General features: G+C 39.9%; 1 protein-coding gene across 10 annotated transcripts; it reads right to left on the reverse strand.

Moving 5' to 3' along the window:
- Positions 1 to 8,061: 8,061 nt before the first annotated feature.
- ZNF462 (zinc finger protein 462) lies at positions 8,062 to 99,401 on the reverse strand. 10 transcript variants are annotated; one of them, XM_072359771.1, is made up of 14 exons: positions 96,686 to 97,040; positions 58,045 to 58,296; positions 51,992 to 57,057; positions 50,889 to 51,053; positions 49,058 to 49,161; positions 45,657 to 45,775; positions 41,747 to 41,938; positions 31,761 to 31,841; positions 24,814 to 25,075; positions 22,580 to 22,716; positions 16,772 to 16,995; positions 14,231 to 14,363; positions 9,472 to 9,586; positions 8,062 to 8,305 (listed from the first exon to the last, which is right to left on the reverse strand). In XM_072359771.1, the coding sequence occupies exons 2-14, from the start codon at positions 58,262 to 58,264 to the stop codon at positions 8,104 to 8,106; spliced, it is 7,020 nt and encodes a 2,339-aa protein (XP_072215872.1). In that variant the 5' UTR covers positions 58,265 to 58,296; positions 96,686 to 97,040; the 3' UTR covers positions 8,062 to 8,103. The 10 variants fall into 10 exon arrangements, with proteins under 10 accessions (XP_072215872.1, XP_072215871.1, XP_072215868.1 ...); XM_072359770.1 differs by having other exon boundaries at positions 51,992 to 57,099; XM_072359767.1 differs by having other exon boundaries at positions 51,992 to 57,474.
- Between the last annotated feature and the right edge of the window lie 44,778 nt (positions 99,402 to 144,179).

Raw genomic sequence — 144,179 nt, forward strand, 5'->3', positions numbered from 1 at the left:
GTTTTCACTCTCCTAAAGACAATTACACAACTTCTGCAAGCACCATTGTGGCCAGGGTTTACCATCTGGTCACTAGAAGTAATCCTGCGAAGTCAAGTAGGACAGGTGATTTCAGGAGTAGCTGTGACAAGGGGAAAGCAAACCTCATTGTCAGCTGGATTTCCAGTAGGAGAATCCTATAGCAATAACAAGAAATACCCTGTACCTACAGCAAAGTGCCTCAAAGACATCATTACTGTCTTTTCTGCAGGCAACATCCCTTTAATGACATATATTTATTTACCTATGGGAAGCCAACTCCTTTCTGCTTCTGAATTATTATTATTACTTAAATCATGTGGTTTCAACAATCATATGCCCAAGGTCCTGAAGAGTTTAAGCAGAGGAAAACATTCTCTGGAAATAACATAGAACATTCATAGCTTTACAGATCCTGCTGTCTAATTACCCACTGTTTCACACAGACAAAGCCTACCACTTCTCTTATTGCAACATCTCTGATAGAAGTCTTCAGTGTCTCCAGTCAAAATGACTCCATGAAGATTCAAAGTATTATTTGCCCCAGTAGCTTAATATGATTTCAGCTGGGGAGAAAAGTTGAAATTTCAATCCAGCATTTTCAACAGAAGCTAAATTCATTTGAGCCATACCTGGTAAACATATTTCTCTCCTTAGATCCTACTGAGAGCACAGCAGAAGAGCTGCAGGGAAACACATTTTTGCACAGATCTGGAAATCATGCATGTGCAGTTGGCTAGACTAAGCTAAGCTCTTAATTAATGGAAGTGTAAACTTAATAGATTATTAAAGAACTGAGCTGAACCATATTTGCTTTTATACCAGACTATTCAAAGGGGCAAATTATTTGAGAAGAGAAGCATGTCTCTTCTCATTCCTACAGTAGACTTCATTTTTTCCTAAGCATCCCACATGAAATTAATCAAATGGAATTCTTAACAGATTATCTTCTATGTATGAAAAGATGTACTCTATTGGCAACAAAAGAAGAACATGGGGCCAGGCTCTTATCAGTGGTGCCCAGCAGCAGGACAAGGGGCAATGGACATGAATAGGACAACAAAGTTCTGTATGAACATGAGGAATTAGTTCTTTACTGCAAAGGTGACCAAACACTAAAACAAGCTGCCCAGAGAGGCAGCGGAATCTCCTTCTCAGGAGATAATAAAAATCTGCCTGGACATTTTCCTGTGCAGCCTACTGTAGGGAGCCTGCTTCAGGAGGAGGGTTTAGGGGAACCTGATCTAAACAAAGACAGGATCTGACCAGCTCCCGCATGTTGCTATGGTGCTAGGATACAATAGATCTCACATGCAGTAAAAATATTAAAAGGCCAGTGGTGCTGCCTGACTATCAGCTGCAGAGTCCATCTGTTGCTGCACAATGGATAAGTTATTTTCTCTTGCTTATTTTTCTTGCTGTTTTCCTATTTCTTTTCTTTTCTTTTCTTTTCTTTTCTTTTCTTTTCTTTTCTTTTCTTTTCTTTTCTTTTCTTTTCTTTTCTTTTCTTTTCTTTTCTTTTCTTTTCTTTTCTCTTCTCTTCTCTTCTCTTTTTTATTTATTTATTTATTTATTTATTTTTTAAGTGTAGACAGAACTTTGGGCAGGATTCCTACACTTATAACAAGTTAAGATACCAGCTAAATCACAAAACCAAAGCAAGAGCAAATACAAAACACTGATAACACTGATGCTGGTTTTTGGAGCATTTCTCTTGATTTGTATCATATTGTGGGAGTGCTGGAGAAAGAGAATTGTAAGAGTCAGGTCAGAACTAATTAAATAGTTTGGGCAAGACGAAACCCAGAAACACAGATATATATCTTCTCCTACTTGAAAGCTCTTTTCTGCATCTAAGAGCTATTCGGTGCTGCCCATTATTAATGACGCATATAAACCCACAGAAGAAGACTGTTGAAAGCTAAATTTGATCCTGCCAGAAGATCGCTGCCTTAGGATCATTACGTATCACTAAACATGTATTATGTGAAATGCACCTCTTTTGGTAGAAAATAAGGGGACATAGGACAGATAGAAAAGCTGAAGAAGTCAGAAGTCAGTCCCCTTACAAAATGTTGGGGACAAGCTGGAGAAATCAAAGGTTAAGAGAACAGTGGAGGAGTTTATCTTGAAATAAGATACTGAGTCATCAGTCATGGGATTGTATGCATCTGAAAAATTAACAAGTGTGAAGATACCACATAGTCACTGGGTGATGTACTCCAGTCCTGCTCCACTCCATCATTAGGAAAGCTGCCCTGTGATGCTGTCCAAACGTCTTCTCCCTGTATATCCATGCATATACATCCTGCATGACCGATAAACCAGTCTTTCTTCTCTCCTTCCACCCTTGCAAGATATGTACTGTATTTTCACACACAGCTAAGTAACAGCAAGCACACCAAGAAGAACAGTGCCTTCAGCTTGGTTCTCCAAATATCTGTTGATCCAAGAAGGCAACATCCTTCTTTACCAAGACATTGGCCAGGACGCTTATACCACCCAACCCCACGTTTGGTTCATAAGTTTTCTCTGCTTATCCCTTTATATGAAGGCAGTTTGTTAAATAAGTGACAGATAAAATTCTATCAGAAGGTTAATTTTTTTGCATCTTGGAAGGACTGTAGCCTTCAGTGCTGAAGCTTGTACTGCTGACGGCTCAAATTGAAATCCTCATTTCCAGTGCAGTTTGGTATGGGAAGAATGGAATTAACCACTCTGAAAATAAAGGTTTTTATAACATCTTAAGCCTATCTTGGATTACATATTCCATTTTTCCAAAGTGCTCTTAACCAGACTCATTTCCTACTTGTTAATCAGGCTGCTTTGAAGCCAGACTGTGGGCTCTCATGTTAGAAAAGTTCTGTGTTATCAAAAAAATACTGAATGAAACACACTTAAGAGAAAGGAAGAGTGGAGAATCTTGTGGCAGTTTTCATTGAAATGTATTGAATACCTGCAAATAAATTGAGACATTTTCTTGAGGTCAGGAGGATAACTTTTGCTGTTTAAGTGCACATAAAGTCTTCTGTACTATCAGTTTCCATGATAACTGGGCCACTAGTATCATTTCACATGGTCTCTTTCATTTTGCAGAGAGTAGAGTTCCCAGTGGAAACCCTGAAGGTCAGGATTTAAAATCCTTACTGTGACCTTGCCAGTCTTTCAGTTTTGGTCCCCAGGGCTCCAGGTAATCTGTGGCCTGAGTTGCACAACAGTGCTGTAGGGAGGTTGTAGTCTCCCTTCCCATTGCAACTCCAGCAAAACGTTTTCATCTGAGTGATTATGAAAGCAAGATTGTTGCATGGAGAGAACTCCAGTGCTGCGACCAAGGACAAAAGAAACGCCAGCAGTCAGCCAGCAGTAAGGCAGCAAACATTTATCTGGACTTCCTAAGAAAATGAATAACAGTGAGACTGGGAGCACTGTGTGCAGAGCACCAGTTGTCCAATGGCATGAAGCCCAGGACTCCCACTTATAAGAAAGGGAATTGTCTGGCAAAGGAGTAAGATAATTGGAGTAAAGTCTCATCATGTAACCACTTTTTTGCCTCTTCTTTCTCCCAAATCCTTAAGTTGTATTTTAAAACAGATCAGGAATCCCGAGACAGGTGAGATGGTCACGTTGAGCCAAAAATCTGCAACTGAGAAGATGGCAGGTTTTGCTACAATTTCTCTTGTCACTGGGGTGGAGTAACTGAAGTGTAATGCTCTATATATCATCACAAGGTGTGGCCAATGCCAACAGAATCCAGTCTTGTATCAGAATTTACATAGCCAGCAGGAGCAGGAACATTATCACCCCCCAGTATTCAGCTTTGGTGTGGCCTCATCTTGAGTATGTGTTCAGTTTTGGGCCACTCACTACAAGAAAGTCGTGCAGTCCCTGGTGTGTGTTCAGAAAAGGGCAATGAGGCTGTGAAGAATCAAGCCTTATATGGGGAGCAGCTGAGGGAGCTGGGATTGTTAGTCTGGAGGAGGCTCAAGGGAGACTCTATTGCTTTCTCTAACTGCCTGAAAGGAGGTTGTGGTGAGTTGGGGATCATCCTCTTCTCCTAGGTAACAGCAATAGGATGAGAGCAAATGGCCTCAAGTTGTGCCAGTGAAGGTTCAGGTTGGGTATTAAAGAAAACTTCTTTTGGGAAAGCATGGTAATATTCTGGCACAGGCTGCCCAGGGAGGTGGTGGACTCACCATCCCTGGCGATGTTCAAGAGCTATGCAGACACAGCACTGAGGAACCCAGCTGGTGGGCATGGTGGGGACGGGTTGGTGGTTGGACTAGGTAGGTAGTCATAGAGGTATTTTCCAGCATTTTCTGTAATTCTGTGACTCCATCGAGTTACATAACTCTTGGTAGTTCCTCTTTTTTTAACATACTGGAAGTAAAGGTCAGCTCTGGGATAGAAGATACATAACTGCAAACCATTTGCAAGCCTTCTTTACGAACAACTATTTCCAGAAACCACTGAAAAAAAGCCAATACTTAATAGACTAAAACACATAATTGCCTCCCCACCCCCCCATCTTTTTTTTTTTTTTTTTTTTTTTTTTTTTTTTTTTTTTTTTTTTTTTAAACAGAGGATAAGGAAGTAATTCCTTTGATAAATTATTTTGACTCACAGGGAGACTGAAAAGAAAGGTGGAGGCTTGTAAAGCTATCAGGTGATTAGTTTTCAAACTGTTTAACATTCTGTACACTCAGTTCCAGTAAAATTAAGTAGCAGCTTGAACTGGAAACAGGATCTAATTAAGATACATCCAGAAAAAAATGTCTGACATCTTTTAAATGTTCTTTAAAAAAAAAGTGTATTAAATAAATAAATAAGTAAATAAATTCCAAGACAACACCAAAGCATCTTTTTAAGTTTTCAGTAGACAGAAGGTTAAAATATAACAACCCCTGCCTCAGGTTACTAGGTGTGCATTCAACACTGATTAAACACGGTCTTAGCACTGGATCCAGTAGGTCATCTGATACTGAGACATAGAGCATCCCAACTAATGAAGACTGAGTTGATAGTCCAGATACCCAGCCTGTCGTTTTCTATTTTGATACTTCAAGACTTCAGAGTTCTTTCATTTCTGTGTTTGGGTTCAGGAATAGTCAGCCAACTTTGGGAATATGCCCTTGGCCTCTAAGACCTCTAAGGGATGCAAGGCATCCTTCAGGGACACCGTTGATAGGCTCTAGACCTGAGTGAGCTACAGGGTGCCCAACCCAGTCTCTACATCCCAAATTCCATCTCAGTGAAGAGAAGGTGAAGAGAGGAAAATGGTGCTTCACTCCCTCCTAGAGATGCTAAACAGAGACTTAGTCACAGAGACACTCATACGGCCTGTCGTCAAGAGTACAGAATGCAACACACAAAGGCAAAACACTCTTAAAAAGTTTTTATTAATTTCATTGTTGTTTTTTTTTTCTTTTTTTTTTAAAAAAACAAACCCGTCAGTGCAACAGTTCAGTATCCCCTTCCTATCCCCCATCAGTAAGCAGTAATTTTAAAATCAGGAAATACCGAGTGCTGAAGCCAATGGGTTAGCATTTTGCTATTTAATTCCTTCTGTCAAACTCTGAAAAAGTCCTCTGTATAAATTAAACAATGAAAAAAAAAAATGTTATTTTCAATTCTATGTCATTACAGTCAACAGAATCATAATAATGCATCTAACATGTGTGTCCACAATATATCAGGTATACATTTTTTGGGAAAAGAAAAAAAAAAAAAAAAAAAAAAAGGAAAACAATATGACATTCTAGGCTTGTTAAAAGGATAATGGTCCCATATGTTTTATTAACAGGTTAGCAAAACAAAATCCAATGGATTACAATATTTACATGTTATTTGAAAAATAAAGTAGTGATAAAAGCATGTCACAATCATTTCTTTCTTTTTTTTTTTTTTCTTTTTTTTTTCTTTTTTTTTTTTTTTTCCTTTTTCATTTTTGGTAGCCATTACAAACACCCAATCCAGGTATGGAACTGTTTTAAATACATTTGAAATGAGGCCAATTAAAAAAAAAAAACAAAAAAAAAACAAAAACAAAAAAACCAAATACAGACACAAAATGTGTTATTTATACTTGTCCCTCCAATGTGTTTTTCACATGACATCCCCTCCCTACCTCAAAACAAAACAAAAACTAAAAAAGGCAAAAAGAAAAACAACAACAACAGAAAAAAAAAACCAATAATAAAAAAACATAATCAAAGGAATCCCCCAACCCCACAACTGATGAATCCCCAAAAGCAAAACACCATGCTTCTCAAGTAGCACTTATTCCACAAATGCAACATTTTTGCCATCAATTTCACATGAAGCTCTCTGGGACATTATTCTCCCAGGAGCTTCCTCTTGTCCCCCCTCCCCCTCCCATCAACCTCCCTTCCTCCCCCCGCTCCCCCCCAAAAAACAAACGAAAAAACAAACAAAGACACATGCATTTCTAAAACTAAGTTTCAGTCAAGTACTTTCTACTTTTTGGAAAGAAACTCTTTTTGTTCACAATCAGAACATACCGTGGGCACCAGATCCTGTATTCCTTGCTCAGGCAAAATTCCCCTTGAGCTGGGTAGGCTTTCCACCCAAGGAAAAGTGCAGGATCGGCCACTTGGGTATGCAGGTTCCTATTCATTCTACGCTGCTCCCCTCACACTAAAAGCTAAGGAGGAGGGAAAAAAATTCAGCAACTCCACCTTGAATCAAGTAAAAGTAGTTCTCCAGGCTCAATATCGTAAGTAACTATTTCACCTCTGCTCGCAAAAAGATGTGTTAACAAACACCCCTCCCTCCCACTAACACAAGAACAAAAAAGAAAGCACGCACACCACGGACAGAAGAAAAAAAGGCAGCCAATCTTAACAGAAAGTTACTGGTGTGAGACTGATAGATGTTAATATGACAAGCAACAGAACGGTTATGAGGACCTACATGTTTGGCCCGCAAGCTGCATAGCTGTGCTGTAAGTTTGGTTCTTTAGTTTTTTTAAAAAAAGTTAAAACGTCTTTGTTATTTCCATATGTTTAAAATTAATAGCAACGACGACGACAACAGCAACAGAAAGTTCTATTCACAAGATCTAGTCTCCTTTCCCTGTCCCCCCTTGAAAAGAAACAGTTCGTTTTACATGAGAAACTCAATTGTGCTGTATTTGTAACACCTCAGGCTGACAGAAAATAAATGCGGCAAACCAAACCGCACCATCAGTCACATGAAATCTATCAAATCCTAAAATTATAACTGAACACTAACAAACAGCTTACCTGGAATAAAGGATGACAATTCACAAACAGTTATCTAGGAATTAAAGTCTCTCTCTCTTTTTTTTTTGTTTTTTTTTTTACTAAAATAATTAAAAAAATCACAGTATTTTAAGAAATAAAACCCACACTGGGATTTTAAGCACAATTTGTTTTTCTTTCTTTAAAACCTTTTTCTTCCTCCATTCACCACCTTGCCCAGCAGTCTCTCTACATTTAACCACAATGACAACAGGTAGTACTGACAAATGCAGAGATCTCCCTTGGTTAATTTTGAGGTACTAGGAAACAGGTGACTGTTTTAAGCAAAGCAGTTTCTGTTTTTTGTTTTCTTTTTTTCTTTTTTTTTTTTCTTTTTTTTTTTCTTTTCTTTTTTTTTTTTTTCTTTTCTAAAGCAGTTGCATTCAGTCTGGAAAAGCAATATGTATTAAAACTAGAAAAACGCACCAAAATTTGTGCGTTGAAAAGTTATCCCCCTTAACTTTTTCCACGCTCACGATGCTTCCATTCATAAACAATTCAAATCTCCATTGCAAAGCACGTTGTGTAATGTTGGAACATGGGGAGTTTCTTCATTAGTCCAAGATGAATGTAACTTCCCATTGTCAAGATCCAGAAGAAAGGATGCAGCAATGTAATGGAGCCACTTATTCCATCACTTAAATATTTAACTTTAATATACACACACTCACACAGGTACCAGTGCTTTGAAAATAGATCATTCAGTCCTAAAAGCAGCTTTATGTCTTCCTTCTGCCCACCCCGCCCGCCCACCCTATCCCATTCATCACTGTTCAAGTACGTTGATTAAAATCACACCAAATGCTTATTCATTTTTGGCCTCCGAGTTCTCTTGGAGAGGTTTGTCAGGAGTTACCACACTGACTACGGTTTCGCTGTTGTGGGAATAGTCCAGCACCATTTTCTCAATGCCTTCTTTTTCTTCTGGCAGTGTGCTAACAGTCTCCTCCACGTCCTCCTTCGGCTGGCTGTCCTCACTTGTCCCAAGCTTGCTTTCATTCAGTGCCCTGGAAAGCCGAGCAGCAGAATGCAGAAAGACCGTCAATACAGAGAAGGACAAAGCCAATCCACGTGTATCACATCACACGCACGGGAAATCCAGACCACTTCCTGAAACAGTAGCCACAAGCAGCCATACCACTGCCACCTCATGCTGACAAGGAGAGACAGTGGAACGAAGCTGCCAGTGGGACCAAGAAGATTCCTGATTTGAAATAAAGCCTTTGCCCCTCTTAGCTAGGGCAGATACGGCATGAGAAGGAAGAACCTCACTTGCAGCTTTTCATTCCCCTCTCCCCTTTCCCTTGTAAGTGAGACCTACGAGGTACAAAACAAAGGCACAAGAAAAAAAGTACCTTTCCCAAAAAGTAATGATCCACTAAAACATTTTGGAGCTTCCAACACTTCAAGTGTGCTCATCTCGATGAAATACTAACATCTAAGTAGTAATTTTCATCCTGCAACAGTTAAGCCACAATACTGTATTCAAATGCCTTCTGCAGGACAGCAGCCTTGAATGAGATCTGCTCTTTGAAGAAACTCCTGTCAGCAGAGCTATCCCTGCTACAGACAAGATCTTCATCAAGACAAGGAAAATAAGCATTCCAAAGACAGCTATCTTATCTGTGATGCTTATCACCACACAGCATTCAAACTTATAAAAAGACAAAGATCATTGCTGGGAGCTTCACAAGGTGCATTTTAGGAGGTACATTTCAAAACGATCTATTTTATTTCTCTTTAAAATCTGCACCAAATTCTTCCTTTTGCTCTATGAGTTTAGCTGCAAACACACCAAGGAAACGTAACAATATAAGCAGAAAGGGACCAAAAACATTCCTAGAACATTCTTCATAATTTTCTGCCATTTTTATGCTGGTTGTCTGGCAGGCAAAGTCAGCAGCACTCCTTGCTGAAGTTAATCCTGAGCCTAAGTGGTATTCTTACAGGGACAGCCCTAGAATCTACAGCCAACATTGGCTGCAGGGTTACAAAGAGTGAACTCATACTGAGTTATCCAATAACTGTAGCCATGCTTTAGAATTCTTCCTTCACGTAGCTGTGTTTGCCTTCAACACAGGACTTTTAGGGAGGTGATGAACACAATGGGGTAATACACAAGATCTCCTCTGTCACCTTTGGCTTTTTGACAAAGGAGAATAAAGCAACTTACATTCCATGTCTCAGCACATGTCGCTCCCACTCAGAGCCTTCTGTAAATGATCGGCCACAGAACTCACACGGGAAGCGTTTCTCTGGAGGACCACTGTCAGGAAACATCATAGAATCTGGAAAAGGAAAGCACAGACTGTGAATTTTACGTGTCAGGGCAAGAAGAGTCCTCTTTCATGCTGCTCCGATTCATCCCACTGCTCAAGATTGTAAGACATATCCTTAGGAAGCAAAAAGACTTATCCATCAACTACTGAGTTTGTGGAAATGTAACTGCTTCAAATCAACGTTGAGATAAGCTAATGGTAAAAAAATGTCTTGAAAGCAATATGAATTAAAGCACTAAATCCAATCTGCAACTTTTGCATTGGCTGTACAAACTCTAGGAAGCAAACACGTACAGTTAACATGTGACCCTCATAACAAAGAGACTCTTCACTGTTAAGTCTTAGAAGCTAGAGTGTTTCTAAAAAGTTCTCTATTTTAACTGCATAGGTTTTTCATCCCATTCTAATGTTTCACACAAAGTACCTGGGGCCTCATTTTACGGGAGTGTCATGCATCCGATAACACAAGCGAAGCCACTGGCAACTTGGAGTGGTATTTCTGAGAACCAACACCCGCAAAAACACAGCCAGCTTCAACAAAAGATGAAACATGTTCTCACAAATTAAGAAGATCACCACACAAGCCATTAAAAATAATTGCATGGACTATCTCACTTGATTCTTTGGCTGGATATGAGACAGCACCATCTGCTCAGAGCATTAATTCCTTAGCAGGGATTATCTTAAGCAAGAAATCAACAGAATGCCTGACTCCTTCCAAACTACATAATAAAAGGGATTTTACTTCACTCTGCTTCTGATCTCTGCTCAACTTGATTTCTTCACTGTTGGACTTGCTATGTTCAGGATCAGCCCGTGATCTTAAAATTGTCCACACGTTCACTATTATCTGAGTGTGAAGTTCTGTAAAGGTGTTTTTGTAATGTAATTGTCACTAGTTATTCTTTCCTGAAGTTCTATATGGAATTGTCCTTAATATCACTTTTTGTCTCTTCCCCTTAAAAGAAAAACACTCACTTTGTATTACTTCTTGTCAGTGATTTGTGATGCGGCTATGTATCACAAAGCCTGATGCAGTGTCACTAGAACACCAGAAAAGGAGTCAACACCATGAGTTCAGTTTACAAGGAATCATACGTAGAACTACAGAATGGTTTTGATTGGAAGGGCACTCAAAGCCCACCCAGCCCCAACCCCATGCTGTGGGCAGGGCTGCCCCCCACCAGCTCAGCTGCCCAGGGCCCCATCCAGCCTGGCCTTGAGCACCTCCAGGGATGGGTCACCCATCTGAATTTGACAACTAAGTTTGTGGCAAGAATTCATTACTACGTGGCAACACACAGGCAAGTATGGTACAGGGACAATTATTTGTGGAGGGTAGATATTCTGGAATGCAAAAAAAAAAAAAAAAAAAAAAAAAGCTCTTCTCTGCAAGAACTTCCCTGCCGTATAATACACAATAGGAACTCTATTCTGGGTCTCTGCAGAAAGGAGGTATGTACTAGAGGATATTTCGCTGAAATAAATAGGGAGGATTTGTATCTGCAATTCCATTAAGAACAGCAAGTGTTACTCTAGTAAATCCACCAGATCTTTAGAATACACTGTGTTGTTCACTCCCTGATAGTTTTCACTCCTTGGGCTGCTAATTTGGACTGTTTCCACAGAGGTGTATCAGAATCTGTTCTCTGGGGCCTACAGATGACAGATAACAACCTGCAGAGACACCTGACCTCTCTTCAGGTGTTTTTTTTACATAACATGCACAAACACTTCTGGACTTCTTTTTTTTTTTTTTTTTTTTTTTTTTCCTCTACTGTGGAAGTTGATTCTGGTTTCTGTTAAGAACAGAGAATGAAGGTTGAGACAGAGGACATCTGAGGTGCAGTTCCTAGCAGGGGCAGCTTTGCATTTTGGGGTGTACACCAGACCCCCTCTTTCCCTTTTCCAGCCTCTGCCACCTTCTTCAACCCAGGTCACTGTATTTTTTGCTTTCCTTCACCAGCAGCCAAGAACTCTTTTCCCTTCCCATCTACACTGCTGTTCATCTCTGCTGACAGGACATACCCATCTCTGCCGGATCACATGGGTAGTAGTCCTTCTCTAGTCCACTGCCCAAAAGCAACACTCTCTTCCTTGCGCCTTCAGCGCTGCACACACCAGCATGAAGCTGAAGAGGAAAATCTAGACTGCTCTGTTGACTTATGGAAAGAAATCCTAGCTCTGCCAAACTCACGGGCTCCAGAGGTTTCAGACAGCATTTCTTTCCAGATTCTCAGGGACACAAAGAGACACTCTCAGCAAATCACACTTCTTGCTAACTCCACAAAGACTACAGCTGTCAAAAGCACCCAAGTGGAATATGAGATTACATAGCTTGATGTGGTTTGAAAGCTGTGACACCATTAACCATGGTGACAGGCAATATTTAAAAGCACAGGTCTGGTCTGGTCTTATGTTAACAGAGCAGAACTTTCTAGGGTAGAAGTAACTTCTATAAACCACTGAGAGAAGATGTCAGCACACAACTCTGCATCCAACCACACGTTCACCTACCTCACCACCACATTTTTCAAAAGTATACTTTGTATCTTCAACCTTAAAGCGATAAACCTCATTTTGAGAAGAAGAGCACAGCAAATACAGTTCCTTGCAGATGGCATAAATGCTTCCTGCATTTTCCACCTACTGCAGTATGCAAATGGTATGGATTCAAGGGAGGAAAATTAACACAGGTTAAATAAACATTGCCTCTATGGTCTGGTCAGGAAAGAACATTTGTGCAACAAGCCAGAAAACATGTTTTTTGGATTTTTTTTTTTTTTTTTGTTTTGTGTTTTTGTCGTTCTTGTTTGTTTGTTTTACTAAAAATGAAAATTGTTAAGACACTCGCTTAACTATTGCTCACATGTAACACAGAGATAACACATCTCTTTTCCCCATGTATGCACAACTCCAGTACACAAGGTGATATTTTTGTTTGCACAATAAATGTCACAAAATCAAGTATCCCAGAGATAATTTTAGCAAGGAATTTCACCTTGGGCTGTCTCCCTCCTTCCCATTTTCATGGATGTGCAAGGCTTGTCAGACAGCACCGTCTTTCCCTTTCTCTGAATACCATGGTTTCCAAGGTCACTTCTGCACCTGTGCTTGGATGTAATGCTAAGGTAATCCTCACAAGGACAGCATGACTCTTCATCCCTTGCTAACTGTGGGTCTATACAAAACATTAATCAGAACACTATGTCTGCAACTGAGGGGGAGAGGGGTGGTCCTGTAGTCAAAGCATTATGCAGTCAGCATTCCAGCCATGAAGTTCTGATGGTTGAAGCTCTATCTGAAGTGACATCCTAGTGTGTTTCCTAACAACACAATATCCAAGAACTCTGTAATGCCTATCTCCTTAGCAGACAACCTGATTTTTCTATTGTTGCTATCTCAGACTTTTGTGAGGGATACTCTACATTAAAATTTAAATGGTTTCCTACCCAACTACCTTCCTTTCTGAATAAAATAGAAGCTATCATTAACTGCACTTGAAGTGAAGCACCAGTGATAAGTACAGACTGAACTGAGGCTTTAAGGACACTAAAAAAAAAGCCAAGACACTGGGGTCTGGCTATTAAAAAGGTGAAATGATCTAAGCCCCTCTTGTTCTGAAAATATCCTTTAAACTGAGAAAGTTTAGTCTTCAAGGTAAAGAGGACTTGGGGAGACATCTTTTCTTTTGTGAACGACTCCTGAATTAAAAACGAACCTTCTACTGATAGCTGAAAATTCTGGAGGAAAAAGGCAAACATCTTGGGATATTTTTAATCAAGTATGTAGAAACTTGCCTAACTACAGTTATCAGCACCAGTAGGGTGAGGCATCCCCAGAGCCCAGAATCAGGCATCATGGGGCTCATTAAAGAGTTGTGAACACACTGCATTTAACTGATGAACTGAATATCAGAGTGGGCCAGAAAACAATTTAGACCAGATCCTTGCAATAAGCTAATTTGTATACTGGAGAGGAGAAGGACAACACAGCTTCATTTACAGGAGGGCTCTCTTTTTCGTAACTTTGACCAAAATCTGTGCATTAGTAAGCATATGACCCAGCCTTGCTGAAGTCTATGGAATTAATTACTGACACAAACTTAGGCACATAGTTAAAAAGAACACAATTGAATAGGTTGGTCATGGTTCTATCCCAGTTCTAGAGCCACCAACTGCAACAACTGCAGCAAGAATGACTCTCTGACAAGGAAGGGAATGCTAGGCTCAGAGTTAATAATATCCAACTAAAAAGCTTGGGCATGACCTCTTCATCCCTGGCTTGAACAGTAACAAGGGTGTAGCTAAAAACTGGTTACAAACACAGAAAATCTGTCAGACCACTGAAGTATTACACTTGAATGGCATCAAGACCTTATAGATGTTATCTGCATGGGCAGATAAGGCAAAGATACTGTCTTTGTTTTCTCACAGTACATATTTTCTTAACAGTCAGAAAACTTGTAATAAGGATTAGAAGCATAAGATTTCCCGGGGATTGGTGTCTCCTCACAAAGGCTGCATTCTGCTCCTGCTGGCATGCCTGCGTGAGTCTACAAGAATGTGGTATAGAGTGAACAGCTGACATTGCTTGGTGGGACTACTGCAGTATGCCACTGTGCAAAAAACAACAACAAAAAGCTGTACTGACCTCTCTCTTCAGTCTTGGGGCTTAACTCTTCTTCTTTTTCTTCCTCATCACTGCTGGAGCTCTCTGTTTTCCCCTTCATTTGTTCCAACTGGTCCAAGTTAACCCGACCAACCAGCTCAAAATTACGACTCACCTTTGACAGAAACACTTTTGTCAGCCATCAGCACAACCATGAGTCACTCAGAAAAACATACACACAGGGCAAAATGAAATGTAGAGCACCCCAAGGCCTGCTTAGCCAGAGGTGACATGCAGACCTCATCAATTTAACAGACATTTATTTTCTGTGATTGCTTTTTCACCATTTAATCAGTATTTCTCATGTTGATATTCAAAAATTAATGCCATTCAGTAAATTCTCATAATTTCTTTCTGTTTTTGAGGTACTGAAATAAAGAAGTCCAAGAAATGCAAAACTCTTTAATTTGCAACCTAACTGGACCATTCAACTACTGTATGAAATGCTGCCATTGCACATCCATGCTGAAGGAAAATGATTCATTCAGCTTCATGCATGAAAGGACAGGTCCTTTACTAAGCACATGGCTGCTTCATGCCACATACACTTTCACTCATTAATAACAGATTAATTCTCATTACGAATGTCTGCAAAGTGCTTTGCAAACTGATATATAGACTATAATGAGAACACTTCATCCAGCAGTCAAGTTCAGCTAAGCCAAGGGTGAAATGCAGCAGCTAGTAAACAGATCAGGGCAGCAGCATGAAAGCGCAGCTTAGGGCACAGGAGTTGGGAGCTCCTCCACATACACCAGAAAAAGCAGAGGAGCAGTCTAGATTTACAGTGAAGGCAGACTGCAGAAGCGTGACCAGGATACCACAGCTAATACTTGTTGGATGACAAGCGCCCTCTGAGCTCATTGATCACTGCTGGGAAGGATTTTGGATTCATCTTTCATGCAAAAAGACAGACCTCCAGCAGCACAGGCACTGAGCCACCAAGGCAGTGAGAATGGAGATAGAGGAATGAGAGCAGTATAACACCCCCTGCAAGATGCTGAATGAAATATCAACCACCACTGACTAACTTATGTGCTTCTACAGAAAATGAAATGTGAATGAACCAAAGGATCAAGTGAATTAAACTGCGGTATATCTCCAAATTGCAACTATCCTAAATGCAGTGGAGCTCAGGTAATCAGGTTCTTAGAGCTACTATATACAGACAGCCAGGATGAGGCTCTCTGACTTGACTTGTTACCTCTGGAGACTTAAACAGACAAGACCACATGCAAGACGCTTAATTCAACTCTGTTCCTGTGAGGAACTCTTGAAGGCACAATGTATTACTTGTGTATCTAATCATGGCACGTACACACAAATTAGTAAGATATAAATTACCAAAGAAATATGGTGAAAAAATATCGTATGCTACTGGGAATATTATTGTAGGTCCAAACTGGAGAAGAAGACTAGGTATGGGAAAAATCTTCCCAGGCTGATCCACTGTCAAAAGAATGAGGATTAATGGCTCCTGCATGTGGCAAGATTAGAAGATTCAGAGCATCTCACATACCATGTGAAATGAAAAAGATTCTCAAAGAATAATAAAGAAGTAGGCAATTACACACCGCAGGCTAACCTAAGTTTACAGAGTTTTCTTCCACAAGATTTTTGTTTGTTTGTTTGTTTTCTTTTTTAAGTGTGCAGAGTTTTGTTGGTACTTCTTATCTGCTAATACTGTCAATATAAATATGTTTGGTGATAAGAAAAGTGTTGTTCAGTCAAAGAAGTGGGAGTGAGTTTTAATGAAGACTTGGGTAGGAGTTTTAGTGAGGAAACTGTCTCTTAACAGATAGAGGCAAATAGCTGCCTCCCTGGAACTGGAACAAGAAAATACTCCGATAAATACTCCAAAACACATCTCAGTTCTAGAACTGAAGTATCTCAGCTACACAGATACAGAAATTCAAGGCTAACAGGAGTCTGCAGAAAGCCTTCTAACTGATTATCAGAGACTGGGTCAGGTCTGCACTCAGACTCCACAGAAACACCAAAGCAGTCTTAAGCTGGGACCTGATTATATTTGCTGTTTATCTTTCCCTAGTTAAATGTAAATACGGATGCCTTGCTCTCTTTGTTATTCAAATATGCATGGCATGTCATGCTGCTGAAGTTGCTAGAGCAATCTTATGTTTGGAATCTCTTGCCTTTTAGACAGGCAGGATGAGGTAGCCTTAATATTGTTTCATGTCTTTTTTTTACCCCCTCTTTAAATAAAATTAACATTGACAACTGCCTTTTCCTGATGATCATGCTCTGCATAAAATAGTCTGCTAATTTAGGTCATCCTGAACAGTTTCAGAAACCCTCAGTTTTGAATTTCGGAAGGAAAAAAACAAAAAAGGAAAAATAGAAAACAGAGGTTTAAATTCTATACGAAATTAGTTTTCAGACAGAGGGAAGGAAAGCAGGTTGGCTAATCAGAGTGTACAGAGTAATTTAGGGTACATGCAAGTACCCTAAATGCAGCATTTACATGGAGGAGGTTGTTACAAATTAAAGCTATTTGAAGCTTACCTTGTGCTCATCTCGAAGGTGAGCATCCAGTTCCTCTGTGTGTTTGGTCTCATAGTAGCAGAGTTGGCATTTGTAAGGTTTCAGTTCATTGTGCTTCTCTATGTGCTGCTGCAAGCTCTCATCGCTGGAGCAGGTAAAGGTACACTTATCACAGCGGAAAACAACTCCCTGCAAGTACTTTGATAGTTTGGAACGGCAGACTTCAATGGGAACGACCCGCTCTTCTGTAGGAACAGGACAAGGTTCACTTAGCAAAGCTTATGAAGTATCAGGCCATGGGTCAACAGGGTGGAATCTACCACCCACACAAGGAACAGAACCTCCTTTATGGGTATGCAGGTCTGCCTACATAGGAGTGGGAAGCAAACTGGACTACCACACACACACACACAAAAAAAACCAACCAACACCCACAAAATAACTTCTCTGCAACAGCAGTGTTAATCGTTTGAAGCTACAAATGCAACTGCCCTTTGGGAAACAAGGGTATGATTGGAGATCTGCGGGTGAGTGAGAGAGTGAGACTCCATCTGTGAGCCAAGATGAAGAGCCTGGGAATTCAAAAGCAGTCATAAATCAGCCAAATCAATCGACCATTTTGGTTCAGCACTTGACAACAGTCAGAAACGGCTGCAGAAATCTAATAAGAATGGAAGGTGCAGAGTGCTATAAAAATCAGAGCTGGTATTCTCAATGCCATATTCAAAGCTGCTCACTGGTGACTAAGGGGGCAAGTAAGGCACTTTCTTCTCCCAGAAGAGGCCATGTAGTCCAGTCAGCAGCAGAAACTCCCAACACACCCATAACTTTCAGAAAGCTCAGGTCCAAAATCTAAGCACACATCATGTCACACATCCTACAGTTCAGGTCAGGGACATAGGCTTATACTGCAAATGCTCTCACTGAGTTTCTACACTCTTTGCTTCTCAAATAAAACAGAGACATTTAACAAAGCAGTAATTAGTTTCAATCTTTTTACACAGTAAGAATCAGATGTGTGTAATACCCATCCACTGCATTTCCCAAGCCGTGTGCACAAGGGAAATCCCAAACTTCACCTTTCAGCAAGAGGTCACCATAAAATCCTTTACGGACCAATTATGGGCTTCTGTTACTCAACTGGCCTTTTTTAATTAACACTGAACATCAGTGCTGCTATACCTTGTGGACTGAAGATTAGAGGAGAATCCTCCTAACACAGGTCATCCTGAACAGAAAAAACAAATGAGCAAAAACTGTAGGCCAGAAACTCAGTTAATGTGAAGGGTAAGGCACAGTCCTCGTATAAATCTGAGCTAACGGTCCCTTCCCTTTAGTGAGGTTGGAAGGTAGGAAGCATCACTTCCGAAGACAACTAAGGAAATACAGATTGCTTTATGACTTTTCTGGAAGGTGGTGGAAGCTCCACTATTCTCTCATCTTTAGCCAATCCACACACCACCACTGGCTCACGAGACCTGTTCCACAGCGCTCAGAAAACTCTATCTTCCTCATTTTCTCACTGAATACTTACACTATCCTACCTCATGGCTTCCCCTTTGGCCCCTTCAAAAAGCAAAACTTTTCCCAAAGCTATGTCTTTGAAAAATGCTGAAGACTTGTGGTTCTATACTAATAACATCTCTAGGTATACAAATGCTGAATTGTGGCCTTTCAGTGTGGAAAGCAGGGAAGGGAAAACAGTCAAAAAGATAACAGAATTTAAAGCTGTGATTCTGTGGTCAGGCAAAGGCTTTTTTTAGAAGGTCCTTGCCACTGTGTGCTTTTGGACTTCCTGATGGAAGCAAAGCAGCCAGTTTCAAAAGTGAAAAAGCCAAGTTAAGTATTCAAAAAAAGAAACACCAACTAAAATATCAGAAAATTCACCTTTCCTCTAGCATATGGCAAAGATTTAAAAACAAACAAATACCACAATAACATCCTATCTACCTCTGTGGAGCAATGCAGGATCACCTAACTCACACTGGGGAAACCTATTGTCTCACAATCACACATATGCTCATCAAATGAAAAGCAGCACAGTAACATGAGGAAAAAAAAACAAAAACACAAGATAAAAGTAAACATCAATTATAGCCTGAAGGATTTTACTTTCAGGAAATGATTTACAAGTTTTACATGAGTATTCATAGTGAGATTCCTCCAAGCAATGACTTGGAACTTACGGAGTCATTTGGACCCAGAATTTCACATTTTATAAGGCAATCTTCCCAGACCTGGTTTGCCTTTATAAAGCTGTTTGTACTGAATTACTCATTTATCACGTGTGAATGACTGGCAAAATTCCAGCAAACCATAAAGGTTCCTACACAAATTGAAAGATTTAGGTGTTGTTTTTTTTTTTTTGTTTGTTTGTTTTGTTTTTGGTTTTGTTTTGTTTTGTTTTTTTGTTTTTTTCCAGATGTAGACTTCTTCAGACTTCAACAGTGTCTAAGAAAGGACTCCAGTGTATGCCTCATAAAAAAGATGCCATGAATTGTGGAACTGTAACAATAAGTATAAGGAAAAAAAGAATAAAAATAACAAAACAAACACCTGAACAGTATAATCACAGTTTAAGAAATTCAATTTTAGATTAAAAATATTCACGTTAATTCCAGTACAGATAGAGAACACACTGAAAAGTCACCAATGCAGTAGTTACTTGCAGCACAGAAACACAAAGCAGACATGTATATTTTTCCTGAAGGCATAGAAAAAGACTATGGATTTATCAGTCCCTTGATATAAGAAAAAATCTTTACTCAACAACACACCATACCATATACTATTCAATTCCTTCCCTAAAACACAGGCCAAGTACAAAGAGTCCTACAAATTATTTGGTTATGTCAGGTGTTTGTCCATACGTATTTGTTCCCATAATCAGTGTAAATCAAAGCTACAATCACTTAACACATAGCATTTTGTGTTCAGTTAGCCAAAAGCAAGCAAAACACTGGGGTATGTATGAATGAAAACGTGCCCATGAGGGATATTGACAGAAACAACCATGTGTATGGAAACAGGATATTTAGCAACAAAGACTCTGGGGAGGTAGATTAATTTGAAATTTTCATTTTTTTTTTCTTGAATTTACTAGACAATAGAAATGGTGAGATTTCTATTAAGTGGAAGGAAAAAAAAATCCCTATCTGTACCAGAATGAGAGTAAAATGATCTCAAAAAGAAGAAAATATAAAACCCCAAGGACTCTAAAGCAGATTTAATAGAGATCTTACTAAGTTGCATCAGACCTGAAAAAGTATTAATGTGTTTCAAAATGTGTGATAGGAATGATACCAAAAGGGATAATGAAACCAAACTGTACTGTCCAGACTAAGTTAAAGCTCAGCTGCTCTGCTGGCTGTGGAGCAAGATTTCACTTTCTTTCCCATAGAGGGTCCCCCTGCTTGCCTGGCCATACTTCATCTCTTCACATGCTTGCATAGCAGACGACCAAGACTTCTAGCTGTGTCAATCCCCTGATACAGCCTGCCAAAAGGCAAGGAGCCTATGCTCCACATGTGCCTATAGAAATGACACTGAACAGCATTTACACTGATAAAGAACCAATTGAACAGAATAGGTTACACCTGTAAAAAGACTCTTGGACCCATCCTGTTTCCTCACACTCTTAACAGAAAGCAAATTCCTTGTGTAATTCTTTCTTAAATACCATTCAGTCTTACAGCTTATAATGCTATAGCCCTGCATGAGTCAACTTCTACAGCTACTAATGAAGAGATGCATATACTCTCAATTACAAATACACGCTGCTTCATCAAGGACTTTAGATGCAACAATTTGGAAAGAATATAAGAATTACGCATCTGCAAATGTCTTTTTACACTGGACAAAAAATAAATATGAAATGGATTGAATCCTTCACCCTTGATTTTACATGCTGCACTACTCCACCCACCTAAAAAATTAACTTTTTTGGACCAAAGCTCAGGACTATGCTCGTTTTATAAGTATAATGCCAGTAAAGGAGGAAAGATGTTTCATGCTGCGTTCAAAATCTCTCAGCCTCTCTCTCATGAGGGGGATTTAACAGTGCATGCTAAATCTTGTCAAAATCATCTGCTTCAGATGCCAAGCAATAAACACAACTAAAAGGTTATTTTTTTGTTTTGTTTTTAATTTGAATACACGTATTGGAAAGAATTGTAAAGGATGACTACACTTACTTTACTACCACCACTCTTGATGCCTGAGAAGATCCCTGTGCTTTCTTCAGTAGGTTTCTTGCCAACTAAACTCCCATCTGTATTAAAACTTATTTTATTGTTTTACTTCTTCCAGTACACTAGTGGGAGTACAATCATGTCATTTGCTACCAGCTGTTTCAGCAGCACAAGGACTCAAGGGTGGCTTGTGCAAGTGAAGCCACAGCTGAACAAAAGAACAGATCTGGTGTCTCTCAGGAGGTAAACAACTCCCTGTAACTGATCAGAAACACCTCTGTATAGGCAGCACAGCTTCTCAAACTTATGAAGTGCTCTTCTACTAGTGCAACAAGACACTCCCAGTGTAAAGTCTACATTTGATGGAAAGTCTCATAAGTAAGTCCATCAGTTTCTCCCTCATTCTATCTATAATTTAAAAAGCAGTGGTCACTGGTTCTCTGGCAAGTAACAAACCAAACACACCTTGATATCACTTGGAACCACAGGGTACACTGCACAGGGTTAAACTAAACCCTCTTCTCCTCTGAAGGGAGTTAATTCCAGAGTATGTCCTGAAGCTGGGCAAAATCTGACACTGCAACACCTTCAAAGACAGGAAGTAAATGCATCTGCCGAACTTTTACAACAAGACAAAGCAGCTTTGTAACGTGCATTTTTAATCACTGGCAGGTCACTTTTTCCCAGATGTTTCCTCAGAAGAGTCCTGCTAACAGACAGAAATTTCTATCAAGTCTGCCAACACCACTCTTTTGGTACAAGAAGGACTTTAAGTAACCAATACTGGGAAATTGTATGTTACAAGAAATTTTGTTAGCACTTGTCATGCCAGGATCTCCTCCAGCAAAAGATGGCATGCAAAGCTTGTGTTTGTACATCACCAGTATCCTACTGTGAAACTCTGCCCAACCTGAAAGCAGGCAGAGTGCCATCCCACCACATGGGTTGGGATTTTGGCAGCCAACAGACCATCTACAAGCATCAAATGTGATAGCTGTGGGCAGGAATCCCAGCCCACAGAGCCCAAATAGCTGTCTCTTCTGAGTTAGGAAGTCTGTAGTTAATATAGTGTAGAAATCCCTAATCCCACTTTTAGTTAGGTTGAAAAAAGAAGGGAGAAGATAAGAAGGAACTGGAGTCTTAAAGAAAAATGAAAATAAGATAATTCGTGGTTTGATCCTCAGAACAGTAAAACACATCATGAAGAAGAAAAATTCAAGCAAGCAATCAGGAGATGTTCTGTGGTCTTGACAGCTAGTTGATATACTGTGCTCCAGTTTATGATAGCATGGACTTTGCAATAACAAAGACAAAAACAGGAAACAATTTTTGCTTAGATCAAAGCTAAATATTACTGCTACTCTCAGTAAATGGGTGCTTGAAGACTGTTAAAATTGTTTTTAAGCTCCTTCTCTAGAAAGGTTAAATCTGCCCTGTTTCAGTGCCAGTTGACTTTGAGCTCCACAAGAAACTAGTAAGATGTACACTCAGAAAGGAACAAAAGATATCGAAGGGTCGACGGCTGATTTAACATACTTGTGCATACATAGAGGAGAACATTTAATGAAACCAATCTGAAAGACAAGGGCACTGTTCAGCATTTCTCTCATCAGACAGGCGCATGCAGGACTATCATTACCTCTGTGCAGAACTATGTGGTCAATCATGTTGCGTTTGTATTTGGTGTGATATAGGCAAAGAGGACAGCGAAGGTCTTTGGGTCCTTCCTCAGGAACTGCCGAATGCCCAGCTTCCACGTGCATAGTAAAAGCAGATCTGTGAAATAGGAGAGAGATGGGAGCAGTCAGAAGAGTTGTGCAATGAATGATGAAGTGTCACAGCTCTATAATGGAAGTGTCGTGTAAAACAGTACAGACATCTCTCAGCCTTGTCTTCATAATGCCACATGGCATTTCAGCAGGGCTACTCACATGAGTAACACATGAGTATTTGCAGGCTTCTATCCTCAAGTAACTGACACACATTCTGACAAGATACCCATTTCCGTAGGTTGCTCTATAGTCACATTGCTGTAGTTAAGATAACAAAAGGCATTTTGTTATCCCATTTTTCATGCTCATTATTTATCTTCAAGTGGAAATATTCTGCGCATTCAACTTTTAGTAACTTGAATGAAATCTATTAACAGTTCTGAGCTTACAAAGGTGAACACAGATTTTTATCCTCAGCCACCTCTATCTTTGTAAGATAACTTCCAGAACAGCTAAAATGTTTGCACTTGGGATATGAAACATGCCTGAGCTGAGAGTGAGTTTGTCACTATGCAGATCAGTTTTAAGGCATTAGATATGAAGACTTGAAAAACCAAAACTACGAACACCACACTTATTAAGACAGAAGAATGAATGAATACCCTACAGCACTCCAGAACAACAAAATCTCATGTTGATATTACCTTAGCTGCATGCATAAAAGTTGCATGCAATTCCTCCTCCATACAAAGGAAAATAACTATACACTTATATGACTGCTAAGCTCAACTACTGCAACAAGAGATCTCTGTGAACTTGGGGCAAGTAGTCATTTTTTTTTTTACTTAAAGTAGGGGTAAAGAGAGAGTGGAGGCCACAATGAAATTTCCACTGAAGTTCTGCTTGTCAGCTTGAGCATAGAACGGTTTACTAACACAAGAGGCTCCAGGCACAATCCATTGATGTCTGAATTTTACAGGTGTATTCCTACTAACTTCAGTGGTTTCTTTCATGCGTTCAAGCTTCCACAGTGAGTTGAAGAGGGGATCTGTAAGGGCTTTTTTGCCCCTTTTTTAAGAGAGAAAAGGTGATATACTTTCAAAAGAAGACATAATCCTTGCATGTTTGAGACACCACATGAAAGAATACAACTTTTTTGTAAGTATGAGCATATTTAATCGGCACTTGATTTAAGATGATTTTATTTCATCTTGGTAAAATGCACAAGATGTGAACAGATTGAATTGAGTTGATCATTGGCAATCTCTAGGGCAGATAGCAATCAGTACATAAAGCATAAGCAGCAAACTGTATCACTGAGGCAGGGAGGGTCTGAAGCAACAAAGTCTAGAAGTTGCTCTGGTGTGGATTCACTTTGCTGACGGAAGGTTTGTGCTCAGTATTTTATTCAACAGAGCATTTCTCCTGTACCCAATCATGTATACTGTATATTGCCACTAGTCTCTTATGAATTTGACATATCTAAGACCTCAAATTCCAGCTAGGGAATGTAGGCCCAAAGGTCCACCGAATCAGAGGGACGTGATGAACAGAATAGGTGCATAAGCCTTATTTCTTTAGAGAACAGCAGCTAAAACACACACACACTTGCACAAAGACAGCTTTTAGATGTTTTGCAACATCTAATTGAATTTGCTGAAATGCCCTTCTATGCCATCAGTTACTCTGGAGAATGCATTCCAGCTAGATAAATAGTAAAAGAAACAAAATTACACATGAGAGATTTCTTTAGAAAGGGTATGTAATTTCTCCCATCTCCCTGTCTCCCTTATCCTATGCATCACGCCAGTTGCACCAGGAAATGACCTCATTTTTGTAGAGAATACTTTCATACTTGAGAATAAGGAAAATCCTCTAACTGCTTATATTAAAGAAAAGCACTACCTGTTCCACCTCCTCCATCAAGTAAAAGCTGCTGCAATACTTTCGTCTGCAGCAGATGGTACCGGCTGTTGTAGGAGAGAGGAAAATGGATTACATGGATGCTGCTGTGATCTGGCTTGGCATTTCCTATGTTCTTCTCTCTGGTTAGCAGTGACCATGTTCTGCTGCTACAGCCAGCTCTCAAAGATCTCAGAAGTCTTTTCATGAGCTAAACCACCCCTGTGAGTTCAGTATATCTGTTTGCCACAGTACTTACTTAAAGCCTGTATAAAAGGAACAATCTTTGCACTTGAAAAGTTTTTTCCCTCCATGCTTGTCACGGTAGTGACGCCGAATGCTCTGTATGTAACCCGAGGAGAATTCACAAAATTCACAGTTAAGGATGGCTTCCGTTTTTTCCATTCCTGCTGCACTCCCTGAAAGTGGGATTGGACTGACATTGTTGTTCCTGGCTAAAGCTGCAGACTGGTAGTGGTTCAACTGCTGCTGAACATCAGGAGGCTCCGAGTATGAAGAGTCTGCAGAGAAACAGAGAGAAGTTGTGGATCAGCAAATCTGAAAAACTCTTCTCCAGTACCAATTGACTTTCACAAGTGTTTGACCAAGATATTGAAATCCAGTGACTACTTTCTAAAGGGATTAAGGTGTAGCACTTCTAATCTAATGTGAATTCTACTGTATGAAAGGTGAGCAGTATAAATTATATTTTTTAGATATAACCAGAGACAGGAGGAAGAAGAAATGACAGCTTTAACTTAAAAGTAGTCTAAAAAGAAATCTTCCTTTAAAACTTTTTCATTTGTACCGTATTAATCGTATGGCTGAGTGTTTAGGTATTTCATGCAACTACCTGACCAGATCCACTTAAATATTTTTGCCAGTTAGTACTAGATAAAGATCTGGCATAGGATACATGTGAGCATCCTACCTAAAAGGTAAAAAAAATATAAAAAGGGGAAAGTGAATTGATACTCATCCCTACTCATTCATGGAGTTATTTAAGAGACCCACATTAAAAGTTAACTCCCACAAAAAGATAAAATTTTACTTTGTCACATTTGAAGAATGTGACAAAGTAAATTCAAGTATTCTCAGTTCTGGATGTTTGAAATCAAGTCATCATTAAAAAATAAAAAAAAAATGTTTAATCATAAATTCCAGTAAGGCAAACTTCTAAGCCACATTTCCTCAAAAGGTACTAAGTTTTGCTAAACTAAGAAAAAGATCTCTTTCTATGGATACGTCTGTACAGACACATCCCTTCTAAAACCAAGTAGAACTCCATCATACCATTTTAATGGCATGCGGAAAAATACAGCCCAGAGATAACATAGTACTGAAACTAAAAGCTGTAATACTTTAGTTGGACCCCACAGAAAAAGGGCAGGGTGTGTGCTGAACCCTTCTAGACACACTGCTTGAATGTAGAGGTTAGGAATTCATCTCCTTTGTCCTATATGACCCACAGCTGCCCATGAATGGCACAAATGAGAGCAGATGAATAAAGCACAGATGAATTTCAGTGTAGCTTTCCTGAAAAGAAGACAAAAGACTCTTTTTTAAAGCTTTTTGGAGGAAGGAAAAAAAGAAGAGAGAAAAAGAAAAGAATTTGGGATACAAACTGTACCAGTTTGTACTCCTGCTTTGATGGGTACTTCATTTTCCAAAGCTTAATTCCCTGAGGCAAGATATGTAGGAATTCTCCTATATATGTACACCATCTATTGTAACCAATTAGTAAGAAGAAACAAAAGGCAAACAGGCCTATACAGCACTCAGCAAGGGGACTCCACCTGTCTTTAGATGAATAAAATGCTCGCACTCTTTCCTCATTATCACAAGAGAGAGTTATACATGCCTGAGAAACAAAAAACAAACCAACAGCAACAGAAAATCCAAACGCACCAACACAATACAAGCTAGAAATGAATGTCTCCAAGCTCCCTGGGCTTCATCACCAGGTGTGCAACAAAAACAAAAGCAGACATGAAAGACTCTGTTAAATGAAATACTTTTTTTTGTCTTTCCTATCCTAGTCTCATGAACAGAGGCTAGATTACAACACAATGTTTATCAAGTTTTATGTTTGCCGCTTCTACAGCAGGTTTCCCTACCATGGAGGGCTCACAGTGAGCTCCACCCATTCAAATGTCAAGTTTTTCTTTTCTGCTTTGTTTGAAGCAGGCTCCCCACCAGATTAAGGTCTAGTTAGTAATTTACATTCTGTTCCTCAAAGGCATCGGAAACTTCCATCACATCATCAAAGTTCCCACCCAAGACTTCAGTGACATTCACTCCAAAGAAAGCTGCAGGTTTAAAAAAGATGTCTGGTGTCCATTAATCCAGCTTTCAACTTGCAAATAAGCATTTACATACTTCTGGTATGTGGAAACTGTAGGAATAGATAGTTATATGTCTATTTACGAGTACAAGATAGCTCTCCTTGTCATCCAGAATAGCCAAAAACAAATTCTATCTTCAGAATGTAAGAACTCTTCCTCTACTTCAATGTGGAATCACAATTGCTACATGTTACAGTGTTTAGTGGATTGCTCTGTTACAAAGGCAGATATGAAATTTACAGAAGGAAGTCAACTGAAGAGCTTTTATGGAGTCTTAACTGATGGTAAGACGCTGGTCCTAGCTCTGCCTGTGTATCCTTTCTCGTTTGCCTTGCAAAAGCTTTCATTATTTTGCAATCCTTCTGATGTGCAAGACTTAGCATTTTCTGAAGATAAACACCCAGTATTAACACATACATAAACCTTCTGTTGATTTCTCAGAATCAGCCTGCCATAGAGGCCTCCCAGTATGGATGTGCAACTTAGCTACATCAGGAAGACTTAATCCAAATTTCTAAGTTGACTAAAGGAATGGGAGATTTCCCACCAACTTCATCAAGCAGTGAACCACACTGTACATGCCCACTCCAAAATGAGTGAAGGCATGGAAGAGAGAGAAACTGCCTTGAGTTTCTTACAACCACGCCTTTTAGCACATAGCAGCAGAAGGGACTGTGAGCAATTAAAAGACAAGGCAGTGGAGGCCTTGGGATTATTTATTTTTTATTTTTTATTTTCAAAAGCAGCAACTGAAGAAAGGGCTAGGGAGGCTAATAAAAAAACAAACAAAAACAAACAGCCAAGAAGTAACAGTACAGCGATTTTTAACAAATAGCACAGCAGTATTGCCTCAAATTGGCAAAGCACTTCTGTGTGTGCACCTACTCTATTTCTTCTGGAAGTGTAGGCTGATACGCCAAACTGCTCTGTGTGTACTTCGGTGCAGAGCTGACTTAGATGCTAATCAAGTCCTACAAGCACTTTTGCATCTACTCAGGCCTTGAGCTGCTATGCACCAAACTGATGGACACCTTCTGAACATGCTGCTGCAACAGGATGTCTGGATGTTAAGACTGGAGAATGAAGGAGGAAGAGAGAAGAGTTTTTCCCTCAGAATACCTAATAACCAAGTGATAGCTATACATAACATTTGTTGCACCCCAACCTATTTCCGGTACCCCAAGCACAAGGGGTTGGAAGCTCTCCAGGAAATTATTAACAAGCTTGGTTGGAAGCAGAAATTGGGCCTATGCATCCATGTGTGGAAATAGTAAAATGGACTTAAAAGACTACATTAGAGTCAGGAAACAGAAGAAAGACATTAAAATAAGCAAAGGGAAGAGGTAAAGAATTTGTACTAAGAAATGTAAAACGCGAAGCCAAAAAGAATTCATACAAGGAGAAAAAATGAAGAAAAGTGAAACACCAGGAAGTACTCATTACATGTTAACGAAAAGAACGATGTTTTCTTTCATAGAACAGCCTCAAAGTACCACAAGAAAGTAAATGACAGAATACCTAACCCTGATAACTTAAAAGACAAAAGACATACACATGTTCAATCCATTAAAAAAAAAAAAAAAATCTAAAGTGAAGATAAAGACCTTACTATGCAACTCCAAGAGCAAACTAACAGCATGGGCCGTTCTGAAGTAAAAGAAAGGACACCTATAGTCACGTCACAAGGCACAAACTAGCAGTATCTGAAACACTGGCAATGTTGCAAGACTCATGACTAGAATTTTGAACACATCTACCTACAGATTACCTGCACAGGAAGAGTAACAAGGTTAGCAAGTACTTGACTTCATACCATCACCTGTGGATCTGAAAGACCATAACATCCACTGTCCATATAGAACTGCATTCTCATATCCAAATGGGAAAATGATTACTTGAAAGAAAACTAGAAGAAATGACTGTCCGCATGGTGTACCATCAACACAGCCATATCTAAATTACTGCCATGAGCTAGTTATACTGTGTAACAGAGTTTCATTGTCTCCAAGGGAGGGAAGAAAGACAGCATTTCCAGAAGCGCCTACAATGCTTCAGTGGTAGATAAGTGATTTTGCTGTTCTAAAAAAGAACTTCACCCAAAGTACAGACACAAAGTGTGTGTCAACTCTACTGAAAGTCACTGCCTTGTCCTAAAGGGCATCTGCAGTCCCCACCATAATGCAGTGCAATGGTGAAAACTCAGCTTGATAGACACGGCATACCCTGGAACCATACATAGGGGAAATACTCATACAGAGATAATCTACCACAAAAACAAAATGAAAACCCAATTTTCATGGATCCTTTGGAGCATCTAAGGTGTCTTAGATACCTAAAAAAAGGAAAACTGAGATTTTTTTCAGACAGGAAAAGAAAATAAAGATTCTGATCCAGTTGCATAAATTTAGTTGGCAATAAAAAGGTTTTAATTATTTGTAAGCATTTTCAGAATTATCAATAATCAAGAACACAACAATAAAATGGACAAAAACAGGACAACTACAGCAAACAAACAAACAAATAAAACCCCAACAGGTAAAAACACAACTTAGAATAAGTCTATGCAAAAGGCAATGACAAACTGTTGAGAAATGAAAGACAAATTGCCTATTTAAGGAAAGAAATCCAACCATTGCTTCATCCTTTCAGAGTGAACAAAATTAGACACATCTAAATACAGCTACTTATATGCTTATGTACCAGAGAGAGAGATGAAGGGAGAAGCACTGTTCTGAGAGAAGCAACTGTTCAACTACACTGGAAAGTGTGTTTAGTTGAAGACGGAGGCAGATAATGAGGGCATCCTGTTTTCCTAGTAAGCTCACATGGAAACATTAAAGACAAAGGAGATCAGCTTCTGAGAGCTAAATGAAACTGCAGAAAGTAATGTTTGAAACAGAATGTTTAACTAAGTAAGATAACTATGGGAAAGTAAAAATTAATGCATAACAATGGCCTAAGACATTGCAGATCTGTGTGAAGAAGTCCTCAGCAGGCCAAAAGCAATACATTTGGAATGTTATTTAACTTATTCTGAATTAATTCACACTAAGGAAGATTTCTATGAAGAAAGACAGAAAAATTCCAAGGAATTAAGAAAAACAGTAGACATATGGGAATGCATTTCTGAAAAACCACATCAGGATGCAAAACTACAAATAAATAAATACATTCAGAAAGCTCACAAAACAAACATTTAAAAGTGAATAATATCAAACTATTAGTCAAAATTATTTTAAAATGATTCAATTATGGCTAGAAGTTTCAGTCTAGAGAAGAGAAGTCTCTGGGTAGACATTATAATAAGCTTCCAGTACTAAAACGGGGCTCACAGGAAGCTGGGGAATGACTCAGGAGTGCAGTGATAGGACAAGGGGGTAATGGCATTAAACTGAAAGAGGGCATGTTTAGGTTAGATATAAGGAAGAAACTCTTCACTATGAGAGTGGTGAGGCACTGAAACAGGTTGCCCAGAGAAGTTGCGCATGATCCATTCCTGGAAATGTTTGAGATCAGGTTGGACGTAGCTTTCAGCAACCCGGTCTAGCAGGAGGTGTTCCTGTCCATGGCAGAAGTATTGGAACTAGATGGTCTTTAAGGTGTCTTCCTACCCAAGCTATTCTGTGGTACTACAAATGCTAAGAGAGAGAAGCTTATGAGATTTAAGAACAAAATTCCTTCTGAAACATAATGCTACTCAAAATTACTGGCTCCAGGAATGGTAGGAAAGCATATAGTCATGAATGGCAACAGCTTGAAAAGTGGGAAGGTGACAAAGTAAAGTGTCATACAAAGATTGTTAAGACTACACACATTTGTTCACTTTATGCCATACAGCGCTGACCTGGAAGGAAGAATACGTGGGAGGGTGAAATGTTCTGGCAATATATTAACTGAGGGGAGAGGAAGACAGAACAAGAAGGATGCAACAAGATATACATGAAGAGGCTTTGGCAATCTACTGTAAAGGAAGTCTTGTACCTATCGTACAAGGGAGTTTTATTAATTTTATGTTTACCAACAGAATATGAACCTAATTCTGATTTTTTACCAAAAAACCTTTACATTTCTGGGATGTTGCAAATGAGATTGTGAGGAACTTTATAACCCTATACACATACTCCAAAAGATGGGAAAAAACACTAATCACAAGGGAAATAAAATAACCCACTTAATATTCTAGCTTTGTATTTTAAGAATTTCAATTTTTTAAAAAAGCCTTGTTGGAGGAATTTCAGTACTGCATGTAAAAGCCTCTTTTGCTTCACTTTGGACTCTGTCCTTCATATAAGAGAAAGATAAGTATATGCCCAAGCTTCAGAAGAGATACATGGATTATGTAGCCTTGCTTACTTAGAAGAGCTAAGAAACTGTAACCACGCTTGTAATTTTGAATTCTCTTTTATGCACATTATCTGAATGGGACTGAGATAGGATATACATACGTATATACACAGGATATACTATACATAGGATATACTATGCAGTTTCTTGTGCTACTGTCAAAATAATTTAGAAGGGACATGAGTTTGACTTAAGAAAGTAAAGAATTTTATCTTAGGAACTCCTTCATATAGGCAGATCTTTATGTTGTCAATTGAAGAACCTTGAGGTTTCACAGTTGAGATCAAGAAGAAAGTAATTATAATACTCTGTGTAATAAGATGCAAAGAAAAAAATGTAGGAATTATATACACTTTATGAAGGAAGAATGCAATCAATTAAATAAGTTATACCATGCTCCTTCCTTCAAACAAGGGACCAGTTCAAGAGCTTCACATGTCATACATAATCAAAAACATTACTTAACACTTGGTTCTTTAGAGAAGTAATTAATATCCATATTAACGTATATAAATACCTGAAGGGAAGGTGCAAGGAAGTTGGAGCTGGGCTCTTTTCAGTGATGTCCAGTGACAGGATGAGAGGCAATAGGCACAAGCTGAAACACAGGAGGTTTTGTCTGAACATCAGGAAGCACATCTTTACTGTGCGGGTGACTGAGCAATGGCACAGGCTGCCCAGAGATGTTGTAGTCTTTCTTCTTGGAGATATTCAAAAGCCATCTGGACATGACCCTGGGCCACCTGCTCTAGCTGGCCTTGCTTGAGCAGGGGTGTTGGACCAGATGGCTTCCAGAGGTCCCTTTCAGTCTCAATCAGTCTACGTCATTCTGATTTTGAATTTCCAACACTACCAGTTTCTATTAACATTATCCTCAAAGATAATGGGAAAGGCATAAAATGGCCACAAACGCTGCCTAAATTCTTACTACAGTCAATCAGTGCTATGATTTGGAAGGATCTAGTCTAGGTGTCAAGAAACCCTCCATCATATAGCTACTTAATTTATATTTATCCCTTCTTTTCACCACTACCAGTAGAATTTATTTGCTGGCTTCAGCTCAAGTTTAATTTTTCTGCAGTTCTTCAGGTGATTTGGTCACTTAATAGTCACACACACAGTCTTCCTAAAGCCTAAAGCCTGTGTTGCTTTGTTGACTGATCTACCAATTGTAAATGTTCTAAACAGTGTCAAGTAACTATAGCATTCAAATCCCACCCATTGCTTTCCATTACAATATAGAGACAATCTATTTTGTTGTGTGTATTGTTTTTCTGTTGTGGACATTTATGATCTTTCACCTCTGTTTATCCTTCTGTTTTAAGTAAGAATACTGCAGGCTGAGACTCTGTTGCCATCAACCATTATTCAAAAAACAAAATACTATAATCTAAATCCAAGGTGGCGATTAAAATCAAGTCTTCTGTTTACCTGTCAAACATTGGGATCTCCAAGTGTTTACCAATTTCCAAAAATAAATAATCTGAAAAGTTTTCTAGTTGTTCCTAACACTGTTGAGAAAAACTACATCTCCTAAATGGAAGTGATCTAAGAGAAGAAAGGAATACAAATCAAGTCCAACACCCAACTCCACACAGTGCAACCCACATTAAACCACTGTGCAAACTACTTTAATAGCAATAGCTTTGTTGTCATGACAACTTAGCTGGGAAGCCTGTTTCAGTGTCTGAGTACCCTCTGAGTCTAATACCCAACTCAACTCTCCCCTGACTCAGCTCCATGCCATTCCCTTGGGCCCTGTCCCCTTGGGCCCTGTAGCTGTCACACAGAGCAGAGCTCAGCACTGCCCTCAGTGCTGCCCTCTGCTCCCTGTGAGGAGCTGCAGCTGCCATGAGGCCTCCCCTCAGCCTTGTCTTTTCTGGGCTGAACAAACCAAGCAACCTCAGCTGCTCCTCATACACCTTGCCCTCTTCACCATCTTCATAGCTCTCCTTTAGACACTTTCTATTCATTTTATGACCTTAAATTGTGACTCCAAAAACTGAATAGAGTACTCAAGGTCAGGCCACATGAGCACAGTGCAGAGTGGGACAATCCCTTTTGACACAATAGCTACACTATGCTTAATGCACCCCAAAATATGGTTGGCCCTTTTGGATGCCATAGGCATTGTTAACACATACTGAGCTTGCTATCAACTGAACACCACACAGCACTATCTGCAGGGCTGCACTCCACCAGTTTGTCCAGCAATCCATGTGTAATCCAAGATTGCACCATCTCAGGTGCAGAATTTAGCACTTGCACTTTTCAAGTTCCTAGCATGGTAATTTATCAGCATCTTTCTGAAGGAATTCTTACCCTCAAGAGAGTCAATAGAATCTCCTAATTTAGCATTACCTGTAAACGTACTCAGCACTGACTGACATTTTTGTGCAGGTCACTGATAAAAACAGGTCATACAACTGCCCTAAGGAACACGCTAGTGACTGGCTATTATTCCATTTACTGCAACTCTTTGAGACAGAAACTTCAGACAATTTTTCAAGCACTGTATTTGTATATATCTAGCTGTATGTTGGACTTTTGTCCAGAAGGATACTATGAGAGACAGTATCAGAAGCTTTCCTAAAATCCAAATTTAAAAAATATTCAACCACCTCCACTGCCTTCCCTTTATCTGCTATGTGGATAACCTTGTCCACTAGGTAGGTAACCTTGTCATAAAAGGACATCAAGTTTCTAAGGGCCTCATTTTCCCTTCACAAACATGTGTTGCATTCATTGTAAGCATTAATACAAGAAACACATAAACTGCTATCACCTAAATGCTTTACTTTAGCTTGAAATAAAGAAGGAAAAATGGTTCAGCCCCATAAAGTGATATTTTTGCATTCTGCTTCAAAACGGATCCTATTAATACAGTGAAAATACATAGGTGCTGACAATTCATTCAAGACTTTAATGTTCTACTTCTATGACAAATTGCTGTTAAATTCATGTTCCAACTTTATGTAATATATGTATCCTATATATATAATATTCTAGAGAGATCATATTAAAATCACAGAGCTTAGCAAGTTCTAGTATGTTCTAGAGACTAATACACATTAGCATGATTACTGCTGCCAACAGGAAGACCTCATCTCTATCCCATACCTGAGTGATCTCAGATCACCGAAGGCAACATTTTCAAACATTCTGGCTGAAACCATAGTAATGATATTCCTTAAAAAAAAAAACAACAACAACAAAAAACAAACCAAAAAAACCCAGCTATTTGAATGTCAAACCTTGTGCCGCCAACTATGTTGATGCCAAAACATATGTCCATTTTGAAACAGCTAAAATGAACAAAAGAATTTTACCTCTCTGTCAAGTATCAAATCCCTCAAGCAGGTTTTAGATCATCAGAAAGTAACTGGAATCTCAAGAGACGGAGAGAATATCTGTTGGCTCACACATGATGGTTACCAACATGTAGGAATGATAGCCTGAAGAAATGCTCTCTTGTACAGTGCTGGTCAAGTCATATCACCTATCCTTTCAGAGGAACAGCATCCTATTTATTCTGCAGAGAATTTTCAGAAATTCCAGGGATAACAGTAGAATGTGACAGCAGACACGAGTGTCACCTACCACTTCATCCTCTAGCCTGAGCACAAGAATCAGTATGCAGAAAAAAAGAAATACCATGGGAACCAACTACAAGGATCTACATATATATCTTGCTTTTTCTTGTATGTACAAACAGGTCAATTTTTGGATAACACAAAGAAATCTAAAAGATGTTTATTTCTTCATTTATTACTCAGATTCATCCAAACAACTTACTTCATCTTCTCTCCATCCTAGGCAAGTCTTTCAGTATCACATTAATTCTATCACAGAGGACTGGCCAAATCCATACAAAGACTGGCAGCAACCTTCTTCACCCAGCTGTCTGGTTCCTGTCTCCATCCTATTAAACCTAAACATAGCCTTTACACAAAAAGCTAAGGACTAGAAAGCACAACGCAAACAGCAAGTTGACACTCCCCACTAAACACAGTTGATGGCAGAATAAATTCCTGCTACAGAACTGCTCAGTATGCTCCAGGAAAAGGCAAAAAGACAAAAAACAAACAAACAAACAAACTATACACCAGTGGAAGAAAGCTGCTTAGAACGAGGGCATAACCAGTGTCTCAAGTCCTTGAAATAGGGGGAAGTTTGTTTGGTAAACCTGGATGTGAACAAGCCCTTCACTTATTCCACAAGTCCTTGCCAATCTGATGCAGGAGAAAAGCTCCTGTTTGATCCCACATCTGATAGTTTAATGCTGATCACAAGAAAAAAGACACACCAATGAGTGCTTGAGGGTTTTAACAAGCATTGGCAAGCAGTGTGGCCACTGACAGTACCTCTGAGAAGAGAGTACCTATGAGGAGTGACAATAAACTAGCTCTTGGTCAGACAAAGAAAGAACATGTCTGGAAAAAGAACGAGGCTGCAAATAAATCTGATAAATAAGAGAGAGAAGATGGGATGCAGTGCTACTACTACATGGCACAAAACCAGGAAAAAAAGCCAGAACAGAGAAACATCCCCATAACCTTGACTATAACTACAAAAGTACAAGCATCTTTTCAGCAGTATGCAGACCACCATTTTGCATACTTAATATGGCTACTATTCTCCCAACTCATCTTGCAGTTAAATAGTTTAGGCACTAGAAGTTTTGTGTAAATTTACCCTGAAGTCACTGCTGGCTGGCTTCTCCCCAGCTAGTCAAGTAGAAGGATCTCAATCTTCGAAGGAGTAGAATCCAATTTCCCTCATTTCAAAACAAAACCCCACAAATCCCAGTCCAAATACAAAGGGAAGGCAATTCTGAACTAAAATGAGGCTTCCAGGATGTAAAGATTCTGACATGCTATAGTTTCCACTAACAGTAGTAGCCATAAAACAATAAGACACAGTAGCAACAAGACAGCAACAGCAACAAAAGTGAAGAGGAACTTTCTGCCCTGGTTAGGAGGCTAGAAAAGGATCATTTATGAAATGCAACACTGCACATGAACACAAAATTGCAAGGCTGACATAAACTAAGGCATGGATTTTAAAAAATAATTATACACTTATTAAGGTATATATACACACAAGCATAAGTGGCGGCATGTCTAAGGATAAGTAAAGCTTGCCTCTTCTTTAAAGTGGAAGAGGGAACTGAGTGGTTCTAGGCTCAGTGGACTACTGTAACAATTCTGTGTCATTGTTACCAGCTGACAGAATTTTGTTGAAAAGCCTCCTTGCTTCCTCACATATCTCCTCTCATTCCAGTAGTACATGAAATTGCTTTAGCAAACCTATTAAAGGCCCTCTGCACCCCTCAGGATTTCATCTGACAAGCAGCACAGGAAACATACATCCTGATTATCCATTACCTACTTTGAAAAAGTGTACAGGAATAGGAAGGGATTTACAGTTCTTATACAACAGTCCCAGAGACACAACTTAGTCAAGTAGTTTTGTACCATACCATCAAAGCTACCAGATATATTTCTATTCCAGTCTCTAAACGAAGCAGTTTTTTTCCAATGGCAAACCTAAAGTTCAGGAGAAGCTTTAACAGTGCAATAGCTGTTCCACTCAGCAATTTTCAATGCATGTGATGCTCCAAGTTATTCAATTTAATGAAAATATTGGTATAGCACACACCAGGAAACTAAAAAAATCTTCTTGCTCAGACCTTGCCTGTGTGCTGGTATCAGTGATACTGTTTGGCCTGCACAACTGTGAAAAGTGTGAGTACTGAACTTCAAGAGTACACATAAAATGTGCTGCTTTCTGCATTTCAAAAGCTGGTTACTAGGGAGAAGGAATGACCTCACACCAAGACAGCATGACTGAGAAGATACCAGAAGCCACATCCACATCTACCTGGTTTATCACTTAAACTTTTATGTGCCATTTCTGCAACTCAGTATTCTTCATCAGTAAAACTAAAAACCTTTTATTTTGAACTACTGCACACAGTCATAACGCGGACAAATTTACAAGGCTCCAAATCTGCTAGCTATATGCATATAGAGAAGTACTGTGGTCTACCATGTAGCTTGGCCAAAAGGTTTAGTTGTTCCTTTTACAAAAAATAAAGATCTACTCAAAAAAGGAACAGTACTAGCAAGTTCAGTTTAGGGCACCTATTTCAAATATTCCCAAGAACCTTTTGCTAGGTGTGAAGTGATAACATGAAACAACTTATCAATCTGTAGAGTCATTCTGCTTTATGAGAACTGGCTACACTCATGGATTTCTCCAGTTTTCACAAGGAAGGGAGTCCACCAAGTAACTCTTTAGCTCTTGAAAACAAGCAGACAAGTATAACCTCTGTACTTACACTAACCATGTCTGCCCACATGTGCTTTCTCCTTAGTGATGATTACATTGCAGATAACACTCATTACTCTGCTTTCTTAAACAATTTTTGTGCTTGCCTTCCTTTCACGTCTTTCTTTCTGAAACTGACGGTAGTTTTTTAATATGATTTGACAATGCAGACACTGAGATTCTACTGCCTTGCACTCAAGTCAACAGAACAGAGTTGATTCTGCACAACACAGTACTGGAAAACCTTATCTGTGACATATGCTGCCCCCCAGCATGACAGTACCACCAATAAATCTATACAGCTCTTCTGGCAGAGAGTAACATGAATATAAGCTCTGGTTCTCAAAAAGACCATGAAAGAACACACAAACTGGTCTTGTTAGGTGATTTACTCAATCTTTCTCCCACCAGTTTACAGTTTTTCTATGTACACCTGATTTTTACTCCCTAAGATTGCAAAACTGCAAAGCCACATGCCAGTGTAAAGGGCAAACATGTAAGTAAAGCCAAACAAAAAAGCCAAACCACACAACTGCAAATAATCAGATCATCACTGTTCCTTTTTTTTTTTTTTTTTTTTCCCCTGTTAAGATGAAAAATACCCATAAATTATCAGGGGGAAGAAGAAGAATTTACCACAACAGCAACCTCAAACTTTCAACAATGATTGTATACCACAAACCATTCAATGCCACTACAATATTCAAGAACAGACAGAACTTGCACTAGTGATCAACATCTGCTGCATTTGCTGATCTTTCATGTCACATATTTTTTAAAAAAGGAAAAAAAAGGAAAGAGAAAAAAAAAAAAAAAAAGAATTGACTGTTTTACATCTACCTAGATACCTAGATTAGGACACAATGTAAACAGGGTATATACTACATATAAAAAAATAATTATACAACATGCAGAACAATGGGAGGGACACAAAAAACAGCATCTTCCAACAGCAATTCTATAAGAAAGCCTTCACAGGTGACACACAGCTGAGATGTGCAGACACCTTTTTATACTATTTGCCTTGAGAGAAGTATACAAGCAGCTGTTACTATTTCTAATGATAGTGTTGCCCAAAACATCTAGGATATAAACACTTCAGACACTCTTGCTGCTACCAACAGAGAACTGAGGTACAGAAATTAAAAATATACCTGCATTTTTTTACTAAATGAATCAATCTGACAACATCTAAAATAAAATAAATTTAAAATTGTCCTAAGAAAGGCACTTTGGCAAACAATTTTTGCGCTTATCCCAGAACAGCTCCATTCAGACATGGACTCTCCTTTTACAATTTGGTTCCCTTTCCCCTTTTCTCCATTTTTATCTCATTAAACAATGAGTTCTGCTATCTCCCTAAATCTCCAAGCCATCCTGCTCTGTTTCTTACTCAACTACAGTACTCATCCACAAGCAAAACCAACTCTTTTCTACAGCCATTTCAATTATACTAACAGCTTCATACCTACCAACCTACAAAACAGGCCTGTAACAAAGCAAAGCAGCCTTCTGTCTGCCACTCATCCCATTCCCTATCTCAAGTTCATATCCCAAATTAATTAATTTGATAAGAACCCACATATAGTTTATTTATACACGGCAACAAAATCAAAATTCCAACTACACCACTCTAAGTCCCATTTCCAGTAACCTTCAACTGTACGTGAGAGTTGCTCAAAGAGATGCACATTTCCTACTACTGGGACAAGTCCTTATCTAGTTTGGTTTATTCAAAATTCTGTCATAAGAGCCTCCACTACTAACACAAACTGAAGCCAACTTCCTCATGAAAAAAAAAAAAAAAGAAAAAAAGAAATAAAATAGAATACTTAAAACAGGTTATGCCTTCCTCAAACAAGGCTGGAAATGTTAACATTGTTATTGTAACACCTCATTTGACTAGCTCCACAACAGGTCAAAGTGAAATTGTCAGTGTCTTAACCAATAACTTTCTAAAGATAATCAAGCTAATTAGGACAGCTTCTGCCTTCATTTCTGGCTCCAATACATACTTAAGTGACTGAGACAATTTCCTAAGGCGTTTTTGTTAACAGATTTTATTTTATTTTTACTAGTTTATGTTAAAGACCATAAAATTATACTCCAGAGACCTGTGATTGAACTTTTAACTTCACTAACCACACCTTTGAGCTCCTGGGATAAGCAAAAAAATATGGAAGCATACCATTGTTACTTCTTTATTTCTCAACAGAACTATTACTATCCAAAGATCGCAAACACATAGGAAAGGACAACCACAAAAAATTATTCCCCACTTCTTGAAAGTCAGTGGAATTATTATTATTTTTTTTTAAAAAGCAATAAAAAGCAGAATACAATCACAAGATGTACCCTGCTTGTTGGATTAGCTTAAGCTAGCATTAGCAAAAATAAAAGCTCTGTTAGTAAGTCTTCATCATACTGTTCCAGACAACCTCTTTACAAAAGGCATCTGAGAGCAGCTGGTCAAAATCTTTTGATAAGATTCTGATTCTGACTCCAGAAGTGACTTGCTTAACCATAAAAATATTATTCACTTCTTTCTCCAAGTAAGTGTTTCTATGCTGATTGCTTTTTTCTTTAAATTCCTTTCCACTCAGTTCTTTATCTTCCTCTGTTTTTCATTTCACACTTATTTTTGTGGGCAAAATAGGAAAGAAGGGAAGATGGGACACCAAAAACGCCACTAAAAACTACTGATAATATTTAAAACACTCCCTCCCTTTGCCAGAAACAAACAAACAACAACAACAACAAAAAAACATTTTTAATAAGAAACAAAAATGAATGAAAAAATCCACCAAAAACTTCCCTCAGACTTCTGGGTAGAATTGTTTTTTCCCCACTTCTAACACATAGCAGTTCCTCAAACATACGCAGGTCTAAGCTTTTTCTGTTTCACCTACATTCTCCACCTGTGTGCAACTCATCCATGAATCAGAGAATCCTAACATGGTTTATGTTCAAAGCCCCTACCCAGCCCCAATCCCATGCTGTGGACAGTGCTGCCCCCCACCAGCTCAGCTGCCCAGGGTCCCATACAGCCTGGCCTTGAGCACCGTTAGGGATGGGGCACCACAGTTTCTCTGGGCAGCTGTGCCAGAGCCTCACTGCCCTCTCAGGAAAGCGTTTCCTCCTAGTATCTAAACTAAATCTCCCCTCTTTCAGTTTAAAACAGTTTCCTCTATTTCCTGTCACTGTCTGGCCATGTAAATACACCATCCTCCTCCTATTTACAAGCTCCCTTAAAGTACTGGAAGGCCACAATGAGGTCTTGCTGGAGCCTTCTCTTCTCCAGGCTGCACAAACCCAGCTGCCTCAGCCTGTCTTTGAAGGAGGGGTGTTTCAGACCTCTGTCTTTGCAGTTGTCTGACAGTTCCATGTATGGAATCAGTATTTTTTTTGCCTAAAGACTTACTCTCTTCTTCTTAGCAGGAACTGACATCCAAAACATACCTCATTATCTACCACTTAATTCACACTTCCTATGGTACCATACAAAATCTCTTTCTACGTGTCTGCATTTTGCCTGTAAACAGCATCCTTTGCTGCTTTCTAGGTATCTTCTGGGTATTCCTCTAGCACTAAATGATTAACTGCTTTCAAGGAAAATATAGAAAAGAAAACAGTTCTTGAATTCTCCTTCTTGCAGATGCAGCTTAGTATCTAGATGTACTTTTTTTTTGTCCTCTGTAGTGAGAGCAAGGGGAATAATTACTTTTATTATCATTACATGTTCACATTTTAAGCTTAAGCTTATGATTTCACTGAAGTTCTCTAACAAGACAAAGGGTTGTTTTTCAGGAGTGTGGATGGAATTATATGATCCTTTTCCCACTGGCTACCAATAGAAGCTCTGCCTTTGAAAAATTTCTGCAGTTTGAATCTTGGTAAGAAGTAAAGCCAGCACTGACATATTCTAAGGTCAACTGGTGACAAGTTAATGAGGTATGCACTAATGAGGATCTAAAAATCGTCCTAAAATACCATGTATACTTGTTTTTGATGCAACTTCTGATTTTTATTAATGATCAAATGAAGCTGCTTTTTGGACAAGCTGCCTGCTCCTTGTGGTTTTTTGGGGGGGAGATTTTTGGTTGTTGTTTTTAATCAATATATTAAGTGGCACCTTAGAAAATTAAATTCTTGCTCTGAGGCACCTCTTACCATTAGAGTCCTCCACTTCTTCAGCAGGAGTGTGGTTCTTGGAGGTGTGGTGGGCGTGTGAGGCTGCAAGGTTGACAATGCGGGGTCTTGGTAGTGTCAGTGCTTTCCCATGCACTTTCAAGGAATGCTCTTTCAGCTGGCTGATTGTCATGGTGGAAAATGAGCAGGAGGAACATTTGTAGGCATGTTCACCTGGGTGAGCGAAATACAGGCAAGTCATCAGCTCACAAAAGAAACAAAATGGGGCCCCCATACTTCTTCTACTGAACTTGACAGTAAAGTTCCCATGGACTCCTTCAGCACCAGACTGATCCCAGCGAGAACAAGCTATGTGCATTTCCTTGCTGGAACAATCTGGAGTTTGCTCCGTCTCTCGGACAACTGTAGATCTTTGTAAAGTGATCGATGCCAAAAAAGAGAGACCAAACTATTAGCATGCCTGCGTTGCATGGTATGAGAAGAAAACAGACTCTGAGATGAAAATGGAGCCACTGAACTACAGCCTTTCCAAACATTTTGGGGAGCACAGCAACTGAAGAAGGTGAAATAATTTGTTCTGCATGCAGCTTAAAGAAGCAAGAAGGACACTAGAAAATGCTAACAGAGGTCCCTCAAATAAAAAAGAGGGGAAAAAAAAAAAGTGCAGGGGAAAAAAAAAAAAAAAAAGCATTTACATTTGGGGAAGGACGCATTTTCCTTACAAAAAACTTGCCACTATGCAGGAATATTCTGAACAAAACTGGTAACCAAGTCAAGACTGGTTTACAGCAAGAAGCAGACATGGTAATATCAAGAAAAGTGCGTATCCGCAAGGCTATGTGAAAGCGTGTTATGAAAAAGCACCAAAAGAAGTGAAAGAAAAGAAGTAATGAACAGTAGTGAACTTAATTTTGAACACATTCCAAGCTACAGAGACAGCAAAACAAAGGGAAACAAATCCTTAGATAAGATTTGTTTTGCATTAAGCATGGAGGCAATTGGAACACAAAGTGAAACTGTCCCAACAGAAACAATGTGATATTATACAGGTGCCAAGTTATTGTTTTGGAAGTGCCACTTCCATGTACAAGAGTAACACTGGCCACATACGAGTTGTACACGAACAGCCAAAACTAATATTGGAGTGAAATACTCATGAACAATAACAGAAGAACAAGAGCTCTGGTAATGAATGAGGCAGAATATGTTTTCCATCTCTCAATAAATTTAGCAAACATAGTTCTCAAACAGCATCATTTTCAACACCACAAATATGTGAACCAAAAGGGAACATGCATGCTCATTAAAGCAAGTCAGAGAGTAAGCACACCTGAGAAGATTATTATACAAAAAACATAACACTCAACCCTCTCTCCCAGAAAAAATATGCTGATTTTTGGGATAAAACACAAACTCTCAGAAAGCCTTTTTGGTACATCTGAAAGAGCCCAAACTGATGAAATGAGAAATTGTCTTATTTGTTTTCAAATGGTATTCCTCACCTGCATATTACATCAGAGTTATGTATTACTTTTATACAAACAGAAAAAAAAAATAAAATCATGTTTTGCATACCACGTACAAAAACTTACTTAATGGAACAGGATAACACCCAGCCACAAGAAATTCCCAAAGTATATAGTATCAGTGAAATACAGATATAAACCTTCATAGTTTGTCAGAATAAGAAATTACTGGACAACAGTGAGCACCAACCATTAGTTTAAAAGCGTCAGAAAACATTAAAGGAAACACATAATGATTACATATTAAGAAGTCTGGACACAACTAGTACATGTATCCACTCTTCATCAAAAACAGCTCAGCAGAATATCAGCATGAAAGGATGTATTTTATTCTAGAGGTAAGATTATAGTTTTGCTCATTAAAGTGCATTTTCAACTGCTAGTTTTGCACTTAATAAAATAATCATATTCATATACACACAAATTAGTAGAAATTTGAGGGGAGAGGACAGTACCAACATGTGGAGCGTGATGTTCCAGATTACATAGAATGTGAGCAGGGCCACAATACTCTGGCACTTTAGGATTTTACTGAACTTTAAAGATCTCCAGGAGACTCTAGACAAATAAAGGGTAAAGAAATTTCTACTTCTAAACAAACTGATAATGAGATGACTGACGAGAGAAAAAATGGTAACAAAAGAGGTTCAGAAAACCACTGCATCACTGAAAAACTGGGGAGTCTGAAGAAAATTCTTCAGTGTGCGTATTTCTGAAGTACTGACTCTCAAAACACAACAAAGCAAAATTCTGACTGAAAAACATCCAAGTAATTTTCTGTGATGCGGATATTTGTTTGGTAGAAATGGACTGAGGCAGAAACAGACCATAAGTCTTTGAAAACCCTATTACACAAGTCATTGTGCAAAACACTATCCAAGCAACCATGAAATTGTGTTCTTATATGATGCAAAACATGGTCCTGCAAGGACTGTCCACTAGTCAAGTTCAATAACATGAATTCTTAATAAATAAATCAATACATGAAGAGGAGTATGAAATAAATAGCAGCTGCATGCAAACTTTGGCTCTAAAATTCAGGCAGGTTCAAGCAAGGTAACAAAAAGAGTCCATTTTTAGAACAGCAAAAAGGAAACACCCTCTTTGGTGAAGATGAAGATTTGTGTCATCTCCTTAAAGGATGTGGGATTCTACAAACAAGAACTGCTGCATACAGTTGGATTGCCTAGAAGGTACAGAATGCCATAGTCCCATACATTATGAGGTTGGCAACAGACCAGCTAATCAACAACACCTATTCAGAATACAGAAAAGGATCCTGGCACAAGTTCTGTGACATCTGAAACCAATATCAGAAGCTGAGTACAACCAAGATCATCAATCTCCGTTATATTTTGTTTACAAAAAGTACCTTAAATCAAGGGTGATAATTATCTTCTTTTAAAAAAATCAGTAGGTAGTTATGAACTCTTCCTGCCTTTTCTCCCCATTTTCACATCTTCCTCCTCCACTCCAACTTGAGTATAGTGTGACATAAACAAATAATAAGAGAAGGAACATACTTCTAGCCCTGTGTCATCTGTTCCAGTAGTTTATTTCTGAGTAACCAGAGACAATTGGTCTAGTTCATGTTCTTTTTAGATCAGTCAATATTCTATTATTTGTATTAAACTGCACATTTGGACTCCCTTTTGGGAACTGTTTCTTCATTTTTTTAACCAGAAAGATGCAACAATAGGGAACACAGCCAGTGGTTCTTGACTCCAATCTTCTAATAAACTTGCACATGACGTGTGATGATGTCAAGTGTCTGGGGCCAAGGAACAGAGACAGGACACCTACCAGGAAATTTTGAGTCTCACGCTTTTTAATAATCAAAGGTGCAATACTCTGTAATGACCTATCCTGCATGACACATCCCCTTCCCAATTCTGGTTCATCAGCAACACTGATGTATTTATGTATTCTGCAGTGCAATACAGAGAACTGCAAGATAAATTTCCATGTGTGATAACAGAATGATGATGTTCTGCTGTACATAGAACTGAAGTATGCAGTCCTTGGCTTTACCATGAAAGTCACATGAGAGTCTACCAAAAACAACATTCACTTCACAAGCTTTTTCCCAGCTAAAGCACAAACATAAATAGAAATATAACAAAGTTAAGACATTGACATAAGCAGACTGAATAAGTTCATTTATCACTTACAACAATGAAAATAGAATGGGCAATTTGTTAAGTACTCATCTTGTTGAAAATTCTTGTCTTTCCAGAAACATTATCCAAACTTTCACCAATTCCAGTAAGTACATAGGTTGGCCAATCCTGATTTGCCATAAAAATCTTACCCAAATTTGGTGACAAAACACAGGATCTCTGATGAGCAACAAGAATACACAGGCCATTTCTGTTGCTGCACTGCAAAACTAAGAGAAAACTTACCAGCATGAGCCTTGAGTATATGGGTTTTCAGGCGACTATTGTAAGAGGACTTGAATGGGCACAGTTTGCAACGAAACGGCTTATGGTGTCCATGATGGGTCTGCATATGACGATCCAGACTTGAAAAAGAGAAAAGACAGAAAAGGGAAACATAAAAGAGTAAAGCATTTAAACTGTTCCTCTAAATGCAAAGGAAAACACATCAATAATAAATTAAATAAGAGGAATATGAAACTCTTCAACTATCTCTTTAAACTCAACAGGTCTGCTTACAGAATAAAGCACAATCTAATGTGAAGAATTGAAGCAGAGCTGACACCAATTCTGTTATGCAGAAAGCAAGCCACTTAAATAAAACTTCCAGGGCAAGATAAGTATAAATTAAATTATATCTGATCCAGATTTTAAAGAGACCAGTTGATAGAAACAAGAAATATATAAGAACAGTAGAATTACCACTACAGACATCTCTTTTCCTGGCAGACATTTTTGTGAAAATATGTCTCTTTTTGGTTCTCTTGATGGTATTAAAAAGAAAAAGAAAAAAAGAAAAGAAAAAAAAAAAAAGAAAGAAAAGAAAGAAAAAAAAGGATATTTTTGACCAGCTTTAATGAGGAAGCCTTCTTTTGGTTACAGCAAAAGCAGATTAGTGATCCTACTCCGGGGAGGGTGCCAGCAGGCTGCAGTTGATGAGTTCCAGGATTAAAAGGCAACAGAGTTTCCGGAATAACAGTGAGGGAGGTTCTGAACAAAGCTCAACAAGAGTAGAAGGGGTGGCTAAGAGCAGCCTCTACTTTCTTTACGGAAATAGACAGCCTGAATATAGGGGTGTGAACACAACCTGCTCTCTCCGCGGCTTCTTGTCACAGCTTAGTGAATTTTTGAAAGGAAAAAGGGCAGTTTCCACAGTTCGTAAGAGAAGATCAAATTCATTCTAAATCCTGCAGAGCTCTGCAGCTCCCACATTGTGCATCACAGCCATCAGTTCATAATCTTAAGGTGCTAGGCAGGTAGCCTCAGCTTATGTTGTAAACTACTCCTCTTCCTTGGAAACACTAACATTTTGTGATTATGGTTAATTTCAGTCTTCTTACACATGGTGATGGAACAAAAAGGTAGTGCAGACTGGAGAACTGATCATTTCAAAAAACTATCCCTGCATCTACCAATTTAATTCTAGCCACACTTTAAGCTCTACTTCCTTCTGCATTACTTCAATCACCATGTTTTTATGGAGCAAGTCAAGTGTAGGCTATGCCAGCCTACTCTCACTACAGATTGTCATTGTGTCTTTAGTCCCACACTGCAGTGCTTCAGCCAGAAAATTCCTCTTTACGAGAGCACTAAAGTCTGTGTATTCCAAATTTGATGTCAGTAAAAAATAAAAATAAAAAATTAGAAACAAAGTCGTGTCTCCTCAGGGCCACAAATACACTTTTTTAAAAAAAAAAAAATTAGGATAAAGTTTGTGGGAAGACAAAATATACAGCTTTTCTGGGTTAATAAGGAAATAAATATCCTAGATTCTATGACAATGAAAATCTGAAGTTGCAGCAGAATTTCCAGGTCACAGACTGAACCAGTGGTTGAGCAACAGGTGGGAAGGTGTGGCTAACCCAGGGAGCTCAGGAGCAAGCAATGCAGCTGAGTGACCAGAAGGGGTGGAGCCTCGATCCACTCCTCACTCTCATTTAATGGTTAGCAGCCAAGGAAGCAGTATCTCTTTGGATGGAGATTACACTCCTCTTGAGCTGGTACTGGTTGTTGGAAGGTGTGAGCCAATTTTTCTTCTTTGTTATCTGCTGTTGCTTAAATCAAAAACATGTTTTAAGTAGCTGATAAGGAATGATCTTGTTGTACAGTTAAACAATCTGACAAAGATGTATACGTATTCAAACTATTCTGTAATACATACCTTAAGGTGTTTGACGTAATAATACCTAAAACTGTATTTATGATCATGTATGTTGCCAGCACCATTCTTCCAAAGGCAGGGTTAAGTGTTGGTAAGATTTAGAAGAACAGTAGATGAGTTAAATACTTGGTTTCTTTCAAAAACTTTATCTCCCATGATAGTAATTGCATCAAAAATAAAAGATGAAGATCACCTCATCAACAGTAGTAACACTTATTATCAAATTAAGTGACAACTGTGGAGTCATTCACCACTCCCTACCTTATCAACCATTCTACTCATAGCACAATACTTTATTCATTTCTAAGGTGGGAAACAAACTGACCACACACTAAACACAAGTCTGGTTTTGGAAGAAAACCAGTTGACTAGGTAAAGAGCATGCCTAATGAGGTAACGGCATTCTCATTGTCATCTCCTTTTTCACTCTTGACTGCTCAATCCCGTGTATCTTTTCAACCTGTTTCATCAGCTTGCCATGCCATAACAACAGAAATCTCACTTTCTAAGGAGTATAAAAATGCATTTTATTGTGCTTTCCCTCCCACATGCATTTGATTGCAGTCTTCATCAAATTGTAGTGTGTATCCGACAGTGTTATTAATGCCTATAGTGAATGAGTACATGGATCATCTCTTCTTTCATTAAGATAGCAAGGAAGCAGCTCTCTTCCCAGAATCTAGAGAAAATGTTTGTCACATGTACGATACGTCACATAGGAAAGTCTCTCTGTCAGTTCTAGATGCCTTCAGAAAGTATCCTTTAACCTCCTTTTTTTGGCATGCGATGTATATGTATTCAGAATATTACCAAGCTGATGGCAAAGTCAATCACTAGGAAGATAATCAGAAAGAACCTGCCTATTTATTATGACTTCATATTTCCATTATGCAGCATGAGACAAGGAAACAGACTGATGAAGTCACATATATGCCATGCTTGTATGAAACTGAAATGTGCAGCTTCATGCTACAAACATCATGATTAAAAAAAAAGTCTATTTTTAAAGGAAAGTTTATAAGAGCTATTTAACATGAGAAATGGAAACTCAGATGTCAAAAAGTTGTAGTCATTGTAAACAATGTAGTTATGCACACCAGAAGTTTGCTATACACTAAAGATTAAAAAGAAAGATACTTTGCTCTTATTCACTTGCCAAATTGCATGCATTTGGCAAGGTTTCATAAGTGGTGGGATTCACTGTTCACCTACTTTAAGAAGCTGCATTATTTGCTTGCATGCTTTTCCTCTACACGCAACAAAAAGGGGCTTAAAAAAATTCAGGCTATAAATATGTGACCTTTTATAAGCAATCATACACAATGATGGTCAAAGGTTCTCCTGTGCAGAAGACACCTGAATGCTGAGAGTAGTGTTGAGTAGTGTTGTTCAATATCAGTTTGAGGGTGCTTTTCTATGTCAACCTACAGAATAGTAGTTCTAGTCAGAGTTTCTTTTGAAAACAAAATTGAAAGCCACAACTTACTTGTGCCTGAAAGCAGAGACAAAGGAGCAGTACTGGCAGCTGTACTTGTCTTCCCGGGCAAACATGGCCAAAGCCAAGTGACTCCTCTCGTGAGATCGCAGACCCTGCATAGACATCAAAACCCGGTCACACTGGCTGCAGTGGTAGCCCCCAGGCCTGGTTTCATCTTCCAAGGATGCTCCAGATTCAGCTTCTGCAAATTCCAGAATGCCAGGGTCTTTGGCTCCCTCAAAACCCTCCAAAGTTGTGTTTGAAGAATCTTCAGCTTCCTGCTAAAAAACACATACCACCCCAAAGCCATCAATTCTCTCTCCCTTCTGCCCCTCAGGCTTTCCCACGTGTGCATTTTAATACCTAGCTTTCCCACTACGTTATTTTTCTAAATATATCCCTATTAATGGCTTCCTGGAAAAACAGGCCTGCTCCTGGGGGGAAAATGCAACATATATATAGCTTAAAATAAGAGTCTCCTGATAGTCAAATAATGCAAAGAGACAAGAAGCTGAATCAGCTTTCTCTCTATTGTCTTTATATAAATCTTCTAGGCTTGATGAGTGAAAACTTGCTAAGATATAGAATAAGTTCACTTCAGCTCATTTTCATGTATCTTTACAGCGTGGCTACTCCACAAACTAATAGCCTTGTCTGCTTTACTATGTAGCTGCCCATTGGTATCAGATTCACAAGAAAGAAGCAGGTACTCTAAGATTCTAGAAATCTTAAAAAAATAAACGTATTTTCTTATTCACTTTCTTAACTCTCCTGTCCTTTCCTTCCTCTAAACAAAGCATGTATTTTTGCAGCAACTTTTAAAAACCTGTAAGAGTTTATGTATCATGTTCTTTTAGCCTCGGATTTCAGATTTTGTTCCTAGCTGCATAGTATCCTTTTATTCAAAAGTTGGCATTGATCCCAATTAAATTCATATGAGAAGCAGGGAAGAGAGGAAATAGTCTGAAAGCGGGGAAGCCTCCCAGTCTGTCAATACTGTCAGGTAAAGTAAAGGAAGGGCAGTTGTAGGGCAATGAAAGCTCTCTGGAGGGAGCATGAGCTAGGCCCTGAAGGATTCTGCTTCCTTACAAAACATAGCTTGTGTCATGAAAGAAGCATCCTAAGTCAGGCACTGAGACCTGCAGAAGGAATCTTCACCAAACTGCAGCACAAGGAGAAGGGATACACTGATACTTCCTACAGCCTTATTGTACTTGCTCTGCCCATGCCTATATAGTAGAAATCAGACTGTGTAGCACAGTCTATCCTTGGAGATGTTCTAGAAGACATCTTCTTTCATGGTGAGAAAGGAACGACATGCTTACAGCTAATCACCTGAATGGTACCAATGGCTCAGCTGGCCATTTGAATGTTTTGTTTGGAGCCAGCAAGGAAATTTCCTGTGGAAAGGCATACCATAAGCAACTTCATCCATCTGAATCTGCACACTTACCCTTCTTTAAAAAAAACAAAACAAACAAACAAACAACAACATCTCTTTTATGGTTTAACCAAGTAGAAAAGTAGCCCACAATAGCTGAGAGAAAGCCTTCTGCTCATAAAACAAGTCTGTCGGTCATCAACGACATCAACTCCTTTGTGGCTGACAAGAAATGAAATTAAATAGTCTTCGTGCTCCTAGATCAAGAGTGGAAAAAAGTTAAAACATCTTAAAACAAACCGGATGCACTGCAAGAATTCAGAGTTAGATTAAAAAATCATGCAGAACTAGAATAACTGATGCAAAATCCATCAACTACATGAGAGCCCTCCACAGGTTTTCCATGAGTCCTTGATTTTAAACAATGCAAAAAGTTGCAGTCAGTTTTAAAATTCTCACCTTTACTGTAGCTGACACGGAAGAGACATTCCCATACTGAACATGCTTGCGGAGGTGATTACAAATGGCTCGAAGCGTTGGATGGACTTCCACACAAAATTTACACTTGTAACCAACCACTTTCCGCTCTTTAAGTTTTGAAACATCTTCCAGGTGTCCAAAAGCCTATGAGTACACAAACACAGATCAATTCATACACTGATGTGTACTTTGCTATCTAATTTTTAAGGAATACGGACTAGATTTTGCAGCTGGAGGGAATTTACGCTTGATGTACAAGTCATGTTTTCAGAAACAGCAAGGTCATTTTTTGCTGATGTCTATTAACACCCTCCAGAACAAGAGGGCAGGACATCTGTACAACAGAAACTTTCAGTTTCTGCATAACAGTAATACTCCAGAAGACTATGCAATTTGAACTGTGAACCTGAAACTGTGTTCTTTCATGACACCTCTACTCCCCTAACAGCTGTGAGGATTATTTTCTGCAGCAACTGTATTCCACACTAAGCAGAAGGAATGGAGTGCATGAGTAGGATAAAAGAGCACAATTTGTTTTTCTGATTATGGGGCACTTGTCCAAAGCTTCAGTCATCAGACAGATTACTATCATATTAGCATTTAGTGGTTTATAAAAGGAAGTACTGGAAGAAACGAGATTGAGAAGTAAACTAAAGTGTTATTCAGTGGTATGCTTAAAATGGGGCTGGGACATTTTATAAAGAATTTAGTACATGGCTGCCTTGCAACGAAAGAATACGGAACTGTCAGATCCAGATGGCCTTCCAGAAGGGTAGGAGGAAGGAAAGATAAGGAGAATACTGAAGGAAGCAGTTAGAAGGCTCAGGGCCTCCTATGGAACCTAGGGAGGGGTGGAAGATGAAGGATGAAGGAAATTAAAGCAGAATGTGTAATTGACTTATGGAGCTCAACTGGCAAGCTGAGTCATTCATTAGCCTGTGGTCATTTGGCTGTCAAACAGAACATGCAAGTGGGCATTAGTAACAGGCAGCCTCTTGGGGTGCAGAAGGGTAGTGTTTTTGTTTTTCTCCCTCCGCAGGGAAGGGAGAACAGGGAAAGAGACCAGACACACAGATCCTTACCCTCTCTTGTTTGAAATCTGCAAAAGCACCATCTGCGTATTTCTGCTTGCTCAGAAGCTGCTTTCTCCTCTCCTGACGTTTGGCACGTTTCTGGAACTCCTCATTGTGACCATTCAAGTGTGCAGTCAGCTCTGCTGTGCTATGCAATTTCATATCACAGTGCTTGCACTGGTAGACAGCATTCTGAGAGCGGGTGCCACTTCCCAGTATGGTAAAGTCTCTCTTCAAATCCTTGCTGTGGTGGTCAGTGTAATGCATGCACAGCAGCTCTGCTGTGCTAAAGGACAGCTTGAAACACTTTATGCACCTGAAGGGAAGCCACTCAATTTCTTGAGCCTCGCTCTCCACTTCAGGCTTCTCAAACTCATTCCTCTCCTCAGTCGGAGTCAGCTTCTCATGCTCATCGGCATACACAGCAGTGAAGTAACCCCCAAGCTTGCTTGCATGCTGCTTCTTCGGGAAAACACCAGGGTGACGCTTCATGTAGTGGGACACAATACCCTTTTTGCTGAAGGACTGGAAGGAACAAAGCGAGCATTTCTTCTTCTCTACAGCTCTCCTCAGTTCCTCACTTAACTGAGGAGTGTCATCTTTGGGAGGAGATGGAATGATCACTTTATTGGGTTTGTCGCTTACTGTCCTGGAGGCTGCTAAGCAATGAGTGTAGTAAGCATCAATGTCATGTCTTTTCTGGTAGTGTGCCGCAAGCCCTTTGCGAATAGGGTTGGTGTAGGAACACAAAGCACATTTGAAGAGGTTGTTCTTGCCCTCCGGCTGTGCTCGGACATTGTTATGCTTGATGCGGTAGTGCCTGGCTATCCCCTTCCGGGTAGAGCAAAAATATTTGCAGAGCTGACACCGGAAAACTGTGTGAGACACTAAATGAGAACTGGAGAAATGAGGCGCTGCAACAGAGATTTCTCCAACATCCTCAGCAGCAATTTCTGGAGAGGCCTTGATTTCAGTCACCATGTCTGGCTCCAGGGAAGCAGATACTTTCGGCGGTGACTGGGCAAAAACATCAAATTCAGGCTGATTGTGGTATTTCTCATAGTGAATTTTGAGCTTCTCCAGTGTACCATGAGTATAAGGGCACAGTTTGCATCGATAAGCACCATAGCCTTGCTTGAAAATCCTACTCGTCTCTTCCACATCATTCTGAGTAAGATCAGTTGACTGCTCCACATCATGCACAAAGTCTTCAGCAGTGACCTTTATTGATGGGTGCCGCTTCTGGTAGTGTGTGAGAACGCCATGAATGCGAGTGTTAATGTACGGGCAGTGTCTACACTTGTACACAGCACCTGGGTTAATGTCTATATCCTGAGCAAAGTCTGCAGCTTTCACTTTCATGCCAGGATGTTTTTTGCCGTAGTGGGTCAGAAGTCCATGCAAGTTGTTGTATTCAGACTGGCAAACTGTACACTGATAAGGAGTAGAGGAGATGGCAGGGTTTGCAGAAGCCAGCTGTACAGTTTTTTCCTGGGAAAGGCTGGGATCCTCTGCACACTCTGCTTCCTGGTCCATTTGAGAGGTTGTTATCTGGTCTTCAGAATCCATCCTGACCCCAGTTTCATCAGGCTGTGTTCCAGATTTCTCAGCAGCATCTTTCTCCTTGATAATATCTAACAGCACAGATTCATCCCCATTCATGGCCCAAGGGTGAAAAGCTTGGTAGTGATTAGTAATATCCCAAATGGAAGATGCTTCAAAAATGCAGTCTCTGCATTTATAGGTCTTTGCTTCTGCTGGCAACACTAGGGCAGGAGGAGAAGGATCAGGGCCTGCCCAGAGTTTAGTTGCCATGTAAGTATAGTCAACATAATGCTCAGGATGTCTCCTTTGGTAATGCACAAGCAAACCACTTGGCTCTGTGTGTGAATAAATGCACCACTCACAGTGATAACCAGCCTCTATCAAACCATCCAAAAATGCCCATCTCAGAATAGATGTAACTGTGGCCTTCAGATTTGGGTGATCCTTCTTAATATGCTTCCTCAATGCATAGAAGTAAGGTGATGTGTAGCTGCACTGCCTGCACTTGAGGGCTCTCAGCTTGGACTTGTCCCGTTCAGTGCTAGAGGTGTGAGCAGACACGCTGCCAGATGATTTCTTCTGGCTGCGATCGCAAAGGCTTCTAATGGTGGCTGTATGCTGTCTAATCACATCTGCATTAGCTTTGAAGTCACGATGCTTCTTTTGATAATGAATGAGCACTCCTTTCACGGTTCGGTTTCCATAATCACAGTGTTGGCAGAAAAACATTTCATTCTCGGGAGGATTCACAGAGGTCTCAGAACCACCTCGGCTCAACTGCTGCATTGATACTGGTGGCCTCTGTATACCAGGTGGCAGCTCACCAGCCCTCATCATTGCTGCAGTGGGAGGTGCCTGTCTGATATATTTGGCAGTGACCTTTATCTCTGGGTGCCTTTTCTGGTAGTGGACAAGCACTCCCACAACTGAGCGGTTGCTATATGAACAGTGTTTGCAATAGTAGAGTTCAGTTGCAAGGTCTGGGGGTGGGGGTGGGGGAGGTGGAGAAGCCAAGTTGGACAATTTTGGGGAGACGGGTGTTCCCATCTCAAAAGACATCTGAGCCAGGGCAGAGCCTCTTTCAACAGAAACTACACGCATGGTCTTCTGAATTCTGAAGTACGATGCTTTTTCTTCGGGGTGCTTTTTCTGGTAATGAACCAAAACTGAATGCATATTAGGGCTTGCAAATGAACACACATCACAGTCATAAACGACCACACTATTGACTGAAGGTTCCTTCTGATTTTCACATTCAGGGCTAAAACTCTTGGCAGCACTTTTGTTAAAGCCAGCTGGCACACCAGCCCCGCGAGCCACAGGGGTAGAGGTTGCCATAGTTTTTGGAGCAGAATTCAAGATCTCTCTTAGTGTTTGAGACTCTGTGTTTAGTCCTTCTTGCTGCTCAACAACATAACTTGAAAATATCATTGCATTGTTGATTTTCACTGTGGGATGCATTCTTTGGTAATGTGGCATCAGGCTTCTAACATTTGGGCTTGTGTAAGAGCAGAAGCGACAGCGGTAGATCAAATCAGAATGATCAAAGTTCAGTACATTCATAGCTTCAGGGTGATGCTCTCCATAATGCTGCTGCAAGTCTTCAAAGTTTGTGTAGTCAATATAGCACTCAAGACATCGGTATACTGCACTATGATCATTGGGATCCAAAATATACCTAAAGCTGAATTTAATATAGGGATGCATTCGCTGGTAGTGCGTGCTAACACTCCGGGCAGATTTGTTGCTGAAATCACAGTGTTTACAATAATAAAGCCTGCCAGAGTCACTGAACTCCGCATTCTCATTATTCTGATCAGTACCATACATGTTTGACTGGCCCCCCAGAACAGAGGCATTAGGGCTCTGATGTTCCTTCATGCTGACGGAAGAATAATAATCTTCCTCATCTTCTGATAGAGTGAGCTCAATCTCTGCTCCATTGGCAGAACTGTAATCATGCTGCAAGCTTCTGAAGTTTGTCTCCTTCTGGGAATCGTTAGCCTCTCTTCCCCACATCTGCTGTGGAGCATAAGAACTGGAAACTTCTATCATTGGTTCTGCTTGCTCTTCTTCTCTGTCTAACTCCACTTCTATCTCCACCTCATTGTCTTCCTCCTCTTCCTCATCATCCTCTACATTAATCACAGCATCTTCTTGCTGTTTGTTTTGGCTAATTTTGCTCTGCAGATTACTTGCAATTTCATCAATTCTAGTTCTCTTTTTCACTGGTGAGAGATCTAAAGGGAAATCGTTAGACACCTTCCGAGGGGCCTTTGCAACAAAATTATTCTTAGATGAGAGCCCAAGTATTGAGGTCTGGCTCTTTTTCACTGTGCTGGCAGAAGTGTGAGCATCTGCCTCACTCTCTTGTGGCGTGTTGGATGGTGGTCCGTCATATTTTGGGATGTTGTCACAGAATGAGTGCTTGTGCTGCTGATGAACTCTGAGGCCTTTCAAAGTCGTGGTGGAATAGTTGCACATTGTGCACTTGTATGGATGCTGTGAGTGTGGCTGGGGTGATTGCTGTTGTTGCTGTTGCTGCTGCTGCACTGGTTCCATCATCCCAGCAGACTTTCTACCATTTATATTTCCACTCTCATATGACACTGTGCTATCATTCAAAGAAGAGGCAATGCTTTCAGCCTGAGAATTCACAGTGTCCCAGTCTGATGTTGTACCTGTATGGCACTGCTTGTGGGCACCAAGTTTCAATGAACTCTTACAAGTAAAAGGGCATTCATCACACTTGTACACAGCTGTCTTCCCAGACAGGTGGATGTTCTCAATGTGACGGGAAATGCTTCGGCGGTGCATCGTCAGGAAAGGGCAAAAAGGACACTGGAACCTGTTCATATACCTTCTGAAGGGAATTCCCTTTGTCTCCAATAGTTTGTTGCCATCGGATCCCATCAGCTGCTCTGCGGACATTCCTGTGGTCTGGTGATCCATGGAGTTCAAGCCATTCTCGCTGTCCATTTCATTTAGCTCTTCATCTGAACTGGAGTCATTTAGCATACTGTTTGTTTCCAGGTCAGCAGAAGAATTTGTCATATCAGCAATTCCATAGCGGGATCTGTCAGACAAATTAACTATGCTCGAGTTGTGAGGTGACTTAGGCTTCATTTGAGGATAAGACACAGAAGAAAACTTGGAAGATGTAGAAGAGTTGGGCCTGATAAGGGAATTGCCCATAGAGCTCCTGAAGTTTGAGACATTAGCATTTGACATCTCACGTCCCGTTGTATTCATGGAAATATAATTAGAGTTTGGGGAGGCATTCTGGGCACTCTTATTCTGTACATCAGGTGTACTGGTTCCTTCCTGTTGCTGCCTCAGGCTTGACAGTATTTTCACCATGCTGCGGTGCTTCTTCATCATGTGGTCACACCAGCGCTCCCTTCGAGGTGTCTGGTAGCTGCACCATTCACAGCAAAAGTTGCCCCTAGACTTTGTCAGGGGCTTGACCATGGACTCCAAAATGCTCCGCTCCACCACCTCTGCAGGCAGCTCCTTGCAGGGTTCCTGCACTGGCACAGAAGCAGATGTCGATTCAGATAGAGCAGTGGAAGCTGCAGGGGGAGTTGAACTCTCTTTCAGGTTGTTTTTGTGATACATTTTCTGGTGCTTAATAATCCTTGCACGCCTGGGTGACTTGTAGGTGCAGAACTGGCAACTGAAAACTTTGCCAAACCCTTCATGCATCATGATGTTGTAATTTAAGGAACTAGCGGATGGTGGCCCCACTGAGCTCCCCCCAGCCTGTGCTCCATGAACCTTGCGTGTGTGCTCTATAAGGAGGTTTTTGGAACGGAAGTAACGCACACAGAACTTGCACTGGAAAAATTTGTTGGTTGGTTTAGGATTTGGAGCCATATGCTGACCATAGAAAGACTGGCTCTGGCTATAGTAACTTCCAGTCCCCATCTGACTTGTTGCATTTTGCCCTAAAATGAGAATCAAGGTGAATATATAAATAAATTTAAAAAAATACAGAGGCTTTTTCTCCACCCACCCTGTATGCTTAAGAATACAACTGCACCCTGTACAGGTAATAATCACACCAGGATTCTCTCACTGCCTTATGGTAAGATCTACGTATATGGCAATGTTCTGAAAAATGACCACTGTGAACAACATGTACACATATATGATACTGTGTGCAGTCTAAGATAGGCCATTTCCAAAATCATATTATGTGGGGGGAAGGGGGAAAATCTAGTATACTAATAAAACTGAAAATTCTGAAAAGCTTCATGGTGATGAAGAACAGTGAAAAGTTGATGAACAAAAGCATTTTGAAGCAACAGATGAAAAACAGCTAAGAAATAAAACCATCCTCCGTATTTGTACTTACAGAAAAAGCTGTGGTCAGAACCAGTATGGTAGAAGCTAAATGCCTGCTTTGTTGCCACAGCAATAATAATAGTGTAATTTTTACAGCCAAATTAAAAGTATTAGCTAATATATACTGAAGTAAGCCACATGTAAAATAGGAGGTTAGAGTTGAGATTTACCTGCTATTTCATCTGCAATTGTAAATTCATCCTTTACAGAAGAAAATTCAACTTCAGTCTGGTTGCTGGCATTCATGGAACCAGACCTTGGCTGGCTAGGACTTTCTTCAGAGACATCAGTTGGCTGCAGGAAAGCAGTGTGAACATCCTGGATGTGAGCTTTGAGGTCTTCATAAGATGGAGCTCGAAAATCACAGCCATCACACTGCAGCACCTCCATGGTTCAAGGATGATCTTTTACATGAGAAAATTCTGCAAGAGAGAGGATGCGAAGAAGGAAGGTTTTACAGTAATGCCATTTAAAGGAATTCTAAGAATAGGTAAGGTCATGTTTGTAAAAGACAGTCGTTTCCAGAGATTCCATAACTACTGCAGTGTAAAACTTAATGAGTACTTATTCCAAGAAGAGGAACCAGACTGGATTCACATGAAGTCCTACCTAGGTAGCTTACAAGTTGCTGACTAAACACTACAGTCAATTTTCTGACATATAACTATTGATTCAATGGACTTTGTCCCCTTGGCTTTTCCATTACACTGGACAGAGCTACTGTTCAGAAGTCTGTCTTGTTCAAAGACCAGAACCTGTACACTACAGAAAAAGCAAATAACTCCTGAACAATCACATGCAAGAGAAGATACAGCTACTTTGTGAACTCAAGGTAGAATAGTTTGTTCTGCCTCACCTCCACCAAGACTCTTAAAGAGATGACAGAGGGGATTTCATAAATGTGTATAGATATCTAATGAGTGAGAGTCAAGTGGACAGGCTCTTTTCAGTGGTGTTCAGCAACAGGACAGTAGGCAGTGGGTAGAAACTAGAACATGGGAAGTTCCAATGTGAACATGAGCAAAAACCTCTGCTGTGAGAGTGACGGAGCACTGGAACATGATCCCCAGAGGAGCTGTGGAGTCTCCTTCCTTGTAGACATTTAAGACCCATCTGGACACTTTGCTGTGTAACTTACTGTAGGGAACCTTCTTTAGCAGGGGGTTTGACTCAATGATCTCCAGAGGTCCCTTCCAACCCCAAGCATTCTGTGATTCCTATTCTTTCGTAAAATGTTTACTGCTTCATTTGAGCATAATTCTGGAAACATCACCTTTGGGAGACATTTAGAAGGTGAGGACTGGAGGAAGACAGGGAATGCAATGGAAATAGGAATACTGCTCAAGTACAGCGGAAACATGTAACAAAGACTCATCTCAGAAACAGTATGTCTTCCTTGATTACCCGTGTGCCATGGGTACCTTGAAGTACCAAGTAACATTAGCCACAACAACACAAAGTACTGAGGTTTAGTTTGTAAATCAATTAATCCTGCGCCAAGAGTTGCATACTTAAGTACTGCCGTGAGGGTGAAAAAACTCAAAACACAAGCAACACAAAAGCCTTAGACTCTCCTACTTCATGCAATATTTAGGCACCAGAGCAACTGATGTCTAAATACTCTTATGTTAACAAAATAATCACTTCTTGAGTTTCCACATGCTCTGCTGGGCTAGAGATAATCTGGTCATTCTGGAGGTCCAAGATACAAGAGCAGCCCAAAACACTAGAAATTCCACATATCTATTGCATGATGAGTACAGAGCTACTTCTACAGTGAGAAGGCTCCAAAACATTAATGCACTGAAATAAGAGAGGATATTGCATCAGGATTTTGTATGAAAGAATGCTTCTTCTGATAGCCTGCTAAAATAAACTTCTAGTAAGTCAAATTCTGGACAGTCTGAGCACACAGACTCTCCACATATTTACCTACCGTACTTTGCAGGCTGTACCGTGCTCCTTCCCTCTCCAACCCCCTCCCTCCCACCACCAATAAAGAAAATGAACGCTGTACCAGCTTCTTTTCTGCTAACAAAGTTACAATAATCAAGATACTCGAGCCTTTATGTGCAAGCACCAGACCAAATTGTGTGGAAGAGGTTGCTATCTGCTCTGGATCAAATTACAGCAGTGAGTGAAGCCCCACCCCACGTCTCCTTTAGCACAGTCCATTAGACCTGAAAACAAATTTTTCCATGGAGCAGACGACTCCTGCATTTAGAGCACTTCACAGAAAAGCAGATCATCCAGTTTTCACTACCCATCCCCCCAAGCTTAGTCCTTTCATCTCAGCCAAACAAGCCACAGCTCTGCTGAATGTGTTTATCACACTTTCAAGAGATATGAGCCCCTGCGTCACTGAAGCTTTAAGACTCACTAAGCTGCCCTAGTCCTCTGAGCTTTGGGAGCAGCCATTTTAGCTCAGACAACTCCAGCACTGAGAGGCTCATAGCTTCTCGCCCGTGCACAACATGGCCTCACTTATCTCAGCTTCATCTCAAGCACACCAGGTTTGGGTTTTTTTCTTTCTTTCTTTCTATTTTTTTTCCCTCTTTTTCCTCCTCTTCCTTGAGTGATGCTTGAAAAATCAGCATCAACACAGCTGCTCTTCTCCTGCATGCCTTGCACCCCAAACCATGTCACTGCTGTCCCCCTGCACTGCCCAAGCAGCACCTTCTCTCCCTGAGCAGACCGCCAGCAGTTATCTCCCAGGGTTGGTTCCCTGTCCCATGGATGACAAATGGGACGGTTCAATCCAAAAAGCACAGCATTTCAGCATCAAGATTCTGGTCCAAGCTGTCCTACAGGCAGAGGCAAGGCAGAGCCGAGCCTCCCAGCAGGAGGACTCCGGGGGGGGGGTGGGGGGGGTGGTGGAAAAGGAGGGTAGGGGGAGCGAAGCGGACGGGGGCCTCCAGCCCCTGGGGAGCCCTCCAGCTCGGCGCAGAGGACACACCACCCCACTCCCCTGCCAGATTCCAAAGTCTAATGACCTTTGTTAATCACCAGCCAGCCCGTCTGCATCAGCAAACCCTGCCAGCAGACACACCCTTCAACACAAAGGCTGTAGCTATGCCTTTTAAGAGAGGTTCTCTGAAAGCTCCATTGTGTGGAAGAGAGGAAAAACAACACACACACACAAATCTCTCTTCCCCCCCTTCCCCAGCCCCCGAAAAACTTCAGACCCTTTTGAAACACCATCACAAAGCGCTTTCAGCTCCGTGTCTTGCAGGACAGCTTACAAAATAGAAAACCAGGAGAGCAAACCTGAAGTTCTGAAAAATAGAATGCTGGGAGCTTCAAGAGATAAAACAACATCACCATCCCACTTCCAGCAGCCACAATTCTTTCATACGCTGACGCTTGGAGAAGATATCCTCAAGGATGCTCACTTTTGTCCAGATAATCTTACATCAACAACGGTACCTTTCTGCTACAAATCAGAAGGAGCAGTTGAGAAATCACTAATAGCTGCTGATTAAAATCTAATGAGGACTTTCTAATGGGTTCTAGCTTGTAATGTCAGCAGGAGCTATCTCTCAAAGGTAGCACCAGGTCATAGACAAAGTTAATCTTACTGATGCTTCGAGGAACAAATATCAGGTAAAGCTCCATGAATTTCTATTTTATGTGTGGTTTTTGTTTTTTGTTTTTTGTTTGTTTTGTTTTTTTGCTGGGCATCATGCTGAAAGCAAGATGAACCAATTTGGTGAGGAATTCTGCCCTCCCGTTTCCACATTTTTCTTTAAAATTTGAGCATTTCACAAAGACGAAGAAAATCAGAAACTGCCAGTCTGAGCTCATATATCAAAAGAAACTGAAACACAATGTGTGTCTTTCTTCTTCATTGTCTGCATGGAACACGGAACAGAAAGATCCACCTCCCCACCAGGGAAGAGCATTGTCAGTGCAGATGTTAATGCACTGGGAAGATGTATAACCCAAGCAAAGGAGATAAAACAAGATTTGCATGTTTTTCAATCAAAACTGGCTAAAACAATACTTTCCATACATCAAGCAACACTATCTTATATACTTAATTTGCTTGATAAAACCTACATTCCATAATCCCTTAAGTGTTCACATAGCACCATTAAAAAATAAAAATAAAAAACGAGGGGGAATGAAGGTGTAGGTGAGGATGGAGTTACCAAAACTACTAGCTCAAAAGCAGAACAGGAAGCCTGGAAAGAAAACAAACAAACTAAACAACAACAAACACAACCACCATGAAATGAATCCATAAATCCTACAATCCCTCGGTAACATATTCACAGCCAATCTCTTGAGACCACATTGCCCAAAGATAATGTGATTTCTAAAATATTCTTACTAACGTGATGCTAACCTCACCAGATTATTAAAATGACATTGTCTGACTTAATTTGCATTTAGAACCTCTTGATAAAATATATGGCTTTAACGTTTAATATGGAGAAGAGGTATACTCATTTCCCCTTGGAGCAAAAAGCTCCCAAAACATTGAGTGCTAGAGATTCTGAAAGCCATGTAGTTTTAAAGACCAAAGCTGAGGTGTCAAATTGTTTTCCACATCCTTCTCTGTGCTCCTAAGTATGTGAGGAGAACATCAGAGAGACAGTTGCATTTGGTTTCTAGGTTTCTGAAAATCCAAAACAAAAGATAATTGTGCTTGTTGAACAACAGTCATTACAGAATTTGGCAGCAGCCAAAGTAGTACAAATCATTATGTTTAAGTTTGGTTTTAAGGCTTCAAAATACAAAATTAATTGTGAAGCCTAAGGCGCTGACCTCAAAATTGAGCTTCTGTGGTTGACTACCCACCCGTTGTATTTTGAGAAGGAGTCAGCAGTGCTTCTAGAAGTTAAGAATATGCACATGCACAACCACAACTGAAAAGGTCACTCAGACCACACATGCAGTGTGAATCCAGCTCAGTATTGGTAACACTACATTTAAAATAATCACCAGAATTCCAAGCCTTCCTACAGACAGATGATCTCCAACCCTACCTCATACAGGCATGTTGCTGAGGTGGAGCTGAAAAACATAAAATCATAGAATCATAGAATCACCAAGGTTGGAAAAGACCTAAAAGATGATCCAGTCCAACTGTTCAGCTATTACCAATAGCTCTCATTAAACCATGTCCCTCAACACAACATCCAGTCGTTCCTTGAACGCCCCCAGGGTCAGTGAATCCACCACCTCCCTGGGCAGTTCATTCCAGTGCCTGACCACCCTTTCTGTGAAATAATATTTCCTAATGTCCAGCCTGAATCTCCCCTGCTGCAGCTTGAAACCATGGCAGTGGTCCTGGTCATACTCACATGGCTATGGAAGCAGGAACACTGCCAAGCCTGCTTTCACCTGACTGGGCTCCCCAGGAGGCACAGCATGTGTCAGGGTCCTGAAGGCACTCACAGGCTTTGCTGCCCAGTCTGCAGTCACTCTGGGCCTCTGCCAGGCTCTCCACCTATTCCAGCTCCACTGAGACCTTTATTTTCCCGCCCAAGGTGCAGGATTGCCTGTTAGGTCCCCCCCCAGTCACGTCCAGGGGCTCTGGGGCTGCTCTGCAGCTACCCCATAGCCCTGTCACCAAGGCGTTGCCCCAGTGCCTAGGCGTTTTGTGGCTTGGGGGATACCCATTTGCCCCTCATTTATCAATGTCTGAACAAAGCATACTCTTTAAGATTGGGAGTCACACATCACACTGAACTTACTAGAAACTTCAGTGTTGGTCTTATCTTTTTTGTTGTTGTTACTGGAAACTAAGCCACCAGAAAGATACTAGCAAAACACTACAGAAATGTGACTCACAAGCAGCTCACCATGGACGAAAGCTCTTGTGCTAGTCAGATTGTGAAGATTCTTGGTCCTCTGATTGTTGACTTTGGGGTCACTTGTCCAAACCCTTATAAACTGAACTTAAATAAAGAATCCGACAGAACTTAACACAGATGAGACTCCATGGGTTGAGTTGCAACTGTTCACTCTTATGTAGTAAATTTGTGGTTCCTATTCTCATGTAAAGTACTTACAGTAAAATATTATCACTAGGAATATGTTTTACTGTCAAAATTTTCATTCTGATGTCCAGTTTAGGACCATTTATTACAGTTTGAAACTCAGTGGTTGTGCCCATGAGCGTAGTACATTAACTATGTGATTCTTAATCCTGCTGCCCATTTCTTCCAGTAAATACTTTACCAGTCCATTCTCGTTTCTGTTGACCTATAAGGACATTCATAGCATATTAAAATACAAGATATTGACACTTTTCAGGAAATAAACTTCTTTTAGAGATGTACTACAACTCAGTGATAAAAACAATTACCTAAACTGATCTAAATATTTATTTATTTATTTATTTATTTATTTATTTTGCCCAAAATATACCTGGAAGGCTGAACCTCAAGTGAACTCCAGGTTGGATTACACACAAGAAGAAATCTTCCTGCATCACTTTCTTCATACACAATACTTGCCAGAAATCCTGATGACCAACAGAAATCCCCAGTGACCAACTTCCTTGATCCCTCTGCAGTTCAGTCATAATTTCATTTTGTTACATCTCCATATTTCAATTCATGCATTTACATATCTGACACAGTGCTGTGGTTTGGGCTGTTGCAAAGCTACAGCATAGCTCTCAAAACCTTCTCCACTGAACAAAATGTAAACATTAGTCTTTAAGCTTGTAGAAAGCGGCTCCACAGTGCTGGTAGCTGCCCAGAAACATAGATGGCTTTTTCAGTTCTAGGTAAAAAAATTACAGAACCTGTGGTTATTTTTTCTTGAGATATTAATAAATTCATAAAATAAGCTGAAACAGGTTTAAATGATAAATAACACCGCTACCAGCTTAACTGGTTCTTTGAGCTGATGATTTTAGAAAAGTAAAATAAAATATTATATCATTTTGAGCAATATATCAAGGAAAAAGATTGTATTCCCTAATCTCAAGAAGATGTACAAAGTGATAATTATCCCCCTGCAAAAAAGACAAGCTTTTCTAGAAGGAAAGTCAAAGATGAAATACTTAATCTCAAATTCAAGTGATACTTAAAATAATTCAAACTATTATATGAGTAACTTAAATATATAGAGCCATGAGGTAGGGAGGGACATACTTGTTACAAGGTACGTAAATACCGCTGGATTAATTTTCAGTTCCCACAAATAATTTGCTTGTTTTAGCTTTGTTTGTTAATTTTTGGTATCCTAGACTATAAATAGTTATTTGTTATTAAAAAAGTAAAATCTAAATTCCTGAAGGATAGTTCCAAACTTAAAAAAAGATAACAATAAGAAAGTTCAAATATAATATTGCTACTTAACTGAAAAGGCAAATGAAGAAAGCATCTTATGATCGTGTATGTTCCCTTTGTGAAGGTTGTTGGTCAGGAATTATGGTACACTGCATGAGCAAATGAGTTGTAGGAAGAACTTCAGGACTGCAAGGTTATCAAATACCACGTGCTTTTGCTGTAAACAAAACTAGGATGCATTTTTCTTGTCTTTTAGATTACCTTAATGGCAAATTATTAATCCCTATAGAAATCAAGGCTCTTTAGAGACTGAACCACTGAACAGTCCGAGTAGGACCTCTTTCTTATTAAGTAAGCTGCTTACTTGATTTAATGTGCAAAAGTAGTTGTGGAAGTGCAAATATAGACACAGTTTTGTCAGCTTTTCCTTTAGTCCACCAGACTCAATAAACAGAGTACTGCTCTGGCTATGTATTACAAGAAGATGCAACAACTTTACTAGGAAGAAGGATAATTCTGATCAGATAGGATCCTTCTTTTCCACAGAATAAACTTAGCTTCCTTTTTTTACCTTTCTTTTTCTTAGGAATGGAAGAAGAAAATGAAAGACTATGCACATATATGAAAAGGCAGTAAGCCTTTTTTTTTTTTTTTTCCAATCAAAACCTTTAAAGAGATGTGTTTAAATTATGAAGTTAACCTGATAAGATAAAGAAGGGAATACGGATCAGCACAGAGCAAAGTAGAAATTATATCTGCCACTTGATTCCCTTACTGAATGATCACAGGAAATAAGCAAAGCTACTCACCTCAGTGACACAACCCAAACTCTCAATGCTCTTCTATACAGATGCATGTTCAAGAGGAAACTGGGCTAGCCCATTAGGAAAAGAGGGTAGCAGAATAAAGCAACTTTGCTTTTGTGCCCTGTTTCTCATTGGTCCTCACACTGCATAATGCAACTGAAGGCATTGGATCTGGGGTTACTAATTTTCAGCCAAGAGTGTATAGTCAGTTACCTCAAGAAATCCAGTTCCTGTGACTGAAGTGTGCTTCCCTGAGCGCATGGACTTGGGAGAGGAAGATGTCAGTAGGTGGTGCTGAAGAACACAGCAGCACACTGCCTGGATACTCTAGAGACAATCCAGTTCCTTCTAATGCATTGGAAATAACATCTTCTTGCAGCCCTTTACACAAAGGGTGCATTACTATCCTCATCCTGGCAGGATCAAGGGGAGGAGCAGACTACTCAGCCTGGCATAACTCCAGCAAAGTTCTTTCTTTCCAAGGAAAGTCAAACCCGTTAGAAATATGGTCCTGACAGTAGTGAATGAGACATGAAAAATTCAACCACATACCCTGCTACAATGTGAACTGAAGAGGGAAAGAGCAGAGCTGTGGTTGGAGACATAGAGATTATCTCCTGATGGTCATCTGTCCTTAAATGAACTCTCAGACTTCCTCGCCTTTTGTGCCTTTAAAAGCAGTCTTGCCATTCACCCAAAATACATGCTCCACTGCATGGCCTGATGGCTTACAGTGCTATGGCTGGTCAGTTACAGACATGCTTTAGGGAGGACTGATCTTAATTTGCAAGGAGCACAGTGTTTTTACAAAGGCTAAATACAGTTCAAAAGCTGGTGGTAAAGCTAAACCATGGGAGAACATTAACTGCTGGATTATTTTAGGGGGTACAGAATTTTAATCCTGGAGCTCTGAGATTAGACCAGCCAATACAGCTGGCTTAAAACACAATTGGGCATTCTCAGCAAAGTTGCAAAGGTGGGCACCAAGACACAAGCACTCAGAAAGTACCAACAAAACGAGTAATTCTCTGTTTTGGGACTGCTACATTAAACTGCTCTCAAGAAACTAAAATAAAGAGACCACCATCATAAAAGACAAATCTGAAAAGCTGCTTTGCTGGACATGTTCCTGCTTGAAGGGCAAACTAGTCCTCTGTGATAGTAATGGTGACATAGACTGAATTGGGTCAATGGGAAAAGCAACCTTTCTGCCAACTGTTTCAAACTCCGAAGATCATTTCCGAAATCCAGCTCCCAAATTCATAGAAATACAAGACTCTCTATGTAAGAAAATTTCACAGAACATTTGGGAACCATGGAAAAGCTGCATGGATCAGATCTAAGAAAGGGTCTGGCCACTGCCTGCTTTCATCACTAACACAGGTTCATCTTAGCAAAGACCCTAGGGATGATGCAGATAATTCTCCTAGACTGTCCCGAGGTCTTACATGTTTTGTAGGTACTGCATCTTACCAGTCCTCCTTCAAAGGGTTAGCTCCAAGCAGGCAGTGTGTGGACAGGATGAAAAAGGGCAGTCAGAAGAATGTTTTTTTTACAAAACCAAATCAGCAGAGGGCTTGATCTTTTACCAGCAAACAAAGCTGAGAAGAACAGCACATCATCTCATGCAGACCCAAACCCACCTCAAGAATTACTCTGTAATTATAAAGCAGTGTTCATGGCTGAAATTCTACTGGAGAATAAGAAAACACTAATTAGCAGAGCTTAAAGATTGTTTTGCATTCCCACTGTACTCCTCAGAAACGTTCTCATTTGAGGAGCTCCAATGACACTGTAGCTACTTTAGCACTGCCTGAGTCTCCAGCTATCCATTTCCTCCCCCCAAGTTTCCTGCTATATCTGACATTTGCTGGGCAGCCATCAGAAACCTCTCTGCCAGCCAGTTCATTTCCTTAGGTAATACAAATCCATCAGTGACCCATTCATAATGCCAGACAGAATTCATAGTTTTATTTGCCCACTGACTCACTCGCAGTGTGGCAGCCAGCATCTTTGCCTCAGGTAGAGGAATATACACTTCTCCAGTATTTGACAGATCTACGCCAAGTGATTACTAGCCTGCCACCCTTTGCCCTGCCATCTTTCTTAGTTTTCCACCTGTGCAAGTACAGATCCTCTGTTTAGGATGGTAGCAGCAAGAGGCTGGTCCCATCACTGAATTTGCTGAAAAGTTATACCACTGAAAAAAAAGAGTAAGATGCAGTTAACATTTATATGCTGTCCAGAATGCTTTGCCCTCTAAACCGTGTATATACTCCACTGGATTACATGTTGGGATGCAGTATATACACAGTGGAATGCAATATCCTGATTCCAAATGAGAACTTTGCTTCTTTTACTCCCTCTTCAACCTCCACCTCCTCCCACGTGGTCCTTCCGGGAAACAAATTTTTGCAGGTCATGTAATATATACAGCTAGAAAATTAAGTACAGAGTATCTTAAATAAGGATATCTGTGGATATCAGTGTCTAGAAGGAACAAAATGGAATAACTACAATTTATTTCAAGGGGAAAAAGCATTATTCTGAGCAATCCCAGTAGTCTGGTTCACAATATCTATGAATTGACCAAGGTTAATGGAATCTGTCCAGCCAGATGGTATTTGGTTTAAACAGGTATTAGAAAACATTGCAGGAAAAAGTTGTTATTCCCTGTCTACAAAAGCTGCACACTTTGTTACACACTTTGTTACACAGGTAATAATTAAAAACTATCTCTCACAAAAAGAAGAAAAAAATATCTGTTGTTAGCCCTATTTTTCATCTTATCAATAATAAACAGTCCTTTGTACTGGCTATTCTGGGCATGTTGAAATTAAGAAAACTCATATTAAAGCTAAGCTGCATTGAAAGCAGTAAGATGTTGAATCTTCTAATGAAGTTTTTCTATTGTAATCTGTTCTCTTTTTCTTTAAATAAGTTGTTTCATGCTCAATAACAAAAATTTTTATTTTTTCTTTATCCTAAGAAAAGCCTAAACAGGAAATGGACCATAAGGAATAATTAATTAAGACTTTGTAATATGGCCCACAGCAAAGGGGAGCTGAAATTATGGCCAACTGCATCCTTCAAAAGCTACAATCCTTCTAAGATGTAGACATTACAGAACTTTTGTGTCTTTTTCTCTTCTATAAGTCCAATGCACATCTCGTTTCTTTCTACTGTTGTAAATGCTTTACCTTCAGGAATTTAAAGCTGGCAAAATCTCAAGTGTTTTAAACTAGTAAGGTAACAAATTCTTATTTTAGAATAAAATAAAAAAATTAGCCTCTATTGTCATAATAGTACCATCTTTGTGGAGAAAGTGGAACTGCTCTGGTTTAACCCAAAAGATGCAGGGTGAAAGCAGGTGAAGGAGAAATGAATTTCCAAAACTTTATCTTTGAGTATGCATACAAATTCCAGATGACATGAAAATAATCTTGTTACAAGGATAGTTCAGTTCAAAGCTAGTTATGAACATAAAAAGTATCTAATTGAAAAGAAACTAAAGTGAGACCATGAACACCCTGTTCTTAAATTTTCCTGTCACTCACTCTTTTCACTTAACGCAGTGAATTAAAACAATAGCTTCTCATAATTTACAAATAGATCATTAATGATTTTAGCTGCTTCAGGCCACTACCAGTTTGAAACTTGCCACCATGTTTTTTTCACTCTATCTGAGGATAGTATCACTGAAAAGAGAATGTAGAACAATCCAATTCAGAGAAAGGCTCAAGATCATTTAGATTTGGTAACTTCTGAAAATCTGTGTAACCTGTAATCTGAATTCGAATTACTATTTTTTGTAAGAGTAAGGATGTGGAAAACTTTGCACAGGTCCTTAAGGAGCAATGTCTAAGACAAGGTAAGGTATGGAAGAGATTTTCGGCTTCCCTGGTTTAAGAAAAGAATGCTGGCTCAACTTTAAGGAAGAAAGACTTTTTGGACAGCTCTCATGAATGCATAATCAAAGAGGAAAAAATACCCTGACCAAAACAAACAAACAAACAAAAAATAGAAAAGTAGGAGAACCCAAGATTTCACCAGGATGGAGGTTTTGTGCATAAGTACTAAGAAGCAACAAAGAGAACTGTGGAGAGGAGTATTAGACTAACAGCCAAGAAATGGCCTTCTCAGTTCTTCTGAGTTCTGTCCTCACAAAATCTTTCTTACTTCTATGCAAATTCAGACACACTACTGAAAATACATGGGATGGTTGTTGTACAGGACAGGTACTCTGATTCTAGCTAGTTAGAAGGACATTCACCCATTGCTCCAGAAAAGGATTCTGCACAGCAGTTCTCTCATTGATATATTATGGCAAACCATGCCTCTGAGAACATACGGACTTAAGAGTTAATAAAAAATGCATCTTTCTGTCAAAACAACTGCACATATATATATGAACAGTGTCATTTATTCTGCATGCAGAATGGAAAAGATAGTCAAAATACCTTTTTAAGTTAACAAAAATGGCAAAAATATGATATGGGAATACCTAAAAGAACCCTGAAGGTCCAAGCTGTATGATGGTATATAAGCACTCAGCAAAATTTTCAAACTAATGAAATATTAACAGAGCCATAAGACCCAATGCACACAAACTATATGACATTAAAATATAATGCCTATTTTGAGGGTCTCAATTTATGTTAGCCAAGATCCTTTAATACTGTGGGGAAGAAAAAAAGAAGTGACGTGTTTTGTAGTCCATTCCAGGCTTTTTTTTTTTTTTTCCTTTTTTTCTTTTTAATTTAAAACTCATTTAAATAAAAGCCACTTGTACGCGTTTATTTGTTTCTTGCAACAAGCATTCGCTCAAGCGTGGGCTCTTGTTTGCAAGAATGTATGCAGAGTGAAAGTTTTGCATTCATTTAAGATTTCATTGACAAAAGAGTCCATGCCAGAAGTACAGTCATCCCTGCAGAACTTTCGTTTTTCCTTCTTCTGTTTTTGGAACATCAAAGTGACAGAAGACAATATAATACATATTAGGTTTCCATTTGTTTACCATGAACGAGTCATATAAATCAGTAGAAATGACTTGCCCTCAAAGATACTAATGACTGAAGTAGTTCTGTGGTTTTTAAGCAGTTGCAAATTACTTGACATACAATTTGTAAGTAATACGTAAGGGAAAAAAAGGCAGAATTAAATTGTTGAGTAGCAGTACTGGTACGCATACTGTGATCCACACAGTTGCTATGTATTTATTTAAATCGTTCAGTTTCAGGCCTCACTGTGATAGGCTCTACCTCTGTGAAGGGCAGGATGACTAAGTCTTCACAATGAAGAGCCTTCCATTTTAACCTTAGAATGGTGAAACACAGAAAGGTGAAGTGGCCTGGCTTTAAGTTGCACAGTTGATCTGAAAGAAAATGAGTTCAGAGATTCCAGCTCGTCCCTCCTACACCATGCTACCTTTCTGTGCCACTGGCTTTGAAATCGCAGTGCCAACTTTCCACAATAACTACAAATACCACTTTCTCCAGAGTTTCGGAAATTAAAAATTTTGGTAGCAGACGTAAATCACACACAACACACAAGGATATATCTGACTCCCTTTATTAATCATCTCCATATTTACTTTTTATCTCTGGGTTGCAATTTCCAGCTCTCTGCACAGAATTTGGATTCTTTTGCTGAAGTATTTAGGCCAATTCAGCAAAATGCCTTAGGAGATGAGGAACAAAATGCCAGAGAAGGCAGAGGTTAGGGATGGTGATCGCAGTCTAACCCTTACATTACTTGAGATTTGAAATTACTTATATTAAAAAGGGAGAAAGGAGACTGAAAAAAAGGGAACAGTTCAACAAGTGAACTTTACAGAGTGTAAGAAAGGAGATGGATTTCCAAGGTCTGAAAAAAGTCCAATTCTTGTAGCATCTATGTGGCGTTCCTCTTGACATGACTTTATCCAAACCATCCAAATCCATCTTCTCTCTTCCTAGACTCTTCTAAATATTGGGTAGCATATTCATAATTCTCCTGTTCTGGCATATACCAAGAGGGAAAGTATAAAAAAAAACCAAAAAACAAAAAACAACCTAGTAGAAGTCAACAGAGAGGATACTCTTTATAGCACCTTTACAAAAATACCCTGAGAGGAACACTAGGTCTTTCTCAATGTCTTCTGTGAGCAGGAGATATTCATGACCGAAGAAGAGGAAGTATGATTTAATCAGGCCTCTCTTTTGCACATACTAGATGGAGCCACAGAACTTATGCACACTTCCACCACTCCACCCTGGCTAATAAAATTTATGAGAACAACCAAGGCAATTAGTTTTCACATACTGACAGTTGCACCTACCCTTCATTGTTAGGATATCACCACAAAAAAAAAAAAAAAAAAAAAAAAAAAAAAAAAAGCAGATTTTGTTTTGGGTTTTAGGAGAATCAAGTTATTCAAAATCTTGAGTCTACAGCATCTCCTTCATTGTATATTCCATTAATATGTTTTTCCTGAAAAACTTGAGTAAAATAAATACCCTTCTTTGTCAGCCTGGATATCTAAGCTTTCACACATTTCCCAAAAATGGCAATTATCCTGTATATGGCAAGTATACAACAACTCCTGCTCCTGTTTATCAATTGCCTAAATTCTGCAGAAGGAGCTTAAAGATGCAGAACATTCCCTGTAGTAATCCAAGATACTGCTGGCATTCCTACTGAAGGAAGCATACTGAGCATACCTCCTCCTACTTCTGCCGAGCATAAACAGACTGAGCTCTGCAAAAAGCCAACTGTGTCATGGGCAGCTGTGACTTACTTAGCCTGGGCAGAGATAGATAGTGATAACGCCTCTTCTTTGTTTTCTTTTTTCCCCTGTAGTTGTCAACCAAGACGTACAAACATGCTTGCTGCAGCTGGAAAAAGGCTAACTAAAAAATCCAGTGTGATTCTTGGCTCGGGGGCATCTGAGAAACAGGGATTTTTCTGGAACCTGCACCTGCCCTATCCATGCAGTCAAAAAAGTAGGTATCCAGGCTTTCAAGCAGCTTACAGGCATATGGACTTTGCTCAGCTGGTATCTTTACACCTTTTCTGCAATGTCAGTTCATAGAAATATGGAATGTTTTGGGTTGGAAGGGATCTTTAAGATCATCCAGTTCCAAGCCTCCTGCCATAGGTGGAGATACTTCCCACTAGACCAGATTGCTTAAAGCCCCATTCAGCCTTGCCTCCTTCCAGGGAGAGGGCATCCACACTCCCACTGGGCAGCCTGTTCCAGTGTCTCACCACCCTCAGAGTAAACAATATCTTCCTAATATGTAGTCTAGATCTACCCTCTTCCAGTTTAAAGCCACTTCCCCTTGTCCTGTCACTATACATACCCTTATAAAAGTTTCTCCCCAGCTTTCCTGTACCCTTCAGGTCCTAGAAGGCCACAGTAAGGTCCCCCTTGAAGAACAGCCCCAGATCTCTCAGCCTGTCCTTATAGGAGAGGTGTTCCATCCCTTTGATCATCAGATTTGAATTAGCCTGAGTTCTGCACCTCTCATCAAGCACTGGAAGAAACCCAGCTTCCAAACTCTGGCAATCCAGCTCACACTTATCAGGAAAAGTCTGGAAGTAGAGATGAAATCAGCATTTTGAGAAAGCAGACCAAATAAAAAGATAGATCTTTCTTTGTGTAGCTTCATACAAGATCAAGAATCATCCCTGCCAGCTTCCTCCTCTCTCCAAGTAGCATCATCTATTCCTTCAAAATATTGTTCCATTTAACATAATGCGTCCACTTTCCTATCTGCATTCCTACCATTAGATCTTGAATTTCTGCTTTTCACACACAGATAACTTTTTTCTGACCTACTTACTACCTCCTCTTTAGGCCACTCCTTCTTCAGGTCTTTTGGAAAGATGCAAACTAGTTATGTGCCACTGCTGTTTCCACTGCCTAGTAGTGGTGACGTACAACTATAGGGTAGCCCTGAAATTAGAGGAGTTGGTCTTTGATTTCTTCTGAATAAGTTTGATGTGCAGATCCTTCAACACAGAGGATGAAACAAAAGACACTGCCTTCACATCTTAAGAAAGGAATGTATTTTCAAAAGAAGACTGGTCTGCTATGAACCATTACTCTGTGACGCAAAGAAAATGAAATAGAGAAAAGACAGTTGGGAGGGAGCTGCAGCAAACACCAGCAGGAATGACCAAAAGTCATCTGGTTTTACTGTCTCAAACCTGCTTGTGAAAAGGAGCCTCCCATGTGCTCTACTATCTGGTATCTGAGACTGCAGAAGTCTGACATTTCTTCCTCTTTCTTTTTGAGGAACAGGACTCATTTTTTGGTTCTCATTGTCCGTTGCTCTGAACTCAGTAACTGATACAACTGTGGTCAGTCAAGATATTGCGTATGTGTGTGTGTTTGCTATGTCTGGATCCTGAGGAAGGCAGCCCGGTATTTTATTTTTATACTTTGGCTCCTGTTCTGCAGTGCCACATATAATGGCTTCACTCTTGAAGGTTGGATACTCTTGTGATATCAGTTTTCAAAAAAAAACAAAGCCGTGCAAGCCAATACCACCAAGAGAAAAGGAGCAGAGTTCTTCCTAAAGATTTTCTAACCCTCTTTAAAAAACAAAAACAACAACAACAAAAAAACAACCAAACAATATGGAAAGATTAAGTCAGTATTCCAATTTTCCATTCCCATATTTTTAAGACCTACAGAATATTATGCAAGTCCCAATACCTGCTGGGCTTTCAGAGATTTCACCAGTTTTTTATTTCTAGAAATTTTCTGGAGTTCTGCCAGAACTCCCCAGCTGAGAACCAGATCTTTATGTGGATCAGTACTTACTGCTGCCTTTTATTATGAAGTAGAGGTCAAAACATGAATAAGTTTCTCCTTACCTGAAAGCAGAGCAGGCAATGGATCTTCAAGATCTCAGAAGCTGAAGGAGGCAGAACCAGACTTACTAATCATGAGATTGGTGCTACGGTTCACCCTTCCACAAGAGCTTGCCCTTCAGATATGTTCCAAGGCTGACAGACTAACTTGTATCATATACCTCTAGCCACCTGCAGTACAAGATCATTTTGGCAGTGAAGCTTCACTGTCAAAAAAAAAAAAAAAAAAAAAAAAAAAAAAAAAGTGGTTTCCTTTTCAGCTGAGCACACAGGGTCTATATCTGTAGGCTTCATTAGTAGAAGAAAGGAAATAAAGGAAATGTTCAGGTTAAAGATGAGAAGACTCCTTTGCAGCCATGACTAGAAATAAAGATTTGACAAAGATTATGGGAGAGAAATGGAGTGGGAACGGTTAGAAGAGGTCACCTTCTGTATTAACTTCTTTTGCATTTTGTGATGGAAGGCAGCTGTTACTTGCAAGTCAAAATAATCACCCATTCCCAAACAAAGTAAAGCAGAAAGAACTGCTCAGACCTCTTTCCCCTTCTTTACTCCTGAGCTCCTTTGTCCTGCCATTGTCTTCTATCTTCTCCAATTAGACTGCTGCAATACAATGAATCTGGAAAGCATTCTTCCAAAATGAAAACTACAAATTAAGGACTGAAAATATTTGTCAATTAGGGAATCAGAACTCCTTCATCCTCCTGTAGTAACTCATTTATAAAGGTTAATAAGAAGAGCATTTACAGGGGGGCCTTTTGAGTAGTGACCTTCAAAGTCAAGTTGATGTACCATTTTTTTTTCCCCTAAATAATGACTTGTTTGTGTATCAGTTACCAAGAAACTCAGAAGAAATAATGACAGCACTCACAATTGAAACCTTTTGATTAGCACAAAATGGGAAAGAGTTAATCTCTTAAGTTTCCGAGGTGCATCATCTTTAATGGTCGTCTATGACTTTGAGAGTTGTCTAACAAATGTTTATAGATTACTACTGAAAGGTATTGTGGATTAGTTATTGCGAATCATAGAAGGTTGGAAAAAACCTAAAAGATCATCCAGTCCAACCATTCTGCTATTACCAATAGCTCCCAAATTATTATTGTTAAAAAATTATTGTTAATATTATTTATATTAATTATTATATTACAAAATATTAATAATACAAAAACTGGTTATTATGAAATCATAATATAATTGTGGTATATTTTTAACACAGTTTAGTTGCTCTAGAAAATGGAAATTCTGTGTGTTTTTTTTTTAATGCCACAACCACCTCTGTGGTAACTACAGGGCCAAAGTATCTAGTTTGTGTCTGTAAAACCAGGACTAAAATTCTGGGTGACCAAAGTATGGGTTGTTGTGTCCAGAGGAAACTAGAAGTCTTCTGGTTTGGGGGATTTACTGTCCTTTGGAAACCACAGTGTGCGAGTCTGTAGCAGCTCTGTCAAGGACTACAAAAACCCTGCTTTGTTTCTTCTTTTGCTCTATCAAGACAACAGGAAAATTTGTAATAGCAAAGGCAGCTTCCCCCAGCCTTGTGCACAGATTCCACTTTGAAAACTAAGCACAAATCATTCATTCATACTTTTAAGCCTAAAACAGGGAAATGGAGGAAAAACTGGGAGAGAGGTAACCAAGCATCAGTTCGCACTACAGACCTGCAGTCTGCTTTATTATTCACGTAACATGGTTATTTGCTTCTCTGCTATGCTGGGTGAAAAAGATTCTCATTGCACGTTCCAGAAAAACTCTAAATACTTTTGAGACAAACTACATCGCAAAGTTCCAGAATTCTCATCAGCTGTTCTTTAAGACAACTTTCTACTGCCTTTGGCATGAGATAAGGGCAGTCATCTTGCTCAGAGTTCACCTTGTACAACTAGACAGTTGTTCCTGTCCAGCTCAGTGGTAACAGTCTAAAGCTTGTCTCTCAGCACAGCATCTGGAGAGACTACAGGCTAGACGCCTTAGGACTTTCTACTGAGTCCATTAGTTATTCCAATAGCACCTAATCTTTTTCCACTATTAAATTAGAAATAAAGAACTATTTATATAGCAAACATTTTCTAGTCTTAGATTCCAGCCTCTGCATCTTGTTACAGTTTGGTACAGAGTCCAGATTCCTATAATAACGGGCATAGCCTGGCAAATTAGCTGCTTCTAGCCCTGTAAATGTCACTTTTGAAAACCTCTGAAAGGGGAGAATGGACTATCTGAAAGTTCTTGCAAAGAACAATTTTCCAGACTTCAGATCATTGCTATCCTCAGCATTTCCACCCTTATTTTTAAAGACATGCCAACTTCAGGAATGAATTTAGTATTCCAAGAGTAGTACTTGCACAGAGCAGCAGCAGAATGACAGTGTATCCTATGTATGAATCTGAGTGGTCTGGTTAGCTGTTCTAACCATTTTGAATACCTCTTACTTTACGGGATTAATGTGTTATAATTCAAGGAAAAGACAAGACTTTTGAAGCTCACACTGGGTTCAAATCCAGGACATTTCTCATGTGAGTCATGGAACAATTTCTATTCCATATTTTCTAGTACAGATATAAACTGAATTAGGAGATTTTAGGTCTGTTTTATTTTTAAATACAAATTAGAATCATAGAATATCCCAAGTTGGAAGGGACCCATAATAATCATGAAGTCCAACTCTGCCTCCACACAGGACCACCCAAAAGTCAGATCATACATCTGAGAGCATTGTCCAGATGATTATTGACCTCTGGCAGTCTCAGTGCCACATCCACTTCCTTGGGGAGGCTGTTCCACTGCCTGACGACCCTCTCCATGAATAATCTTTTCCTGATATCTAGCCTATTATGAGTGTAGAGAACAAAAGGAAAAAGGAAAAGTCTCCTCAAATCCTGTCAGATACTCTTCTTGTCTCACCCATGGGATGCTTTTGTTTGTGGTGGAATAGGTCTAAGAAAAAAAAAAAAAAAAAAAAAAAAAAGAGACCCTTTCTTTTCCCTTGGGATCAAGAGCTCTCCAAAGGCACAATGCTGATTTTATCTGTTTGATCTATTAAAACAAGGTTAGTATTCACTAAGTTCATGAAAAGCCTCCCAAATCTATTTTAAATACACTAGAAAGCCAGTGGTCAATGAGACCCATGATTCCTTCATACTATCTGCATGGGGTTTTCTTATCCCAGCGTCTCCTTCTTCTAGAGATGTAAAAACAGCTACTTCTATCTAGATAGCCATGAGGAAATTGGTCAGTTCTCAATCCCTTTTACTTGATGGGACACAAAAGATATTAGACTGAGAATGTAATGATTGTTCAAATACATGTTCTGATTATTTTCTCTCTTCAGCTTGAGTTCCATGTGAACATTTGAGGACAGTCCCCCCAGAATTCCTGTTTTCTTTTAAGAATAATAAATACATTCCAAAAATCACAGTTTGTCAATGGGAACATAAGAGATTTGTCTTCCTTAAAGTGATGGATGCCACATGGTTCTTGCTATTGCACAGTTCAAAGTCCCATACAATTCAATCCTTCATCTCTAGTCTGTTATCTAAGTCATAATGTAGATTACATTTTGTGAAAACGTTATCATAATTATGACTAGGATAGTGTCGTTACATTCTAGGAACCTTTGATGGTCCAACTGTCTTGTATCCTAAGGAATTCAGTTGTTAAGAAAACAGTAAAAAAAGAGGTAAGAAGGTAAGAAAGTCTTTTGCAGCCTTCATCGATTAGTCAGTTTTTTGTCTCTGCTTAGCACCAAGATGACACTGTTCAAAGTGCTCATTTTCATACCCATTTGGGAGGTTGCTCCTTGGATTTATTTGTTGAGATTTGTGCTCACCTAGGAAATTTTTGTCTTGTCCTCACACCCAGGTATTATTTGAAACCTCATTTAACTCTTTTCCAACATACTACGTGCATTCTTTGTCACCATCCCCAACATCACTTCAGTTTAGATCTGGTGTAGAAATGACTGAATAATAGAGACATACAAGCTCAGCTGCTGAGCAACCAGTATCATCACTTCCTCTCTTCAGCAGAAACTCCTCTAGGTTAAAGAAGCTGGAAACCCATACTGAATAATATGGTCAAATTCATCATGGCTTATCCACTGAGACTGCATGTAAGTCCTTCCTTAAAACAAGAGAGAACCTTAAAAATTGCATTTGGATTCCATACAAGGTGATCCTTGTGGCCTAGATATCACAGTCAGATTCTGTTATTGTACATGCAAGTCTCAGGTCCATGAATTTAAAGGAAAGGAAAATAGCATGCTTGCTAAAAAAAAACAATGCTATTGGCACCCGATTAAAGAAAAACGTAGTTTTAAAGAAAACTGACTACATACAAAATCTCCAAATAACCAGAAACATAACTGCTAGTAGTTGCTAGTCCCAGTGACCAAGCAAAAAAGGTAACACACACAGATCTAATCGTAACACTGATGTAATTCCTACACTCCTTCCTTTAAAGGATTAATTTCTCAGCTGAAATCCCCCTTGACACTGAAAGTCAAATATTATAGCTCTGGAACACAATGTAACCCTCAATTCTACTCAGCTAATCAAAAATCTCTGTTCTGCTCCCTCTCTTCTTGCATTTCCTTGGCCTCATTATGCCTTTAAAATGGGAGCTTGGTACTAAAATCCGACTTGGGCTAATTTGGCTATGACAGTTTGACAGCTGGAGCAAGAGAAGCAGAAGGATTCTTCCAAGCATAAGATGATTCTGACTGTCCCATTAATTTGATCAGCCAAGCTCTCCCTATATAAAAATTCCATCAGGAACACAACTGAGGTATTCCAGAACACATAGATGAGTTGTTCATGGAAAGAAAGAGAAGGAAAGGAGAAAAAGGGGGAAGGGATGACAAAAAACTCTGAATTCCTTCATGTGCAGAAAATATCTTTTATCACTCTTTACTAGCAGGTCAGGATTAGTCTTTTACATACACAGCTTTTTTCATGTTAGGTTTGTTCCCATTTTTGGAGCCTGATATATTCCCTCAGCTTCCTAATAATGATTTTCTAAACAGGCTACCAAAGAGAAAGTACTTTTTCAATACCAGTAGTCCATTGCCACACTTTTCTATTACAAGCTTGTCATCCTGCCAATGCAGAGAACTTCCAGAACTGCCGCTTGCTCTCTTCCCACAGAACACAAAGCAGCATATTCCTTCAGAAGCTCTATTCAACCTCCCTTTCTTTCCTACCAGCCCACATCTTTGAGACAATGGATAAGAGAAGACCTCCCTCCATTCATTTGCTCAGCCTGCTGAAGCATCAGATCTGTCTGATCTTGCAGAAGCATTATCCTTTGTTCTGGTCAGGTTGCATAAATAGCTGTGCTTGTGTCAGTCCCCAGAGCAGACAGTTTTTTCATGACCAGTATGATTGCATCTCACACAACACACTGTGTCCATCTAAAAATGTCGTGGTTTGTTTTCGTCTAGATCCAGTAAGTTCTACAGAAATACTGCTCAGCCTTGTACAGTAAAGAAGTGAAACTACGCAACATTGTCACATCATGTATCCTAATCAAATAAGCCAAAATATTTCTATCCTTAAAAATGACATAGAAGATGATTATGTATCCCAAGACAACCCACCACTTCTCTGCAGGTTTGATGCTTTCCCATGTTGATAAGCATGATAAGCAATAGCTGCCTTTAGAAGTTCTGACACCTTAATTCTCCCTACACTGATGTACTGGGCTGGCCACAGCACCTCCCATTACTGTCATAACATACCTTTGCCTGAAATTCACACCTTAACTGCTTGCAAGCCATCTGCAACTGAAGAGACACAGGTTAGCCACTGCCATGTTATATGAATAAATACTCAGAGTGGTACATCTGGCAAGCAGTTCAGATTCCCAGACTGACAAAAAATAATAAGTCACCACATACAGTCATGAGCTCTCAAAAGGTTACAAAGTGTGGCTTTAATTTTCCCTTCCCTCTCTTTCACCATTATGTATGCTACATATGAAATTGTTACCACACATCCTTTTATATTTTTTTTTCCTAGGAGATAAAATCAGAAGGTTTTGCTTGATGATTTTTCAGGATGTCAAGTTTGTCAAGTTGCAGGCTCAACTTTTGTCTAGGTCGACTATGGATGCTATATGGTGTCTGATATACCAGGTAAAAACTTGAATCTCTGTTTTTGCCTCTTAGCTAGGATTTAAGCAGCAAAATAAATAAATAAATTTAAAAATGGTTTGCAATTAAGAGGGGGGGGGGGGGGGGGGGAGGTTGGAGAAAGGGATGGAGGGGGAAGCAGTCCTCCTGTCTTTAACTAAATTTCATCTTTTTTCTCACAACTATAATATCACTCCAAGTGCTTCACTGCCTTCACTTCCCAACTTCAGCCTCACACATAAGAATTACTGATACGAGCCTTCTTCACAAACCTAAAAAAATACCTAAATGTGCAGTCAGTATCAATACTGTTCCATCATCATCAATACAACTGCCATTTAGGAACTACAGCAACCCAAAATCCAACAGCACTTTATGATTTCTATTTCATACATGCGTTGACTTTCCTTTTATTATCCCAGTCTTGCTTTAGCACATATTTGATATTAGAATGCGTTCCAGGAAGCATATGGCAATAGAACTAGGTCAACCATTAACCAAATAACAGGAAGCTACTCTGCAGAGCACACCCTTCAAAGCTTGCTTAATGAGCTAGCTCTTCAGAACGTGTCCTTCAGTAAGGTTGCAACTAGCAGTTCCACAGGATTTTCTTTTAAGTCACAAGGTCATCCAAGCTAGGCAGCTCCTGAACATGACAGATTTAGAATGGCCATCTCAGAGTATAAAGGCATCTATCTAGGTCAGATGTTCAGAGATGAAGAACACTCCATAATCACTGGACATCAGTTCAAGTGCTTTCTTCATCTTATGAGTGAGCAGAACCCATCTCATCATTAATCCATTCCCATAATGTCAAGAAAGAACACAGGAATTTGCCTTTGTAGGGTTTATGGGATGGAATATCATCATTAAGATGAAGAATGGTAACATCTCTCTGCCTCTTACATGTTTTCTTAGCTGAAGAGAGCAAGTCACTTCTCATTTGAGTCAAATATAAACATATATCAGTTTTGCAAAAAAGGACTATTACTAATGCTTGCAAGTCAACATCTAAGTTCTTCATGTTGCGTTTTTTCCTTGTTCTTGTTGAGATACACACAGTATTTAACACGATCTGTCAAATCAGGGAGAAAAAAATTACCGCAATTGTACCTTCATTTATTTTATCTCAGTCTTACCCGTTTTTTTCTAAAGACTAATTTCTACGTCTTTGGAGAGTCAAAGAGGCATAGGTCTGAGATATAAGTTGCTAGGCCTCTGAAAAGCATGAGGTATCAACAACATGGCTAACCTCAAAATGCAGGTTAGATGAAGTTCTGGCTCACATTATTCTATTAACAAAGCAGAAGAGATGGTCTGATCAAATTATTTCTAAACAAATAAAACACAAAAAATGCCAGCACGCTACTTGAAAAGATTTTTGCTTAGAACAGTCAGTGATACCCACTGAACAACTCTTGCTATAAGTCCACACCCACATACCACAAAGCACTATCAACTTTTTAAACTCAAAATCAGTTACCATCAAGCTGGATGACTACAGTCAAATGTTGACACTGAACCTCCGAGGGAATTAATACCAGTCTTCTGATATCCTCAGAAATAATAAATGTATATGGTTGACTTATGTCTTTCTCCATAGACTTTGAGGTGTTTGTTTTTTTTTAAATAAAAATAAGAGATTCTGAAGGCAGTTAGTCAAAGCCCAGAAAAACCACCTCACCTCTACCCCATTTTTATTGGCTATTGTAGGCATGTTTCTCCACAACTTATAATAGGAAAATGTTTTGCATACATCTGTAAGTCCAGTGTTTCTCCAGAAGCTTTTGTCCATCCTTTTGACACACACAAAAAAAAAAAAAAAAAAAAAAAAAAAAAAAAAAAAAAAAAAAACACAACCGCAAAACAAAACAAAAAAACCCACAAACAAAAACAAAACAAAACCACAGAAACAAACAAACAAACAAAAAAACCACAGCCAAGTCAAACAAATGTTCTCCTACCAGTGGAAAACTTCTCTGTCACATGATATTTATGAGAGAGGAACTCAAATCCATCTTTCTGGTGCTAAAGCTTGCTAGAATCAGATGATAATTCCATTTCCTAGTCATTAGACACAGGAAATGATGAGGCATCCATGATGACAGAGAAAGCAGGCAGTGTGTGTGATCATATGTCCCTGCAGATTGCTTTGTATCTTCAGCGACAGCTCCTTGCTGAAACAGGCTAACTCAATGGAAGACTGCCAAGCATGCTGTGGTGAGATTATCATCTTAGTAGTTATTTATAATAAACTATCTTCAGCAAGTAGCACCTTTTGGGGTATGAAAAAGTCAAGGACACTGTATTTTCTTTACACTATAGAGGTGTTCTAGTTGTAGTGAGAAAAGGTGTAGACAAAATTTAGCAGAATTGTTCTTTTGTCTATGCAAAAACACTTCTAATGAACATTCTCCAGCATGCTTTAGAAATCGTTCAACATCACTGGAGAAGCCAAATAGTTTCCAGCTTCCATAAAATGAAACCTGTACAAGAAATTATGTGTACGGAACGACTATATCTTTTAAGAATTTTATTACTCTTACTGCATCCTTAATATTTCTGATGCTCAAGCAGCTGCTACAACATGGAGTTATCTATGCAATCAAGAAAAAATTCTGCCTAAGAAATGATGTTCAACCTTCACGTAATTCTTCAGTTGCATTTCCCTGCAAGAACGCTACGGAGAAGTATTAGACCTCCATAGCTTCAACCAAAAAATCTGCTCAATGGGGTCAATGGGGCAAGGAATACTGTTTGAGGATGAAGTTACTGTATAACAGAACAGTCTTCATGCACAAGACTTGTTTTATATGCATCCCCTCCTCCCATCACCAAATTGCAACTGGGAAAACATACCTGTGGGCTGACTACTCCCAGACTCCCACTCCAGTTCTTAGGAACATATGAAGAAAGTCATACCTTTGCAGGGCTACCACAGAACAGCATGTAAGACAAGGATTCATTCAAGGGGAGCTGTAATATTATTCTTTGAAAATTCTGCTGAGCAGGCAATAGAAATCATGAGAGCTCTGATTACAAAGTATAGCTCTCTCATGCCTGTCAAAAAGCAAGTTCTGGTCTTCTGGAGCTTGCCAGGTTACAAGAAGATGTCTCCAAACTTTTGAGTAGGGGGACACAAAAACATCAACAACAACCACCACCACAAACAAATAAGGAAAAAAAGCCACAGTATACCAGTCTATGACTGAGCTGACCAAAACCAAATCAATGAATTTTTAAGATTCAAAAGTCCATAGAATGCCTGTCAAGCATATTTAGAAGTTATTTTCCCGGACAGTAATTTAACTGTTTGGCACTTAAAAATGGTGTCACAGTAATTTGTCACTAGTTTTAACCAAACGGGAAGAAGAAATTCTAAAAAGATATTCCTGGTAAAAAAGAGAGCAGAAACAGTTAGAATATATTTCTATAGTTTCTTGGTAATTGCAGTTTCAAAGACTACGTTGTCACTTGCAGTACCTTTGTGCATTTCTCAGCTGCAGTATGATGTTCTTAAATGGTTACAGCTTTTGAACAAACTGTCTCTGCACTAGAGCCAAAAGGATCTACAGTGAAACTTCATCTGAAGCTTGGGACTTTCACATGACTGAACTCTTCTTTTTCTCCAGATCTGCTTAGCCCTTCAGCTCCCCCCTTTTGAAATCCGTCAGACATGCTTTTGGAGAGCACTTCACTTGTTTAAAACAAACAAACAAACAACAAACAGCTTCAAAAAGAGAATAAAATGAAACCCTGCTGGGCTGGAGTTTTCAGATGACAAAGTAGAAGATAATCATTTAGCACCAAGTATGAAAACAGCATAAAAGGACAAGATGCAGAGGAAAAAAATCTATTTAGGTTTCCTGCACTGGCATGAAATGGCTGCTTTCCTTCTTACTGCCAGCTCCCATGCTTCATGTTGACATTACACATCCTGTACTGTAGTTCCACCCCCATGCTGATGCTTGCCCAACAGAATTATCTCCTGCGTCACAGCAGTGGTAACAGAACTGCTGGCTCTGCAGATCTGAAAGCACCATTTCAATGCTTAATACATGCAGCAACTGGACACATTACTAGATATTCTAGGTTGGTTTGTGGCACTCTCAGCACTGCATTACTTGGCTGAACCTTCTGCTAACCAGATGGTCTGTTCCTCCCTTGGGACCAAACCATTAAACTTTATTTTATTAATTTCTACCAAAATGCAGGAACAGTTTATTGCACTTGTGTCTGGTTTATCTCCAGCAGGGCTGTTAAGATGAAAATGACCTAAAAATAACTGGAAGCGCTGCTTCAAACCAACAGAGAAAAAGATCTTTTGGAGTAAATATTTAAATGATCTGCCAGATAAAGTACCGTGGTAGTATGAACCACATAGATAGCAACTTGCATTATATACGCATATGCAAATGTACCCACTCCTGTCATAGTAAAAGGGTCTAGGTTACATTTTCCCTGATCCAAAGCAACTCTGTCTTGAACAAGCAATTACCATATTAGTGTTTATTAAAATGATTCCCTTAATGGCAAAAATATGTGAAAGGTCATGGCTTCCAAAAACACCAGAGTTAGTGATGAGGATCCAAAATGCTTGAGGATCATCTAGAGGCAGCACAGCAACACAACTGTTCTCAGTAAAGCACCCCCAAATTCATATGTAATCATTCTTCAGGGACGTGCCAGCATCAGCTGAAGTCAAACTTAAGTTTTTATGACGAATTTTCTCCCCCTGTTAGTATATTAAAAAGTGAGAATGAAAGAAGAGGAGCACATAAATGAAAGTTAAAAGAATGAGCTACTGAATTAGCTCCCATTAATGCTTGCAAATCAGCTACAACCATGCCTTCACAAACAATAAATGAACATCTTGTCTATGTAGGTGGTAGTTGTTGAAAGCAGAGGGCATCTTCTGTGTAAGATGTGATTTCAAAATGCTTTCCTCAGAAATCCAAAACAATTAGTCTATGTGGCAGAAGATTGAATCTTCAGATGTTTATTCATAGGAGTAACCACAGTGAAATTCAAAATCAGATCACAGGCACAACTCAAATGAATAGTCTATCGCAGGAAAAGGGCTTTAGTCCCCATCTTCTGTTATCTGCCAAATGTACTGCAGTAACTAGAGAATGCAATGGTAGATGGAGTCTGATCTATTAATAAAGCTTTTGTTAACGTTCCTAATAATGGTAGCAAGGCTTTATGAAATAAATAAAATGTACATGCCTGTACACAAAACAAACTTCCAGGAATGTAAGAAGAATCTTGTAGAAGCTGCAATTTTACTGCCTCCCAAAGAAAATAGGAAGCCAATTCACATAAAACCTAACCATAATAAGTAATTACAATTGGTTCTCCAGGGCTACCACTACAGTGCAGTTCTTCCAAAGCAAGGCTGGAGTCATTGCCCGGATTACTACGAGCAGGCATTTGTCAGAGACAGTCTTCTCAACCCAAAGCTCCAGTCTCTGCAGGGCTAGGATCTCAAATACATTTAAATAGAATAGCACTGCTACTATCAAACTTCCTACATTTCACTACTTTCTGACGTGGAAGGAGATGACAAACCATCTTTAGTGCCACCACATGGGCAACTAAACAGTATTTTCGTTATTCGATACTGAAATTCTTACTTTGACATGAATAACTCTTCAATCTGGATGTCAACAGATCAGCAAGCACTGCCTCCAGCTTATAAGCAAGCTGCTCATTTCACCTGTAAAGAGGATTAGATGTCTTCAGTATATCAAGGAAACAAGTGTAATAATAGACTATGCAGCATTTTAGCTCCATCTATCTTTGAAATTTCCCCAAAGAGCAGGATTTCTTTAATATCCCATTTAAGTTACTACCTCATCATCATATGACTGCTCTCCACTGCCATGACATACAAAACTTTAGTGTATGGTAACAGTCCCCCCAGAAAGTCATTCCACAACCTGAAACATCATCTACCCTTCAAACACACTAAAAATAGATTGCTCACCCCCTTGAGGTCTCAGCAGCCCATCTGATATTACAGTACAGTATTAACAAACCTATGTAGACATAAATTCTTAAAATAAATATCTTCAGAGATAAGGACATAACACCAGTAAGCAAATTATGTTCCTGTGCACTACTGAAGTAACATGGGTGAACCTGTGGAAGCACTGAAGAACCATGGAGGGCAACAAGCATTTCATGCTCGTTTGTCAAGAGAACACTACATGCAACCTTTGGTCAACCTGCCTGTCATCCTGCCAAGCAACTTCTGACTCAAGGCTTTTGGTCTCAAAGACATTTTCTGAATGTGACTTAAGCGTTTTTTTGTTTGTTTGTTTTATGTGGTTCCTTCAGGAGTATAACACACAGAGGTTCCTGTATTCCATCCTCTTACACCACAGAAAGAGAGCAGTGTATTTGTGGAGTGGATGTTGGAATGGAAAATTCACTGTAGTAAGTTATCACCTTTGTAATCTGATCATTTAAATATAATTCAGGTTTACTCATTTGTTCACGCAGCTGGGAGACCCGAATATATTGACTCACTTTTTCAGCAGCTCCAGTGAGTAACACAGTTATGCCCTTGGAGCCAAGGATTTCATACAGTTTTACACGGGTGTGGAAAACCTGACAGGAGAAACCTGCATGCTCTTGAGAAACAACTGCTTCTCCTCAGCCTAACAGTGGAAATGCACCATTGGCCAGCACCACCGAAGAGTTACAAATATGAATCCTCCAATCCCAAAGCAGAAAGCCATCATATATGCTGATTCACACAATGGCCTTCAGTCAGATTTGCTCTTGAAGGCCTAATAAGTTCCTCCTCTCCTGGTGCTATCGTGCACAGGGCTGTTTTATACTGTATGCTCGATCACAGACAAGAGAACTTGACCTCTATACGACCTGACATAGTTGAAAGCTGATATGCTTTCTCCCCACTGCCCTCCCCCACTGAAGATAAAAGGTCATTTAGACCAAAAAGAACCAGTCCAGACTGACTTCAAGTTACATGAATTCAACTTTAAGGATGCACTCCTGGCCAGGAACCCAAACCCTTTCTTGTAAGGCTTGCAAGCTACGGCCATATGAGAGAGCAGAGACAATTCTACAGTCAGGAAGCTAATTAATGGGGCTGAGAGCTGTCTGGCAGCTCTTGGTTTTCCATCAGCCATTTGTTAACATTTTTACACTTGTCAAGTTTTTTAGCTGGGCATGACCGAAGCACAGTTTCAGGGCCTACCAGAGCTGCAAGTCCTGTATTCTGCAGCCAGAGCTACCCAGATGCAGACAAGGAAGGGAAAAACTGAAATGTATGATCAGAGCTTCCAATCAAATAAAAAGATAAATAATTTCCAATTTGTTCATGTTGACATTTATTTATGTTTCTGATAACACTATTTTTTTTATACAGCACAGAAGAAACTGTGATGACTTCTTATGTCCATTTGCTTCTCAGACTCTAGTGTAATAGCAACTTAACTAAGTAGATAATGTATATATATATATATATGTATAATTAATCTCTTCTTCCATACTCACCGTAAGCAGCAACATACCTAAGAAAAGGTGGTCAGAATGAGAGCAGTGACACAGAAGCAAAATGGAAGTATCTCCAAATGCCTTCTCCATATGTTTGCAGATCTGCTCCAATCTCACACCAGAACCACTCCCAAAAGGAGCCTTTTCTTATCTACATATGGTTTTGTTTCAGTGTATCAGCAGAATCCATGACCAAGGTTTAAATTTCAAATATCCAAGGGAGGGGGAACAAGGGAAGAGGGGATGAGGAGTTGTTGGTTAACTACCAATGATACAAGCAAGATACCTCCACCAATCCTGCTGAAAGTTGTGCCCAACTTGAGCTAGGAATTATGGAATTATCTGAGCTGTCACTTTAAGATCAACAAAAGGGAAACAGAGAAGAAAAAAAACTACTTTTTAGTATCAGAAGACATCTGAATTCTGGCTTTTGGACTACAGTGAATGCTTTAGTAATGATCCCTTTTCCTGGGAGACACTGAAGTCTTCAGCAAGTCAACCAACTGTCAAGTCTGTTAAGAAAGTAAATGCACTGCCATGCACATCAAACTCACGTTGAACCCTAATTTTCCTGTGCATGTAATCATTTGCTACTCTGTTTATTTGTAAGGTGGGTGAAAAGTCCAAATATGGGCTGCTGGAGCACAGGTTCTAGGTGCCAGATTCGTCCATTATTCTCTTTTCCTAGCCAGTAATGAGAGATCTAGGAACAGTATCTAGGAGGTATGTGTTTGCCTGGTTCTTGTGATAAGTAATTGTCTTATTTTGAAATATTTGCATTACAAAAGACCACTCCAGTATGACCCATCTTCTTCCCAAAAGGAATATCCTGTGATGCCTTCTTTCCATATCTAGTAGTACCACCCTGAAGCAGCACTGTTTGAACCTTAAGAGCTGAAAGTGAGAAGGAAGAGTTTGCTCATTCGGGCAGTGCAAAGAAGCCCCTATTGTCCTACAAGGCCACGGAAACAGTGACCACATGTACATCAGAAGATTCCATTTTTAGCATCTTTCAAAACAAAGTCTTCTCTTTCACATTATCACGAGCACACTGAATCCTCAGTCTTCCTATATCATTCTCTGCAATGTCTGCTTTGTTTTGTGTTGAAAAATCATTCTCCTGCCTCTCTACCCCACGCAATTGCTCTATTAGCAGCAAGTTTCCACTACACATAATTATGGCATGCCTTAGCCTACTTTTCTGTTTGCTGAATAGCTATGCCTATTTTCTACTTGTGCTGATGCTACCATTTACTTTTCCTGACACTCTAATCCTTGTATCCTTTGAAGGCCTAACTTCCTCCACCACAGCAGCAGCTGGGGTTCTCAGGCCCCTTTCCAGAGCTTTTTAATAGCAACAGTGGCAGTGCTGAACATCCTACTTCTTAATCTTCAGGTCAGCATAGAGGCTGTACCTGTAAAAAAGCACCACCACAAGTACACTGTCCAGTGCTGCTGACCACCCATTATGTAACTGAGCAGCAAGTTGTTAATTACATTTCTTGGCATTGGAAGAAGGCAAAACACAGGCATACAACATGTTAGGGAGAGAAGAAGCTAGATGTAAAATAACACCTTAATTTTCTGCACATTCCCAATTAGACTGTTTTACCATCCACCATGAAAAAACAAGCTATGCACTTCAACTACATTCTTGAATTTAACCACTGAAATCTAACAGTAGTCCAGTGAATCCAGAGCTTTCTCAGAATTATTTGTCCTCAACACAGTGGCCTTGCAATGATTGCTGCCCTGATAAGCTCTCAGTAAGTCCTTCCTAATCACTCATGACATTGACGCTGTGCCTACAGCTCTATGCTGTTGTTATTAGACATGTATTCTTAAAAAGACTGTATTTGACTCCACTCAAGAACAATGACAGCACATCAGCACATCCTGATATGTCTCATTCCCATCTTCTTTAAATTTCCAAATAAACATCACTTTCTTGAGGAAATCTTTACCGTCTTCTACCCAGAAAACCATTTCTAGCCACAGCCAAAGAATCACTGTAGACAGCATCTATGGAGGTCCTTAATTACATCAAAAAAACTAAGCTAAAAACAAAGAGGCAAAGATGAAGTAGAAATAAAAGGCGTAGCATCACTGTTCGGTCTAGGACTGATGTTCTGATAATGAGTGTGTCTCAAAAAATACTGCAAAGCAATCATAACAAATGGTGGAGGGAAGCTCCTTCAAACAGTGATTAAGCAAGGATATTTTAAGATGAGAACAGTAACAGAGACTGACTCAAACTGAACAAAGCAACTGTACAACAACATGCAACTGCTGAAGAGCAGAAAAGAACTCAGGAGAAAGAATAGATATTGAATGTAAGTCCACATCTTTAAGGACCACCAGAAATAAAGATTCCTCTTACCCCATCTCAAAATCCCTCTTTCAAACCCCTCCAGAGTTGTGTTTGGACTGCAACATATGGCACAGCTTCATGAAACTCAAGAGAGGAATGGCACACTTTAGATCTTTGTGTTGTTTCCAAGGTGGGAAAAAAGGAAGAAATAAATAAAGAAAAAAGGAACAGAACTCAAAACAACCTCATGTGACATTTTATTTACCTGTATTTGCAGCTTCCCAAACACAATCTGAAACTAGAAAATACTTCCAAAACTCAGGACATTAATTAAGATTGTATTAAATCTGGTCCCCTCATTTGGAATCTTCTGCTAAAGCCTTCTCACTACAGCCAACAAGATAACCATCATAAGTTGAGCTATCTCCCTTCCTCCCCTCTTTTCTTCTTTCAGCACTGGCATACAAGCCATGCTATTTTAACTTCTTTCCTGTTCTCCCAGTTCTTCTGGAACATTTTATTTTCAACAGTCAACTCATTTGGAGAAGTGCCATGCTGAAGTTCAACCGTTTACAATGTTAACTGTGTCTCTGCCAGCAGCTGAAGATTTGCACCAACACCACCTTCTCCAGCACTTCTTTCACTAAAAATTTTGAGTTGCTCTCCCTGTGGAACTTCAGTATCCACAGTTTAGCAGACATATAAGCCATGTTGATTCTTATTGTTGTCCTCTTTCCCCTCGAATTTACTTGCTCACTCCCTGTAGAGTAAGGTGGCAGTCCTCCTCAATTCCTATTCCAGTGACTGCTGATCACATCCTATTGGTTCGTATTATATTTTAATGCTACCTGAAGGATTTCCATTAAACAAACTCTTTCAGGTGGACTGCTTGATTAGTAACTACTCTGGAAGGAATCTACTGTTGGAAAAGACAGTAAGGCACTTATGTTGAAGAAGTTAAGACACTTTACCCATTAGAAATGCATGCTTGATTGTATATATCCTTTAAGTTTTAAGGATATCATAGGCTTGATAGAAGATGGCCTTTTTCAACTGAAACAAGTTCGCAGAAAACATGATTTCAGTTCAAAATAGGGAAATATCCACAAATATGTATATACATATACACATACATATAGATAGATATGGTTTTTTACTACAGTTCACAGAAAACTCAGCAAAACATGGAGAAGTGTAATACCCAAAAAGAGTCAGAGACAGGTCTCCATGGACCACCTTCCCTGATCTGTCAGAAGAGCGCTTCTTTCCTCTACCAGCATGCTTCTTCCAATCACTCATTTCAGTATCTCACTGTGTATTTTTGGATAATTATCTTTTTAAGACTTTTGTCACTAGGTTTGGTTAGTGATAACTTCATAACAGGGCAATGTTAATTAATGAATACTACATATCTTTTCACCAATTTCATGGATAGAAGTTTCTTTTCTGCAATTTCCTACTACAAAGCAATGTTCTTTTGCTCAATTTAAGTAATTATCCACAACAGCATGCAGAGAAAGTGTTACAGCGAATTGGAGCAATCTCAGTTTATACTGCACCTCCACATGTTATCTGGAATTATCAGAATATTCATAGGAGAAAAAAAAATTAAAAAAAATAAAAAAAAATTTCACATTTGTTTCTGGGAGTTCCAAATTTCAAGAGGCAGCTTTGGGCTTTTTTTGAAGTAACCTTCCTTAAACTGTAACTCTTACTATTATAAGACTTCAGTTCTTCCCATTTCCTTTCTGAGGCTAAAATTAAACTTGTCCATTCCTTGGGGCCCAGAGTAACATCTGCCAGATGTCCAGACATCTACGTTGAACATAGTTCTCCTTCAATACATATCAACTATCATTTAAATTACTCACATCTTCATAAAAGTCAATCACAGTACTCCAAAAATAGTTATAAACTTTGCTGGATTAAATTGGCTAACTTTTTCCCCCCCCCCACTTGTGCCTGCAGTTGCTCTACTTTTCATCTCCACTGTCCAGCTGTGCATTCATATCTGAACATATACAAGAAGTAAACTAAAAGTGTGTTTTAACACAATAATGTTTGGAATACTTTTTTGAATGCAAATTGGAAGAAAACAAGAAAAAGAAAGAAACATGATATTTTAAGTTTCTCCTGAATGTAGTTCATTATCAACCTAATAAAAATGTATAAGGAAATCGATTTGTTGTTTAAATATTTTTAAAGCAGTAGTCCTTAGGTTATGTCTAATGGTGTTAAGAGAAGCAATTAAGAAAAGCGGGTCTACATACTTAAGAACAACTTAAGAATGCAGTTTCTGTTAAAGCCTGCACTGTAGACAAGATCTTGGTGCTTGATGCTCATAAATCAAAAGCAACTGAATGCCACTAACTGAATGAAGAAGATGTGTGCCTTATGACAAGACACATGCTAGTCATCGCTATCTCATGAATTGAAATTATTTTTCTTGAGCTACTTCTTATATATTTATTTGGTCTTGAAAAATAGAAGTCACTCAGTTGGTCTTCTAAAAGCAAGGTGAATTTCAGTCTGGGAAGACTGCAAAAAGGACCATCATTAAAAAATGATGTTACGCTCTTAACAACATTTCAGCCTCATTATAAAGAAAACTCCCACAGAAGTAATGCCACTCCAGCATAAATGGTTGCAGTGACGTTTGACTTCCTGTAGGGTGACTGCCACTGCAGGGAGAGAGCAAGGATGCTATCCCATCAAGATGCCCAACTTAAATCTCGAACTTGTTCCTGTATTGCCACATTCAAGAACAACGTGTCTGAAGGCAAACAATGGGAGGACCTCTCAAGTTAGAGGCATCTCACAGTTTTGAACTATGTAACACAATCAGATACCTAAGGAAACCTAACAGAGGACATGGATACTTAGGATCTGACCAGACCACCAGAGGTCAGTGAGGACTTTCCCATCATCTTTGGTGGCTGCTGATTTAGACCTGTGTAGAAACTGAGACATACTTCAATGGACATCACCTCAAAGAGAAAAATATTAAATAGTTGATCCATCTCCTTACTCTGTTGAAATATAAGATGCAGCATACCTGAAATAACGTGTTCCACAGCCCACTTCTGAAAGTGTTTCAGAAAGATGGTGACAATCACAGTGTCTCAGTACTCTGAGTGACATATCAGCTACCAGAAGTAACACAACATGAAGCCAATAATGCAGTATACTTTCCAGATGTATTGAATTATGTACTGAGGAATTTACTCCACTGAAAAAAAAAATAATTGATTTTAACCTTGCTGGAGATGCATCCCAACTCCAACTCTAGTCATAAAAATTATCAAATCTTTCTATTCTTGGTGCCCATGTTGGGGTGTTCCTTGATTCAGATTCACCAATTTCTTGTCCTGTCATTTGTACCTCCTACATGATGCAAATTCCTTCTTAAATGCATCAGGGCAGTCTACATATGAACAACAGCTTTCTATGGAGCTGTGCCTTCAAATTCAGCACACTTCATCCTGCTATCACCCTCATGCATTTCAGCATCACACTTTGAATTTTATGTGCAGCTGCATCTACTGTACAACTGTTGTGCAAATTGAGGCTGGTGGGAAGAGAGTAAGGCCTGGTCTGAGACTACCCAAAATGATTTCAGTTAAAGAGGTGGCTTAAGAAAATCAGACAAATTCCTTTTCAATTGCTATCTCTCTTTAAAGATCTTAGGTTTCCATAATTACATTAAAACCATAACAAAAATGCTGCCATAATTTTTACATATATATATATATATATATATGGGTTTTGTTTTTTTTTTTTTTTTTTTTGGGGGGGGGGGGAGGGGGGAGAAAGTAGATTTTGAGACACCAAAAAAGACAGCTGTGAAAACTGTTTCATATTTTCCAAGATAAATTATGTATTTTATGATGCTCTGAGGAACCTACTAAAAGCTTGCCAGTATCATTTTAATGCAACCTAGTGAGTGGAGAGAAATATTCCATCTTAACTTAAAATACATCCAAAAGAAGGAATTCTCTTGAAAATCAGAAGTTAAAAATCCCATAAATCAGGCATCAACAGCATCACCTAGAAAAAAAAATGACATTTCATGACATTCTCTGGAAGAACCTGAGCAGCCTCAAGCTGCGTGCACTTACCTCCAAATGCTTTAAAAGATCTATAAATATATGCACAAATGCACATGATTTCTTTGGCCAACTGATCAACCTCCTAAATTCTGTGGTCTTTAACCAAAGAAAAATGTCTAGGAAGGTGACCTCCACATGAAAGCATAAGAGCAAAAAAGCCTAAGGATGTGTTTCTCTGTGTGAAGGAGAATCTGAACAATTTCCTCCAATCCTCATTTCCTGATAGCATGAAGTCAGAGAGAAGACCCATCACAATGTTGTACATTGAAAAAACTGAAGAAACCCTAGGGGAAAAAATCATGATTAAGCCAGCTTCTGCCAGTAAAGCTTCAAAACATGGAGAGGCATCCACGATGTTAGGAGCAGTTCCCATCTCAGCTTTGTCTACTCTCTCTCTCTCCTCCATTTTCTGGTGGAGCTAGAGAACATGACATGGCTTACCTGACTCAGATCACAGCTCTCTGCCAAACTAGTCACTTCCTCTTAGACATGCAAGCAGCTTCATGAGACAAACAGACCCCCACAGACACACACACAAAAGCAGCTGCAGAAAGCATTCAAACTTGAAGGTCTTTCTCCTTCCAAACACCAGAAAAACGGATGAAACTTTTCCCTTTTCTCCCCCAAAAGAGGGATGTGAGGGGGGGAGGAATCCTATCAGATCACCACATGAAGCTCCAGGAGGATCTCTCTGTGTGGAGAATAGAAACCACAAAGCCAGGAGGACGGAGAAGGGGGGGGGAAGAAGGTTACTCCAGAAGACATAAAGAGCCTATGGACTGTATGTGTGCATGTGAGCGAGAGCGAGGAGAAGCTTTGTGTTGTGGAGCCTGGACTGGAACCAAAGCAGACAGCTTGCAAATGGAGGACAGGGAGATAAAGAAAGGGAAAGAGGGGGAGAGGTAGGGAGAAAGCTGCACCGGGTGGTGGAGAAAGGGTCAGGGGAGAAAGCTCCTTCTCCCTTGCCTGGTTTAAAGGTAGGGACGTCGGAGAAGTGAGGGAGAAGAAGTGAGCTCCTTCCCATTCCTTTCTTCCCTTCTCGCTCTCTTTCTCTCAAAGGAGAGCAGAAGCGTGTGTAATGGCTCCTGCTCTCCAGCCGAACGCTGTCCTCCTGCGAGCAGCCTCCTGCGGGCACAGCAGCCCCCCAGCCCCGCGCCGCCGGGGACCCCCGCATCCCAACTCCAGGAGCGCGGCGGCGGGGGCAGCACCGCCAGTGAGGGACCAGCGGCGAGACGGGGGCAGCGAGGGGACGGGGAAAGGGAGAGGGGGAGAGAGGGAGAGAAAGAAAGAAAGGAAGAAAGAGGTCACCCGATTGCCTGGGTCGTGCCAGCACGGAGCTTTTCTCTCCTCCGTGTCTCTCCCGTCTCTGATCCAAGTCCACACGCACAGCACCATCCAGACCTCGCACACACACACACATATCCACACAGGCACCCCCCGCCCCGAAAGCTCGCCTGATATCTCACTTATCTCCCCATACCCCCCCTTTAATGCAACAACAAAAAATTAATTAACCGCCTTCCTCCTCCTCCCACCACCACCACCACCACCACCACCAGCACCTCCTCCTCTTCTCCTCCTCCATGCAAGAGACTTCTCTCAAACAAAACACCCCGCTCTCTCGCTCCCTCTCCTCTTTTTTTTTCTTCCTTTCTTTCCTCCTCCTTCCTCCGTTGGCCGAATGAATGGGTTTCAGAGGAAGGTGGTGGAGAGAAAGAAAGAGGGAGAAGACCAAACAAAAAGAGGTATATAGATACACACATGAGAGATGATCTCTCCAATGCCAAACCGGAGATGGGTTTTAATTGCGAGAACTTACAGGAGCGTCCCGGCACTGCTGCTCTTGCTGCTGTCTCCTCTCCTCTTCCTCTCTGCCTAGCTCTTCTTCTTGTTATTGTTGTGGAAGTTGTTTTGTGAGTCTCATGTGCTCCTTGCCAGGTCTCAGCAATGGAGGATCGCCATCTTTCCCTGCTTTCCCCCCCTCTCTCTCCCTCTCTCTCTCTCCTTCACTGGTTTGCTGCAGCTGCAGATGACCTGAGATATCCGTCTCTCTCTCTCTCTCTCACTCACCCTCTGTGTCTCTCTCTGAATAATGAGCAACCAGAGGGAGAGAGAGAAAGAAGACAATCTCCTCTCCTACCACACAAAACGCAAGAGCACCAGGGGGTGCAAGAATCCTTTCTAACAACAACAACAACGTGTAGGGGAAGAGGAGGAAAAGGAGAAAGAAACGAGAAGAAAAGAGAGGAGGAAAAGGCAAGAAGAAAGAGAAGGAGGGAGGTGGAAGAGGAGGGGGGGGGAGAGCGAGCAAACAAGAGATCCAGGAGGCAGACAGATGGAGGAGAAGATGGTAGTGATAGAGGAGGCGGTGTTGAAGATGAAGGAGATTAAGAGGAGGAAGGTGGTAACAAAAAGTTAAGGTTTGGGACACCGAATCACTCACGGGCCAGGGAGGAGAAGGAGGGGGAAAGATCTGAAGAGCTTCCCCTTCCAAGCTGTTGCCTTCACAAAGCTTCCTGCCCAGGAGCGCTCAGCAGCTCCTGCGATGCTGGGGGAGCCGCTGGGATGGAGTGCTCTGCTGGGTCATAGCTTTCTTCCAGCCATGGCAAAAACCGGTTTCTGCATGCAGATCTGCCCCTGAGGTGATCCCTCAGACACATCCATCTAGAGACTAATCTTCCCTGAGCAGGGTAAAGAACATAAATGGAGCTGGAGGTTGCAAAGTATAAAACCAGATCTACCACGTGGTTGGTTTTTAATCCCCCTTCCAGCTCGCATTTGATGTGGAGAAAGGAGACTCGAATTGTCCATTTCTGGCACGTATTTTGAAGTCTACTCCCGGAAATAAAGACAGTCATCTCCAGGTTTTTTATTTCTCACAAGCATTTAGGAGAAAAGAGAGCTTGTACTACCGAGCACCAAAATCACTTCCTACATTGGTGAGACGTTTCTGGCTGCAAAATAAAATAAATAATCCCACTTAAAATAACTTTCGTGCCTTCCAACACCTAGTTGTCTGCTCTTTTGTGACAGATTATTTAAAGCAGAGGAAAGAAACGATCAAGGCTCACAAAGGAAGGTATCTTGGTGATGAAGGCAAGCCAGCAAAGACAAAGCTGCTGTAGTCTGCATTTATATTTAGCCTCGTTCTATTAAGCATTGTGCTTAGCTCCTTCTTTTGCGCGACCCCCCTCCCCCCCCCCCCCAGCTCTCCAAGCTCCATCACACCAGGTCAGATTCTTTCTAGGGTTATGCCTAACACGGAGGGGGGTGAAGGGGTGGGGAGATTAGGAGTTATGTGCAGACTCAGAAAATCAATGCACGGGAGTGAGGCAAAATCAATTTGAGCGCAGGGGCATGGCTGGTATTGGAACATCACTGGGATTTCTCGAGCCCTCAAGCACTGCAATTTGCATGGGTGGAAGAGAGACTAGAACCACAGAGCTCCGGTTCAGATGGAGGGGGAGATCCCTCCCCTGCTCCGAGGAAGTTTTATGAGAGTGGTGAAGCCGAGATGATCTTCTTAAAGGAGTCCAGATTTTACTGGCTCTGGGAGAGGTCAGGCATGTTAGAACTTCATTGTCTGAACTCTCCCAGCTCAGCTGAAGACCAAATGCAGAAAAGCTAACGATAGCAATAAAATAAAATAACAAAAATCGGTCGCCCAGGTACTAGTCAAACATTAAACTCATGGTCTCTCCGATCTTTCCATCCACAAGACTGCCGTGAGCACAAAGCACACAAGCAGGATCTCTACCATTAAACCTTCTCTTTCTTTGAGCCGTGCAAGTTAATCACTAAACACGAGAAAGATCTTCTCCCTCCTCCCCTCCTCTCCTTTTTCCTCTCCCCCCCGCTCCCCCTCGCCCCAAACAAGTGCTGTGAGAAATGGGAGGAAGGATAATATCTGGGCAGAAGGAGCACTGTTGGATTTAGAGAATCCTTCTTAAGGAAAAAGGGAAAAAACATCAGAACTGGAGATTCCTAGTAAGACTACTGGTTTCATGCAGACAAATGGAGCGGACACCTCCTAAGAAGCTGATAAAAGAACATTAAGGAAAAGGGAGGGACTGTCTTTACGGCTGCCAGAATGTGCATGTGTTCTGCCTGCAATTTTCTATAAATCATCGTCTTCGCAGGAAGAAAGCGCCTGGGCTTTGCAATCTTTGACGTACCATCAACGCCGAGGCAGATAATTTACCTCTTTGTCTCCCAGCATTACGTTTTAAATTAAAAAAAAAAAAAAAAAAAAAAAAAAAAGGATATAACCCCACAACCACAAACCCCCAAACACCTGACTTCTGACCAGCCACCCTCCAGGGAAACAACAGTCTGATTTCAAAATGAGGATTCTTTGGGAGCAGTGGGCATCAAACCTTGGGAGAAAATTAAAGAAAGAAAGAAAGAAAAAAGAAATGTAAAATAGAAGAGGTTAAAATGAAGTAAGATAAAGATAAAACAAAGAATAAATAAATAAATAATAAATGAATAAATACATGTATTTTCGCGGAGGTAGCTTGGAAACGATACCCTGCGCTCTCCCCCCGTCCTTTGGCGGCGGCCGGTCCCCCGCTGCGCCGGTCCCGCGGGGAGCTCCGTGCCCGGCGGGCAGCGAGGGTGCCGGGGCGCCCACCTGGGGCCACCCACGCGGGAGAGAGCTGGGGAGGAGGCCACGGCGGACCGAGGAACCCCGGCGCCGGAGGGCAGCGGAGGGGAGTAGGGGGCGGGGGGCTCCTCCCCAGGGGTCTGCTGGTCCATAACTTCCTCCCGCCGACTTTCTACCTCCCCCCTCCCCGCGCTCCGAGCGCTGCCCGAGGTGGACACGCTTAGGCTGGCAGAGCCCACCAAAATAAAAAAGGAAAGAGCAGGGAAGCCCCCCGCGCCCACTGACTTTTGGGTTTTGCGGGCTACTGACCGCCTGGTCTTGGAACGGTGGGGGGGGGGGGGGGGGGGAGCGAGTACGGGGGTTCGGGACCCTCGTCGGATGGAGGCTGAACTGCAGGGCAGACCTCCGGCTCGCCCCGGTGCCCTGATGGCCTTTGCGAAGCAAAAGTCCCGCTCGGGGGCGTGCGGACGGTTCGCATCTCTGCCGGTGCCGGCGTGCGGGGCTGGGGGACACCGGGGTGAGGACAAAGGCAGTGGTGGCTCCCGCTGCGGGAGGCGGTGGGAAAGCTGGGACGGAGCTCGGGGCGGGGGGGGGGGGGGGGGGAGAAGAGAGGATGTCGGCCTCTGACTGCCTTGATGTCCCATTGCCGTGTTGGCTGAGGACACAGGAAGACATGTTCTGGGAAACAACAGTAGTGCAAAGCAATCAAGTCCCACTGGCCTCCTCCGACCTGGAGCTGGTAGATGATGTTCCACCGTGTGGTCAGAGAAAGGAGGGGAGAAAGCAGTTTCCAGCCTCTTGGACTGCACATGCCTATCCAGGAAATCTGACTGACCTGGGTCCAAGTGCTTCATCACCAGGCCAGGTCATTCCAACAGCTCACCGTGGCACTGACATCTCAGTTCCGCAGCAATGGAAGCCTATGGGGGCTGCCCTGCAGCAGGAAGGCTGCTGGCAGAGTGGCAAGCAGACCTCCAGATGATGCCTTTCTGCTTTCCTTTTTATTTTTGTCATTTCTTGTTTTGTTTTGTTTTTTTTTGTGAAGCAGATTTATCCATAAGCTCTAATTAGTTCCTCAGGGTGGGGAAGTGGTACATTTAGCATGGACAGTGAACACAGCCTCAGTGAGCAGGAGACATTGGGAAAGCAATGTGGAAAATAAGACTCTGAAAGGACACTTCTTTATACATAATCAACAGTGAGGCACTGTTGTTCATGTCCTCTCAGAACTGAAAGTGGCTGTTTTCCTTCTCCCCAGATTTGGAAGATTTTCTTCCTTTTCCTGCAACAAGTTTGAGTGAACTTCCTATTTATTCGTCACTGCTTCGTGGCTATTTTACCCTACCAGAGCAAGGCAGTCCTTATGCAAGAAGTGAGCACTGTATCAGCTCACTGGAGAACTGAATATCACTCTCTCTAGAATATTATGTTCTGCAGCTATTGAGAGAATTTTGCTCTCCTATCTAAGAAGATTAGAAATGTGCTGTTCTGACCTTTAGCTTGGCAACTCACTTACTTCTTTAACCTCTAAGGGTTTCCTTATTGTGAAGAACTTCGAGGAGAAATGGTTGGAAGCAGAGAAATCCTACTCCAATCTATGAAAGACAAGAGATAACTACTTGGAGAATTTTCTTTTAGCCAGCAGCCTTTCAGAGGACAGTGAGTTTGAGGGGGTTTACAGCCAAATAATCCAAATCCAAGCCACCATGTACCCATCGGAAGACTCTTCTATTAAAACCTAAAACTTTCAGCCTGCTAACAAAATTTGAAGCATTTTGTTTTTGTCAGATCTCAGACTGAAATCTCCAAGTGCAAGCTGCCCATTATAAGATCACTTTGTTATCTGCAGGGCCAACTCAGAAAACAGTGGAAAGATAGACCTTTATGTTGGCAGAAAACTTTAGAGAAGTGTGCTGATCAGAACTTCTTTCAGTGGATTTTGGAAACCACTTTATTATCTAACGTGCGTAGGCTGCAATGGCAAAAAAAATTTGCTCCTGTGAGAAAACAGAATATTCAGTTGCCAGGTGTAAATTCATGGGCATTTTTTTTTTTTTTTTGTGTGTGTGTGTGTGTCTACTGTCAGCTTCTACACCAGGACAAAGTGCCAGTAAGTTGCTTTACAAGGAGAACTAGTCTTGCTTCAAAATCTTTTGATTTAGGCAGGAGCCAAGAGCAATGGGCTTATGGTGCTGGATATCTACAGTTAACATCCAGGTGAATTTTTTGGGTACTACAGAACATCACTTCTCCAGCCTCAGTGCATGTCTAAAGAGTGCAGACAGCAGAAATCCTTGTGTTTAGAGGCCAGTCAAATTCCCACTGGAGTTAGCAAAAAAAATTGTTAAGGTGTGGAACCAAACAAAGCACATCCTCAGCAACTGAGGTATGAATCACAAATGGCCCCAGATGTTTAGGAAGTAATTTGGTGGTGCATGTTCTCTTTGAAATGATCAACTTGATCTAGCAGAAGAAGAATAAAATGCAGCCAATCAGAATTGTGTTCTGGACACCATCAGACAACAGGCAACGCACTGATCTGCATAAATATTTTTTCCCCATAATTACATGATAATGCAACTATCATGTCATTATAAATGATAAAGCTTTCCTAAGAACATAAAGGTGTATTCTGATCTATTTTATTTCTTACTTACACACAATAAAGAAAACAACAACAACAACAAAAACCATGAAGGTGAAGTAATATCACTTGGCTCTTTTGGAATCTGTAGATTCAAAATATTCTTTGCTATAAATGCAGATTAAATTTTATGAAATTTGGTCCTTCCGGAGACACAACTGTATTTCATTCAACTTCTGCACGATTTTAGGTGGAGTCAATGAGATTGAAACTGCAGTCGCTTTACCACATCTGACCTTCCAGATGACAACTGCCCATTGATTCCTATAGCTACATTATATCCCAACATTACACTGCACTTGCTGGTGGGAAAACTTCAGGAAAGAAACAGTTTTTGTGTTCAGAAGAGACGGAGGCTAAAAGATTTGTGAAATAGTTTTGAATTTGTCCATCAGCTATAAATGCTCTCTGGCTATGTTTACTGGTCATTTTTCAGTGCGCTCCCTACATGTTTTATCGGTGGTATGCAGTTCAGTATAAAGCTATTCCTACTTGCATATGCTTGAAAAATGTCAGATTTTTCTTTTTCCTTATTTATTTATTTAAGATCTAAACACAACGCCTGCATCTCTTGATCTCTCTTTCTAACACTTCAAAATATGTAAAACTTAAGCTCTCAAGTGCCAGTCAAATAATTTTTATTCCATATGTCCTATTCAACCTGTGTAATATACAGCTTGCAATAGAGTTCCACTTCCTAGGCAGTATTTCCGATATCTAATTTTTGTAGACCCACTATAAAATTGAGCAAGGCCATCTCTTGCTTTGTAGGGAAGTGCTTGGTAGCACTGAATAATCTGTCTGGGATATGCAGTTTGATGACATTTTTATTGATACATTACAAATTTAGCCCAAGTTTCATTTTTTGAAGCAAGTCCAGTTGGTATTTTCATTTCCCATGGAAGCATTTCAGGCATAGATTATTTCCCATCTTGCATGCTTCTGAAAGTATAGAAAGGAAACAATACATTTTATCTCCTACTTTTGAGCTATTCCAGCTTACAGTTTATTTCTTAATGAAGTTGTTTCTTCCTCAGATTTTGCTGAAGTCCCAGTTGTACGTGTGGGTCAATTGCAATTCATTTTCCCTGTGAGCATAGGGATGCACATTGCAGAAAATTGAACACTGCTGAAGTACATACCAACACTCTATCTCATTCTACTAAACACAGCATTTGTGTTGGGCACACCTTTCCTATTCGAGAGCTTGTTATTGCTATTGTTAATTTGGAAACATTTCAATAAAAACACTTGAAGACTTTTCTCATGATCTTAGTTTTGGGACTTAGAGAAGATGGTCTTCCTCAACCATCTGCTTTCTATTTCTATCTGTTCAAAGACTGAATTTGTTCTATTTCTTTGTATTTATGGTACATTTTTTTCCATGCCACATCTCCACATGATGAGCCAAATCCTCAGCTAATTTTGGTTGGCTTCTTTGACTTCAATGGATATCCTGCTAATTCAAACCCTCTGCATGGCTCATTCTTGAAACTAATTTTATAAATAATCATTACCAATTACTTTAGGTCCTTCTTCTTTACCTCTAGGTGTAATTTACTTAAATTGCATGTTTCTCTCAATTTATACTTTCACTGTGATACTCTGATGTCTCATAGAATGATAATCTACTTTTGATATTCACATTTATTTTCTTCTACTCCTTTCAACTTTCTAGAGCTTTTTAGTTCCCTGGTGCCCACCTTGACTTCCTGCAGCTTAAGCATTTTACTGAGTTTCTCTCTGCATTCATTTATTTCAACACACTTTATTTCCAGGGAGCCTTTCTTCAATAGTATTGCATCTGTACTAATACTGTTCATTTATGAAGCAGACATTGTTTCCAGGTGTATCTTTACAGCTAGCTGTAGTGTTCTCACAAACTGAAGGGACTCCATTTGTAATGTGAATTCATGTTTACAATGTTGTAACGATCTAGTAGTGGGCAGTCATTGTGTCATGAAAGTTGACCGCATATGTAGGAAGATATGTTACTGTGCAGACTTCAAACATATTTCATAAGTTACAGCCATTCTAATTTGTCCCAAGTCTGACCATTCATTTGTGGAAATGTCTGGGTGCACTTTGATTCCTTTTAGATGGTTGCATTTCAGTATCACAATTTTCAAGCACCTTTTTGGAAACCCAATCTACCTTTTAGCCTTCAAGGTGACTGGATCCTGTTAAATGGAAGAGTGTAAGACACTAACACCAGAAGAAGAAGAAGAACACAAAAGGAAACCCATAAATAGTACCAGTATACTTGGAAAAAATCTCCCCTACAATTACAAAAACATTTCGGCAACCCATTCTGTCTTCAGAAAGGTAACAATTATTTATACATATCAGTCTCTGTGTAAATGCCACCTGTCCAACCAGTATATTAATATTTGAATTATTTCAAAAGGAGAAGGTAGGAAAAAAAGTTGTCATTTCCTCAGTAATGAACTAATTTATCTGAAAATCTGAGAACTGCAAGTGGGTGGTACTCTTTTCTGTGTAGACTTACAAAAGATATTACTGCAATCAAGCTAGTACTTATTAATAGTAAAACATGCCTGGCATCAAAACTTGACATGGAATGTAATGAGAAGTTATATGATTGAGCAGAGATGTAACAGATATGTTAGTTACATTATGTTAGCATGATTTTTGCTCTGGGTCTTGAAATCTTTACATACACACATACACAAACATACTAAACAAGACAGAAAATTTCTTGTGGAAAGCGTACCATAATGGAAGCCTTGGGAGAGAAAACAAAAGAAGGAAGAATGATCTGCTTTTAAATAGGCAAGTAGAAGAGGTTGTTATGACACAGGGATAGTGCTTAGTTCAACAGAATCTAGTTCCACTTATCTGGTCCTCCTGATAATGTACTGCAAGCAGAAGGGAAGAGCAGTAGTTCGGGAGTGTCTGGTCCTTAAAAATAAAGAAGAGGTGGGGAGAAAGCCAGTAAGTGCCAAAGAAAAGAAAAGTGATGTTTAGAGAGGAAGGGCAAGAGAAAAGGGGAAGGAAGAAGATGGCAGGAAGGAAGAAGGAAGAGAGGAGCTGGGGAGAGAAAGAAAGAAAATTAGAAGTTTGAATCTGACACGATCCTAATTAGCAACCAGATAAAGAGATTTGGGAAAACACTGAGATATAGCTGGAATGGCAGGCTGATGGTTAGCAAAAGTACACGAGAAAGGTTGAAGTGGAAATTGTGGATTATAGCAAAGCAGCAATTGTAGCAAAGGTAAACAAGCCAAATGTTTGCAAAATGGACACAGAGAAATTACTAACTTAGGGTAAATAAACACTGACAATATTTGGATTAAAAAATGGAGGTGAACATGAAGTTAGTAGCACTTTAGAAAGAAAAGTTGGTGGATTATGTATGTAGGGTCATAATCCAGTCTGTGCTGCAGTTAGATCCAGTTCAGTCTAATTTGCATTGAAATTTGCTCCCTGACTCTAGACTGGCTTATCATTATTGTGGCTGCTTGTCTGTGCTGTTCTCTGGTGGTGTTTTTTGCTGCAGGTGCTGTCTCCTGTGGAAGCTTCTCCCTGATGACCAGTTGTACTCCAAGGTCCAAGTCTGCATGTTGCAAAATGTGTTTCTAGTTCTTCAGAGAGGTAATTCTGATAAATGTAACTCAAACACTAGCTGATGCAGGTACCTCCTCTGTGTCTGCAGAGAGCCTAGAGTAACAGCTCCAAGAGGTTTGTACCTTCTCATTCATCTCACTAAGTTCTTAAATTGTCATTCTTCACCTTCTAACTTAATCATCGGCTTTAGAGCTTGCCCCACATTTTGAACTGTTTCTCTTTTGATCATTTCAGCATGATCACTCTGAAGTTTTTATTCCCTAATTTCAAAGTGTTTCTTGTGCCCTCCAGGTGAGAAAGTCCAGAGCTGCGATGGTATCTGTTTTCCCTCTTGACAACTTCCAAGCTGCAGGTGGGAATTGCCTGCACAGGAACTCATGGCATACTGGAAACCAATAAATTAATTAGTTTGCCTTCCTACTTAATTGTTCTTGAGATTAATGTACTGAATGATTAATTGCCTTCATAGCTTGTTCATCACAGATTTCAGTACCTTCAATGAAAAAATCAAGCTGCTATGTAATTTCATGACATCAAAAATCCTTTGACATACCAACTGAAGTGTGGCTTGCTGGTGAGGAGGCAAGAGGGGTCTAAATGTCCTTCTCAAACTTTGTTTGACACTCCCTGGATTATGGGGCTGATGTTAACCAGTCTTGTTTTGTTTTTTACATAAATTATGTAATTGCTGTGACCAAACATTGATTCACAGTGCTTTAGTATTCTAAAGGTTTATTCAAACATCCTCCCCTTTCCTGAAGTTAAATTCTTCTTTGTCCCCTGGGCATGAGTACTTAAGAGCAAGGGGAGAGGAAGTATGAGTCACAGAAGATGTCCACTGCCATTCCTGTGAAATCTGCAGCTTTTGCCTCAGCATTCACAGGCCAGATGGACTCGTTTCCTAACTATCGTGTCCATCTGTCAGAAGTTGTTTTCCTTGGTCTATCCCAATAAGCCATCTTCAGACTAACAAGCTCCAAGACAACCATTGTCCAGTCTGATTGATTAGTCCAGCCAAACTTGTGTCTTTCTCATAATGATTTCTTTGGCTTTCTAAGGATTTATTTACATTAGGAAAATGAGTAGCCAAAATATAGCTGTATCATAATTTCAACACAACTAGTCAATTTCCCATGTAAACAAGATCTTAGGCTAATCTTCTTGTCTGACCCACAGCCCCAGTTGCAAAAATCCAGTTGCAGAAACCTTGGAACATATTTTTGATTCGGACTCCACTGCCAAATGTTTTCATTCACTCAAGGCTTCCTGCCATTTTAACCCTGGAACCCATCTTAATTCCATATCTTTTGCCAGTCAGCCAATACTCTTCAGCCAAGCCACACACACCAGCTTATTTATTTATTTATTTATTTTCCATGCTTAAAATCTTTCTCTGTTCTTCTGTCCATGGATATCTAACCTTGTCCAAACATGAACAAATCAAGTAATTGTCAGCTTGAGGCCAGAATGCTCATCTGAAGTTGAATAGCTCTGTTTTTGTTTTTGTTTTTTCCCTGTTGCTAATTTTCACATGCATGGTTGTAGAGGTCCCTGCTCCTGAAATATAAAAACCCCAATACACTCCACTGTCTTTAAATGTTACCTGATGGAATCAAGAAACTCTGTCATTCTTTTCCATTCACAAGACATTGATTTCATCAAATTGCCACTGTAAAAAGAGCAGGTAAAGATGCCATTCTTTCTTCTAGACCTTTTATTTCATGGTTTTCTACCTCTCACTACTTTTGCTTTAAGTTATTTTCCACATCACATTATTAAATTACATGAAGAAAACACCAAAATACCTTTGCAGTGATACAGGCTGATATGTCTTATGAAGACACCTAAATGCAAGTACACACCTCAGGGTAGGTGGATTTTTAATTTTTATTGCCTTAGTGTAATCCTCAGTTTTAATTAGGCTTGCACTGTATTCTTTTATTTGCTTGCTCTCTTCTTGGAATCCCAGATAGAATAGCAACTGTTAGCGTAACAGAGAATGTTGCATTGTAGTCATGCATTATAGAAAGCAGAATGCAATAGACATGAGTTCCACTGTATAACAGTTATTCTTTTTCTTGTTATGTTAAGTTCACCAGTGCAAAAGAACCCACTGCTCAAGTGCTCTCAGGTAATATGTGTGGTAGCTTTTATAGCCTGCTAGCTTGACCCTTCACTAGAGAAAAAAAAGTCATCACCACATAAAGATCACAGTCCCGGATAGTTTCCTCACAATTTCAGGCTTATTTTGACCAAATGATGCAATGCCACATTATTGTTAGGGAATTACACTGCATATCCAAGGTCACCTAAAATCCACCACTGGCTGCCATCTGGTTCAAGTTTGCCAGCTCTGTCTTCCTAATCTCATTTACAGTCAGCCTCTGGAAACCACATAAATTAGTGACTTGTTCTTCAGAAGGATCAGTTTTAAGTAGCTCTGGACATTCTCATGTCTTAAGAGGGTCCCACTTATTCTCCTTTTGTAGTCCAGGAAGGGGTATCTCCCTGCTTCTGGACACATCTTTCATTCTGCACTATCAACTCTGGAATCCCAGTTTTCTCCAGTGAGAGTATTCACAGTTGAGGTCAGGACTGGCAATGGCATTGAAAATCAAAGAACTGTCCTGGAAATAGAGTTGAGACCAGATGCTGTAAAGATGAGGAACTGTCTAGAGGTCAGTCTAACATTTTCCTATCTCAAAAAGTACATATGTAAGGTAGAAGAAGCTTTAAACTTGAATACCGTTGATTATTTTGTTTGGTTTATTAAGAAGTACTCTTGCAGCTGAGGCCAGAAGTCCAATTAATCCCCTTCCTTGCCGCTGGTAGAATGATTCCCTTCTCTGTGGTCTGAGGAACATAAATCATCCTCTACTCCCTCGTTTCCTTCGAAAGAGCAAGATGCAATGGCTTTCAATTGATCTTGCCGAGAACAATGAGTGTATTGGGTCACTTCAGCCATGCTGAATGAAACCAAATCAAGCCTATCCTAAAGGCCCTAAAAGTTGATCACAGAAGGCCACCAGTTCTTGTTTTAGGTTTCATTTCTTAACTGGGTATGCTTAATAAATTTTAATTAAGGCTGTCCGGAAAACACACTTCCAAATTCAGGAGAGTCTGGATATTTTGAAATTGCTTTTTGTCTGATTCAGGACTGCCTGACTTTATTTACTATTATTATTATTATTTATTTTTTTAAAAGAATATTTCAACAGATTTCTTTTCAATGATTAATTTTCTGACTAAAAATAACCAAAATCCCATTATGGCATTTTGGTAAAACTGTATTTTCCAACAAAAACTGTTAACTCAAAAGTAATCAAAATAATTCTTGTATGCATCTATACATGTATCTAGCAGTAAGTGATTAACTAATTCCTGGAGATCCAATTTAAAAAAATAAATCATTAGTGATATGTAACTAGAATCCCAACAACTTCCTGTTAGTCACATGGGTTGTTTTGTTTTATTTTATTATTTTTAAGTTGTTTTCTCCAAAAAGAGGTTTAAATAGAAGAAGGCTAGCACCGAAATTGCTTCATTTTTAAAATATGAATTCTTGAATACAGAAATGGGAATATAAGTTTTATAAGACAGACTGGGCATTTTCAAGCCACTTCATTATAAAAATTTAAAAGATATTAACATCACAGTTTACCAAGCATTCATCCACTAGTGTATGGACTTAGAAAAATTATAACCACAGTAATTGAAATTTACAGAATAATTCAAGTGGAATTTGTTTTTCATTGGTCATGGTAAATTGGATAGAAGCATTTGTATTGCATTTACATAAATAACTTCAGTATAAAAATAAAATAAGCATCTTTTAAACGTGTGTAGACACAGTATATACTGAAGACTAATACTCAAGTTGAAGTCTCAAGTTTTTTGAAAACTGGGTTTCAAAATAATTAGAGGAGTAACACAGAGATGTGAACAAATGGAAGCTCGGATGGTCACAGTGAAGTAGACTTATAATAAGAGTGCAACAACACAAAAGCCAAACTGAACCTTTCAATACCAGCATTGCCTGGGGAAACATGCAGTTATCAGGAAAACTGTGTCTGTACCCAATTTGAGGCATAGGTGGATTTAGCTGTGTGAGTCAACAAAGGAGGAAAGGAATAATCACTAATTATGCTACTTCTAGCAGCTGTAAGCACTTTACTGTGTGTAGCAATGAGAACCACAAACCATCCTTGTGCTGCTAACAGTTGCTTTGTTTTCTGCACAAGATTTCAAAGCATCAGTAGATGTTGTTACCTCTGACATATGAGCAGTCCTGATGAATCCCATGCATTCAAATGCATAGAAGTCCTGTCCTTTGGCTATCTGTTGGATTGGTTACTGGGTGCACTGAATTGCCCAGTGTAGGGGGAGAAAATGTGATAAAATTAGAGGCCAATCTGATTGTTGCAGAAGCCAGAAGAGCAGTGTTTCATAAACAGTGTCCTGACCTGTGGTTCTGTCCTGCTTTCACCCAACATTTTTCAATCCTACCTTTTTGTCTGTCTCATTTTTGTGGCTCAAGTGAAACTAGCATAACAACAAAGATTAGTGCTTACAATGTACATACCCAATGGACTGCACATGTACTCTACATAGTTGAAGGCAAGGTAATATTTATTTTGAAGATTAAAGGCTTCCTGTTGTGTGAACTGTATCTGAGAAAGACTTCATGCACATTATGAGCCTTCACCTTTCTAATTCATTCTTGTCTTGGGGAACTGCTCACTCACCACCATCTGAACAATGTATGTCATGAATCATTCATCTATTCCACTCGCATGAATGGAAAGTTTTCCATCAGCCTCAATGGAGTTAGACTCAAACCCTGAGGGCTGATGCAACTACTTTTTCTCACACTGCAAGATGCTTTACTTTGACTGTAGTCCCATCGTCTTAGCATTCTATGCTATCTCTTCCTCAGCACAGCCATTGTATTGCTTTTTCAGCCACATGAGCTGGAAGCATTGTATGCTTCAGAAATGCAGTGGAGAGAGAAGAGCATTCTTGCTGTTTTTCTGTTTTTTAGCATGTCTGCCTTTGGTCTTAACTTTACTAGCAGAAGCATAACGTCTTTCTTTCTCATCTCTTCTATCAGGCAAGCACCCAACACTTCAGAGCACAAGGCAGCAGATACACCAAGTTTATGGGCTGCCTGTCATAATCACTTGTTGGAGCTGTGGGTTTTGTTGTTGCTGTTTTGTTGTTGTTGTTTGTTTTTGGCTTTTTTTTTCTTTCTTTTTTTCTTTCTTTTTTTTTTTTTTTTCTTCAAAATAATTAGTTCCTTTTTTGCAATCCTTCCAAACCAATTGAGAAACATCTGCATTTCTTACCAGGAATACTTGTACTTTGCTCACTTGTAGAATACATCAGTCCTTCAGCTCAGAAGGGTTCCCTCTTTGTTCTTCTGGGGAGCAAATCTGCTTCTTTCCAGAGTAAGAAGTGTCTTTTGTTCCTGCTGCAAAGTGGCTCCTCATGCAACTGCACATGCTGAACATAACACAGCACCTTGTCAGGGCTTGCACTAGTGCTAAGAAATGGCCTTGGTAGGATGGTTCCAAACTACAGCACTGTTTATAAAGGAAAGTGTATTTCTTTGACCTTTCTTTGTATCATGCAAATATATAGCCACAAGCATGTGTATATGATGGCGATGTGCATGAAAACCCATGCAACTGTGCAAGCAGTATACCTAATATCCCAGATGACCCACTGTAATTGGGTAAGAGAACAGACGCGCAACAGGCTGGCTTGCCTAATGCCTACTGGAAATATGCAGGGAACCAAGGGATGAGCCTGCTATACGAACCCCAAGCAGAAAAGAACAGAAAGCTCTTCAACCAGTTAAAGTAAGTTGATTTTGGCTGGGCTACTAAAGAACATTTGATAAAGTCAGAGTTTTGGCAAGCCTCAGGCTCCTCAGTCCAAGCTCAATATAGTGCAGATTGTTCTACAGAAATGAAGGGATTGCCTGTTCTATTTTCACCAAATAGTTTGCAGGGTTGGGTGTTAGTGACGCTTCAGATTGAGAGTAATTTATCCTCACAGTGTTAACTCCTGCAGAGGCCCTCAGATTTCTCTGCATTTAGATCTCCCCCTTCACATTGACTATTCTGATCCCATGTGTTTTTCGCTTCTGCTGCTTATTTGTATTTTTTATCTCTTTCCCTACTAAGCCTACTTGGGAGGGTGAAGGGGTGGAGTGTTCTTCAGTCTTCTTGAGATCAGTATAATGAGTCTGGGCTAAGCCGGAGCTATGTTTAAATAGAAGTGAATGACTTGACAAATTATGATTCTCTATTACCATATTAAAATACTTCAGTTTGATAACTCTGTTCTGAAGTACAGCAGGTCAGATACATTTTCGTGGAGTTATGGTTCTATAAGCCTGTGGTTGTTCAAAGTGCAAGGCTGGAATAGACTGACTGGAAGCCCCTTCTAACCAATCATATATGACATTGTGCATATGGACATAACTACACTATTAAATTCATGGGGGAAAGAAGGGGCAGCACTGAGCTCCACTCCGTGTGACAGCATACAGGCCCAAGGGAACGGCACGGAGCTGTGTCAGGGCGGGGGTAGCTGGGGCTCAGGGAAATGGTCTGCACCAGAGGGAGGTGGGCATGGAATGGGCTGCACAGGGCTGTGGGCATGGCCTTGAGCTGCTGGAGTACATGGAGTATTTGGACAGCTCTCTCACAGACAAAAGGTTTGAGTTTTGGGTGTCCCTGTGTGAAGCCAGAAGTTGGATTTGATGATCTTTATAGGACTCTTCCAATGTAGAATATTCAGTTATTCTATGATTCTATAAATTGACAAAACTTACATACCCCTGGTAATTTTTTTATTTTTTATTTTAATTTATTATTATTATTTTTTTTAATCTTGTGTTTTCAGGTAAATGATCGTACAAGGCAATCTTGATCTTGCCTTGTGCTGTTAAAATAATTAGTACTATAGTATTATTAAAGAGAGAGAACATAACAAATTCCAGAATCTTGGCACCTCAACATCCCTACAACACAGCTTTCTGCTTTAGAAATATAGTTGATGAACAAAGCCAGCGTAGGCCTTAGCTTCTAAGAAGTTATATGAGTTTTCTGATGTTGTTTTCTAAAACCAAAGTCATGTAAAGTTTCAGATGAAATTCCTCTTTCACAGATGCTTAAAATCAAGTAAATTGTCATTTTGTTCCTTTGGACAAGGCTTAGATACTGGTTGTAGGAAGGAGAATCGTGCTTTTATTTTACCAGGCAGCTAACAAAGGAGGCATCCTTCAGAGGAGGAATTTGAGGCATTCTTGTGATGGAAACACAAGACACCTGGGTTTGTTGTGGGCATACTGGCAGTGCTGCATGGAGTAAGAGTGCACAGATTACACATTCCCACATCCTTGGCCACCAGCAGGTATCAGTGTGGTGACACTGGCTTCAGAAGAACTGAGTTAAATGCAGTCAGTAATGGAGTGCTTGGTCCACCACTGGAATTCAGACATTTATGTCAGGATATAAGATAACTTGTAATTCTATAAATTTCTGTGTAGTTAATTCTATGTATGCATGCATTCTCTATTGGTTAGGCATGAAGTTATAAACTGAGAGTCCAACTGTTTTTCTTCTCTGTTAGGCCCTTGCTCCAATTTTGACCATTTTTTATCAGGTATTTATTTACTGCATCATTTTTTTCCCCTGTAAGTTTTTGATTAGAAGAAAAAAAAAATAAAAAAAATTAAAAAAATTGTGCAGGGTAAAATTGTTCAGAAAGAAAATCTTCACATGAAGTAACCACTGAAATTCAAACTTGTCAGCTTTTATTAGCTCTCTTTTTTGAAATGAAAAGTTAGTGTTTCACAAGACAGGCAGAATGTATTGTCTGTGATTGCGTTTTTCCTGAGTGAAAGAAATGAAATTATGAAGTGCTACACTATAAATATGTTTAAGTTTTGGAATGCAAACATTCTAGATAAAAAGAGATTTCAGCTTTTCATTAGCACGAATACCAGAGAGATAAATAAGAGTACTCCTGTGTTCCCCATCTGATTTAATCTCCTATCACCTAATTTGATAGTGAAGTATAAAAAATGTGTGGTTTATATTTGTGTATCATCTATAAATAGAGATATGTCAGTTCTGCAGATCTGCATATCTTGGAAAGAATCATTGCTGAATAGAGCTGAGTTGGTGATATATAGAATGGAAAGATCAAGAAATGAGTTGCAAGAGCTGTAGGTGGATAAATAGCTGGATGGAATGGTAGAAGGACATAAGAGAAGAAGTCTGAACTAGAAGGAAATTTCAAGATCTCTTGTGCCTTCAACATCCCTGTCTTAGATGTTCTACATGAGTGGCAGAAATAATGAATTTTGGTTTTCAGCATCTCTTTCATATCTTTTCCCCAACTCTTTTGGACAGAGAAGGAAAACATCATACACACACTTGACTCTATGAATGGATTCTTGCTAGAAAAAGAGGTTGAAATTACAATAAGGTTCATGGAAAAAGATTATAACCAAAACTAGGAACACTGTAGAAATAAGTAAAACATCCCAAGCAAAATTACGGTACACTGATCTCATGGCAAATATTTCATTGACTTTACAGTGTTTGACTTTCATCCCAATTTTTAACTGTCTTTTTAAGGAAAGCAGCTCTGGACCTCTTTTCTAAAAGGGTAAGATATGAAATGTTTAGTAGCCTTTTGGGTCTCAATTAGCCAAGATTTCCCAGCTATCTGGGGATGAATTAAGATAATCTAAAATTAAAAGGGTCCCAGCCATGAATCTGGTCAAAGACACTGGCATTATCTCAGGCTGAAATATCAGAAGGCTGCAGTGCTGCAGGAGAGGCTTAGCACATCGACTTTTCTGTTAAAAAAAATAGTACTTCTGATGATGCAGTGATAAAGCTAACATGGTTATGAAGGCAAGTGACTACAGACTTTTCAAGCTTAAGGATTAAGGTTTTAGGTTAAGCAGTCCTTCTGGACAGAAAGGGGAAGGATTAAAAATCAGAAGGAAGATCAACTGTCTCTGTTCATAATATGGATGATAGGTAAATTGGAGAAGCACTATTAAAAAATATTTTGCAGTTGGAATGTGAGAATGAATGGACATGTAGGGCCACATAGCAAAGGGTGAGTCCTTGTATGTTAAATCTCAGCTGTGTGGTAAGGAGTTTTCACATGACATGGGGCTAATCTGTTTACAGCAGTGATGCAGATCATCTCATTCATTTTGTTTTTTGTTTTGTTTAGTTTTGTTTTTCTTTAGGGTAATAGACAAGCATAATCCATAGATCTGAATCTGCAGAACAAAAATTAAAAATCTCCTTCTGCTTCTCAATCCCACAGGCTTATTCAGAGTTCTCTCTGAGCTTTTAGTACAGAAGGAATGTTCTTTCTGAGGAGAGAGTGAAACAAATCTGTCTCTGAAAGTTTCAGTGGCCAAAAATGGACAATGCAAGAATCTGTGTGGTGTCTCTCAATAGCCATTCTTCATTCTGGTGCAGACACAAATCCAACTTCCTTCTTTTTTCTCTTGAATCTGATTTGTGCAAACTTGACATTCTTATAGAAACTGATTATTTTTGTTGCTTTTATGTGAATGTTAGAAATATTTGAAGTATTTTTATACTTCACTTGCCTTCTTAATGTACAAATGGTGCTACAAAATTTGTTTGGTGGTATGGCAGTATAGGAAATGTTTGCCATCATGAGATGATGGCAAATGCTTGCAGAGCTAGAAAAAATCAATATTAATTTGCAATAGTGTTATAGAAAAAAAGAGGGAAAAATGATAAAAAAGGATCATTTCCATTTTTGTTAAAAGATATATTGAATAAACTATGACTTTTTGGGAAAAATAGAGTGCTACAAAGACTGAGTTATAATCAGCTCAGCAGAGGTCATAGCAGGTTGATCCAACAGCCATCCTCACTAAGGTCCCACTTCCACATAGCATTTAAATGCACACTTAATTTTAATCACATACATAAGTCCTGTGTGAACTTAATGTTAAGCACATGCTTGAGTGCACTGCTGAAGTGCGGATGGAGAAGCAGTTTCATGACTGCTGGAAGCAGGAAGAAGAAGGAGCCTTTACTGTAGGTCTCACTTTCAGGACTCACTGCAAGATCAAAGGCTGTATTAGTTCTGGAGCAGGAAATGTCCACATAATGCTGTGAAGCAGAGAACAAGAAAAAATAAATTGTAAGGGAAGGTGCACTAGGAACTACAAAATATGTCCCACAGATTGACAGTGCACCTTTCTCCAGTGTGAGCTGAATTCAACCCTGTGGTCCACACTCTGCAAAGATTTCAGCAAATGCTTACAGTCAGTAACTATGGACTTCACTTGAAAGGATAACCACAGGTCAAAGTTCAACCCGTACTCAGCTTTTGCAGAATATAAATCTACGCACACATTGGTCATAGATACCAGTTTTAATTTCACTATCTGAAAGAATTTTCTTTCATTCTTTTGATTTTACACAAATTTTCCATCTAATGCAAGAGAAAATCTGCCCTCCTAATTTAAGGAGTTTTCTTGCTAAGACCTCCAGACTGACATCTCAGTTTTATTTAGATTTTTCAATTCTATTTTCTCATTGGCAGTGCAAACTATTAAAAGTATATTGACAGTTATACCAGGAGATGTTTGCTGCTATGCTGCTTCACACAGAGCAATATTCTAGAATAGGACTGGTCATTTCCCTTTATCTATTTTCATCATTCTGACAACTAAAATTTAGTATGGAAAGAAAAATATTTTTGATGGGGTCATGGTATCAAAATTCTATTCACTGGTCCCAATTCCCTTCTATTTCTAACACTGTCCCACACCAATAAAACTTTATTAGAGTTTACTGACACTGATCAATGGGATCAAACAGCCAAGAAGATTAAAATGCAGTATGTAGAACATTAAGCAAAGATGCAGACTCCCCTAGTGCAGCACCTAGAGTGGAACCCAGGAGGTCAGTTTTCCCTCTCTGAAATTCATCCATACCAGGGGGACAACACGATCCTGTTTGCCTTCTTTGCAAAAGCCATCATGGAAAGGACTATGACAGCTCTGTAACACCATTTTTTATCTCATGGTGGGCTGAGAGTGCAGGAGCCAGTGTGGTTCATTGTTCACCACCCATTTAGCTGTGAATCCAGCCAGTGCAGCTGGCAGCACATGGACTTCTTAGCAATCCCACTGTCTGGCGTCAGCCAGAAAGCGTGTTCATGACTTGAGCAGATGTTTCTGCTTTTAGGAATCAGTTGTTTCCTCTTTTCCAGAAGCACATGCCAGCACAGTCAATATCTGGAAACCTGCTGCTTCACAGTAGGTCCAGAGTCTAAACTGGTACTTTACTAGAAAATGGTAATAAAGCAGTTTGAGTTGCTTTTCATCCTTCGTGCTCTTAATGGCTTTCAGGTTCATATGAGACCAATCAATTAATCCTGCTTCAGACCTAGAGAAATGGGATGTTTCTTACCCTCTGAACAGGAGAGAAGCCCATAACAGAGACTACCAATCCACTTATTAAGACTTATGTCAGTAGTGCAGTCTAACAGAGCCTCCAGCTGGGGTTGGGACTACAGATTTGCAATCTTGTATAAGCCTAATGTTCACTAGTCATATGCTAATTAATTGCTAAATCACAAAAGGCAAATCATAATTATTGTTTCAGGTTAGCAGTTCTCCCTGACCTGATTGCATGCTTGCTGTTTCAAAGAATTAAGAAATGAGGCTCATTTAGGACCATTTACCTGTATAACCTATGTTTCTAGTTCAGTTTTTTCTTGTTTTCATGTGCTGAAAATTTCTATTCAGTTTGAACAATTCTTGGATGTGTTCTGGTACTCTCAATGACCAATCAGTCAAGAAGTAGGATAATAATAATGAGAGTAAGAGCATTTAGTGTTGAACAGACAGACCATGGCTCTGGTCCTGCAGAGATTTTCAGTGGATAGAATCACATTCAAGTAAATTCATTTGTACTGGGGTACTTGCTGTCCTGCATCTTTCTGGAGGCAAACACTCATTCTTTTCTGTCTTCCCTCTTTATTTGTCCTATGTAGCATTAGAACTCAGTAAAAAGTTTCTTCCGTGGTTATAATTGGTGGATGGAGTACAGAATGCTAAATGTTATCCCCAAAAAACCCAACACTGAGATCAGAAGCAAAGCTCCTCTTGATTTCAGGCATTCAAAGTCAAGCTTTTAGAATGGAATATTTGAAAGCAACAAACCAAATGAAGCATTTCCAGTTCTTTTGTCACCTGTTCCATGCACTCAGACCCCCCAGTGAAGACACCAGCAAGCCTTCTGGCTTACAGTCAGGTATTCACACGTTAGGACTGGTTGACATGTGGCTGAAGTCACAAGGATGCAGAGGATTATGCTTTGGCTCGGAAAGCTCTTATTCAGCTTTCTATCTAAAACTGTCCCAAGCCATCAAGTCCAACATGTCCAGATCTCTTCCAATCATTATCTCTTAGTAGTGTGGTGAGAAGGTTGACTTGGCAGCTTGAAATGACAATCTAAAAATTGGAGTAATTTCCTAGCTAAGACTAAGGTAGTTCAGGCAATTTTGGGAGTAACTACAGAGCAGAGTCAGGTCTGCTGCATTAGTTATCTCAACAACAAACAGACATCTCTCTGCCAGTTGTTACTAGTCATGGACATGTCTCAAAGATTTCAATGTCTGTACTGGTCAGTCCTCACAATGGTTGCTTCCTACTGCTCTGTTTTCTGCTTTTAAACTGGGACTACAGATGAACAGCCCCTGACAAAGAACACTGTATGAGTTCTTGGAGGAAAAAGCAAACCAAGAGAAAAACTGTCACAGCTCCTGGACAGTAGATGACTCATGAACACTGAAGGAATTTTCTAGCAAGTGAGAAGCTTCTGTAGATGAAGAGACATTTGCACTAGTCCCCTGCACCCTGTGGTAACTCTAGCCAGCCAGTGAATCAACACAGCAGACATTCAGTGGTACTGGCCCCAGCCCAAGTTTCTGTGCCAGACTCCTGGCACACCTGTTAAGCAACACCCACCCAGCTTTCACCTACCGTTTCAGCTGTAGCTGGTGATACACAGCCTGCTGCAGTCCCATACCTGCTTTCTGCATTCATCATCCATCAACTCTCACCATGGCATTGGGATGCCAAAACCAGGCAAAGACCACAGTGACCATGAACTCTGTGGTATAACCCAGCTGACCAGTGTAAAACTGAGTGCACAGGGAAGATGTAATTGTGGTGGTGTTGACCGTGGATCTCCCCTATGAGGAGAGACTAAGTGAACTGGGTCTGTTTAGCCTTGAGAAAAGAAGGCTGAGAGGGGATTTGATCCAGGTTTATAAATACCTGAGGTGTGGGAGCCATAGTGGCGAGGCTGGTCTGTTTTCAGTAGTGCGTGGGGACAGGACTAGGGGAAATGGGCTGAAACTTCAGCATAGGAAGTTCCGCACGAAGGTGCGCAAGAACTTCTTTACAGTGAGGGTGACGGAGCACTGGAACAGGCTGCCCAGGGAGGTGGTGGAGTCTCCTTCTCTGGAGATATTCAAGACCCGCCTGGACGCCTACCTGTGTGACATGGTGTAGGGAGCCTGCTTTGGCAGGGGGGTTGGACTCGATGATCTCTAGAGGTCCCTTCCAACCCCTACAATTCTGTGATTCTGTGATTCTGTGATGATGGTACATGCTGACATAGAGAGAGACATCTCCAAAAGGTCTTGCCTTTTATCCTCACTGTTGCTGCCAATGTCACTTGGCCTGCAGGAGCATGCCCTGCTCCCCACACCCAAGGCCTGGGTGCTGGCCAGAGTCAGTGCTGCTCTTCCCTTCTGGTTGCACAGTGGGACACTGGGAGGTTTGCTCTCCTCAGGGGCTTCTAGCAGCATCAGAGGGCTTCTCCCTAGGAGGAAAAGAGCTGTGAGAACAGTGAAATGAGAGTGGGGAGCAAAGCTTCATAAGTAGAGGGCAGCTTCTCTGCTCTTCCTCAGTGCTGAGCCGTCACTTTGGGTTTTAGGTTTCGAGTCTGGAAACAGGAGCTGGTTTAAGCTTATAATGAATTTCTTAAGAAGGTAGAAGGGGATAGGAGCAGCAAGACTAGGAGAAGCAGTACCAAGCTTGGAAGGACAAGATGGGCTTTGGCTGCCTTTTGAGTCTGCCATAACATTTTAGAAGACAAATCTTCAGTCATGTGGTGATAACAATGAAAAGACAATGATATGATACTCCTTCTTCCTGCCTTAAGCCTGTGTCTTTCCCTTAGTAATAAAGATGGATGGTGGGTTTCTGCTTTAGTTTTTATGAGCAAATTCCAGTTTTGCCCTAATTAGTTTGGGTCCACTTTTGTGATACCAAGAGGATTAAACAAGTGTCATAAATGGTGGCTTTCCATAGCTTGAAAGTCCATTGGAGAGTTTCTCTAAAGAATTCACGGAAACAGCAGTATGTATTTTCATCTGAATTTGGGGCTTAGAACCTTAAGTTTTGGAAACCTCAGCAAGAAAGAAAAATGGAGGTGCAGACAGGAAGGTCCCATGCACAAAGGCAGGATGATTTATTCCATCTCAATTTGCAGTCAGTGTCTGCAGATAATTTTTTTTCAAGTATTGTTGCTGAAGCCAAGGTTGGTCTTCATTTTTATACAGCCAGATTTAAAGCCACAATACTTGCAATATAACAGAGTTCACGCACAGTGATGGATGAAATTCACAGTTATTTAATTTCAGGCATCCCCATCTGACAGCACACTGAGGGTGGCAGGGAGTCACAGAGGTTTGGTCTCTCCCCAGCAGGCTACAGAGCAGGCATTATCTTGTGTAATTGCGAAGGAGCCTTAGACTTCTCTGCTGATCTTGATCCAGCTGAGTTCTTGATCCTGCTCCAAGTTAACAAGGCTGAAACTGGCTCTAAAATATTTGGATTGAATGCTCCTTTCTTGTGTTGGGACCTTTTCTCTCTTTGTGGTTGTTTAGCACAATGGCTGTTCTCTCACATGTAGAATGCTTTGCTTGTGTAGGCTTCACTGTGTTGAAATTGAGGTCTGATTCTTTTAGTTAGCAAAGTCACGCATGAGATGTTGACTCATAGTAGTGCTCAAGGGTAGTGCTAATTTATTTTTATAAGTCTTTTTCAGACAGAGAAGTTGGTGACAGCCATAATTTATTCATGGTGCTATGCAGCTTTGCATAGCATGTCATACTGGCCTGCAGCAACTGGAAGTAGTTATTTTCCTAGGAAAGTGCAGAGACCAAAACTGATAACACAAAGTGACATACAGAAATCTGCTTATGTTTGGAGAAGATAATGCACATCAGCAATGGGAACTGCAGATGGTTCAGACTTCTTGTTTTCCTCATAGCTTGTCCTCTTTCATAGCTTTCCTGATGTGTGTATGTTTCACTTCACAAAAAGATGTTCACAGCTAGTAGAAATTATTATTTGCATGCACTCGTATTAGTGTTCACAGCTAATACAGTCAGAGTTGTGTTTAAGAGCTTTCTCCATGATTCCTCAGAAAAGACACAAAGCCATAACCAGATCTGTTCTTTAGGGATGAAAGCTCAAAGTCACATCTGCTCTCATTAGGTTCAAATTTGACTATGCTGAACACATGCCATCATCACTATCATTTCCATGGTAACACATTGCAATATTATACTATTCGAGTCATGTGACAGAAGGTCAGGCTGAAAAGAAACCTGAGCTGTGAGAAATGAAGCACTTGTGTCTTTGGCGGTATTAATAAACAAAACAGATACCAGCAAAGTAAATTGGCTTTCATTTAAATACTTCTGCCTCTAGCTTGCCTGAATGAAAAAGCTGTTCACTAGGGATTTGTCTGTGAGTTTGGTCTGACGGGGTCTGTAGGTTGCTTATTCTTCTGTGAACTCTCCAAAGCCAGAATAGTGTCTTCTCACAGAATTGTTGAGGGAATCTAGTTTAATTTTGCACAGTTTTTATCAGATTGTGAACCAAGATGTCTTGGGGAACCAGACGGTCAGTTTCATGCATTTTCATGCGTTTTATGGAAGTTAACCTGCCTGTTCTTCTGATGTCATAAATTATTTGATCTATTTTTTTAATGAAGTTTTTTTTTGCTATTCTATTCAAAGAGAGATGTATAAAAAATCTTTTAAGACTGAAGGAACATTTGAACAGTTTGTTCATATGAACTTTTAGGAATTTCTGGATTAAAAGAAAATGAAACACAAAGATAAATTCAAAGACAAGACTGTACTGTTGACATTTCTCAAGGAGCTCTGAGATCACCATCCCTCTTCTGATTTCCAGGGCTTTAACAAGATCTCCAGCAGCTGTAATATTCTCATTCATCCCCACTAAAGAAAATAAAATAATAATCAGAGAATCTGCTAACAACCAACAAATTTCACAGTATATGCAAGCTGAGGGTTTACTATGCCACAATTAGAAAAAAAAATAAAAAATAAAAATAAAAAAATCTGTAAAATTACCTACCATCATCCTGCGAAAATTCAGTTTCACCATGAACATTCATGTACATTCAGTATTTTGTCATTGTAAATGCAGGGAAAGACATTTTCAGAGACAATGATGGCTGAGTTTCTATTTCAAGAGTTAAAGCATAAAGTTAATTAATTAGCATATTTCATATCTTTGAAGTACAGGTTATTGGAAAATTAACCAGAGAAAGCAAAATCAGCAAATACATAAAAGGTACGTTGAGATAGCAAACACATGTTCTAGGTCCTTAAAATCCTGCCCCTCCTCATCATTTCAGGGGCAGTCTTCCATTTACACTACACTTTCCAAGTGAAAGTAAGATCTATGGAAAATTATGGCAAAAGCATTAATTTACCGTGGCCAGTTCCATTCTGTATGCATTTTTTTAAAAGCCAGGCAAAAGAAGAAGCACCAAAGTTGTTCAATAGCCATTGAGGAACAACAACCAAAAATACTGATTTAAAAATCAGACGACAAGAAAAAGTTCTCCCTTTGATTTTAACGGATGGACTTATTTCATAGTGTGCCATTATAAAATGTGGTATACTCAAGATAGAAAGATCTAATATGTCTGTGTTTCTGTTTGGAAAAAATGAAACTGCAGAAGACCTTTCCTGAGTACAGCTGGTAGAAAAGCCACACTTACTCTTATCAGCCTGCATTTTTTATAAAACAAAATTAGTGTCATTCAGCTTTAGAAGAAACTTCATTAGTGCCAAGACAGCAGAAAAGGCTGTTTATTTGTTCATTTGTACAGTCTGTTGTCAAATTTTTAATATCATTTCTTTCTACAAAGCCCTAGCAACCTAAATATGTAAGATAATAAGTAGATATAAAATAGTACAGTAATTTGTGTTGGAAGAGATCTCTGAAGGTCACCTTCATTGAACCACATTCAATGACCTACTCAGGTCCAGTTACATCATCTGGCTCCGGGTCTTGACCAGCTGAATTTTTTAGATCAAGAGTTGAGGACCCACATCAACTCTGGAAATCCAGGTTTTTTTCTTTCTAATAGGAACCTCACTTCTTGCATTTGCATCCATTGCCTTTCACTTGATTGCTGTGCAACTCAAAAAAGACTGGCTCTGTCTTCTCTGTAGGTCTAAAAAAGGTGTAGACCTCTCTGAAGGTCTAAAAAACAGAAATAATGCCCTTCCTTAATTTTCTCTCCCAAAGACCACACAAAAATAAGACTGAGTAAGGTAACTCATGGAAGAGTTCTGAAAGGAAAAGCATATGCAAAAGATACTTGTTATGACATCTACTCAGAATTATTTGCATAGGAAAGGAGTCTAGAAATAGCAATTAAGATCAGGGTGTCTCTTCACTAGGCATGGAGGAGGAACTACATCTGCCTGCACACAAATATTTTGCAGTAATAGACTGACAATAAAGAGATGGGAGGGGAAATAAGGCAAATAAAGTGAAGATATCACCCTATTAGCATATTGTGAATTCACTGAGAAAGGCAAAATGCTAGTAAATTATCATAGAATATTAGAATGGTTTGTGTTGGAAGGGACATTAATGACAATCTAGTTCTCATCCCTCTGCTATGGGCAGAGAGACCTCCAACTATATCTGTTCCAGTTCTTCTCCATCTTTGTTGTAAATAATTTATTTCTAATGTCTACATCAAATCTGCCCTCTTTTAGTTTAAAACTGTTACCCTTGTCCTTTTTCTCCTTGATGAAGAGGCACTCCCCATCTTCCTTGTACTCTCCCTTAAAGTGCTGCAAGGTCACTCCTGAGCCTTCTCTTGATCTCACAAAGCACTCTTGTTTTCATCCTGAAATACTGAATCAGGTTGCCAGGACTATAAAAATTCTACTGATGGAAAAGATAGAGGGAATACATCCAGAAATTAACTGACCTTCCTATCCATATGCAAAAGGTATCACTTGTATAGTACCTTACTGATATGTGTTGGCTTAAGCGTGAAACCATCTCTGTCCATTTTCTACCCTCAGAGAAGTGAAACTGGGGAGACTTTTATTTGAATTCAGTTGTCCAAAGCAAGAACACTTATAATAAACTGTCAGTGTGGCTGGAATTGTTTAAGCTTTTAGTTGTTCTTACTTTCACCTCTCACATTAAGAAGACTCTTGGAAAATTAGTGTGTTGTGTCCACAGTCAGATGCATTGAACTATTAAACCTGAAGGAAATATAGAGAACATCTAGAACTAAGCCAGTGAGGGGAGAACCCGTGTCCTAACTGTGTCCTGACAAATAGGACTTGGATCCTATTCGCTCTAGCAGTCTGTCATAATTTTAGTAACATCTCCAGCCAGCACTGTCCAGAAGAATAGATACTGTTACCCTGCAGTATTGTACATTCAGTAGATATGTGCCTCACTGCTAGCTACAGAGGGAACGGAGTTCATTGGTGCCAAATGAGAATTACCCACTTGTACTGCAGTTCCTCTGAGCATGCAAACTCTTTTTTGGAACTGACTTGAAACAGACAAAAATACATGCTTCTAAGGCTAACAAACAAAATTCTGTTCATTGAGGGCAGCCAGAAGGTAGGAAGTTTCCTCTGGATACATTCACACATGACTATCTTTTTTGCAATAATAAGTAAGTGCTAATAGGAATTGCCTTGAAGAGAATTGCTGAGCTTAAGTTGTAAAAAATTATAGAAGGATTTTTATTTCTCATGTTTCCCTTCTTCATGGAATTAATGAAAGAGAAAGCATAAAATTAGAACTCATTCTACTGCTTTCTCTCACCCCCCCTTGCAGAACTGTTTTCTCCATCAGGATTTATCCTTTTGGCTCAGCTTTTTTTCTGGAGAACATTTCTGCATATCATGGTTACCTTGATGTTTGTTTTCTTGCTACACAACATTTTCCCTGTACATTTTGTTAGTTTCTCCCTGCAAAGAAGAGTTACCACATATGCTGGAAGTAGATTATCTCCTACTTTGATCCTGTTTCCAAACACTAGTACTAAAAATCCAATCTGCTTATAGTACTGGGGCCACAGTACACTGAAGTGATGGGAAAGTCTGTTAATTGCTATAACTTATGGATACAACATGTGAAGGAACACAGAATGGAAGACACTTTGTGAGCCTTTGTTCATTTTGATGTTAATCACTGCTGATGCAGATAAGGTAACTAACAGACATGGGAGAGTTGATCATATATTAGATATCAAGATCACTTTCTGATCATTATGAAAGAAACAACAACAACAACAACAACAACCAAAACAAACGAACAAACAAACCAAAAAAAAAAACCAAGGAAGATTACACAAAACATTTAAGACTGGATGCTTTATTAAGCTGCTTGTGTGGGGCTCACAGCATGGGTAGTCTTTGGTCTCATAAAATTCCAGTGGTCTAAGCTACTACATCCTCCCCCAGCCCCTGTGGCACAATGCTGAAGCTCTCCATATGTCACCTCTCCATAAGAATGGAAGATATAATCCAGCCAGCCAGGAGCCCTGGAGCAATGCTGGCCATCCTGACTTCTCAGCACTTTGCACTGTTTAGAACCGGAGATAGCTGAAGGCAAAGAGATACACCTGCCTTCTGAAAGCTACCAGCCACTGTTCCAGCACTTTAGCTCATACAAGGAAAATACAGCTTCAGGCCAAATTAAACACTGTTCTGCTTGGTTGCCTCACCATTCTTCCTTTTTGGCTGAAGGCATCCATTAAGGATGTTCCTTCCTCCACAAAAGTCCTCCTCTGAATTGTACAGCAGATTCTCTGCATTTCAGCCACCTTCCTTCTCTCTTGGCTGATCCTGCAAGTAAAAAAATACACCTTCCAAGTTCCTATGTCATGCTTAGGGGTCCTCATCTCGGAGCATCTTCTCCAGCTTCTCATCCCTTGATCTTTATAGAAAGCTTTACTGATATCTTGATTCTTTGTTCTGGCTCCAGGAAAATTCCACTTCCTCAGCACTCTAGGGTGCTTCCTCAGCCATCCCATTGCATTGCTGATGCTTTCACATAAATGGAAGATGCTTGAGTTAATGATCTCCCATTGTTAACCATGTGTCACCCTCCTGTGCAATTGCAGCTCAAAATGGTGGTAAAAACATGGCCAGGAGGGATAACTGCCTAATTTCAAAGCCAGGCTTCTATCCAGTCTACCAACAAAGTCCTGTAATCTCAAGGAGAATTAAAAAGAAGTTCAACCTATTTCCAAACGTGCAACTATGCCAGTAGTCTCTAGTTCACATTTGATTTTGGAGAAGACTTTCTGAATTGACCATAGGCCACATAATTAACAGCTAATAATCTATGCATGTAGTTTAAGAGGATTTTGATAAATACTTAGATAAAGCTGATAAAGCATCTTGAAGAAAGTTAAGTGGCTCATAGTCTTCAAAGCTGATTTTTTTAAGTATACTGGCACAACATGACTGGAAACCTTCTTGGAAAACCCTTCATATCTCCCAGTTAAATAAATGTTAGAGCTTTCAAGCCTTTTAGAGACTGAGATAATCAACCTGCATTTGGAGAGCACCTTGGAATTTACTTATTAAATTTCATTAAATTCACTCTTCTGTGCTCAGTTCCTCCCTGGAATTCTTCTTTCTTCCTTTTCTTCTTTTACTTCTTCATCACCATCATCATTTTCTCTTTATTTTTCCTAAATTAATCTTTTGGATAAACTCTTATGCCATGAATTTTAGGAAGTAATTTAAAATCGGCTTGGTGAGTTATTCAAAATTGCACATCACTGGCCAAATGATGTTTTCGTTGAAATCATTGGTAAAACGTCCAGCAGCTTCAAAGGAAACAAAGATAAGCCAGCACAGAATCCTTATTAAAACTCCACCTTTAGTTCTTTAAAAAGAAGGGGAAGTTTAAAAGGACTAGCTGAGGAAATTCAGTGCCCAGGTTCCATTGTAATTCAATAGGGATGAGGCGCCAAATTTCCTTAGGCTGCTTTGCAAATCTTATCTTACAATGAATGCCAAACTGCCTCCCATAATGAGCCAGTCATTCTACAATGTCAGAGGGTCAAGGTGATTCCTGTTTGGTGATACCAAACCTTAGCTGAAATTATGCAGAGCTATGGAAGAGTTGTGTTTGCATTATACTAAGTCTGTAAAACAAAATCAAATGGATGAGGCTAGAATGGATTAAGAATGACCTGTACTGAAGCAGGAGAGAATGTGTCTGGTTGCTCAATTCAAAAGGGCCTTTTAGAATCTCGAGGATGATTCACCTCCACTTCTAGAGAGATGAGACAAGAAACTAAAGCAAATCCCAAACACGTGAAACATAGGTATAAGAATTCACTCAGAAGAACAAATATGGTTCTTTGTGGCTGCCTCTATAAATCAAATAGATTTCTGTCCCTTGAGCACACAGTTGTTGACTCTTCCTCTCCACTTGCCATCAGGCTGCACAGAGCTGCCTTCTCCGGCTGCAGCAGAGTATTGGAAAGTTACATCCAGCAATGGCAGAGCCTCCACCCCATGCTGAGACCTTCCACCATATCACCAGCCCTGCTCTCTGTCCTGTAGTGTTCACAGCAGGAACAGGAACCCACAACCCTTTTCATTTACAGTCTGGTGTTCCATCCCCCTCTATTGCTCCTTGCTCAAGAATATTCACCTGTAAGATCACACAGGTAAAATATGACTTTGGGGAAATGAAGCTCAATTGAATTCACACTCCAAGTTTGAAATTCTCCAGAAGAAAAGCCCTAATGGTTTCCACACTGGCTTCAGTCAATGAGTCATTTATACTGAGGTTTATTAACACTTCCTTCATCTTCAAATCAAAGATCTCTCCCAAAAATTAAAATAAAAGCATCCTCCTCCCCACTCCCTACTGTTAAGATTGGTGATCTTTGTGGGCTGAACCATGCAATATATATTGGATTTCTTTCATTTGGTTTGATTAACTCCACATGGGCTTGGATTCCTAGAGATTTTTTAATATACAAGATGAAAAGAGTACATTGTTTTGATAACTCAACATTTTAAACAGTTAGATCAATTTTTGCATTAGATGAACTCCCTTCTCTTTACCTCAAAACTACTTAACCAGAGACCAGGAGAAAGCACCCAACAGTGCCTCAAGAGATCATTTGTTTCAAGTGGACTCCAGGGGTGCCTTCAGAGTTATGTTCCTTGTGCTCAAATTATATCTCTTGGTGTTGTTTTCAGCAGGCAAATTCTTTGATTATGCACGATTTGGGTTTGTTCTTAGAGTTAATCAGTCTGCAGGCACAGTTTCATTAACAATTCCCAGCAGCAGAGATTTCCAGTTTGTTGGTATTATTTACAACAGAGTAGGTTAATATCACATATTGATGTGAAAGATGGTATTATATATAATATGGATACAGTTTCCCTTAGCAATGATGTATTTGTTCAGAGGTGTCCAAAGCAAAGCCCATGAAAGTCTACTGAAACAAGCCACTTGACTTGGCTGTGTTGTTTATCATCAAAGAAAATCTCAGAGCTGAAAATCCTCTGTCCTGAGTATGGAACAATTTATAACCTTCTTCCAATTATTTTCAGTTCAAATTTGCTGAGAGTTAATGTAAGAATTATACCACCTTCTATCCTTGTACATAGCAAATAAGTCATACTGTAGGTACAGCCTGCAATGGTCTTTATGAAAGAATGCCTCTGAAGTGTTCTTCATCTTCACTATGATGTTACTGGTGTGTGCAATAAATGGCTGATGGATCTGTTAGTGTTGTTGCCACTGGGGACAGGAGATAATTCTTGCCACAGTCAGCTGTTGATTTTTAGGTGTATACACCACAGTTTGAAGCATGACTCCATCTTTGAAGTAATTTAGTCTCACATAGGAAGACAACAGCATACTGTTTTTCTGTGAAAAACATTTGCAAATAAATATTTGAGGTTCATTCTTTCTCAAAGTGGGGTGGGTAAGTGGGTAGGAAGTAGACAGGAATTCACAATACCCCATTTCTTCTTTGATTTTGGTGCAAGAAGAAGAATTTTCTGACTGAACAAGTTAATCAATCAGTGGCTGTTCTCCCTGCTCTTCTCAGATGATTAGAAGCTTTTGTTCATGAAACCATTCCAAGTCAACTACTTGCAAAGACTCTTCTTCAAACAAACACTCACTTTTATAGTTGCTTTAATCCACTTTGAAACCATTTCTAACAGTGAATACAAAGAAGCCACCAATTTTGTTTCACCTAGTTTGATGACATATAGGACACAGATGGACACAGAGGATTGGAAGCTTGCTGATGTAACTCCCATCTACAAGAAGGGTTGTAAGGAGGATCTGGGGAACTATAGGCTTGTCAGCCTGACCACAGTATCAGCAAAAGTTATGGCACAAATCTTCTTGGGTAAGGTCACATGGCATGTGCATGGCATCCAGGGGATCAAGGCCCAGCCAGCTTGGGTTCATGAAAGGCAGGCTGTGTTTGACCAACCTCACCTCCTTCTACAACTGGGTGACCAGACAGGTAGATGAGGGAAAGGCAGTTGATGTAGTCTACCCAGACTTCAGCAAAGCCTTTGACACAATCTTTCACAGTATTCTCCTGGGGAAACTGGCTGCCCATGGCCTGGACAGGTATATTCTTCTTTGGGTAAGGAACTGGCTACAGGGCCATGCCTAATGGATAGTGTTTGAGTCCAGCTGGTGACCTGTTCCAAGTGGTGTCCCCTGGGGATCAGTACTGGGACCCATCTTGTTTAATATCTTTACTGATGACCTAGATGAGGGGACTGAGTGTACCCTCAGTAGGTTTGCAGATGACACCAAGTTGGGAGGTTGTGTCGATCTGCCTGAGGGCAGGGAGGCCTTCAGAGGGATCCAGATAAGCTGGATCACTGGGCTGAGGTGAATGGGATGAGGTTTAATAAGGCCAAGTTGTGGGTCCTACACTTTGGCCACAATAACCCCATGCAGCGCTATAGGCTTGGGGCTGAGTGGCTGGATGACTGTGAAGAGGAAGAGGACCTGAGAGTGTTGGTTGATGCCTGGCTGAACATGAGGCGACAGTGTGCCCAGGTCACCAAGAGGGCCAATGCCATCCTGGCCTGCATTAGAAATGGTGTGGCCAGCAGGAGCAGGGAGGTAATCATACCCCTGTACTCAGCACTGGTGAGGCCGCACCTCAAGTATTGTGGTCAATTTTGGGCCCCCCACTACAAGAAAGACATTGAGGCCCTGGAACGTGTCCAGAGAAGGGCAATGAAACTGGTGAAGAGTCTGAAGCACAAGTCTTATGAGGAGCAGCTCAGGGATCTGGGATTGTTTAGTCTGGAGATGAGGAGGGTCAGAGGAGATCTCATTGCACCCTACAACTTCCTGCAGGGAGGTTGTGATGAGGAGGGATTTGGCCTCTTCTCCCAGAAAACAAACAGGACCCAAGGAAATGGCCACAAGTTGTACCACAGGAGATTTAGGTCAGATATAAGGAAAAGCTTTTTTCTCTCAGAGAGTGGTCAGGCACTGGAATGGCTGCCCAGGGAGGTGGTGGAGTTACTGTCCCTGGCAGTGTTCAGGAGGCATCTGGATGAGGAGCTACAAGATATGGTTTAGTGGCTTGTGGTAGCAATAGTGATGGGAGGATGGTTGGATGAGATGATCTTGTAGGTCTTTTCCAACCTTGTGATTCTGTGGTTCTCTGATTCTGTGAAACCCCCAAACTACTCTATCTGAATGGGTAGAGAGCAAATGGTCACATTCACTGAGCTAATCTCCTTCTAGTGAGACTTCTTGTCTGCACCTCAAGAACACTGAAGTTGTGTTGTTTTAGAGTACTAAAAAAAGCAGTCAAAATTCCCATCATCATACATTTGGACCTTGACCAATTATGTAAGTTTTTCCCTTCAGGTGAGAAGGACCTGTACTACAGATAGAAGACGTTGTGAGGCACAAAGGCTTCACAGACAGGATGCTTTGTCCCACAGCTTATGGATCAGCTTCCCTAAAAAATCTGTTTTTATGTGAAAGGAGTTTTGTCTAACATGCAGATATTTCAGTTATGCAAGGCACAAGAAACTAAATATCCCACATGGATAGGCCTCACAGTCGGTCTCTCCATTTATCTGCAGATACTTCTGCCTGCTCTTCTCACACTGTGGACATCTTAAACTAATTCAATCAGTTGCCATAGTCAGTGAGTCACAGGATCTTACTGATGTAATCATGTAACTAATAATTAGTTATAATCACATACCATTTTAATGGCCATTTTACATTTTCCACTGTTAGGTTTCCTGTTACTGTGCCAACAGTATACATACACTTTTATGTTACGCTTCATTCTTATATTATTCACCAGAAATGCCAAAGAGAATATAAAAATATGCTTCAAGTAATTCAAAACTGAAACTAGGGCTCTCACTTCATCTATCTATGCCATCTGAGGACAAGCAAACAAACTGAGACGAGAGTGAACTGTACATTTGTCAATGTATTTTTTGTGGGGAGGAAATGCAGTTTTTCATAAATGAATCCCTGGTGACGCACAAAGGCAGCTTCTTTTCTTTGTTTTTGCATTTGATACTGTGTAGATGCTTAAAACATTATCCTTGCAACATTGCTTTCTGAGCAAGACCACTAAAATAAAACTTTTCATGTCAGCACTATCACCAAGCTTATATAAATTGTCATATGTTTTAAAATATAACTCACCCACACTGGCCTTGTCTAGTTCTGTTTTCTAGTCTCAGTAATCATGTTTGAAGGTTTTTTATGCTGTTCCCCTACAAACTCTGTTAAGTAGATCTATCCAGTAATTATCTTCTGGAAACACTGAGTAATGCACCTTTCATGAATGCCCTCTGACACATTTTCTTGTTCTCTTTGGTTCTCCCTAGCCACTCACACATAGAAAAAACAAGCTTCCATTCTAGAGGCTTGGCAATAAGGTTCTCTTCAGTGCACCAGAAAGGGAGGAACTGCAGTACAACTGCAGTACAAAGTAGGACCCAATACTATGGGTATAAGCTTGCCTGGGAGTTTCCAGTGCTGCTATCAAGTATGAGCAGAAAACATACATGATCAGAGCTTTAGGGGGAAGCATTGCCAAAACTGAAATATTTTCTTCATCATTTTCTGTTTCTGTTTCTGACAATTTCTGATTTGTTTGTCAAGGTTTTTATGAATGTTATAGCACATAAAGACAAGTAAAGTCATCTGGTCTTTTTGTCTGTTTTTTGTTTGTTTGTTTGTTTTTTGTTTTTTTCCTTTTTCTATAAGGTGATCCAAGGAATCCTCCCCTGTGGAATTTCTCCATCAAATAGATAACTTGAATGACTTTTTTTTTTTTTTTTTTTTTTTTTTTTTTTTTTTTTTTTTTTTTGTAAGAAGAAAACAGTGACTTCCCAGAACTGTCATTCAGCTCTTGCCCTTCTCCTAATACTGTCAGGTGTCAAGTCCCACACATTCAGTGCTGCTGTCTGCCTTCACTGTCATGTGAAAGAAATTACCAGAAACTAGTCGATAGTGTCAGACTTGCAGGCTTGCCTACCTGCTTTGTGTGCATGGCTGGACCTATCATGATGTTGCCTTCCTTCTGTGTTTACCATACCCTTATCTTTATCAATACATTTGTTTTTCTACTCATGGTAAATTTCTTCTTTGGGTACAGAGAAGAGTGCAAGGAATCCTAGACCATTCCTCTCATCCTCAGAAATAGACCACTGCACTCAAGTGCCTGCTTTCCTGGTTTGCCAAGTAAAGGGCTTAAATACACCTCCTTTCTCATGCCTTCTCACCAGCTTGCAAAGCTTCTCCCTCTTTTTGTCTTCATACATTCCAAGCTATTTCCAGAAAGATGAACAGCTTCAACAGAAGAAAGAAAAACCACAAGGCCGTAATTTGATGAGCGTTCCTTTCTATCAAAAAGGTCAACTTGTTCATAGTTTGTCCTTTACCTCTCACTTCTGCCCACTCAGTTGTACCAGCTCAAGTTTGTTGCAGCTGAACAGAATGAGGAAAATTATCTCAGTTAAAATAAAAAGCCTTTTTTTTTTTTCTTTTCTTTTCTTTTTTTTTTTTTTTTTAAATCCCTAACCCCAAAGCAGTTTTAATAGAATGACTGAGAAAGAGCAGCTAGGAGGGAGAGCAGAGCCATGGAAAGGTGGGTATGAGTTAAGCCAGCATTTCTGTTGAAGTAAAAGTTCATTCATCCAACTGTCACGTCAGAGAGATCCACCTCAAACACCCAATAGCTTTGTGGATAGACTATTGTCCCAGAGATTTGCAGGGCAGAGCAAAGGTACTAACAAGGTCCTCCATTTGGTCTAAGAAAGCCTCTTAAAAAAAAAAAAAAAAAAAAAAAAAAAAAAAAAAAAAAAAAAAAAGGCTTAACGTGAAACAATTAAACAAACATTTCCTGACTTGGAAAATGTGACAGAAACCCCAAAACCAAGTAAAATGTTTTGGATTGAATGAAATGTCTCATTCAACCAGGATGATAGGGTGTTTTTTGTTTTGTTTTGTTTTGTTTTGTTTTGTTTTTTTTGTTTTTTTTTGTTTTTTTTTGTTCTGTTCTGTTCTGTTTTGTTTTGTTTTAATTTTAATTTTTATTTTTTTCCTGAGTTACTAAAAGGCAGCTATGTTATCAAAACAGATACGCTACTCTATGCTCAGCAAGCCTGCCTGCCCTGAACTCATCCAGGTCCTGTCACTCCGTGCAGGCACAGAGTGAAAATTATTGGCTCAGTGAACATCACCCAGGTCAGATCTGACACCCACCTGTGTTAGAGAAGTCTAACAAAAAGCTGAAGTAGAATTCTGTCAGACTGTGGCTTTGTATTAACCAAAATGCATCTGGAATGACCAAACCTGCGGTGCTACCGCACAAACATAGTAAAAATTTTTTGCCTCCAAAGAAACTCTACTGTGATTAGAAAGTAATGTCATTCTATTAGTTATTCACTTGATTCAATGGGCATTCCCTCCATTGGTTTCCATAGCAGGATCATCCCTTTAGTAGGATCAGTGCTTTGTAATTTTACCCTGAACACAGCCAGACAGAAAGGAAACTTTGCCTTTTCTCTCAATGTAGAAAAAAGCATTTGATTGTGTTGCATTACTCCTTCCTTCTCATAAAGGTGTTCAGCTCATAAGTGAGTCTGTTTTTTGTTAATCTATCAACCAAAGAAAGGAGCCTAAGCAATTAAGTGGCCTCTCTTTTTTTTTTTTTCTCCCCATAACCATAACCAGAAGCCGCAGTCTGAAGAGCATTACATTACAAGCTATCCAAGGCTTTTGCAAACACTGCTGAGAAAGGCTTTGGAACAACCCCTGAGTCAGAGATAAAGTATAGTTTTTAACCTAGAGCCAGCCTGTGAGTGCAAACAGTGAACTGTTTCTATCTTTGAGCGTGAACTCTTTGCATGCCTCTCCTGACACTGCTGGCAGGGTTAAGTCCAACTCATTAGCCCTCTCCTTGCCTAGAAGATTCAAGAGACAGAGTCCCGTTGCTTTCAAGTCAGCTGCAAATGCCAGAGTCTGGATTGGATAGGGCATTTTGAAAGTGCCAGATTCAGGCAATGGACAACTTCTTGGGTGGTTAAGAAACACATTCTTGTACATCTTTCTACTGTGATATAGGAAGTAATCTTAAGGAGGCACTTCGTTTCACAGCACAGGATATTTGATTTGAATGATGACACATTGGTAAGAATAGTGATGGTATATCTGCTATTACATATAAAAATATCCAAGATGATTTGTTGCTTGCTCTCTCTGTGCCAGCAGCATGTTGAAATGTGACCAGATATTGATGAATAAATAAAACAAGAAGCAAATTCAGATGTACACAGAATTCAGCAAAGATCACTTTCCCTGATATGAACTGCTCATTGACAGCTATTTTAAAACAGAGACATCCCAAGCCCAACCCATTTGACTGTCAGCAGATACTAGGATCAAGCTCATGTTAGAGGCAATGAAGCCTCCCACCAGCACCCCTCTTTTCTGGCTATGGGCCCATTGTGAGCCATTCCTCCTCTTCCACTTGGTTCTTTAATTCAGACTTGACAACCTAGGATGTAGATTTAAATCCTTCTATAGCACAACTATTAATAATCTGACGAATGCTGAGGATGAGAATTCTCTGCAAATTTAAAGCTGAGGGATGATTGCCAAGAAAATTTGGCTCTTACTCCCCTGTTGCTTTGATGCCCTCACTTACTATTCTCACAGCCTAAGAAAACACTTTTTCCCTCCTCTTTGTTTTCTCCCTAATCTCCACAGGTATAAGCAGAGAAGGAGATGAAGACCTCTTTCAACAGCTGCCCAAGCCTGCCTCTCCTCAGTTATCAGCCAATTCTTCCTGCCTTTTAATGATGCTGGCAACTTCTTACTCTCCGCAGCTCATTTCCCACCACTGCTGCCAGCCTGGAGAACCGGCTGGTCTCAGGGTGGGAACAAGGCAGGCAGTGCTGTGCCCAAGACTTTCAGGCTCTGATCACAGGGCAGAAGTCCTGCCATGCCACAGCAGTACAAGCACCGTCCCAAATGCCACCACACAGCACCTCCTCCTGAAAGTCAGCGTCCACCTTCCCTGTAAAATGCACACAGGACAAATGATAAATAAAAGCAAGAGTGTAGCAGACACAGGAACTCTAAGCCAACAGCAGTTTTACTGTCCAGACTGGGAGTTTTCAGGTGACTATAAATATGAACACTTTAGGTGAAAAGAACATACATTCAGATAAATAATTTTGGCAGGGACAGGGGGTGAGGGAAGATTTGGTTGTAATTTCTCTTGAGTGCTTTGTACTGTGATGTTGTGTTCCAGTGACTTGTATGTGGAGCTTGTTTTATTTCTTTTTTCCTTTCTTTTCTTTTTTCTTTTTTCTTTTTCTTGAGACAGGCTGAAATATTTTGTTTTGACAGTCCAGAAAGAAGAAGCTGGTGGATCTTTTGTTTTGAAGACATGAACAGTACCTGAAACACTGACCTAAATTAAAAAGGAGGAGGATTTCTGTGATTGAAAAAGTTAAGCAAAAACCCTTCTTTTCAAGGCAAGTCAACATTCTGGGTTGGAGCAGTTTGAAGTTTGCTTCCCCATTTTCTGTCTAGCAGAAAACAAACAAACAAACAAACAAACAAAAAAAACAAACAAACAAAAAAAACAATCTCTTGGAGAAAGCTGCTGGATTTCAACCAAATTTTTCCCCCTCCAATTTTTCACCCATTATTTGACCAGCTTTAGTAGCCAATGTGGCTCCCCAGAGATTTTAGGCATCTTGCTGTGAGCTGAAGATTTCCCATATTCTGATGTCTGTACATTCAAGGATGCAGAGGATGGCAGCTACTCTCATTTACAGAAGCCAATCCCCATGTAAACACTAGCCTGGGGGAAAAAGAGAACAGCACTGCATCTAGAGGAGTTTTCCAAAAAAACATATCTAAGTTATGGCTATGTCTTTTTGTATGAAGGGTCTATTGAAGGGTCTATTCTCTTCCTCCCCACGCCTATGGCAAAACTCTTTTCAGTCTCAATGGGAGCAGGGCTGCCCTGCCAACATTTCAGTAACCAACAGGGCCAGCTTGAAGTTGATTTTCTGGCACTGGAGGATAAGTTTCATAACCGTGCATCACTGTAAACTATACCAAGGAGGATCCTCCTCCCTGCCTTCCTCTTTGTCTGTTTCCTCAAGCAATATAGCCGCCCACAGGCACATCAGGGACATGGCTGGCAAGCAGCAGGAGATGGTGTTTCACTGGCAGTCAGTGACTAGACGAGAGTGTTATTTGTTTCTGCTTGCTTCCCATGAAATATTATTGATCTGAATGTGCTGCCAAAGAGCTGGAACCATCCACTTTGAAACCAGAAAAGCCTACTGCAGGAATTGCAAGGCAGTTTGAAGAATTTGTGTTTGAAGAGTTTGCGTTTTCTGTCCCTGTGTAATGGAACACCGTGTCAGTTGTGCAGCAATCTGGATCTGTCCTCCCTCAGAGAATGAGGGCTGACGGGGCTTCTGCTGGCACTGCTGAGAGCTGCAGCCTGACTGGTGTAAGCCAGTGAGTCTTCTTGCCCACTTTTCTCCTGCCACTGGCCTCTGCTCCTGCTGGAGCTCCCCCTGACTTCTGCTGCTAGGTACTCCTTCAAGCACAGCCCAAACAGAGCCCCAGAACCAGACAGATGAAAAAATAATGGGATGGAAAGCTTCAGGGCTAAACTCTCCCCACACTAAAAACACATACTACACTAGATTGAAGACACACTTGTTCTTTTGTGCATGAAGACCCTGCTCCAGCAAAACACTTATCTCCTGAGTACTTGCCTCCTCATATGCTTTTATGGACTTAAGAGTGTTGTTGGATCAGGGCCTACTTTTCCTTAGCTAGTCCTCATTCTCAGACCGCTTATTTATTTATTAGATCTCAGATGCCTTTTCTCTGCTGATTTTCTGTTTTTTTTCTGCCTTGAGTCACTCTGCTCTTGGATCTTCAGGCCTTAATTCCTGGTGTAAACATACAATGAAAGCAGGCCTTACAACCTTTGTTAATGATCAAGGTTGGTCTTTGATGCTGCTTAGTTTAGCAGACACAACTTTGGATGGGTAGAACAATTTGTTCCAGTGTTAGGATTAGCTTCAAACAACATATGCTTGTCCTCTTGGTCCAGGTCCTCTGTCACTGAACCCTTAGGTTCAGTGGGACCAAAGCACAAAAAGCTGTGAAAATGGTGGGAAGTGTCTCCATACCTTTCTTCATACATACGTGGGCTTCCACAGCCTGGTGTTTCATCACTGTGGTATGAGATCTCTATCTGATCTCTATGTGACCAAATGCAGTTAGGGAACAGATTCACATCAGGGTTATGTTGTCTCTGAGCAGACCCTGAGTAAGCAGTTGCGCATGCTTTAAAGCATTTGCAGTTTGCACAGCTAAGATAGGAAAGGGACATAGAGTCATAGACAGTTAAAATTACTTGTAAAAGAACTAGAAAAGGGAAAACACAACCATTTTCAAGAAGGGAAAAAAAATAGATGCAGGGGACTACAGGCCAGTCAGTCTTACCTTTGTGCCTAGCAAGATCACGGAGCAAATCCTCCTGAAGACCCTACTAAGGCACATGGAAAATAAAGATGAGGTGATTAGTGGAAACCATCATGGCTTCACCAAGGGCAAATTGTGCCCAGCAAACTCTGTGTGATGGAGGTACAGTGTCAGTGGATAAATGAAGAGCAACTGATGTCCTCTACCTGGACTTGTGCAAAGTGTCTGGCAATGTCCCACATGACATCCCAGTTGCCAAACTGGAGAAAAAATTGATTTAATGGTTGGACCACTCACTAGATAAGGAATTGGCTGGATGGTTGCACTCTGAGAATTGTGCTTAACAGCTGAATATCTACATGCACACCAGTGACAAGTGGTGTTCCTCAGGGATTGGTGCTGGGACCGGTGCATTTTTGTAGGCAATATGGACAGTGGAATCAAAGGTCCTGGACAGGCTAGGGAGGTGGGCCCGTGCCAGACTCATGAAGTTCAACAGGGCCAAGTGCAAGGTCCTCAACTGGGTCAAGACAATCCCAAGGACAAATAGAGGCTGGGCAGAGAATGGCTTAAAAGTAGCTCTGAGGAGAAGTATTTGAGGCTGTTGGTTGATGGAAGACTCAACATGAGTCAACAATGTGCACTTGCAGCCCAGAAGGCCAACTGGGCTGCATCAAGAGAAACATGGCCAGCAGGTTGAGAGAGCTGATTCTGCCCCTCTACTCTGCTTTCGAAAGACCCCACCTGGAGCACTGCATCCAGTTCTGGGGCCCCCAAAACAAGAAGGACATGTTGAAGCGAGTCCAGAGGAGGACCACAAAGATGATTAGAGGGCTGAAGCACCTCCCTTGAGGGAACAGGTTTAGAGAGCTGAGGCTGTTCAGCCTGGAGAAGACTTGAGGGGACCTTATAGCAGACTTCCAGTACCTGAAGGGGACCTAAAGGAAAGCAGAGAAGGGGCTTTTTGTAAGGGCTTATAGTGATGGGACAAGGTGAAATGGCTCTAAATTGGAAGAGGATAGATTTAAACTAGGTATTAGGAACACATTCTTTACTGTGGGGGAGGTATGATACTGGAATAGGTTTCCCAGAGAGGCCTGCCAGTGCTCCCTCCTTGGAGGTGTTCAAGGCCAGGATAGATGGGGTTTTTTAGCTACTTGGTCTAGTGGGAGGTGTCCCTACTTATGGCAGGGGGTTGACACTAGATGATCTTAAGGGTCTCTTCCAACCAAAACCATTCTAGGATTCTAGGATTCCAGGACTCTAGGACTTGATATCGTATGGCAGATACCTATGAAAAAAAGGAGGAATATGCCCACATGTACACTCCCTGTGACATTTCTTTGCCTGATTCTCATCCTCACCCTTATCCTTGTATTTTCTGCTCTGCATTCTCATAGGATCATTTCTTGCTCTGGTTACTCACCAACTGCTCTTTTCTTTTCTCCCTCCTCTGCATTTCACAGCCTTTGCAAAGCACAGCTCATACCTAGCAAGGTCACAGTTCAGCAAGAATCCCATGATGTTTAAGTGGGGCACAAAGAAAATAGATGATTTCACACAGCAGCACACATGACTGTCAAACATTGCTGCTGATCTGCTTCAGAGTGCTAATGGCCACTATGAAGGTCCAGATGACTTCTGAGGGATCTAAAGTCATGATGGAAGAAAGGAGGAAAAGAATAAACAGAGATCTTCCATCTTTGTCCCAGATCAATCTCTCTTCTCTTGCTCTGATCTCCCAGCTCTACAGTAGAACTGTGTATGGCTGTCGTCATCAAATGAAAATGTCATCAGGAGAAATGCTATTCCAACATCAAAAGCACTTCTAAAACAATCATCCTTAAGGTTAAGTCCAACCATCACACTGATTTCTTTAGCCACAGGAACAAGCTCTTCATGGCATTCTGTGGTTGCTAGGATTGAACAACACAGCTGAATAGACAAAAAGGCTCCTAATTGATTGTTTGCACAAGACACATCCTACCAAACCATGGCATCACATTAACTCAGAAAAGAACTGAAGGTGGAAACAAAACAAAACAAAACAAAACAAAAGCAACAAACAAACAAGCAAACAAAAAGGCAAAGATTCTATACTGCAGTCAGATGGATTGATGCTTTATGGACCTTCCTTGATTTACATGAGCCCTGTATCTTATTCACAGCAAGGCATTCCTGTGTCAGGGCACAATGCAGCCACAAAGGTGAAAAGTCCCTTCTCTTCTGCTTACCTTGCAGTAGTGCAATCTGGGAAAGAGAGACCATCTTGGCTTCTGATAAATTAGATACTGGAAGCTGCATAGTAAGCCATCTCTTGGGACAAGCCAGAAAGTTGTTTTCTTCTTCTGATTTCACTTAGCTGTGTATATGGTTCTTTGCAATGGAAGTCACAATTCCACTTCCAACATATTGTACCTTCATTTAAGTTAACTCAACTGTGTAAGAGAAACTATGCAAGAGGAACAGTCAGGGGCTTTGAAGCAACTTTTATGTGTATACATATATATACACATATGTATACATACACAAATTATGTGTGCATATATGCATATACATATACACACACACATATATATACATATATATATATTTAAGCCAAGATGAAAAAATAAATCAAAAATACTCAAAACAAACAAACAGACCAACAAAAACAAACAAACAAAAAACAACAAACCAACTCTGGGACTTTAAAACATTTTAAAATGTTTGTGCCAATCTGCATATAACAGTCCTGAATATATTCTATTATTTTACAGCTCTATAAATTAACATATGGATCTTACTGCCTCACAGAGGATATATATTCAGCTGTGTAACTTCACCTGTACTATGTCCATATTTAAAGTATCAACTTAGAAGCCCTTCAGTGTGTTGTGTCTTTCAGAACTTTTTCCTTTATATTTAGAAATTCCACTGTAAGTAGTTCTCTCTCAATTTCACTTTTTCTCAGGATCCAGCCCAGAACAAATAAAGCCTTAACAATGAGAGTATACACAGCACAATTCTACACATATTAAAACTGAAAAACAATGCATTTTTTTAATAGTATACTTTTGTATATATAGTAGTAGATACTGGAGAATGTAACAAAACTATTATTCAGTAGTTCAGTTATGCGATTTGGGCACCCAAACAGGCTTAGAGAACACTGAAGATATTTCTAGAATGCATTTCCAAACTTCTTAAGATTTTCTTTTTCTTTCTTTTTTTTTTTTTTTTTTTTCTCCAAAACATGGTAGAAAACGTTTTGGAAAATATACTTGATCTTCATTTTATTTATTTATTTATTTATCTATAATGGGTATTTATAACTACTCTAAAATACCTGCTGTTTTGAGTTCTTTTTAGGGAAACTTGTTAATAAACTCTATTCAGTAGACATTACTTTTTAAATGGCAAAATGACACCATTCCAACCATCCAGATGAGAAAATAAATACATACATAAATAAATAAATAAATAAGAAAACAAAGAAATGAAATTTTGCCAGTATATCATGCAGTGGAATCCTAGTCTCTGTCAGCCCTTAACTGTCTACTAAAATAAAGATCAAACAAATACAGTACAGGTTATTTTTCATGTGTTTCAGGAACAGACTCAGATGTCAGACTTGCCATCACAGATGCTGAACTTCTCCATGAATGTATCCGCCCATTACCCATGGTAATGGTCTTTACATTTGCCAGAAGCACTTACTCTTTTACATCCATGGGCTATCCCATACAAAGATAATATTTCCAGAAAGCAATACCTGTATTAATAGAGGACTAACCAACCACCAAAGCCCTAGTGCTGTGGTAACTTCTCTGAACCAGTGACCAGCTCATTCATTAGTATTAGCACTGAAGACCATCAAATTGGATTTAAACCTTGTAGAAAGAAAAGCACACTTGCTCAGTGACAAGCAACCTTGTCTGAAGACACAGCCCAAGCTAGAGAGACAATCAGTTGTTGGTGCTACTCCCATCTGCCTCCACACATCCATGTCTTCCCCAGCTGGTCTTTCTTGTACATACTGTGAATAGAGGCATTTCCCAAATAGATGTGCCTTGGCAGCCAGAAGGCCCTGGGATGCATGAAGCATAGTGTTGCTTGCCTGTCAAGGGAAGTGACTGTCCCACTTTAGGTTGACGCAGCCTCACCTTGAGTACTGTGTACAGTTTTGGACATCACAATATGAGAAGAACATGCCATTCCCTCTGGAATGGGAGGTGTGTCAGGAGTGTGTCAGGTGGGGGTTACAAAAAGATTCTTCATCAGAGGGTGACGGCCCCAAGCTGACAGGGTTCAAGAAGTGTCTGGACAACATTCTGACACGTATGGTCTGGTTTTGAGTGGTCGTGTGTGGAATCAGGAGTTGAACTCAATGATTCTTATGGGTTGCTCTTAACTTGGGATATTTTATGATTCCACGATCCTATTTTCCAATCATCTCTAGTTGTGATTCCATCAGTGCGCCAACTCTCACATACTGTTTTCATCATCCGACAACAGCTGTTTTAGAAAGAACCATAAAATTAGTGTTATCTGTTAGGTTTGATTAGTACCACTCATGGCAATATGTTTTATGTCCTGATATCTTTAAGTATACAGCAGCACAAAATCCAATACCGGCTGTGTATTTTTTTTAATAAGTTAGATCTCCTGTGCAGCACAATGATTACTGAGCTAACAAATGTAAAATCATCTGCCTTGTCCATTACTATTTAGCTCAGGAACCAGTCTATTCTTTGTGCTGGTTTCCGACACATGTACTCACCTATAGCCTTCATTCATTTTCAGGCAATCCAACAGTCTAATAAAGATACATGCAAAGAACCGAAGAACCAAAGAAGGATTGTCCTTTTTACATCTTGCTACAAATGGAAAACAAAGTTTCCAAGGCTGAGGAGGTATTGAAGGATGTAGATCATCTCTTGCATCCTGTACTAGCAGCGTATTCTTTTTTGTTGTTGCTTTGTGTGTTTATCTTGAGTGTACAGGTGATCTTTTATAAATATGAAAATGTAGCAAATATAATGTTTACTATGTTTACATTCCTTCCTAGCCTTCCTTCCTTCCAAGAAAATGAGATGTGACATTTCATGATACATGTATTAATTTGACCTTGGAAAAAAAGATTTTCCTAAAAAATAAGTAAATAAATACAAATACAAATAATAATAATAATAATTAAAAAATCCCAGTCTCTTAAATGTTTTTCTAGGTTTGACAGAATATCACATCCTTCTGCTGAAGAAATAGTCTCCTTTCAGAGGTTTCACTGAAAACTGCTGGATGCATTGCTCTATTCAAAGGAAAATATTTAGAAAAATTAAGAACTAGAAAGCTACAACTCTAGAAGCTGCCTTCACAGTGGCCAAATCACCTTCTGACAGAAATTTCATCAGTCAGTAGCCCTTTCTGAGGATTTCTGGGCTGAAGACTCTTACGTATGCGTTAGTATGGGTTACTACACATGAAGAGAAGAACCTGACAAAATTATTCCATTTTATCTCTGTTCCAAGAAAATGGGCCAATTCTCAGCTGCAATACTTTGGAGAATTTCCTGTCTGGTAGTTCAGAAACTGCCAAAATCAGGGTGCAGAAGCCAGAAGTACGCTGTTTCCATTGGCCCAAACAAACAAACAAAGATTCTCAACAGAAAATAACCCCCCCCTGAAACAAAAATAGTTCTAAAGGATCAACAAAAACAAAAATGGACCAGATTTTAAATGAGAGTTGTATTTTACATATCATGTGGCTAGACATAGTTTTTGGAAGAAATCCAGCTCAGCCCACTTTTCCCCACCATCTGTCAGCAGTAGGTTTGCTGACTGCAAAGAGCTTAGAGGCAACATGTAAAAGGCGAGTGTTAGACAATCAAGTTTAAACATCACAAGAGCAGGGAAATTCAAAGGCTTGATGATGTAATGTGCTAACACTCGGCTGTTGTGTGAAAAAGAGGAGGAGGAGGATAACATGTTACAGAGAACAGGGTCGTTCACCTTTAGGCTGAATTCTCTGGCTCTTATCAGTCTGTA

This window comes from Excalfactoria chinensis, chromosome Z, assembly GCF_039878825.1.
Source record: "Excalfactoria chinensis isolate bCotChi1 chromosome Z, bCotChi1.hap2, whole genome shotgun sequence".
Taxonomy (NCBI): domain Eukaryota; kingdom Metazoa; phylum Chordata; class Aves; order Galliformes; family Phasianidae; genus Excalfactoria; species Excalfactoria chinensis.

Bases quoted from the DNA above. Each gene is read 5' to 3' on its own strand.
- ZNF462 (XM_072359766.1), bottom strand. From the start codon at position 58,264: ATGGAGGTGCTGCAGTGTGATGGCTGTGATTTTCGAGCTCCATCTTAT. The intron at 57,475-58,044 runs GTAAATCTCAAC...TTCTCATTTTAG, and splicing joins AATTGCAGATGAAATAGCAG to GGCAAAATGCAACAAGTCAG. The intron at 16,996-22,579 runs GTAATGATAGTC...CTGTTCCTACAG, and splicing joins CCACATAGTTCTGCACAGAG to AAGAGCGGGTCGTTCCCATT.